The sequence below is a fragment of the Armigeres subalbatus genome, chromosome 3 (genome assembly GCF_024139115.2).
Source record: "Armigeres subalbatus isolate Guangzhou_Male chromosome 3, GZ_Asu_2, whole genome shotgun sequence".
In the NCBI taxonomy this organism is placed as follows: Eukaryota; Metazoa; Arthropoda; class Insecta; order Diptera; family Culicidae; genus Armigeres; species Armigeres subalbatus.
This window is the reverse complement of record NC_085141.1, coordinates 399,336,934-399,481,112: the sequence shown is the minus strand read 5'-3', so window position 1 is coordinate 399,481,112 and position 144,179 is coordinate 399,336,934. Positions and strand designations below refer to the sequence as shown.

At 41.2% G+C, this 144,179-nt stretch overlaps 8 protein-coding genes and 2 long non-coding RNA genes across 16 annotated transcripts in view; 3 read left to right on the top strand and 7 right to left on the bottom strand.

Annotated features, from left to right (window-relative positions):
- Positions 1-27,225, bottom strand: part of LOC134226920 (transmembrane channel-like protein 7) — an 88,565-nt gene extending 61,340 nt beyond the window's left edge. The window contains exons 1-2 of one of the 3 annotated variants that reach the window (XM_062708033.1): positions 26,238-27,225; positions 25,011-25,087 (exon numbers count right to left, since the gene is read on the bottom strand). The gene's annotated coding sequence lies outside the window, so the exon portion shown is untranslated. The remainder of the gene's footprint in view (positions 1-25,010; positions 25,088-26,237) is intronic. The other 2 variants (XM_062708034.1, XM_062708032.1) reach the window with 2 other exon arrangements.
- Positions 27,226-41,666: 14,441 nt separating this feature from the next.
- Positions 41,667-59,660, bottom strand: LOC134226918 (protein LTV1 homolog). The gene is made up of 5 exons (XM_062708029.1): positions 59,504-59,660; positions 59,213-59,398; positions 58,409-59,151; positions 42,088-42,360; positions 41,667-42,030 (listed from the first exon to the last, which is right to left on the bottom strand). Exons 1-5 carry the CDS (start codon positions 59,504-59,506, stop codon positions 41,781-41,783), a joined length of 1,455 nt encoding a protein of 484 aa, XP_062564013.1. The 5' UTR covers positions 59,507-59,660; the 3' UTR covers positions 41,667-41,780.
- LOC134226919 (uncharacterized) lies at positions 45,974-46,881 on the bottom strand. The gene has a single exon (XM_062708030.1). It carries the CDS (start codon positions 46,879-46,881, stop codon positions 46,102-46,104), a length of 780 nt encoding a protein of 259 aa, XP_062564014.1. The 3' UTR covers positions 45,974-46,101.
- Positions 59,661-62,672: 3,012 nt separating the features above from the next.
- Positions 62,673-63,190, bottom strand: LOC134226917 (protein PET100 homolog, mitochondrial). Its single transcript, XM_062708028.1, has 2 exons — positions 63,057-63,190; positions 62,673-62,999 (listed from the first exon to the last, which is right to left on the bottom strand). Exon 2 carries the CDS (start codon positions 62,971-62,973, stop codon positions 62,725-62,727), a length of 249 nt encoding a protein of 82 aa, XP_062564012.1. The 5' UTR covers positions 62,974-62,999; positions 63,057-63,190; the 3' UTR covers positions 62,673-62,724.
- Positions 63,182-77,058, top strand: LOC134226915 (testis-expressed protein 10 homolog). Its single transcript, XM_062708025.1, has 4 exons — positions 63,182-63,501; positions 63,687-64,279; positions 75,729-76,619; positions 76,679-77,058. The coding sequence occupies exons 1-4, from the start codon at positions 63,298-63,300 to the stop codon at positions 77,034-77,036; spliced, it is 2,046 nt and encodes a 681-aa protein (XP_062564009.1). The 5' UTR covers positions 63,182-63,297; the 3' UTR covers positions 77,037-77,058.
- Positions 77,059-77,100: 42 nt separating this feature from the next.
- LOC134226916 (signal peptidase complex subunit 3) lies at positions 77,101-78,230 on the bottom strand. 2 transcript variants are annotated; one of them, XM_062708027.1, is made up of 4 exons: positions 78,073-78,230; positions 77,845-78,008; positions 77,504-77,770; positions 77,101-77,441 (listed from the first exon to the last, which is right to left on the bottom strand). In XM_062708027.1, exons 2-4 carry the CDS (start codon positions 77,985-77,987, stop codon positions 77,312-77,314), a joined length of 540 nt encoding a protein of 179 aa, XP_062564011.1. In that variant the 5' UTR covers positions 77,988-78,008; positions 78,073-78,230; the 3' UTR covers positions 77,101-77,311. The 2 variants fall into 2 exon arrangements, with proteins under 2 accessions (XP_062564011.1, XP_062564010.1); XM_062708026.1 differs by having other exon boundaries at positions 77,845-78,211.
- A 9,946-nt stretch (positions 78,231-88,176) lies between these two features.
- Positions 88,177-90,782, bottom strand: LOC134224033 (uncharacterized). 2 transcript variants are annotated; one of them, XM_062703271.1, is made up of 4 exons: positions 90,671-90,782; positions 90,499-90,596; positions 90,378-90,449; positions 88,177-90,318 (listed from the first exon to the last, which is right to left on the bottom strand). In XM_062703271.1, exon 4 carries the CDS (start codon positions 90,247-90,249, stop codon positions 89,227-89,229), a length of 1,023 nt encoding a protein of 340 aa, XP_062559255.1. In that variant the 5' UTR covers positions 90,250-90,318; positions 90,378-90,449; positions 90,499-90,596; positions 90,671-90,782; the 3' UTR covers positions 88,177-89,226. The 2 variants fall into 2 exon arrangements, with proteins under 2 accessions (XP_062559255.1, XP_062559256.1); XM_062703272.1 differs by having other exon boundaries at positions 90,378-90,436.
- A 1,289-nt stretch (positions 90,783-92,071) lies between these two features.
- Positions 92,072-93,245, bottom strand: LOC134224032 (uncharacterized). Its single transcript, XR_009982815.1, has 2 exons — positions 92,682-93,245; positions 92,072-92,604 (listed from the first exon to the last, which is right to left on the bottom strand). It is a non-coding gene; the product is annotated as an uncharacterized LOC134224032 (long non-coding RNA).
- A 2,521-nt stretch (positions 93,246-95,766) lies between these two features.
- LOC134224031 (uncharacterized) lies at positions 95,767-98,259 on the top strand. 2 transcript variants are annotated; one of them, XR_009982813.1, is made up of 3 exons: positions 95,767-96,482; positions 96,579-97,432; positions 97,514-98,259. It is a non-coding gene; the product is annotated as an uncharacterized LOC134224031 (long non-coding RNA). The 2 variants fall into 2 exon arrangements; XR_009982814.1 differs by having other exon boundaries at positions 96,563-97,432.
- An 18,459-nt stretch (positions 98,260-116,718) lies between these two features.
- On the top strand, positions 116,719-143,951 carry LOC134224029 (uncharacterized). Of its 2 annotated transcripts, none has more exons than XM_062703270.1 (4): positions 116,719-116,937; positions 117,702-118,003; positions 118,071-118,196; positions 142,623-143,951. In XM_062703270.1, the coding sequence occupies exons 2-4, from the start codon at positions 117,769-117,771 to the stop codon at positions 142,868-142,870; spliced, it is 609 nt and encodes a 202-aa protein (XP_062559254.1). In that variant the 5' UTR covers positions 116,719-116,937; positions 117,702-117,768; the 3' UTR covers positions 142,871-143,951. The 2 variants fall into 2 exon arrangements, with proteins under 2 accessions (XP_062559254.1, XP_062559253.1); XM_062703269.1 differs by having other exon boundaries at positions 117,809-118,003; positions 142,623-143,926.
- The last annotated feature ends 228 nt before the right edge of the window (positions 143,952-144,179 follow it).

Here is a 144,179-nt window from a genome sequence, read left to right as displayed (position 1 = left end):
TTTTTCAGATATAAGTAAAATAATCATGAAAAATCACTGTTTTTGTACCCTTTTTTACGAAAACCCCTTCCCGCGATGTATCCCACCTATAGTCAATCTTTGGTAACAACCTGAAAGATGATTAAATTATCTTTCGAAACAGCCCCAAAAATCTATAATTGACCAAACATTAAAAAAGTTATAGCAATTTCAATTTGGGGTCAATTTGACCCCAGAGCTCAGACATTGTACAAAAAAATACACTGTAGCGCATATTTTTAAGATTTTTCAAGCGAATTTGCACCTAGGAGGCAGATCTTGGCGAGTTTTACCAAAATACCAAAAATTAGGTGAATCGGTTGAAAACTAAAAAAATGGCAGCCACTCAAAGTGGCCTGGGGTCATATTGACCCCAGAGCACAGACAAAAGGTTAACATCAACAACTGCCAAATATTGGTTTAGTGGCGGTAAAAAATAATTTTGGTTTCCATAGTGGTGCTATCCATTGATTTCTTATGAGACTTGCCACTGTTGGTACAGTTGCACCACTATAGGTGCAAGGGAGTCAATTTTATTAGGAAAATTAATGTTTTCAATAGTTTTTCAAGCGTAATCTTAGGATAATTAATCCTGCATTCAACAGGATATTTAAAGCAAGACGCATCAACTGAAACCATCGTAACGTGTATAATTATGATAAATCTCATTAAAACCCCACTACCTACACTATTGGTGCTACCTCCACTAAGGGTACACCAATGGGACAAATCGACTTGAAATTATTTCACAGATTTTTCGATCAAAGTTCGATATCTTCGAGTGTTTTCGGAACAAAGTCAAAATCTCCAAAAACCAACATCGGACAATTATGCGTAGAAGGGCAGTGTATTTTTTGATAAAAATAACTGCATTTTCAAAAATTTTAATGAAATTTCATTCTTTTTTTATCTTTATTAGAGTGATTTTTCAATGAATTAAAGAGTTCATCACTATTATATTTTAAAATTAAATTAAACTTAAAAGTGACAGTTCAATAATTCTCAAATAACCCTGCTCGAAGAGCAAGATTACTTTTTAGGGGTCGTATACTTATTACGTCAGCAATTTTTCTGGGTTTTTCGACCACCCCTCCCCCTGTGAGATTTTTCTCATACAAATGATTTTTTATTTATATGGCGCGTAAGAAGACAGCAGACCCCCCTCCACCCAAAAGTGCTTACGTAATATGTGTACGGCCCCTTACAGATATCGAATAATTGTTGATAGATATCTTATTGGTCTTGTCGGCAGTGTTGGTAAATTCTCAAATTCTCAAATCTCATCGGCGATTCAAATCATGCGTGAGTCAAATCCCATTAGAATCATGGTCCAGAGCAGCGGTTCTCAACCTGGGGTGTATCTGGGGATACCTTAGCTGGCCCCAGGGGGTACCTCGAACAAAAATGCGTAATAGCGGATGTATTACAATTCCAATAAACATTTATTGAAAAAGTTTAAAAATTTCTTATTCCAAAACTTTGTATTGTACATAATATGCATGGCGATCAGTAAATCAAAGACTTTTGAATCCTGTCTACCCCAAGGACTGTGGGACAAAAGATCATATGGACAAAACGTTGAATGAACAAATTTTAAAAATCATCAATGTAGTCACCTGATCGAGACAAATTATGGAATAATATGCTTCTGAACTAAAATCAATAATCTAAAGGTTTGGAAGCCTCCAGCTGAGAGGCATGAAGGCATTTTTCCGAAAAGCTAAGTAGCTTCGTTGCAAGAAGCTTGGAAGCCTCCTTGCGAAGCACCTCGTAAGCCTTCTTTCACAAAGCTTGAAAGCATCCTGCCAATAGGGTTGGAATCCTCCTGCTAGGAAGCCTCGTTTTAAGAGGCTCGAAAGCCTCATTTAAAACGCTTGGAAGCCTCGGATACCGTTTCAAGATTTCCTCGAAATTCATCTTTCAAGTTTTTTTTTTAAATTTATTTTAGTGATTTTTTATAGTTATAAGTTCATCACGTGATCTTTCAAGGAGCTTGGAAGCCTCTTTTCAAGAAGTTCGGAAGCCCCGTTTCAAAAAGCTCGGAAACCTTCTTTTAAGAGACACGGAAGCCTTCTTTCAAAATGTTTGGAATTTTTCAAGAGGCTTGGAAGCCTTTTTTCAAGAGGCTCGGAAGCCTTCTTTCAAAAGGCTCGGAAGCCTCCTTTCAAGAGGTTTGGAAACCTCCTTTCAAGAGGTTTGGAAACCTCCGTTCAATAAGCTTGGAAGCCTCCATTCAAGAAACTTGGAAGCCTCCTTTCAAGAGGCTTGGAAGCCTCCTTCCAAGAGGCTCGGAAGCCTCCTTTCAAGAGGCTCGGAAGCCTCATTTCAAGAGGCTCGGAAGCCTCATTTCAAAAGGCTCGGAAGCCTCCTTCCAAGAGCCTCGGAAGCCTCCTTTAAAGAAATTCGGAACTCTTTCAAGAGGCTTTCTTTCGAGATGCTGAGAAGCGTCCTTTCAAGATGCTCGGAAGCCTCCTTTTTAGAGACTCGGAAGCCCTCTATCAACAGGCTCGTAAGTCGCAATCCTTCTTTCACGAAGCTTGGAAGCCTCGGAAAGTCTTGTGTGAAGCTTGATGTACAACAATAATTTGAATCGGAAATTGCTATGAATAACGAAAACCTCAGGAACCCTCCTTAGCCGTGCGGTAAGACGCGCGGCTACAAAGCAAGACCATGCTGAGGGTGGCTAGGTTTGATTCCCGCTGCCGGTCGGATTGGACATTGTCTCGACTTCCCTGGACATATAAGTATCATCGTGCTAGCCTCATGATATACGAATGCAAAAATGGTAACCTGGCTTAGAAACCTCGCAGTTAATAACTGCGGAAGTGCTTAATGAACACTAAGCTGCGAGGCGGCTCTGTCCCAGTGTGGGGATGTAATGCCAATAATAAAAAGAAGAACAACGAAAACATCAGACAATTTTTTAAAGAGCCATATATTCTGTTAATTTTGTGGTTCGTTTTTAATATATCTTATGAAATACGCTTATTTTCATTTACAGCGAAAATAAAATAGAGGGTACCTCAATGAAAGCATAAGTTTGAAGGGGTACCTCTCAAGAAAAAGGTTGAGAACCGCTGGTCCAGAGAATCGCACATGATTCGAATCGCGCTTTGCATCATTGCATGATTTTTATATGTTCTTCATTGTTGAATGCATTGAATTAACTTTTTTCGTTTATAAAATGGCCAATAAATCCATTTGTAAACCAAACATACGACTAAAATGCGATTTGACGCTTTTTAGTAAAAGTAAGTAAGAGTAAAATCATTTTTCGGCGAGTGAGCGAAGCGATGCAATTCTGCCCGAGAAACTCAAGCGCGATGCTCTCCCTACAGAATCGCAAGCGAGTTAGCTCGTGCATGAAGCCTCGATGATTGAAATTTGAGTATGATTCTACCAACACTGCTTGTCGGGTGATTTTGAAATTTTTGAACTGTCACTTTTAAGTTTAATTTGATTTCAATACGCTTTGGTCCAAAGCCTGAATTTTCGTAGGAACCTAATGTAACATTTTTAATGGCGGCAAGTTTCCGAAACTATCCACGATGGCAGCACACACCTCATCCACGCTAACGAGGAAAATCTTTTTTTTATCACGGCATTTCGGATCTATTTCATGGTTATTACATGGCCAGAACAAATATCAGATCTTCCTTCTGTCCTTTTGGCCTTTAAACAATGAAGGAGATGGAAAATGGAAAATTAAATTAAAAAATTCGCAAAACTCATCATTTTTCGTTATGAATTTTCTTTTTTCGATATTTTATTATTTTTCCCATTCAACTTTCAATTTTCTCTTAAAAAATATAATTAAACCACAAAAAATGACAGAGGAAAAAACCCTGATTAATCCACCTAGCGGTGTTGGTGCCTTTCTCGTGCAAAAATATGAGTGATTGTTTTTTTAGCATGTTTTGCGCATAGAAAATAGTATTTTGGCCATAACTTCTGATCTCATAGTCCGATCTGGCCAATTTTCAATAGCAAACAATGGGACAGGATTTCCCGTCGAATGGAACTTGTTGCGAGTAATTCGGCCAATGCTAAGTTCCAAAAAGTGTGTCTACAAAATTTTGTACACATACACACACACATATATACATACACACAAACAGACATTACCTCAATTCGTCGAGCTGAGTCGATTGGTATATAACACTATGGGCCTCCAAGCCTCCTATCAAAAGTTTGTTTTCGGAGTGATCATATAGCCTTTACGTATACATAGTATACGATAAAGGCAAAAATAATATTTGTAACGACCTTATAGGCGATGCATATCTACTTTATCATAATATGAAATAAGTACTTTCTCGTATACAAAGTATACGTAAAGACTATATGTTCGCTCCAAAAACAAACTTTTTATAGGAGGCCCGGAAACCCATAGTGTTATAGACCAATCGACTCAGTTCGACGAATTGAAGTGATGTCTGTGTGTGTGTTTGTGTGTGCGCAAACTAATCTCACTCATTTTTTAGGCACTTATCCTTAACCGATTTGTTCGCAACAAGTTGCATTCGACGCGGAATCCTGTCCCATTGTTTCATATTGAAAATTGGCCCAATCGAACTATGGGCTTTGGAGTTATGGTCAAAATATATTATTTTACAAGAAAAATTTCAACTCATTTTTTTTGGGAATTACTCTTAGCTGATTTGCTGCCAACAAGTTTTATTCGTGGGGCCCTCCTTAGCCGTGCGGTAAGACGCGCGGCTATAAAGCAAGACCATGCTGAGGGTGGCTGGGTTCGATTCCCGGTACCGGTCTAGACAATTTTCGGATTGGAAATTGTCTTGACTTCCCTGGGCATAAAAGTATCATCGTGTTAGCCTCATCATATACGAATGTAAAAATGGTAACTTGGCTTAGAAACCTCGCAGTTAATAACTGCGGAAGTGCTTAATGAACACTAAGCTGCGAGGCGGCTCTGTCCCAGTGTGGGGATGTCATGCCAATAAGAAGAAGAAGAAGAAGAAGAAGAAGTTTCATTCGACGCAGAATCTTGTCCCATTGTTTCCTATTGAAAATTGGACAGATCGGACTAATGGGTTTCGAAGTTATGGCCAAAATTCATTTTACCATACCATTTTTTAGTTTCATCATACGAGAAAGGCTCCATCACCGCTAGGTGGATTGATCTGGGTTTTATCTCTTTATTAGCGTGGATTTACAAATTTGTAAGTTCTTAACTCAGTACTTTCTTTAACAAAATAAAAAGCTAATGTTATTTTGTCTTCCCGGATCGGATATCGAAACACACATATAGCGATATTTCGATATATCGGAACGTCGCTTCAGCAAACCAGCAAACCTGGTGTTTCGGGTAATTTTGGCGAGTTCTGTTCATCCAGGAATATTTAACAGAACTCAGTAATCTTTGCTTTAGACAGATTTTTGAAGAATGTGGCCATAACGTAAAGTATTCTAAAGGATATTAATGCTAAAGCTTTCGCATTCTGGAAAGCGGAATCGAATACAATTTGAGAGAGAACGCCGTGAGTCCAAAAACATGTCTAAATTCTATATAAAATTAATTGTTTTAATTTATCTTGCGAACGGAATTACCGATTTGTTAGATTTATACTTTATTCGATTTGTTTAGAAATCATTTTGGCAAGGAAAGCTCCAAACTGTGAAACAATCTAACAAACAATACAACATTTGAATCGTAAAAAATAGCCTCCATCAAGCAAAGCAGAGTCCGTTTAGCTTGTTTCAGAAAAAAATATTGCTTCAAATGAATCTTCACGAACAAAACTTTTTCTGGCATGATCTAGAGATTACGGAAGAAAAAAACTAATTCAATAAAAATTTAAAAATAATGAAATTTTCTGAATAATTGATTTTGGTAAAAATTAAAATGATTTTAAAAACAAACCTAACAGAATTACCAAAAAAAATATGCAAACTTCGAAAAAAAAAACAGAATGTGATGGTTGCAAATAAAGACCACCATCAATTCGTCTTGGAGTTCCTCGAGGTCCACAAGTTAAGTACTGCATTCTTGACCATCCCGGCACAAGGCCGCTCAAGGCTTTGCTGCGAGGTCTCCATGACATGAAGCAGGAGGAGCTCCAAGCGCGACTAAAAAATTGCGCCCACAAATCAGTGGTCGTGTACAAGATCGCTCGTCACGACAAGGCGATGAAGTATCGCGACCAACATTTCCGGATACAGAAGCTGGACCAATGCACTGTCGTTTATTGGGTCTCGCAGTGCATCGGGTACGGCGCCCGGAATTGCCGTATGAAGCCGTGTTGCCACAAGTGTGGCGATCCGCACCCAACAGATCACTGCGACAAGATGAGGTGGTCATTCCTAAGTGCGCCAACTGCGGAATTTCTGGAAACCCAGAAAAAACTTCAACCAGGACCCTGCCGAAGAAGAACCGAGTTCTTACACTCAACGAGTTCGGCCAGTCTGACTCTTTGTTCAATCCTGCCACTGTTACAATCGCCCAAGCGACTAGCAGTGGCATCTGCGTTGGTTTAAGCTCCAGCACCACCTGCTTCATCCTCCAGCGAATGGGCCCCGCTCCCTGATCTTGGATTCCGTCGACAATCGGAGAACGGAACTGTCCACCGGAAGAATCTGCTCCGGTCTACACCTCGGAGCAAGTGATGCCAATCTTCTCGTAGCTCATCACTCGGCTGTGCAGTTGCAAAACCCGTTTTGACCAGGTCTTCACTCTTGGCATGTTCAAAATTGAAAATGGGATGGCTTGTTCAACTAGAACGCTTGTCCTGAATGAGAAAGATATAGGCGTGGCGTTCATAACCGAAACGCGCCTAACACCGAGTGTGAACGTTAACATTCCGGACTTTCGCATCATGAGACTTGACCGGTCGGTCAGGGGAGGTGGTGTGACCATCGCTCTTCGCCGCAACACGAATTGTCGCCTGCTGCCAAACTTCCGGCTAAGTGTTATCACTTCTTTCGGCACAATAACGCTCATCGTGGCGCACTGTTCAACTCAAATCAAAGCCGGCGATTGATCAGGTTGGGACATCGTGAAGCTGACACGGAAGATGGGTCAGTATATCGTTGCCGGTAACATGAACGCCAAGCACCAAGCCTGGGGCAATAGTCGTGACAATCGAAATGGCACCATCTGGAGTAACGATATGGAGGAAGGCCACTACACAATCCTGAGCCCATATTCCCCCACGTGGTCCGGAGTCGGAGTCGGTCCGGAGTGCATGCAACAATCGACTTGTACATAACCAACATGATCGACCACATCTCGCAGTCGGTCATCTACCAGGAGCTCAGTTCGGATCACTACTCGGTGGGCTCCTCTGTAAATCGGCATTAGCAGTCCCGGCGAAACTATCATCATGTCGACGTGGGTTGATTTCAAAGGTGCGCCTGAGGAAGTCGACGAGGTACCAACGGATCGACAGGTAAGCAACACCCTAACTATTGACTCACGGAAGATTTTATTCGTCTCCGAAATGTTACTCACAGACAGTATCAACGTACTGGGCTGCCTGCGCTTAAAATACGTTGCAAACGTTTTGCAAAATTTTTTACAATGAGATCCGCGCTCTCCCAGACTGTGCTAAGCCGTTCTGGAAGTTGACCAAAATTCCAAGCCTCGACCCATTCCACATTTGATCCCATTAGACAACAATGGCTCTAAGAATTGCTTGATCTTGATAACTCCTGCAGTGATGGTTGGCGACATAGGTCGTAACTTTGTCAGCTCGCACAATCTTGGACAGAACATCGTCAGTCCACAAAAAGCAGCCGTTAACGATTATGCGAACAACATCCATTTGAGTACCAACGACTCCAAGGAGTAGTTGGAGATCTCAGCTAGCGATTTGATAGAATATCAAATCATCGAAAAACAGGAAAGGTTTCGGCAACATCTTGAACACTATAGTTGATGAGATCAGTGTATTACTTCTACGTGAACTTTAACGCTTTTTACAATGATGTTCCATATCATTGCAACATCTAGAATCTTGAACTCAAACACATGAGAGCGAGTGCTCCGTTTTTCGAGCACCTTTTGCCTGTTATTAATAAGTGTCTCCGACTCAGCTACTTCCCATAGCCCTGGAAGCCGGCGAAAGTTGTCCCCATCCGGAAGCCTGAGAAGCATCCTTTCTCTCCCAAAAGTTACCATCCCAGCAGGGTGTTCTAAGCTATTTGAAAAGGCTGACTACTTCAGTCCGATCACCAAAACATCTTGCTCGAGGAACAGTTTGGATTCTGAAGCGGTCGATCAACCGTACACCAGTTGCTAGACAACTGCTTGGAATCACTCAAAAAATATTCCTAGTTGTATTTAAATCTAGTAAATTTATAATGCCAACGCCCTATAAAGAATTTCCAGGTACAAATAAAGAACTGTAATAAAATCAGCGGATAGGTTGATTGAGTTATGACAAAAATAGTTTATATCAATGTGGTGAATTTAGTAGAAATGTTAAACATTTGTCTTCCTATGCTTCGCCATGTAAATTTGTCAAAGTTAATATCGCTTGGTTTCTTTTCCTTTTTTCCCACTTATTATTGATGTTGCCAGCGCCAAGCCACAGAGTTGCTGCATCTTGTCTTGACTTGGCTTCTTCGGTTCATTTGAAAGGCCAATGTGCGATGCGAAACGGGACCGGCAAAGCGAGATGATAATGAAAGTACAACCGACGACGCAAAAATAGACCTCGTCTTGCTTGAAGCACCACGGACGATGACGATCGGTGGGTATCAGTGAGCTATTTGGTGGAAATCCAACTGAAATCGCTCTCGTCGTCTGGCGCATTAACGAGCAGCTTCCGTTAGGAGGGGTACAATTTGCCGATCTCAGTAGGAGCATGTATAGGACTCCATCTCGCTGTTTTAACCAAGTTAAATTTTACCTTTTACGTATCAAAACAAAATTTCATTAAGGTTATATCAATTACGGGAGAATAATACATTTATAATTGTTTTTCTTTACATTTCTGTAGTCAAATTGTTAATAAAAAAGTTGTATGTATAAAATTTACACAAAATCGCCAAAACATTTTTTTCTATACTCACAGCCACATCCCTCCCTAGGGTTATTTCGTTCTACTATGATATAACAAATTATATTATTATAAGCTTTCACTTCGAGGGTGTATCAGTGTGACTGATTTTATTATCCCTCCAAATTGAGAATTTTTCATGAGAGGCAAGTGTTTTGGCACTTATGGCACTTATGTTTAGATACTATATGAAATGCTAAGTGTTATAGCAGGGACATAACTACAGTACGCGGATTTCCTTTCCTACTTTGCTTGTCTAACTAATTTGTTGCTTTATTAAAAAAGATCAGACTGACAACCATTCCAAATTGTTCAGTTTCGCCCAAAAAGTTCAAACATTTCGACAGCGACAGCGAAGAAATCGTCACGTTTGGCCTTCCGCCTATTCGAGAGTGTTGAGCCAAAATAAGCGCAAAACAAAAAGTCAAGATCAACATCGGTGGAACACTACCAGCTACGATGGTTGATCGTCATCGCGATTTATACGCAAGTTGTGGCTTTCCATTGCAGCCATTTGTCGGATCTCGAGATGACGCTTGAAATTGGAAAATTACATTTGCGATCAATTAAGTGAATCGATAAATGGAAGCACTTTTCCTCAATACAGCCACTGACCGCCATCATCGCCGTCAATAAATCGAACAGAATGCACAAAATTAACTTATAGTGCATGCTTTAAGGCCTAAAGCAAAATACTTTGGTAACAATGCGCAAAACCAGCAGTTCAATTGAATTATATAATTCAACCGTATTATGTATGTGTAGATTACATTCGTCTAAACCCACAGAGCTTATTTTATAGTTCCACGTTGAGTAGACATCTTTACATGGTGACTGGTGAGTAACGGAGTAGGATTTACTATGGTCATAGCTACTGGCAAATTCTGACCAAACGAATACCGTTGCCAATATCCAACTCCATTTTATTTGTGAAGAAACCGCAAAGTCGAGGGTCTCTCATTATAAATAAGTACGACATCAGCACTTCCTTCCCCTACTTATCTACGGTAAAGTAATAATTCCCATGCTAATTTTATCTTAGATTTATTTTTCATTGCTAAACTGAATGTGAACCCAGAAAAATCCCCGGTGATAAATCTAAACAGAAAAGATCATCAAATAATGTTTCCAAAATAAGTGATGCAGAAAGTTTGTATCTACGGGTAGCTAAAACTACAGTTCAAAAGTCAGAATATACGAGCAGTGCAAAATTAGAGTAAAAACAACTTGATTACCAAACTGATTCACTGTCGAGGAAAACACATGTGTCATTAATATCGCTTAGCAATATCTAATTCAATTGATTGGGCCGCTTGACTCATACTGTTCACGCAACGAGTGATCGTTAGTGAGCCGACAGACAATAACGGTCAACGTCCTTCTGCTTGATAAATTTAAGTCGAAAGTCATTAGAGATTACACCCAAAAATGTTTTCCGAATCAGTTACATATACGATCAAGAGTAGAAAAACAGACGCACTATACTGACTGCCCACATGCGGCAGCTGAGGCTGTGAGTGGTTTTGATTACGAATGGTTCAATTTTATTTCAAATCAAATGGTCTTCATCGCACCACACCGACTGTAATTTGGAAGAAAGCGTACCGTCAACTGGGGGGAAGATGATCATTTTTAAGACAAAACATGCAATAACAATGTGTGTTTACATTTTAAATCGAAACAAATATTTTCAAAACATGGACTGCTATACGTTGCAATAATCAACAACTTTAGTTTTCGTAAATGCCTTCGTATTTATTCAAATAAATTAAATTATCACACATTTTTTGAGTAATCTGGTTTGGGGTGAAGTTGATCAAGACAGCTCTACTAAAATCATTATGACCTAGTAGTCAAAATACACTAGGTTATTTGTATGAATGTTGAATTTACTACATAAAGAAGTCTACGAAGTCAAAATTTGAAACGAAAATAGCGTCATTTATGACTATCTCTCTCTTTCTTCCACAAAATACATTTTCATGATTATAATCGAAAAACTCGGATTTCTACCTAGCGGTAACATTACTTGAACGGAGAATATTATTGACTACCGTTTCATAAAAAAATTTGGCACTTTTGACTGACACATCAAATGATCATCTTCACCTCAATGATCATCTTCCCCCCAGTTGACGGTACCCAGACAAGTTGACAGTGGATTCCCCAATCAACCTCTATAGCAAAAAACTCTGTAATAAGGCATTTTATGAGACGTTTCGCGCTGGCCCGTTTATTTACATCTAATGTTTTGTTTTGGTATGATTCTACGTGAACATTCCGTTAGGTCCGAACACAAAATAATGTTTGTAACGTTTTACTTTTCATTCGTATTTTCTTCAGCATTTCATGCTTAGAATGCAATGGTATGAATTATCTAACGATACATTTTAAGAATCATATGAAAAACTATGTTCTAAAACCCTGGTAGACGAAAAGTAAATCAGGCAGAATTGATGATGGGACCCATCGGAATGTTCGGCGTGAAATTACCAAACAAACGGGCTCCCACTAATTGTCAAAGTAGATAAACACGAGAAAAACAGCTGTTTTGATCTGTCTCATAAAATGCCTTATTGAGATTCTCACGTCCGAATGTGTGAGTGGCGATAAAAGGAAAACAAACACTCCTAGATGGTGCTACTCAGCAAAGTTTGGGTAAAAATGAGTATATTTCCATATATTTTTTGACTCCTTCGCAACCATCGTGATGACTCGATAAATTTTGAGGTTATGAGCAGAAGGAAAACAAACATGTATTTACACATGCCGAATTGCACATCAGTGTGCGAGCGTTAAACGTCACTCATCTCTATTATTATTTTTATTGGTTTTATTCGAACGAGTCGTCGCGTCGGGCCGACTGTGATCACTCGATCCATGCAGGAAATCGTGTATCAAAAAGTGCTGTGTAGGTGTTTCTATCCTCATTTTTTGCAGAAGGAACGGTTCATGCACGCTCGTACAAAGAATAATTTGCATGCGTGAATGAATCCGTTCGGTGGCATATAAATGGGAGTGATTAAGTCGTCTTTTCTTCGGGGTAATGTAGTTTGAGACATTTGTAGATATAATTGTACAAAACACTATTATTGAAATGCTCCTAGAATCCAGCAGAACAAGGAAGCTTTTTCTCAAAACAAAAGACTAGGAAATGCGGAACCGTCAGCACATGAACTATAAAATGATCTTCACAGATCCTTACTAACGGACTAGTGATTTTTTTTTTAATTCAAGCTATAAATTAAACTAAGGTACAGTGGGGTAAGTGGGTAAGTGAAAAAAATGTCTATAATTCATAGAAAACCCGAAGAAATATTTTTTCCAATGCACTGACGCTTCGTACCATTTATAGTGTTGCAATGGATGAGAAAGTCATGTGATAATGCACCGCATTGACGTATAAGAAACAAAGTTTGTTTACCACCCGCGATCAAGTTTGGTGCAAGTTGGTTGATGGCATACTTTAATTGATTTTTCTTTCCAGGTAAACATGGTTCGGAACTATTGCAGAAAAACAACGCGTGTGGAATACCCAAAGCATAACCTGTTGAAAGCTCTGGAAGCAATTAGGAGCAATGCAGTCTCATAAACAGAAGCATCGAAGCGTTATGATATTCCGGTGTCCACACTGAATAACCATCTGAAAGGAAGGCGTGGATTGAAAAGGTCCAGTCTTGGTAAAGACACAGCAATAACATGAAATGTTGAGGCCAAGATAGCTTCCAATATTAAAACAATGGAGAAGTGGGGGTTTCGTCCTGTTCAAACAGGATATACTCGATAGGACAGTATCTAAAGGAAAACAACATCAATACCCCGTTCAAAAATTGCGTACTCGGAAACGATTACTTCAGAAACGAGTTTTATGCGACGACACCGACTATCCCAAAAGAAACCACAAGCAGTAGAAATCGCTCGGAAGAGAAGTGTTGATCCCTTCGTAATAGCAGAATATTTTGAGCTTCTGAAAGAGAACATTATGGGCATTCCTCCTGAACGCATATACAACATAGGTGAGACAAGTTTCTGCTTGGATCCATCTTCAGCCGATGGACTTATCGGTATTCAAACCACTAAAACTGAGCTATGACAAAGAAGTCATAGCGTGGTAACGAAAGAACTATGGGATAAAAATGCAGAAATCAGTGTTTTGCAGCATTATTTCTCGAATATGGAACAATGTGGGAAGAGATATACTGAAAAGTGGGTTTAGTAAGTCTGGAATCTATCCATATTGTGATACGGTGATTCCCTGCGAGAAATATGACCTAAGAGCTTGGGGAAGGTTTCAAAAGGCAAAAAATGTTAACAAACCGCTGAATGACGAAAACATACACCCTGTATCCGAATCTTCCCCTTAGACGTAGTTTACACTCAAAATAATCCACACGTTGATGGTACGTGGAAAATCACATAGATTGCTAGAAATGAACTTTTTGACAGATTCATCTGACGAAGGTAGCTATTATTGAACATCAGATAGCATCTAAACAAACATCCCGTCGCTATCACTCTGATTGCTTCATCACTTCTACGTGAAATTCACGTACACGTGAATTTGATTTGGCAGCAGATGCCGTCATTCACTCTAAATACTGAGGCGGAAAGAATTGTTGCTCTCTAATTTTGGAATTTATAATATTGTCATACATTATCATTTGATTGCTAAAAACTTACTATAGTAATTGACATAGCTAGTTTGATGTTTAAAAGGATGTTAAGCGGGAAAGAAAATTAATGCTTTTGTTGTTGCTGTAGTAATATGAAAAACATGAAAACTCCGGAAACCCGATATGGCGACGCAAAACAAAATTAGGATGCAAGTGAAAGAAGATCTACTGTACTAAAATGGAATAAATGTAATGTTTAATAAATTTGCTGGAACCGGCTGGAACTTTATGAAATCGTGTATATTTTTAAGAAAATAATTATCGGGCTACAAACTACACCTTTTCTAATTCCGCTGTATCAACTATCCAGTGCGCAAGGCTCTTGCAGAACCTACTGGTATATTGTGAAGAAATAACTTTATGTGCAAATATGCTTAACATAGCTAAGCAGCTTACGTTTTATGTTAGTTTATTTAATGTATGTTGTATATTTTTCACTAGAAAAAAATTTGGGTTGATAATAGCGAGAATAATAGTCAACGAAAAAACACGTGTCTTTTGCTCAACATATATATAAAATCAACTGAAACATCATTTGAAGCCTACCGCTTCATACCGTGGATGCCACCAAAAACTCACGTAGCTATCACGTGACACTCTGGTATAGAGGGTGTTCATGAGTTCATTTTTTGTTTACTTGCGTTTCACGTAGCTGTTACGTGAAAAAGGTGATGGAAAAAAACCACATATGTTTTCACGTAATATTGACGTTTGGATTATTTTGAGTGTACGTCAAAAGGATATCCAGCTTTTTACGCAGGTGATGCTATAAACTTCGAATCACCCCCTTTGACATTTATTGTGTACACTATAATTTTTTTGAAATTTGATCAAAGCATGCTTTTAAAAATATTGATTACTAGGAAACGTCACGTTTTCATCTGGGATCTTTTCATTTTCGATTTTAAAACTTTTCAATTAATGTTTTGTCTGCTTAATGTTTTGAGCTGCTGACTGCTGAACATATGTTGCCTATATGCTTCCTCTCTGGATAATTGAATAAACCTTCCCGAAATGAAATTGCAAGCAAATCTTCGTGTGTTTTTGTGTCTCGGATGGCTAAAGATTGTAGGCATGTTTCTTCCGTAAGATCAACGTTGGTTATGCTTATTATGTTATCCAGGCACATCGGTACAATCGGATGCACAAACGATTTCTATAGATGATAAATAGTAGCTGCTGGTTGATTATATGACCTTTTTCGACCCTAGCTATTTCATAAACCGAAATCTTGAAAGTTAACTGTTGGCTATTGCTTATTTATTCCTTCAAGCTATCCGCACCCAACAGCGATTTACCGGGTTTAATTAGGGTGACTATATGGTATCCTAAAGGAGGACATGTCCTCCTTTTTCATTAAAAAACAGATGTCCTCCTTTTGCGCTAAAATGTCCTCCTTTTTAGAAATTTTGGGAAAGCTGTTGCATGAAAAACAATTGCTAAAGAAATTCTAATTTAATAAACAATAATACAGCAGAAATCCATTTTGTAACAAAACGTTGCACACGTCTGCGTTTTTGTTTTAATTCTGAAATATACAATTAATATAAATATCGGAAACGAAGTGCTTGAGTTACAGAAATACAAGTGTAAAAAATATCAGATGGTAGGAATTGTGAGGAATGGATTAGGAAAAAAGAATGCAAATGCTTCTCAAAATTGTCTACGATTAAACACCCATCAAATGGACTTTTACACGCATCGCACATCGCATGGTATGCTTCTTGAATATGCGAGGCAAACAGCAGCCGCCTTGCCATGCCTAGAATGGAATACAAATACCTAAAACTAATCTGAACTAATCTGTGATTCTCATAGGGATTCATGAAAAAAACTCTAACAATTAAGCATCTTGTATTCGGTCCTTATAGCACATAATGTTCGGCAAGTTATCTATTTAAGCAAAAAAATAATCAGAATTGTAAACTATAAACATTTCTTATTAGAATTCTGTGGAATATCGTTGAAAGTGCCAGCATAATAATATTCAACATTTGCTCACTTCTGATTCTAAAACTAGTTGAAGCTAGAATCTTTCCATTGATAAGTCGTTTTTACCTGGACATACAAACACTTCTTACAATAGACTTTAGTGTGCAAAAATCTTACAAATATAATATTCTTTATCATATTGAAAACTAAAAATCGATCGATTTTTTTATGTCCTCTTTTTTCAACCAAATGTCCTCCTTTTTTGCAACGATTCGATGAATTGTCCTCTTTTGGAAAAATTTCATATGGTCACCCTAATGCTAGCTACCAGCTATCTCACTTCACTCATTGAATACAGAAAAACCTCGTATCCCTTATGCCACACTTTTTGTGTTGAGCTTTTTAACTTTTTGTATAGGTCATAACGCTTCTCCAAACCCCGTTTCTCGTGAATTTTGAAGTACCTATTTTAGGAACGCCCAGAAATTCCATCAACATTTTATGCTGCATGCAAATAAATGTCTTTAGAATTCCCATTCCCATGTTCAACATTTAAGGTAGAAATAAATAGTAAGATTTTCGGCGTTTCACCTTATTCAAAAAGTAAGATGATGTCATTATTTATTTATATGTCATTTTTGAACAGCGTCTCGAGAAACCCAAAAGAAACGCTTCTCATGAGTTGCCGTAGGCAATGGTCAGATATTTTATGCGTAAGGTTTTGATTAATCTGCTCGTTCTGAACTGGGTGCTGCGGATAGAGCCACTTTTCTGCGCTCAAGCGAGTAGAGGGATATTTTGAAGTCACTCCCACAAACAAAATTATTTTGCAGTTACTTGGCTGTCAAACATTTCCCGCTCTTCGAATTTCTCTTTCCACGCTGCATGAGGGCGAACAAATGCGCTTAGACTCTCATATGACTTTACGATTGTTAACATACTTTCATGCTCCAATCAGCTGCTGAATCTCGTGAAATTTCGTAACGAGTGCTTTTCAATTGCATTCCTACTAATTTTCCACTCGAAATGTAATGTGAGAATATTTGTTACAAAGAATACAAAACTCCAACAAAGTTTATTTTTATTTTTTCCCCAAATAATAACAATACTTCTCAATATTAAATCAGAAACGAACATAACCACAATCTTCAATGTTTGGCTCCGGCACAAAAGAAAATTTTGGCTTCAGTTTGACAACCAAATCGATTCTATCCGCACCACCCAGGTTCTGAATAGCAATTCACAATAGCAGTGGAGACAGGTCTAACAATAGTTGATTACCGGCTCCACGTCAGATGCTCCATGTTTATCAATCTAATGTGCATCTGAATAATCGTTAATGAAAATAATAATTAAAATGAAAAGAAATTTACCTTGATATGGTAGCATATTTTTTGGAATTAAAATTTATGACAGATAGAAAAACAAATTAAAGTTCAAGGCTACTTTGATACTGCTGTACACAGCATATGTCATGATTGAATAACCCCTCAACAAAATTATAGCTAGCGTAAAAAGCTGGATTGAAGAAATAGCAAAAGCTGCTAAGAAAGGCAAACGTAAAGAGAGTCGCCAAAACCTTCCCAGATTATAAAAATAACTCTCAAACATACTGTAATTACATTTGATTGAAGTAAATAAAGTTGTTTTGGATTTCATATAATATATGCTGTCGAAATTTAGGCAAATATCGAAAATGTTAATGCATTGCCGTCATTTTTTCACTTACTCCACTTGTGGGGCAGGTGAAAATTTCAAATGGATTTTTTTTATTTTCAATTTTTTTCTCTATAATCCCCTTCTTCAAAAATTATTCGCAGGCTTACACATGATAGCTGAATACATTCTGTAAACACAAATGTGATCTGATTCATAACCATTTGAATATGTTAGGACTAAGCAAACATGAACTATGCGACATCCTTTACCCACTTACCCAACTGTACCTTAAGGACACTTATGACAATGAAACACTGAACTGGGTTTAAACCATTGAAAAAGGACCGAAACGTCAGATCAGAATTAATATTAATATAGGTCTTCAGACTGCATAGCCGATAAACAATACTCCAAGTCAATTACAGTCGACAATCACCTCCACTATCATGCAATATATAAGTCTCTAGATTAAAAGCCTACTCTAAGCCCATTGAATGTTCACCATAATAATCGAGTTTGTTTCTATTAATCTGTAATAAATAACAGAGCTTCCAAAGCCACGTTGCTCAATGTTCACTGTTGAGGCCCGATCCAAATATTTTTTTGATGTAAACTACGTCTAAGGGGAAGGGTCGAATACAGGGTGTAAAAGGAAAATTTCAAAATTGGGGACCGTCACGAAATCATGTAGGATTTGTAACATTAAAAGGTTTTTTATCTTTCAATGAATTTAAAAAAATTATTGATCAATCAATGCGCAAACTCTCCACCAATTCACCAGTAGTATTGAAACATTTGATTATCAACGCTAAACTATTGTAAATTTTAGTTCTTTCATGTATAATGCCACCCCTATATAGCGCGTTCTAATCCTTGGTAATTGCCTACTTTTAGGGTATTGTTAATTATTGAACTGGAATGTATGGGGCCTTTCACAAATTACGGAACGCTGTAGGGGGAGGGAGGGGGTTAAGCCGAGTGTTACGATCCATACAAAAAAATAAACCTTTCATATAAAAAGTGTTACGAGGGGGAGGGTGGGGGTCCAAAATCACCAAATTTAGCGGTTATGATATACAAAATGCGATCCATCTTTATGAATTTACTAGATGTTAAGTGTTCAGTCTGTGCGATCTCTGGTCGAAGACGGTGATCCTGTCTTTTTTAATTGGTTACTAGTCAAACCAACTCTAATGAAAAACCTGAAATATCACATTACCTTTTGGTGACCATATATCGCCCAGATTTTTTAAACTTTTCTATTGAAAGCAGTCGAAACTGAATCAAATGGCTGGAATGGGCCATAGATCAGAATCGTTCAAGAAACAATCATCAAAAATGTTCAACCTACAACCAACAACTAGATATTTGGAAGTGTATTCAGACCAAAATATTTTAATTATTGCAGTGGCTAGAATGTTTTCCTGGACTTACTGTAAGTACTGTATGGATTTATGTTAGCTTGTAGGGATTAAATTCTTGATTATCTGGAAGATTGCAAGCAGTTCGTGACTATATTTAGATGTTCATAAGCTCCACAGAGAGTGAATAAGAATCATTACTCCGTTAGTATACTTGAGAGCCAACGGAGGTTTCTCGATAAGCGGGCTTGGTAGTCATATGGCTACTGCTTCTGCTTCATACGCAGGAGGTCGTGGGTTCAATCCCAGGTCCGTTCCATTCTCCTACTTTGTATCTTTCTCTATATTTCTCATGTTCTAGCAATCGCTAGAACTGGAAATGGACTTCCTTACCGTTTCCATTACTATTCCTATACCTTCAACTTGAGTATTCTTACAGTAATCTGCTAGAATTGGAAATGAACTATGTATCCAGTATTTTGCGTTCGATAATGGCGGCCGAGTGAGTGCCTTTTGACGTTCAAGAGATAGAAAATATTTACATAATTCAATCAATGTATGCCTTGATTCACTTGGAAAACATTGGTACTCATCCGGTATCAACAAATAAACTAATTGTCATAAATTCTTCACGATTTTCATGGGTTTGTTCAAGGGTTTGACTAAAGTTTGGTACTTTTATCATGCTTTTTAATTTTAATTTTATTTTGTCTCTAAGAATGTAGAATCGACAGAATATCGAATCGACAAATGTATAATGATTATCATCAGTCTTTGTACTAGCTAGTTTCCTCCGGGCCGCAATCAAGCAGAACTTCAAGAGGACATTTTAGCATTCTGCACACTGGTTTGCGAGTAAATAGACACCTGTAGTATTTCCCAAAAACATCCCGCCAGCACCAGTGCCACAACACTACTCTAGCAGTTGCTGGCTAACTGAAGGCACTTACATGTCTATACCTCATGCAGGTCACTTTTATGTTTGAAACCTACTAGAGTTAGGGGCTGTCCACAAACCACGTAGACCGAAATTTCACTTTTTCAAACCCCCGGTCCCCCCTAGTAGACTTTCGTAGACTTTTTCAAAACCCCTCCCTCCCCCCCATGATGTCTACGTAGACTTTACCAAATTTTACAAAACATCATATGTGATAGGAAAAACATGGAAATCAGCCACGTTTTAGACAATTCAGCTATTCAATTCCATTTCCATGTAAAAATTACAACAAAATTCGAATTTCAAACTTAACAAAATCACACTGAATAAAATCCAACAAAACAAAAATCAAATTGAAACGAAATCAAATTTAATCCTCTGTCCATAACTCCTGAAATCAAATCTCAAAGCCAATTAGTTTAATTACTGTTGAATTCAATTCCTCCTAGAGGTGTGCACCACCACCGCCGACATTTTTGCATCGGCGCGCCACTGATAAAATCTGTCACGCATCTGACCTATAATTCTCAACGCCGGTTCAAAATTGTAAAAATCGTGAATTTTCAGAATTTAGAAAAAAATTCGAGTTAAAATTTCGAGAACGTCAAGTCTATATTCCAATAAGTTTTGCGTGGAAATTTAGTAAAATTTCCCAATTGATAACCTTGAAATACTCCAAAGAACTCTCCGTGATAATTCCGATGCTTTTCTTGAAAATTCCATGCAATATCCCGCTGAATAATCATATGTTGAAATCAAATCCCAAGATTTTTCTTCTAAATTCCAAAAGTTTCCCCGTTAAAAAACCCGAGTAATTTTCCGTGAAAATTTAGAATTATTTCCCGAGGTAATTTTTAGTCGGACATTCCGAAATATTTCCCGTGAAAATTCAGAATGGTTTCCTACGATATTTTTTAATTTCTCTTGCAAATTTGGAGCAATTTCTTGAGGAAATTTAAATAAATCTTATGGACATTCCAAAAAATATTTTCAGAATAATTTTCTGTGGAAATATGGAGAATTTTCAGTTGAACTTTTTGTGAACTTCTTGTAAAAAAATCGAATAAATTTTCATGAAAATTAAAAAGACTTTTTTACAAAAATTGCAAATATTTTTTTTGTGGAAACTGTTTTTGGTGGGAAATTCAAATAATTTCTCGTGGAAGTTTTAAAAAATTTATTTAGAAATTTCGAAAGTTTTCCATCGATAATTCCAAAGAATTTACATTAGAACTGCCGAAGAAATTTACGAAGGAGAATTTTTCACGGGCATTTCAAATAATTTTGCTTATAGGGTATCTGTTCCTATATCAATAACAATAAGCCAATGCGCATATGAAATGCATTTATTTCTCACCCAATAATCAAGAAACATGAGAATAATTATGCTCGGCTAATGTCATTTTTAATTGATAACAATTTGGTTACTTCAAAAATGAAATTGTTATCACATTATAGAAGTATTTAGCTAAAAAACATCTTCACTGCCATGCACATATTTCAATAACATTCAAAAACAGTTAATCCTATGCCTGTACCTAAATCAATAATACTGTTTCCAACATAAAATACGCACACTATTACTTGTGTGTATACGTAACAATATGATTGCAGTGATGCCAAATTCTTCAATGTTTTGTATTTGAGTTGAAATATAATTACAAAATTGCTGTTTTTGTTGCAGTATTCCATCTTATCAGTTCAATTTTATGTTTGTCATAATTTATCTTTTCGATATAATTTATTTTACAAACATAAGAGTTGAATTTCACAGTGAAAGTTCATTCAAGCGTTTTGAAACAAAAATCTAGGTCGGCAACCCTTGAGAGTACTGCAAGCCATGTAAACAGTTTGGAATACGGACAAGGATAATTTAGATTTTGTTCGAAATAAACCTATATCAAACTATAGGAAATCGCGTTAGTTTTTCAAATATGATTATATTTATAGTGAAATTGTGATGTGCTCTTTGTGTTGTGAAGTGTATTTTGAAAGGATTATTTTTTTTCAGCTTGAAATTGAGTGGAAAACAACGGCTTGAAATGAGATGAATCTGCTAGTAGCAATCGAGCAGTGCATCAAATCAACAGTTCAGAGGTAGGAAAATGAAAATAAATGTGTTTTATAATTTTGTTTTTAATAATTTGAGTCTTGTGAACTAAAACATTACTCAAACGGAATTTTAAATAATATTCCAAACATTGGAGAAGGTGGTCTATTAATTATTGTGTACATACAATGTGAGAAATTGTATTCAAATTGATTTTTTATTTGGTTCATCGACGGTTGAGATTAATATACGGGCTGTTATTAATATGGGAACAGATACCCTATTTGCAAAGAATTCCTCGCGAAAATTCCGAAGAATTTCCGAAATTCAGCAAAAAATTTCGGAGAATTCCCTTTACAAGTTCCAAAGAATATCTTTTGGGCATTCTAAAGACTTTTCCTTGGATATTCCAAAATGCATCCTTTGTCAATTGAAAAAAAAATCCGTTAAAGTACGACATAATTTTCATAGTTTGCAAAGAAAATCAAACGAAATTCTAGTAGGAATCTGCAGTATAATCCAAGTGAAGATTTTGAAAAAAACTCGAAAGTTTTTAAGCATACTTTGGAGAATTTTCCTGCTCAACACAGTAGAATTTCCTGGTGAAATCCATGATAGTTTTAGGCCGTAGCTCACACTTTTACTTTAGTGAAATTCATTAAATTTTTAAGGTGAAATGCAAGAGATTCAGTGGCGTAGCCACGGGGGTGGTTTTGGACATAAACCCCCCCGCAAAGACAACATTTTTGGAAAGAATTTTTTTTTTCGAAAGAAAAATAATGTTCAGAGAACCCCCCCCCCCCCCCAGACCAATTTTCTGGCTACGCCACTGAAGAGATTATATCGGTAAAGTCTTGCAAAAAAACCGGAACATCCTAGAAAAATGAAACAAGTGAACTTCGCACGAAGCTGATGTATAATCGCTTTTAAAAAACATAAAATCAAAAAATCCACGTGGACTTTTGGTATACCCCCCCGTCCCCCTTCGTAGACTATCGTAGACTTTTTCGAAACCCCTCCCTCCCCCTCAAGAGTCTACGTGGTTTATGGACAGCCCCTTATAATGCTTGGCCCGGTTACAATCGGCATGCTACAAACCATTAATAGTATCAAATCATTTTTACTAATATTTGTAAAGGGATTCAATCAACATATTCATTTTCGTTGCAAATAAAACCAACTGAAAACTCCGGAAAGTAATTCCTGGTCTGATTTTGGACTGTTACTATTATTTTAATTCAGGGCGAATTCGGACATAATTCATGTGTTTTTATTCTGACACAAAACATGCATCCTTGTTTATAGCCTTCGGCATCATTCGCCGATAGCCGATACGAAATCATATCCAAGCCACCTTCCTCTCTCGCCTTGTGGAAACCCGCCGAAACCAACAAAGCCACCGCTACCATCAATAATTCACAGTGATCCCTCGCGTCAGAACGCCTTGAGATCTGAGTTACCAAAAGAGGTTTTGATCTCCTATTCTAAAGACAGCCGTTGTGTTGCTTCTTGACCAGCAGTCTGAGGTTTGCTGCCGGTTTCTCTCCGAAACGTAGCTTTGCGGTTCTGAGGTCAAAAATAGTTCTCATAAAGCAGAAGAATGCTTGTAAACTTGCAGTTATCCTAGAAAATAAAATGAAATTATAACAGAAAATGCATAAGGGAGCGTCCACAAATTACGTAACGCTTAGAGGGTGAGGGGGGGTTGGGCGAAGTGTGACGACCCATACATAATTTTTAGATGCTTCATACAAAAAGTGTGACATAGGGGGGAGGGAGGTTGAAAATGCCCAATTTTTGTGTTACGTAATTAAAGGATCTTCCCTAAGAAAATTACAAAATTCTAGAATGACATAACGAAAATATTTGACATTTGTTTTTTGTTGATACCAGATGAGTGCCAATGTTTTCCAAAGAATCAATGCCTACATTGATTAAAATATGTAAATATTTTCTACCTCTTGAATGTCAAAAGGCACTCACTCGGCCGCCATTATCAAGCGAAAAATACTGGATAGAGCTCGTTTCCTACATCCAATTAGAAATTCCATCAGTTGCCTTCTCCTATCTATCACATTGGCAGCTCGTTAACCAAGACGGACCTCTGCCTCTCGAACCTAACCCAAAAATTCCAACAAATTCCGCATGAACTTGTGGCAAGTGCAGAGGTATATTCGGCTTGCATTGGGCGAGTGATTGCATCATCATTTCCTCCCCCTTCCCTACATTGACTTGCATTCTGACGTGGCAGGCGCCAGTATGACCTAACAAATGAGATCACCAGTACTTGTACACCCAGGTTTTTTTTTACACGGTTGGAATTTATTAATTTCTCGGGTAACCTGAATTTTCACAGCTTTTCAAATACACTCTGAATTTTCTTTGATTTTTTGTGAATTTTTTCGTGGGGTTAACTGATTGTTTCATTGATGCTGAAGGTTTTAAACGACTAAAACCAAACCGTGTAAAAAAAACCTGGGTGTACATTGAAGATGTGTGCTAGCCCCAAGCAAACATCTGTTGGTTCCCTGTGCAAGAACAGCTGATCTGGTCATAATGGAGTAGCAACTACGAGCAGTCAATCAAGCTCAAGCTTGAGAGCCAACGGAGGTTTCTCGATGTCCACAAAAATACCTAATCCGTAAGATTTGTTTAACGGATTTCTAGAAGCTCCCATGATTGTTTGGAAAGAGTTCAAAAGTCGTGTCAAAAGATACACGATTTCACACAAATTTTCAGGAAGATCTTCTTCTTTTTCTTATTGGCATTACATCCCCACACTGGGACAAAGCCGCCTCGCAGCTGTTCATTAAGCGCTTCCACAGTTATTAACTGCGAGGTTTCTAAGCCAGGTTACGATTTTTGCATTCGTATATCATGAGGCTAGCATGATGATGCTTTTATGCCCAGGGAAGTCGGGACAATTTCCAATCCGAAACCGGCACCGGGAATCGAACCCAACCACCCTCAGCATGGTCTTGTTTTGAAGCCGCGCGTCTTACCGTTACCGCACGGCTAAGGAGGGCCCTCATATAAGAAAGATAATGAAGGTAAATTGCGACTCCAGGAAGTCAGCGAGAATTCCGAATGGTGGATGAAGGCACCAGAAAATTCATAACATTGATTGGAGCCAACTTTTGATAAACTTTCAGGTTATCATAATTGCGCATAACTGCGCATTTACTTGATTCTTTGTGAACGACCAGAATTATCAACGATATTCTACTAATCTTTAATGTTTTGCTTTGAGAAGTGATTAGGCTTCCAGTAACTCAGGAACTCATATGGACTTCAAGGATTCATACATGCAGAGATTTTCATAATTCAGGAATTAAAAAAAACATTTTTGATACATACCTGGATTTTTTTTCGAGAAATTGACTGGAAAGTCAGGGAAGGTCACGGAATTTTATTCTCAAATTTGAATCGACACCCTGTGTAAACAAAAGTACGCATCATTTATCGTTTGAAAGCGCTTCCTGAATATGGGAGCATAACAAGAAGATTTTAAACAAACTCGTTCTAAAGTTTTTCGGTGAACAACTGCAAAATCTACTAAAGGAAGTTTTGTAATAGCCATTCCGAAAATGTATTTAGTAGTTTTCCGGGATATAAAAACAATGATTCCAAAATATTACGAATTGAGATTGATGATGAATTTACAACATATACCAATGTATGCGATTTATGCGTCGGTTCGCATCTATCTATCGATATATTCTGTATAGTTATAGAGGGTCGAGTGTAGACATACCGTTAGTGGCGGATACAATCCGATTCGATGATACATCGAAATGTAATTGTGCCTACCTACGTTAAATCAATCATAGATTGAACTCGGGAAGTAGATCATAACAATGCTTGCATCATTTAGCTGTGGCAACTGCAACAACTTTATTTATATGGCGTATTGCCGTATGTAGTGTAGGTGCCTATGTTACAGCGATGTAGGGTAAAATGCCCAATAGTGGACCCCCTAGTAGCAGAATTTTGCTCTTCCTGTCATAAGGCTTAAAAATTTTCAACATATTAACTCTGCTTGATATCTAACAGTAATCTCTGCATCCTCTCTTCACGATACATACATAAAACACCCAAATACACGACGTTATTCGTTGAAATTAACATTTTAAAGTCTAACTGAATTCGCCCTATAGTAGACCCCCTGGGGGTCCATAATAGGAAATTGCTTCCCTATAGTCGACACTTCATTTGATTTTCATGTCCCGTTTCGGGACGTTCTTCTTCCCTATTATGGACCCCCTAAAATATTCCTATAATGGACACTCTCGTGTTTATTTTTTATAGAATTGTAAAAAATCATCTAATTTTACTTTTCATAGCATTTCCAATGCATGTAATCAAATCATAGGACTGTAAGGTAGGTTCTCCCGATAGAATTTCATAGCAAAATGTTGCCATTGTGCAGTAATAATGCAAAAATGGCTGGAGGGTCCACTATTGGTTGGGGGTCCACTATTGGGCATTTTACCCTATGTACAACTTGAGCCAATTTCATTAAATTAATAAATACAACAATTTAGAAAGCATGTCATTTTTAAGTGCACTTCTAGCGATACTCACGTATGAATATTCATCCATAGATTATTGTTGCAAATGTTGTCTCGAGTTGGGCTTTCAGCATTCAGGTCCCGCCCGCACAAGGAACTAATTCTCTTGCACAGTCTCCTTCGCTGGTGGCTTTGTGTTGTGTATATTTTTTCCTGTGCTTGATTTCTTCTGTAGTATCCAACCACTGCCCCTCTCCTTCAACTGCAATCGTGCCAGTTTTTGTTTAATCACTACTCCGATGGCCTGCGGCTAGTACATTTTCCCCGTAGTATAAGCCAGCCATCAACCTTATAATTTATCACTTGCGCTGTATATGTATTCCGACAAATAGACAATTTCAATGCATTTTGCATTCCAGACCTCGCTCCAGAAACCCGCCCTAAACACTATGTTCTACATCTTTGAAGTCGTCGTCGCAACCTCAGCGTTGTACTGTTGCGTTTGATTCGACTGCCATTGGAGGTGGGTTGACTGGCTGCAAAACCTGATTTATTGTAGCAAATCTCACCCAATCAACACTCCCTCCTTGCTTATGCGTATGTATGTGATGCTTCCTGCTGCTCTGCACCATACACAATACGCGAGAAATGGGCTACCACCATCAAACAGTGGCCAATTTTTTGTACTCTTCTTCGGCCACTATCGAATAATGCCACAAACTCTTCACCTTTGCTTGATTCGTCGACTTCCCCCGAAAAGTGGTGTTGTGCATCCGCTATTCTTTCACGGTTGCTTGGATTGGATTTACAGCACAGCCATGCATACACCTCACATAGTAGGTCGTGCTCCGTGGAGATTTTCTTCTTTTTCTTTTGTGCAGCAAACAAACCTATTTTTCCTCGGTTGCCTTCGATTATTCACAATGACCCGACACTTCACCAAGTTCTCTAGGCTGAGAATGCAAATATTTTGCAAATTTCATTCATCATCACAATTCACTATTTTTATAATTTTTACGAAAAAAAAACTTTTGCATCACCTCTCTTATTCTTTTTAGTTGGCCTCTCGCACCAGTACTGTATAGTGTAGCAGCAGCCAGCAATCAAGAGAAGAGGATGATGAAGATGATGAGCCCCAACAACCCTCCTTTCTTATCCAACCGCACAGCAGCGATCTGCTCTTTGGTGAAGTGAAACGTGAACCACCACCGCCTCGCGTCAACGCTACGCGAACCTAGAGCTAGCGACCGACCGCGTCCGAACACTGCACAACCAGTCAGCACGAGTGCTGAACGAGATATGACGACGGTCGGTGAGCTCACCCTACATCAAGGCAGGCCAAATAGTAGCAAAGTATGTACGCCATGGAGTGATGTAAAATTTTGTGATTGGTTCATGGTTCGAAGCCATCAATGATTTGTCTCATTCGACCATACAATATTGGAATGATAATAAATTAAAAAGCATAAAGACATTAATCATAATCATAATTGTTGGAACTTGACTGTCCAGATCGGATATAAATGTGTTTTACTCATTTTTTCTCTTTGGATTTGTCGCCATAATTTTTTTTATTACTGATTAGCCTGGTATTCGTTTTTGTACCAATTTTTAAGCTATAATTTTTCTCGTATTAACTTGTCACACTGCGGCTAAGCCCAGCTTGTAGAAAGCTGAGTAAAAACACGTAAAATATAGTTTAATCAAAGTTAATTGCCTATATTCCGGGTATTAAACCACCCGACTTGGACATTAATTTACAATTTTCTGAAAACTTAGATGTGAATTTGTACATTATGTGGAAGATTTTGATTTGAAAAATGTATTGGAGATAACCACTTTCTCTTCGATGGGACTCGAACCCACGACCCTCACGTGGGTCGTGGGTTCGAGTCCCACCGAAGGGAAAGTGGTTACCTCCAATACATTTTTCAAATCAAAATCTTCAACACAACACATTCTTCACATATGTGAATATTCACATCTGAGTTTTCAGAACATTGTAAATTAACGTATAATATAGCCAAAAGTCCAAAATAAATCATTTACCCTATCCACACAGGGAATGCAATATTCATGTTATGCCACATAAGGGTCGTAAGAGTCGACGACTATTATTTGATAAAGTCAGTATGATTTTTTTTTGTTTTTATTTCATCAAAGAAAATTTGCCTACATTGAGACAACATATGAAAATCACGAGCGTATATTGAGACAACATATGAAAATCACGAGCCTACATCTACCTGCATGGCAAGATATCTTGATCTATCCGCCGAAATATCACAAAGGAAAGGTAGATGACAGAAAAATATGCACTCACTAGGTGAAGGTACTCAATATGCCCAATGCAATGCTTCTCACTGCCAGCATAAATGTTCGCTCACAATTTTACTCAGCGCATCAACAAGGCATCAGTGTAACGCAGCGCCGTCACGCCGTTGCTTTTTAGCAAGGCTATAAAATTACTAAACGAACCGCACGCAGCTCCATATTGGGTAAAGGCAGGCAAGTTCGTCTACGATCCATAGGGGAAATGACGGCTTCGGCAGGTTTTGTTCTATTATTGGCAGGGGGGTTTTTTATAACCAATTATGCTCAAATTTGGCCTAAACATTCTTTGCATATCAAAGAATATTGAGGCCAAATTTCATAAAATTTAGTCAACAAAAACCCCCCTGCCAAAGCCGTCTTTCCCCCTAGCACATTATAGCAGAATTATGTTTTCCTTGATTATTATTATAGAGTCATTTATTATAATCGTTTTTGCATTTCTCGTACAACAAAATTTCATTTCACTCCAAGAATTTTTTTTAGAATGTCCGGAGATCCATAGTGTTATATACCAATCAAAAATAGCTGAGCAAATGTGTGTGTGTGTGTGTGTGAACGACAAAAAATTTAACCAACTTTTAATATACCTATAAATTCTTCAACGTAGTTGGGTCTCCAGTAGCTCCAGTGGTGGGTATATTAATAACTAAGGAAATGCTAATCTTCTTCTTCTTCTTCTTCTTATTGGCATTACATCCCCACACTGGGACAGAGCCGCCTCGCAGCTTAGTGTTCATTAAGCACTTCCACAGTTATTAACTGCGAGGTTACCATTTTTGCATTCGTATATCATGAGGCTAACACGATGATACTTTTATGCCCAGGGAAGTCGAGACAATTTCCAATCCGAAAATTGCCTAGACCGGCACCGGAAATCGAACCCAGCCACCCTCAGCATGGTCTTGCTTTGTAGCCGCGCTTCTTACCGCACAAGGAAATGCTAATAGAATACTTGAAAGTTGAAAAGCAGGCCAAGTTCCAGTTGGAATGTAGAGCATTCGAAGAAGAAGAAGAAGTTGATCGCTATTGAATTTCATAAAAATCGATCATTGCTTATATGCAGTTATGGGGAACATGGTAAATGGAATAGGGGGTCCTATAGCGTAGTTGGCTACACGTTCGCCTTACAATCGGATGGTCATGGGTTCGATTCCCAGCCCCTCCACCTCTTCATTTGCCGGATCCGCAGCCCATACGGTGGCGTTTTAGGGTACGCGCCTTACGGCTGCCTGATGACGACTGACAACTTGTTCTTCTCGGAGGCATTCCTCCAACGTGACTCGGATAAATGGCAACCGAACAACGCAACGATCTTTGTATTAATACACGACATGGACAAACGGACACAATGGACTCACGATGAGATGGACTGGCAACGACAACAATAAATGAGTAAAGGCTCTTCCAAACTTAAGCGATTTCATCGCCGCGACCAAGATTTTTTTATGTATACAGGTTATCCGACTTGTCAATATCTCCAACTCCGCCATTTTGGATTTTTGTATGGAATTTATGCTCGATTATTTACGTTTTGCACTGAAAACTTATGTTTCCCCCCCGCGCTGGTTATTCCCATCTACTGACGAAGTCGGATAACCTGTACATAAAAAAATCTTGGCCGCGACGGCGACAACTAGTCGCCACGATTCTATAGTTGGGTCGCTGCAGGCAATGTTCTATTTACGCTTCCATTCCAACGGCGACAGAATCGCTGTCGCCAAGCGATTGAATCGCGTCGTGACTGTCGCGTCGCGTGTATTTGGGGGAACCTTAATGGAAATCTAAAAATAGATTCTGTGTGGATTTTGTATAGCGAATACAACAGTAGATCTCGGGACAGTAGCGGTTAAGTAACACAGAATAGAGTGCCTATATCAAATAAAGAAAGGAATAAAAAAATGGTAACTGGAACGAAAATGATATTCAGCCTCACATTGATTTTATTACACTGCTGAGTAATGGCGTAATTGTAAGTGATTAATCTTCACCCATCGTGCACAATCCGCTCTTTTTATCCATGGAAGTTATGAGTAGCCCGCTTTGGACGAAAATTGAGTAAAATTAATCTTGTAATCTTGTAATATCAACGCACCCTCTGACCATAGCCTATCTGCGTTGTATTTAAATACCGCTGAGCGATACGTCTACTGGGCAACACGTCCGGTGTGCACTGCACTAAGATCTCCTTAGATGCAACCGGACCGAGATCTTACTTAAGGCTCCCAAGGGTCCGTTTCGTTATATGTTGCCATAAAATAGAAATATATGCACTTGCTTTTCTAATCTACGGGAATATTTAAATTTACTAATGATATTGATTAGTGACAAGTAAATTCATTCATCGATCAGATTAGAACGAGCTCAGTGCAATTAAAATATAAACGCAATACTTATCTGCAATTCACAGAAGATGTTGGGATTGTCCTTGAAGTAATTACGTTGTGAACACAGACTTCCTGTATTGACGGTGGTTGTTATGAATATGAATACCACTGCTGATACCGGAACAATAAGATTTTCTTCATCACTGGTCGTCTGGAAAGAGGTAGATAAAATAATTGGGCCGCTTTCACTCGCCGGCCCGCAAAACATTAGTAAGTAATTAATCTTACTACAAAGACAAAAATACAGTTCTAATAATTCTGTCTTATTAATGGATATCACACATGCCCATCTGATACTTAACTTAACCAAAAACATATCCTCAATACTTAATAAAATGATAACTGTATATAGTTTCTATTATTGTCCATATATACCTACTATTCAATCTAGGATTCCAAATCGGATAAATTAATTCAGTTGCTAACTAAAAGCTTATCCTCAACGCTTTGGCTGTCAATAGTCTCCACAATATGAACCTTAAAGGTTATAACTTTGTTCAATCCTACATCTGTTTATATTAAAACTCAATCCTAACTGCCCCGAAACCGCTTTCAACACATAATTGCCCCGAGCACAGCCACTACATGCGACCCACAGGACCCCAATCGAGGACGGCCTACACTATACCGTTGTGAGCTTACACCCTCTCCTGGGCTGTGCGACGCTGAAAAAATGCTCCTAACGTTTGATGCCTAAAAATAAAAATAAAATAAAATAAAAAAATAAACTAATTACACTAAATCTTACACTTTTGATCGAACCCGGCTGACATTCGCGTTAAACAATGTGTTCCATGAGTGCTGATCACTCATGATAACGCCCCGAATCGGCGAATAAAATTCAGTTTAACGTAGAGTTTAAACCCTCTCTTGCGCTAAGTAATGCTGAAAACCTAACTTCTAGGAATTTGATTCGTAGAAACAAATTATACTGAAATTGGTGCGTGGCAAAATAAGTTATACTATTAGCTAATTTAGTTAAACCCTGACTACCCCACATTATACTGGCCCGTTTGGAGTCATCCAGTGGCACTTGGTCTTAGCATTCGTTTTCTTTTAAATTCTATAACAATTCACCACGCTTACCCCCATATTAGTAATATGTAGAACGAATGCTTGACTATTACTATACTAAGTATAGTAAAAGACCGGAAGTAATAATTGGGCCAGCCACCACCAAAAAAAAAATTGAGTAAAATTAAGAAACAAAAAGAGGCGGCAATAAAATTTTACTCAGTCTCAGTCACTGAGTGGATAAAAGATAGAATGTTGTGTCGAGAAAGGCTTCATCGCCGTTGGGGGGATAAATTTGGGTTCTAAAATATGTGTTGATCTTGAAGATTTGAAATCAAAACGTGTGATGTGGAAACAACTAACGCGAATGAAATAGATAATTACTGAATGTAGTTGGCATCAGCAAATTATTTAGGAGTTGTTTTTTGCAATACGGTATTAGTAATTTACCTGGATACCTGGTTGGCTACAGCGTCGCTTAACCTCTGGCGTTTTGTAGAGCTCCAGTCGGTCTTGGGCGATGTTCCTAAAGTTTCTCCAGGTCCGATTCCACCGCGTGCAGCTAGCGTGTTTGTGGCTTTCCACGAAGTCGCCGGCTTCTATTCAGTTTTCTGCTGAATATTGTTTGCGCTATTCTTTCTTCCGACATTCTCACTAAGTAAAGTCTGTCGTATTTTATTGGGTTCACAATATTTTCTTCTTTCTACAATTGATGCAGCTCATCCGTCTGCGCCACACACTATTTTTTATCTAGATTCTCTCTGAGTAGCTTCCCGGTCCGCTTCTTTTCATATCTATGCTTCATGTCCTTAAAGGGCCACTGGAAGAATCAATGTTCTATTAGGTCTGCATGTTGCGGTACCTAAGCTAGTTACGTAATCCGTATAAAGCCATATTCTCAGCAGCAATACGTTTTTTCACTTCACAGGAAACTTCATTCTCACATGTCCCAAATGTTCCCAGCAAAACAACTTCTTTAACAACTTGAAGCATATCTCCACCAAGCACTACCTCAGCACCAATACCACTAGGTCTTTCTCTATCTCTAACCGTAACCATGTACTTTGTCTTGATAGCGTTAATGGTTAAGTCTATCCCAGCCGTTTTCTTCTTCAGTGGGACAAAAGTATCCACTACTGCCCTGCGATCAATTTCAATGAGGTTTAAGTTGTCCGCAAAGCCATGAGCATATGCAAGTCAGACTCCTAATCACGCCCTCGAGTGCAATGTTGAACAATAAATTCCAAAGAGCATCACCCTGCATCAATCATGCACAGCATCTATTTTGACCAATTATTATCATGTTCGTTTTTTTTTTTCAGGTTTTTCGATGCGTCTTGCAATAAGTAGGCTGACCATACGTACCGTATTTAACGGGACAGTCCCGTTTTTAGACCCTATTGTGCTGTCCCGTCGTAATCTAAAAATCCTCAATTTGTCCCGTTTTTTCATTGACTTTAAAAAAAGCTAGTTTACACATCAGGACCTTTTCTGCAAATTTCGCTCATATGTGTGTGCACGGGATTTATGGGATTCCGTTATAAGAAATTATAAATTCGACCCGATTCAAAACACAATCCGGCGGAAATCTCCGATAGTTCGCTGTAAACTGTAAGCTGTAAACCAGACTTTAACTTGGTCTAGATTGATTAATTATTTTAGAGCGTCTTAGGGGAAATGCTACAAGTTTAAAAGACTATTATTCTTCCATTTACTTCCACTATTCACTGTATCACTGTTTGTTGATACATAAAAAGTGAATAGTGGAAGTAAATGGAAGAATAATAGTCTTTTAACCTTGGTCTAGATTTTTTTTTGCTTTTCGCGACGAAATTGCATGAGTTCCGCATTTTTGGGAGTACATGGAAACAAAATCAATGGACAAGATTCCCGAAGTGTGAGACTACTTTTAGCGTTATTTATTTATTTCGATCAAAAAGGACTGTGAATTGATTATATTTGTAATTTATTCTCATGCGCCAACCATATTCATGGAAATTATTAATGTCTTTTCCTTGTTGAGATTCTTGTTATTCTTATCTGCAGATTTTTCCCACTTATATGCATGAAAAAGGAATTTGGCCCGGGAAATAAATAATCCCACCCTTTTGTTCTTTTCGCATTCGTCTCTTGACATTTTCTCTTAACACTTTTATTTTCTTAGCCTTCTAATGACCTTAGGGCACTATTGTTTGTTATTTACAACTGTGCAGAATTGGAAAAGTTCTTGATATTTGTCAATAATAAAACACTTAATGCATGTCTAAAAGTAGAATAAAATAAATTTTCAAAATTCTGCATTTTTTTATAATGTAAATATTTGTAGTAAGGTATTTGGCCACAACTAACTTAATACAATAGAAGCTTATGAGGTGAATTATTTACTCTTAAATATTTCTAATTTCTTACACGAAAAAAGAAAATTAACCCCATGAATTTTTAAATTTCCACAGCTCTTGAATTTCATCACAAGGTTTTTTGACATGTCCCGTTTTGCAAGCGCGTTTGTCCCGTTTTTTCGCCGAAATGATCTGGTCAGCCTAGCAATAAGCGTTCTACTAAAAGGCATAATTTCTATAGGTAGCATATACGCTAGGTAACGGTAACATATACGAAACGTCGAAATGTATTTGATATGTAGACGCTTGCTTCATAAGGGCTACATGTTGTAACATTGAAAACTAAGTGCGGCCTCTTGCTCCACTCTACTCTAATTGGCACACTCTAGTTCCGTGCTCTTCCTTATAAATTGGGCATTTTAGGCCATCCAATCAGCTGGTAGGCAGTTCTTCATTCTCCAATTTTTTTTAATGATGTGGTGTATCGATTGATGCAGCTGCTCACTTTCAAGATTGAGAAGCTCGAACGGGATCTCGTCCTTCCGAGCAGGTATACTGCTTTTCAGCTCATTTAGAGCATATTTTACCTGATGGATTATAGAAGGTAACGGAAATCTGTAACCAGACACCTGGGGGATGCAAACCCAGGTAGTGTAAGGTTGGGATTTTCACTCCCGACTTACCAAAGGCAACTCCTTCTTCTTTTGTCACATTCCACGGTCCGCAATACGCTAGGAGAAGAATAAACGCTGTCATAAAAATCAGAGAAAAATGTCCACAGCACGATATGAGATGCAAGTCTCCAAATATTAAAAAAAATTAAAGCTTTACTTATTTGAAAATGATTTAAACTATGAGGTTAGATTTGGCGATTGTTTCATCCCCAGGTCATGCATCCCTGACGTTGGTAGCGGAATCAAGGCTTGCCGTAGGCCAATGACAGGGCGAATAAGCTTTCTTATATGAGATCTACAATCTACATACAATCTTTACATCGTGTGTCGAGCACCCTCCGTACACACTCAGTTTTTATTTCTGCAGCTCGGCAAAAATTCGCACCCGACAAAATAAAAACTGATATCCCAGCAAAAGTGACGTTTGTTAGCTGATTTCCGGCAAATTATCAGCTGACCTTCAGCAACTTTAACAGAAATTTCCGCAAAAAACATGTTTGCTCGTCTGTGCGCATCTCAGTAAAACTTGCGAGACTGAGTACTGAGACCATGGAAAAAAAATAGTGGGTAGACTTCATAAAGGCTCTCATAGACCGCGACCGCCTCATTTGCGTCATTAGGCTTATCGTGCGTTGGGGCATAGTTGCTGATCATGTTATAGTTGAAGAATTTGCTTTTTTTCTAGACGCAAATGCGGTTGCTTAGCGGCATCGATCACCATAAAGCAAACTCCACGTTCTGCTCTGTCGCCGCCGCTATAGTAGATGTGGTACTTGAATGAAATGTTTGCCATGGGATACACCGCTGGAAATTCACGTTCTCCGGTTTTGGCCCACCGTATATCATGTATTGCTGCAACGCTCACGCCGACCATTTGCAGCTTATGAGCTAGGAGCCATACACGTGCGAGTTCATTCAAAGTTCTTACGTTCCAAGATCCGACATTCCAATCGTTGTCCTTTATGCGTTGCCGGGTTTGTTGCCGCTGAATCCATCCGTTTGCTCTACTTTTGCCTTTCTTAGTAGTCTATTACTTTCGACTGTGATTTAATGCTTTAGAGATGGCTTGTCAGTCTTGACCAAATCAAAACACTGTTATTTAATCTTGTCCGACGTTTCGGTCCGTTTGGGACCTTCCTCAGGACTCATTTGTTACAGGTTATCCTTAACTCAAGCTCTATCTGGGATAAGGGCGAATGTCACAAGAGAGGATTCTCTCCTTCTTTTTAATAAATGTGACAAGCAGCGGATTACTTAGTGGTTTTTCACCTCAGCACGATAGAAAACAATGCGAACTTGCATTCTGAGGTGATAAACTGCAAAGAAATCCTGTGCTTGTCACTTTTATTTAAAAGAGAGGAAGTCGACGAAGAGAATTCTCTTTTGCGACATTCGCCCTTTTACCAGATAGAGCTTTCACTGTGGTTCTGCTGAACCATTGATTGTCACGAGGTCAGGATTTTCCCACATAAACAAGAATGGTTCGAGCACCGCGTAAATGGTTATTTCTTGGTAGTTGTAGAATCTTTGATAGTCTATCTTACAAGGGTTGCGCTACCTACATCGCGATGAAGGGGCTTTCTTCTCGATGCTGACACGATGCATCAAAAATTTCTTTCCAAGCAGCACACAAGTAAGATAAAGCTCACAGCACAGCACAATATGAGCAGTTTAAGTCACAATTAAGTTGCTACAACCAGATTCACTTGACTTGTGATGTTTGGGATTCCTTTATGGATTCCTCTGGAAATTCCATTTGGAATTCTTTTGGGAAGTCTTTTATAAATACCTCCAAAACTCTTTTAGCAGTTCAGAAATCCCTCTTTATCTTTATAGTTACACATCATTGAGACAATAACATCTATAAAATTTAAAATTAAATTTCGTAATATGTGAAGCTGCCTGACGTTTTAACTAAATATTTTACTAAATACACCCGATTCTTTTTTTACACGGATTATTTTCACACGGATTCTCAAAATAACACGGATTTTTTTTGCACGGTTTCTCGAAATAACACGGATTTTTTTTACACGGATTCTCGAAATAACACGGATTATTTTTACACGGATTTATTTTTACACGGAACGCATCCCCCATATTAACAAAGGCCCGGTTACTTTTTTTACACGGATATTTTTTGCACGGCTTTTTTTACACGGTTTCTCGAAATAACACGGATTTTTTTTGCACGGATTCTCGAAATAACACGGATTATTTTTACACGGTTTCTCGAAATAACACGGATTATTTTTACACGGATTTTTTTAACACGGGACGCATCCCCCGTGTAAAAAAAGAATCGGGTGTACTAAGCAGCAAGGCGACAACAACCCAGATCTGGGTTACAATGGCAGTAAAAAAGAAAATCAATGAAATCAAAAACAAAGAAAAGTGATTGAATAAGTGGCCTTTTTATTAATAAAAAAATAATATTGCCAAGGCTCATTTGCCGTGAAGCGTTACAGAGCCGAAATCAAGTTTAACAACACATTTCATAATTCTCATACAGTGTTAGTTTTGGGGAACCAAAAGACTCGCGGTTTGGTCGAGGTCAGGGAATACAATAATACAGTAGGAATCTGTAACAGACAAAGTCACCTTACGAGTCACCTACAAGTTTAGGTGCCTGACTGAATGAGACCCTGGCTTCGACGAATGCCAAATATCAGTTAAACAATTTATGTATTATTTTACTGGATAAAGCCTCATTCTAAATCTCAAACTAATCAAGCAAACTATTCATTAACCAAGAAATTGTATGTCAGTACATTGACATACAGACACTGTTGTGAAACGACCTTTCCGTAGAAAAGGGGGATTGATCGGTCCGGCTAGTCAACATTAAACGCCACAAAACATAACATAGTGTGCAATCATTTTCTATTATTCTCCATCCATACAATCATTTACTTCTTATTCCCTACTCTCCTACACATTGCGCATGCTGTCTTCTTTCTTCACTTTCTTACGTTCTATCACTCACGTCCACTGCATCCATGATCCCCGCCTATCACGTCCTGCCTGCCTTCCTGTTCTCGTGTCTCGAGGGGATTGAGAGCCCCTGGTCGTTGGCGCATAGGGGATGACTTCACTCCGATCCGCGTCGTACTTCAGAAGAGACGTACACACCGGCTTTCTCCTAGCTCGGATCGCCAGATTTGACGAACACCCACCGGCTCCGATCGCGAATCGTCGTGGGTCGTGCCGAAGCGATTCAGCCACTGACAGGGATGAAATCTAACGCCTCCGTCGGCTCGTCCCGCGTCGAGCTCCGTTCCGCCTTGGAAAAACGGTGTTCGTGATCGCGCCGGGAAACCCTCGCCGCAGTTCCTGTTCCTGGCTAAGCACCACAATCACGTCAAGCTACAAGATACGAAAAAAGAGCCTCCGTGTAGAGGCCTTTTTACGTGAATCCTAGTAGAAAATGCTCGGAGGCCGATCAGCATGTAGCGTGTTCTGGTGCTCAAATAGGTTGATTTATGGTGTCTGGTTTGGTCCACGATTAGTTCACCGTTTTGGTGCCTTGCCTTTTCTCTTCGGCGTCTTGGGTGCGGTACCAGTAGTTCCCACGAGTGCCCTTTATGGATTTTTCAACCGATCCGTCTTCCAGAAGTTGGAGTTAGCCTTTCGGAATTCTACCGAGTAATTTGGCTGAGTTCTATTCGGCCAACCACGTGCACGGACAATCCGGAATCACGACGAATGTCTTTCCTACGGCTCCCGAAAGTGCTTCCTATGCCATGAAATTCTTTTTTCCTCGCACTTACTGGGACGGTGTTTAAATTTTTTTCTTGCTGTGCAGCATCGCTGGCGACAACGTAGAGAACAATACGAAATGAAGTTAGTGGAAGTGGATGATCGCTTTTTTTGTTGACATCAATTCTCGTTGACTTTAGTGACGTCTCTTTCGCCCGGTTGTCATTGAGCCCCTACACGCACAGCTGAAAGTATGCTCTTTTGGGCAGAAATACACTCTTTTCCGGGAGAATGGGACTACCCACAAAAGGAGTAAAATTTGACGCATAAAAAGAATAAGTTTTACACACTTTCCTGTTTTTATGCATAAATGTTATTCATTTGTGAATATAAGATAGTCATAATTATGCATAATATTTATTCCTTTTTGTGTGTAGTCCCATTCTCCCACGAAAGAGCGTACTTTGAAGTCATAATTAAATACTTTATAGTCAAAAGAGCATACTTCAAAGTCTTTTGTGTGTAAACTTTTTTAGCAGTGTACGGCACACGCACACAATTGACATTCAGGATGGTATGCAATGATCGATTACACACATATGTAATGTAACTAATATTAATGCTTATGCTTTGCTAACGTAACAACAACATCACTTGAGCTAGATTTGAAATTGAATTCTGACGAGTTCCTCCTTAACAACATTTACGAACTGTCATAATACAAGTATAGTATTATTACAATTAATTCCACCAAGTTGTATTACTTTACAGATACGTATTTTGACCTCAACTGTAAGGCCGTCTACAGTGTCTCGCACCTGACTCGACTCAAGTTAACTGATTTTTTTTCTTATTACGATTAGTCATCGCGCAAAATTATGATCGGCGGCGCGCCGATCCGAAATTATCGGCGGCGGCGTGTGTAAAACCACAGACGGCGGTGCCGTTGCCCGGCGGCGCACAGGTCTAGTTTTAATCGAACGTTCTGATCAATCTCAGAAAAGGTAACCGTACAAACGAGAACGAATGAGGCAAAGCGAGATAAAATGCTGCCTGGTTTACCACCTAAATGTAGGCGTAGGAGTAGGGACGTTCCGATACTTCCGATATATCGGAATATCGATATTTTTGTTTCTCTCTCTCTCTCTTCGTTGGCGTTACATCCCCCACTGGGACATTGCCGCCTCGCAGCTTAGTGTTCATTAAGCACTTCCACAGTTATTAACTGCGAGGTTTCTAAGCCAAGTTACCATTTCTGCATTCGTATATCATGAGGCTAACACGATGATACTTTTATGCCCAGGGAAGTCGAGACAATTTCCAATCCGAAAATTGTCTAGACCGGCACCGGGAATCGAACCCAGCCACCCTCAGCATGGTCTTGCTTTGTAGCCGCGCATCTTACCGCACGGCTAAGGAGGGCCCCTATGTAGATATTTTTGTTTCGATATCCGATATTTTTGTATCGATATTTTGCTTTCAATATATCGGTCATATCGATATTTTTGCTTTCGATATCGATATATTGAATCAGAACAAAGTAACACAAAAATAACAATTGCAATGTATTTTGTGAAAGAAAATACTTCAAAATGATGATGGCTTTGATGATTTTTCTCGTTAGTGCGGGTGGTGTGAGGTGTGCACTGCCATCACAAATAGTTTTGGCAACTCGACACAACATACAACATCTGGTCCTTGAATCCTTACGTGAATTCAATTAAAAATTTGACGTGTTCCTATGATAAATTAGATAAATTACCTTTAGAAATTAGGATCAGATCTGTGAAAATGAGAATTTGAAATCAGGAAAATTTTCTTCTGTTTATTCAAAAGAATGCCTCGTAGAAGTTAAAGATAATTTCTTTCAAATATTTCTACGGAATTTCTGATGAAAATTTTGATTTTTTTTCTGATTGAAATTTTTGCGTAAATTTTGAAGTGGAAGTGGTTATCAACTGTAATTAACTCGTTGAAGTGTTCATCGGCTACGCAGTCTGATGACCAGCTAAAACGCTATATTAATTCTGATCCGACGTTTCGGTACCTTTATTGGTCCCTATTCAATGGATTACGCTGAGCGATTTTAATCCGTTGAAAAAGGACAAATAAAGATACCGAAACGTCGGATCAGAATTAATATAGCGTTTTAGCTGGTCATCAGACTGCGTAGCCGATGAACACTTCAACGAATAAATTTTGAAGAATATCCGTGAAAATCGTAGAGAATTTCCGTAGAGAATTAAGAATGTTCCAATGGATTTTTTCTTGAATATTCTGAATTTTCTTTGAAAACTAGAATAATAAAAACTTCCGTGGAAATTCTTAAGAAAGAATTTTCTGTTGATAAGAATCAGAATAACCCGAGGAGAAATACAGAAAACTTGTCAGTGATATTTCAGCAAATTTGTCAAAACTTCAGTTGATTTTTCGAGCGAACGGAAAATAGCGAGTATCATGCCGAAAATGCTGCCGCTACCGGTTAAAACTACGACGAACGCCGCCGCCGATGATTGTTCGACCAGATTGGATGAAGTAATGAAAAAAAAAAGTAATTTCCAATCATTTTTGTAAAGGGATAATACGGTAATACGATAGTAATTGAATAACTACAACAAATAAATTACAAATATTCTCCTTTCTGAAATATCATACGATTTTCCGATAAATCGGTATTTTCATTCCAATATATCGGTGATATCGATACTTTGATTCGATTATCGTATCGAATCAAATATCGATATTTTGAAGTATCGGAACGTCCCTACGTAGGAGTCGGTATTAATGAATGGATTTTGAAATCACGGTCAGTGATATCGTATTTATAAAGTTTATCCGATTTTAATCGATAATACCGGAATTATCTATATCGACACACCCTTGGGCACACTTCTAGTGCCTTCGGAAATGAGAATAGCGGACCCAAAGCATTAATATGCTTGAAGTGGCTGAGTTCCATTCTCGGTACTCGTTATATAGACAGTGGAAAGATAATTTCTTTGATTTTTTCTCAATGAATCATCGATTTTCTCATACCTTCTACGACCAAAACACACACTGACATCAAACATATATGGCTAAACAGACATATTTTTAATCCCTCAACAAAGGAGTTAACTTTGATGTAATTTACCTGATAACGCAGCTCTCCCACTCTTCACAATTGTTCATATTACACAATCCTGACGCCCGCAGTGGCCCGTTGATTGATCTGTATCCTTTCCTGTTGCTTCTTTTCCTCCTTGAATGCTTCGGTATTGGCTTTCCGTTCTATCCTCCGCTCGGCGCGGTATTCCTTCAGTAGCTTCTTGCGTTCGCGCTTCTCGTCCGCCGTTTCATCCTTGGGTCTGATCGAGAGGACACTCAACGTGGAGATTACGCTGCCGTCGCACAGCGACTTCGGACCACCGGGTTTTGGAGCACTAAAAAAAATTAAAATGTAAAGTTACGTGAAATGAAACTAGTTTTGGGATAGTTACCTTGCTTCTTGTTCAAGTTTGGCCAATGATTTAATTGTCAGCTTCCCACTGTCCGCTCCCAGGGTATTCATCGGAAGTCCCGTTTTTGGATTGATGGTGATCTTAGCAGCTGGTTTACGTTTTCTCGGTTCCTCGATCAACTTTGGATGGTTGTAGCAGTTGCTGTAGGTGGACAGGATACTTTCGCAGTCCCACTTCTTTTGAGTATCATCTTCCACTTCCAGTTCTACCATTTCTTCTTCATCGGATGAGACTTCCTGCAGTTGGAGGATTCTGGGGGTAAAGACAATCATTTCGGATTGCGATTATTGAGCAGACAATAATGTCACGATGGCATCGTTTCCTTGTTCATGGGCATGATCAAGAGCAGTTCTACCGCTGGCATCAATTATGGAAAGATCAAACGTACAGTGATCCAATAAAAACTGCACCATGTAGAATCGATTCCCGGAGGCAAACTTGTGTAGAAGTGAAGTATTATTGGTATCAAATCTGTGTGATTGTACGGATTCGAGATTGGATCCACGTGAAATCAAATATTTGGCAAGAACAGTGAATTCATGTTCAACGGCAATCGTCAACGCGGTTCGATTGAAGTCATCTGAAGCTTCCAAATCACATCCAGCATCAATTAAACACTTGCATATCTCCAGTTCATTGCTAACAGTAGCGAGATGTAATGCCGTTATTCCACCGTGAGAACGCGCATCGAGATGTATTCCTTTCGAGATCAAGTAACGTATCATAGCTAACTCACGATCGATGACCGCGAACATCAGAAGAGTTCGATTGTAGACATCTCTGGTTTCGTTTAGAAGTAAAGGGCAGTGATCAAGCAAAATTTGAATTATATTGTACACTTTGTAGAATCCTGCCTGCACAAGATGGTAAGTCATTACTGTAGCTCCCTTGGATAGTAAATAGCGAACGTCCCGAATGTTCCCCTTGCCTATGGCTATGCTCAATGTTGTAAGCTGACCCTCTGCGACTGTGTTGATATCAACAAGAGGATTCCGCAGCAGAGCATCAATGATAGTTCGTTTCTGACTGTAAACTGCGCAATGTAGCACCGTGAATCCATTTTCATTAACAAATGCGGGATTAGCTCCACTCTCAAGTAGATCAAAAAACATTGTTGTTCTACCGCACACAGCCGCCATCATCAATGGAGTAAATTTCACTGAATTCAATGATTGGAACAGATCTCTACCTTCTTGAAAAGACAGAATATACTGCATAAAATGCATTCGATCGAGGTTGATGACTGTATGTAAAAGTTCATCAACTTCAAAGCCAAAGCCATAATGCTTGTGGAGTGAAACGAAAAAGTCCAGATTATTTTGTCGTAGCGATCCTATAAGAGAGTTGTATTGCTGGGAGCACCTGTCGGTATCGTCGTTGATCAATAAGGGAAGCAGCTTAAGGTCGTCCAGTTTTGAAGCAATCCATATAGGTGGCCACTGTCCCAAATTAATGTTCGCGCCATATTCCAAAAGTAGACTCACTATATCAAAAAACCCGTATCGTACGGCCAACGCCAAAGGAGTCTCATCAAATACGTTTAAATGGTTGATATAGGCTCGGTGTTTGCTCAGCAAAATTCGCACCATTTCCTGATCACCACGCAATACTGCCCAATGAATAATTGTATTACGAAATCTTGTATCTAAGAGAAATTGATCGGATGACAGACAATCAATCACAGCTAAGAGCGATTTGACTGAATATTCTCTTAGAATACGCTCAATTTCTTGATTATGAAGAACTCGTTCATCGTTGTGTAGACTGGAAAATAATCGAATTTGTTCGATCATTTCGAAGCGGATGGCTGTCGTGAAACAGAATCTGTCGGGTTTATTCAGTATGTGGTAAATCATGCTGCGCAGTTTGATTCCGATTGGTTGATCAAGGATAAAATGGAAGAAGTTGAATTTGATTGAAGGATTTAGCATCACATGGTCAATGAATGCGAGCGGTTGACTGTTAAGAGCAATCGTCATAATATCGTTGTTGAGCTGGTTGCGTTGCAGAATATGAACTTTGTCAAACAAAGTGAGTTGTTTCAAAAGATCGACATCGAATGTATCTACGGCTCTGAAGAATTCTTGTTGTTTGTTGATCCACTCCAACTTGCGATAGAAAGATGTATCATACAAATGCTCGACGATTTCAGTGCCTAGACTGGATTTTTGATATAGCTTAATGGAGTTGCGAAGCAGGTACAGTGCAGACGATTCAAATGATAATAAACCTCCTGTCAGAACTTCATACGGTGAGTTATCATGGGCTAGACAATTCCGAAGATTACGACCTGCGATGACCGGAACATGTTGCTTAAGAGAATTTGAGTGATCTTTAAGAACGCGTAAGCTGCATAATATCTCGCTCGCTTCTAAAAGATGATATTCCAAAGCAAGCCGATCAAGTGTAGACAAGCGAAACGAGACTTGTTCTTCAATTTTTCCATATTTAATAATTATTTTCCTCATGGATTCAACTATGCCATCGAATCTTCGTTGGAATCGGTGTTCGTCTTGAGATCTCATTTGCTTAAGTTTATTCTTTAGCTGCTTCATAGGCACCGTAACTCGCCGATCTTTGATAACTTCGAAAAGTACGTGAAACTTATTATTCAAATCGAATAAATTGTGATAATATTTTTTCTTCAATCTGCTATTTACCATTTGAACGAAATCCTCGTTCACAATTGATATGTCTAATTCAGTTAACATCTTAATCGTCTCGTCCATGCATTGATCCGCGTTAACAATTGTTTGATGCTTGAACGATTCAATAGCCGTAGTATTCTGTCGCATCAATCGCGTTCGAAGTTCATCCAGCAGAACCTTTTTCTTCGGATCAGTTTCCTCCATTTGTAGTCGTGCAATTACATTGGCCGTAATCCAAGTCATCCTTTTATCCACGCTTGCGTATCTTTGAGGTCGAGTAGTGTCGTTTAGCATACATTTAAGTAAAGTTCGAACACGAACGATTGAAGCAGCATCCTGCTCAATGTACATTTCCAGAAAGAAAAATTGATCCACTGCATAACCGATCGAGCTCACGTCATTTCTAATTGCGTTCACATGAATTGTTAGGTCCTTTAGAACTTTCGTAAGCTCCTGTTGTTCACGTTCGTTCTGTGAAGTGGCGATCAAATGTTCGACTAATACGATCGAGTCTACTATATCGGTGGGTTCATATGGCGAAATCAATTTCGCCTTGAATTCCGTACCGACAAACTTCACGTACGATCGCATCTCATCGAGAGTGCGCATCCTATACAGCTTTCCAAGATACTGTCGAAACACGTGGGCATTCTGGAGGAACGATACGTATGAAAGCCACCGTAGACTGTTTTTGAGTGTGGTGAACGTTGAGCGGAAAAGTTCCATCGGCCAGTGTTGATCAAGTCGTTGCTTAGCCAGTGAGTAGTCATGGCTGAAGAACTGGCGCAGATCTTTAGTCAATTCTACAAATGAATGAGACGGAAACATCCGTAATATCTTGTCTAGTTTCTTGGTAATGTTTGGTGTCTGCTTCGAAGATTTTATAGCTTCACCAATAATTTGGAGTGAACGTTTCAGAACTGCATTTGATACAACTAACGATGAAGGCTCATCTAAGTCGAGATCGTTAATAGCTTCGATGGTTGAAATAATTTTACGGACTGAGTAGAATTGTTTTGCCGTATAATAAGTCTTTAGTAGCGTTTTGAAATATTTACGATGCACTGAAGTAATCCACTGTTTTTGAAATTCGATGCAAATGTTATCAAGTTTGTCGATCTGGCTCGAAGATAAATGATCAAATGTATCAATAGCTTTAATTTGTTCCAAATCGGAATAACACAAACTTTTCTGGCGAATTGAAACGAACAGTTTTGGCCGAATAATCTGCTTGATACAATTGAATAACTTAAGAGGAGTCAGCTCTTTGACATCCGAATATTCACTCAACACTTGCTTAAATGCCGATAGAAAGTTGAGCACAGTGTCTGAAAATAATAATTATTCAATTATCTGATAAGTTTTGTTTCAAATCTTTCACCATACCTTTGTCAATCATGAATCCAAAAATATCGACTTCCTCATTGCGATTCCCTGTCACTGTTCCAAGAAAAATTGCCAAACAAAACTGCAATTGCATCATGGGTAAATCCTTCAACCAGTTCTTCAGAAAGAACACATGCTCAAATATTTGCCGAATGTAAAGCAAAAACCGTTCACCCATATCGCTGACCCGCAAACCGCAACCACTATGATGGGTTTCCAGGTATTGGACGCATGCGATCAAATGCTGCAACCGCCATTCTCTTTCCGACACATCCATCCTGTTATCTTCGGTGCTTGAAATACTCCGTTGATAATCAGCTTCGACAAGCAGATATTGCACCCAATCGACGATATCCGTTGATAAGGAAACATTGCGGGTTCGCAATTCGGCGAAGGCTAATGTGAGACTGGCTATCATTCCCGCATGACTAATCTGCTCACGGATCCGATCAGCAACCATCATAACCAATCGCAAATTACCTCTCACCAGAAATGTTTTGAGGCATTCTTCGAATGAAAGATTCTCACATTCCACGCGCATCATTTCGGTGGCCAAACGTCCGTCAGGTTCCAATGATAAAGCCAATTCAATAGGCGTTAAACCATCATGATTCTCAATCTGACAGAGATCCTTATTAGATCGAATCAGGTCCAGAATGGCTTCGAAGTTCCAATTTTCATGATTGAAAACTTTACTAACTGCATGATGCAATTCCGTCTCAAATCGAGACGAGAACATCTTAACGACCCGATGTGCAGACTTCAACTGAACGAGCGAGCGTGCGCGCTACGGGACTGGTTGATTGATTTTTTTTATGTGAATATCATGAATGAACGTTGCGTTGCGCGCATAGTGTAGAACCAAAAAGTGAATGGGGAATACCCTTTCGATGAATCATGCGAATGTCGATATAGCGCATTTTATTCGTTTTGTTTTGATCGCAATAAATTAAGCAGCATGTAGCGTAAACCATTGAGCCGGTGGTACCATACTGATCAGTTCTGATTGAACGTGAAATAGTACGGTTGGAGATTATTATAATTATATTATATTATTATAAAAAAAATATTTATTTGTTTGTGTGTGTGTGTGTGTGTGTGTGTGTGTGTGTTTTTTTTTCTTCCTAAACAATGGAGGGGGAATCTGCTCAACAGACATCCTGGGTTGACCAGGAAGTGCGGGGTTAGGGATCACCGAGGGAGGCAGGACTACATTCCCGACCCGCTAAACCGTTTCCATTGCCGCCAAGCCCATAGTCCCTTCGGTACAACCAGAAAGTAATGCTTCAAAGGGGGGCCAGTGCACAACGCACCCTCGAGGTTAGCTGCGTGTCCTTGCAGCACCGAACATCGTAACTCGCTTTTCTAGAAGAACACCATGGTATCGTGCCAGCGCGTTGCCGGCTTTCCAGGTGGCCTTACCACGCCCTATGTCCTCGGAAGGTGGGAAGGGCCGACTTCGCGCCTGCTTCCCTCTGCACGACTGGTATCAAGAATGATGATGCCGCGTGCACCCCAAATTGACCTTTCTGCGATAGGGCCTATTCGCCAGCACACAGAGGGACTTGCCGACGCGAGGCCTACGCCTGCCCCAGCCTTGACGAGGACCCCTTTCCGTCCTCGGGCTCGGAACCCGCCCGGTTGACCGACGCCGCGAAAGCGACGATACCATGTTGTTCTTCGCGCGGCCACTTGTTCGATAAAAGGATCGAGTTCGACCACAGAGCATGACCACCGGTATGACCCATGAAGCCGACTCCGATCCCTTGGACCACCTCTTATTTGCGCCTGAACTAGCCATCCTTGAGTCCACGCGCCACTTTCTGTGTAGCTCCGAGACGATTTGGGCGATAGCCGATAAAACGGCGTTCCAGCCAACTTCATCTTTACACATCCTCCGAACTAGGTTGTCCGGGGTAGGCGGCAAGCATGTGGTCACGCATTGCGCGAAAACGTGAGCACACGAACAACACGTGTTCCGCCGTTTCTTCTAAACCTGCGCACACCAAACACTCGGGCGAGGCCGAGCAAGCCAGCTGCGTTACCTGCACTTTGATTTTGCAGCACGCTTAAACGCCGGGCACATCGAACCCCCCATGGGGTGCTTGCTGTTCACAGCTTTGCTGGAACAAATCAAACAATTGGGAGGGTTTGTGCAGCATTGTGCCTTATGTCCCTCCAATCCGCAGCGTCGGCAGAGTTTGCTTCTGTCAGGGCCTTTGCAGTCCCATTGCTTGTGCCCCGGTTCCAGGCACTTGAAGCAAACTTCGGGTTGCTCGTATATGCGCACAGGGCACACCGACCATCCCACCTTGACGCTCCCTAACTTGACTACCTTGGAGGCGTCCGCTGCAGATAGCCGAACCAATGCTACCTGCGTCCCTGCCGGACCTTTCCGTAGCCGAACGGCTGCGGTGGTCGTCTCCACTTCACACTGTCGCCGCAGTGCCGTGACGAACTCTTCGACTTCAGTGATCTCGTCCAGGTCTTTAACCCTTAGATTCACCTCCGTCGTGAGTGCCCTCACCTTGACCGTCTCGCCTAGGACCTCCTCCGCCAACTTCTTGTAGGCGGCGCCCTTTTGCGAGACGCCCCGCTTCAGCTCGAGTATCATCTCGCCCATCCGGGTACGTCTTATTCAACGTACGTCGGCGCCGAGTTCACCGAGCTTGACGTCACTCCTCATCGCCTTCAAAACATTCGAGTACTTAGCCTCGTCCGCCGTGATGACTAGGGCATCGCCCCTGGAGCGATTGGCGCCTACCCTAGACTTCTTGCTACCCTCATTCGCCTGGGCCTTCTTTTCGGCCCTTGACGTCTTCGGTTTCCTCTTGTTCTTGACCAGGGTCCAGGATGCGTAATCCCCCTCTATTTCCCTGGTCTGGTGCGGCTGAGAACTTTCAGCCTGCCGTAACCCCTTACCACCGTCTTGCCTGAGTGGACGGACCTTTCCAGGTCCTTCCTCCCCCGGTTTTGGAGGTACCTGGCCGGGGTTTAGCATCCCAGCCCCACTACCCTTGTTCGGGGTAGTAACCCTCCGCGTTTTGGAGCGGCCCCCAGGGAGCTCATCCCCTGGAGACTGTCTCCCCCGTTTTTGTGTCTGCTCCGTTGGAGTAGTCACCCCCGACGTACCCGCAAATACTTGAGCCTCAGTCCGGGTAGACTTTGGTACCACCGTCTTCGCTGGCACGCCTTCGGTCGATTCGACCTTGCCCGAGTCCGCGAATCCTTGGGCCTCAGTCTGGGTAGACCTCGACTCCACCGATTTCACGGGTTTACACTTGGCCGTCCCGACCGCCCTCTCCAGCTTGGCGTCCAGCATCGACTTTCGAAGTTTCTGCAAGCTCCTCTTGAGGTCCTTGCTGATATTATGCTTCGATGACGCTAAGTCGATGATGGCGTCCAGCTGTTCCGTCGCCACCTCGAAGGCCGAAAGCCCATCGCGTTTGCGGTTCATCGCCTCCACAAGCCATGGGCCGTCAATAACCCCTACCGGCGTTTTTATAGCCGAGAGGAAGGTTGAGTGACCCACGCTGGCGCTGCGCACTGAGCTGCCGACTATTGCCTCTGGCCTCCTAGGCGGAGACCTGAACAACCCACCTCTTGCGAAGGGGTTGTCGCCTACACTACTACCACTAATTGAAGAATTGACTTGGTTTTCCATTTTGGTCCCACGAGTTGCTCGGGAAAAGAGGTCCACCACGCCAGAGCCCAGCATGACGCGGTAAGGGACAATTACTGTGAAGGGTGCCCAGGTACCCCACAGGCTCCGTTAAAGGCCTAGCTTATTATTTCACCCCCCTGGCCATGCATCCCCTCGGCACGGGTCGCTTGACGCCTTGGGATTAGGGGTTAGGGACGATGGTCCCGGTCTAACTCGCAGTGGCCATGGGGAGGGGTCGTTAAGCCCTTGGACAAAGTCCCTGCTGCCCCCTGTGTGTGTGTGTGTGTGTGTGTGTGTGTGTGTGTGTGTGTGTGTGTGTGTGTGTGTGTGTGTGTGAGTGATGCGAGACAAACTTTTTGATACTTAGCATATACGACTTTATTATTACTTAGAAAATATCCCACGCTATGTTTAAAGGCAACTATTATGCAAAGTGAATGTACCTCGGATGTTAAGTCGTTAGATCATAGTTTTTGACCACTAGTTTAAAGATCTGTGTCGATTGAAATATTTCATCGTTGAAAATTTGACTTTTTTTTGCTATTTAAGGTAATATTTTCAACATAAAAACCTCTTCTGATTTTTTTTAATAATTTTTTTAAGCAGGTAATATAAAATCCAATCACCACATTTTTTTCCTGATGCCTTGAGAAACATTTTCATATAAAAACATTTTTCATATGATGTAAATAGTAGAAGTTACACTAAAATTACTGCCAGTATTAAATGTTTTTAAGGTTTATTATGAATAGATCTGGACCCTTCTCTAGTCGTGCGGCAAGATGCACTGCTACAAAGCAAGACCATGCTGAAATGTGGCTGGTTTCGATTCCCGGTTTGGTCTAGGAAATCCTCTCGACTTTCCTGGGCATAAAGTATCATCATAGCCTCATGATATACGAATGCGAAAATGGAAACTTGGGCTAGAAACCTCGAAGTTAAAAACTGTGGAAGTACTAAATGAACACTAAACTGCGAGACGGAATATGTCACAGTAATTGATGTAATGCCAATAAGAAGAATTATTATTAAATTTAAGAACATAATATCACTTTTTAGCATTTCAAATCAACAAAAAATTACAAGATGGCTTCCGTCGTTTGCTCCGTATACTTTGAAAGGCCTCCCTGTGATGCTTCACAAAATTCAAGAACATGGAATTTCAAAATAAGAAATTTTTGGGTGATTGGTAGCACGGCGGCTATCCAACTTTCACAAAAAGCTCGTATGGCGTCTGGATAGAAGTCCAACAATGTTACACTATAAAAGGGATCAACAACCTGTGGTAGACTCCAATACCTTATAGTAACCATTGTATTATTTTCCTTTCAAAACATCCCGGTTATCCACCAGCAATTGTAGCTCTGGAGGAGGGATTTTGTCTAGAATTGTGTCATAGTCGCCTCCTTCCAGAAGATGATTATGAACACAATTGAAATATAATCGAGCATCTTTCTTGACATGTCCAGCGTTAAATTCTGTTTCCATGGTAATAACTGGACGGTGCAGGGTTGCTGGTTTTTTAATAAACACGTTTGAGATATGCAGTCACACAAGAATTTGCTATCAAAAAATAAAATATATACACCCGATTCTTTTTTTTGCACGGGGGATGCGTGCCGTGTTAAAAAAATCCGTGTAGGTTTTTAGGTTAAAAATATCACCTTAAATGGTAAAAAAGTCAAATTTTCACCGATGAAATATTTCAATCGACACAGATCCTTAAACTAGAGGTCAAAAACTATGATCTAACGGCTTAACATCCGAGGTGCATTCACTTCGCATAATAGTTGCCTTTAAACATAGCGTGTATCCACGAAGCTGTAATTACAACGACGCAGAAAGTGTTAGGCACTACACAGCGACGCCAACAAAATGTTTGATTTAATGAGTGCCAGCGAGTGACAGACGAGAAAAATGCTGCTAGGAGTCGAACGCTACGAGCCACTAGCCGTTCCAACAGAGAGCGGTACAGTATAGCAAGGGCAATAAAAAACGAATCCACCGCAGAAAAAAAAGGCAACACGAAGAGAGTGCGATAGCTGAAGCGCAGGAGAACATGGATTGAAACGATATGCGGAGGTTTTACGCAACTGTCACTGGCGCGCGGTATAAGACTGCGCCAATGCTCGTCATGTGCAATTGTCGAGAGGTGGAGGAGGAGGAGAAATTTACTGACTTCGAAGATTTGTTGAACGGTGAAAATGAGGGTGTTATAAGGAGCAGGATGGTGGACATAGTCGGCGACGGTCCAGCCTGTTGAACCACCAACGCTGGACGAGGTAAAGAAGGCTCTGAACAAGCTGAAAAACAGTAAAGCTGCTGACAATTGACAATTGTTAATCAGTGTCACAGGAACAGCACGGACTATGTCCAAGGGCATGACGATCCCTCCCCAGGCCATCTGCGAGTTGCGGTGCCTGCCTAGGATGTGTTGAGGTTTGACAGTGGGCGCTGTTAAACTTCTATAAAAAGTTGCATGTATCCGCAAGCAGGCTCCGCCAAAGCAACCGTGTGCCACTGAAAGCGCACGATACAAACGGGCGTGGAATAGACAAAACTGGTTTTTCGGAGAAAAAGCGCCAACAGGAAGATCGAAGAGACCGTAAAAAGACGGAACAGCTGCACCGCGCTAATAGCTCACGAAAGTTCTATGAGAAGCCCGATATGTGTGAGGACATAAACGCAGGGTTTGAGTCCAAAAGATAATTAAAAAGTCTCTCACTTATGGTCTCTGTATACATATACGATATAGATTTTTTTTTCGCAAGCTGTCATGATAAAGAACTGATTTTGAAGGCTAAACCCCATGATAAATTTCTTTTAAAAAGCTCCAAATGCTGGTTCTGATGATGCATTTCAACTTGTTCTACACAGCTGTGCGGTCCGCAACACAAAAAGAGCGGAAACAAAGCGAAAACCGATTCTGTCAGATATTGCAGAAATGCCGCGAAAACAACGTGCCCAAACATCATCTATTCATCGACTTCAAAGTCACATAATGATGCAATCGTCCGAGACCAGCTATGCACAAAAACGGATTTCTGTTTCAACTGATACGGTTAATCAAAGCGACGATGGATCGGGTGCTATGCGTAGTTTGAGTTTCAGGGGCATTCTCTAGTCCCTTTGAAATGGGCAGAGGGCAAGGTGACTGGTATTCAACATCGCTTTGAAAGAGGTTATACAAAGGACAGGTATTGACACGAGTGGTACAATTTTCTATAATTCCGTCCAGCTATTTGGCTTCGCCGACGACATAGATATCATGGCACGTAACTTTGAGAGGATGGAGCAAGCCTACATCAGGCTGACAAGGGAAGCTAAACGGATTGGACTAGTCATCAACACGTCAAAGACGAAGTACATGATAGGAAGACGCTCAAGAAAGGACAACGAAAGCCACCCACCACGAGTTTGTATTGGTGGTGACAAAATCGAGGTGGTTGGGCGCACTGGTGACCTCCGATAACGATATCAGCAGAGAAGTTCGGAAACGGATCATGGCAGGAAATCGTACGTACTTTGCACTCCGCAAAACGCTCCGATCGAATAGAGTTCGCCGCCGTACAAAACTGACTATCTACAAAAAGGTTTATTCGACCGGTAGTTCCAGACCTGGACGATTCTCGTGCAGGACCAACGCTGGGAGTTTTCGAAAGGAAAGTGCTGCGTACCATATATGTTTCTAGACCACGATCCGACGGGAACAAGAAGGCGAGGTGCACAGCGAGCAAGGTGGATCGATCAGGTGGAGGATGATTTGCGGACCCTCCGCAGATTGCGTGGTTGGCGACGTGCAGCCATGGACCGAGCTGAATGGAGAAGACTTTTATGCACTGCACAGGCCACTCCGGCCTTAGTATGGTAATAAATAAATAACCGTAAACCTTTCTTAACACTTACCAAAGCGCTCGTGTAGAGTTTTAATACCGGCCAGACGGTGGACCTCAGAAGTTCCGTGTCCTGGGAGGGGTGTTGAAGATCATCCAAAGGAACTTGTTTTGAGCTCGTTATAGTTTTAGATGATGAGTTTTTGCGCAGCTCTCCCAGACCGGCTTTACGTATTCAATTACGGGAAGGATGATTTCTCGCTTAACTTTTCAAAAGGACCTAAGTAACAATTTTTTCATGAATTAATTTGACTACTGCAATCAAAATCTTTCATGTTTTTCTGTTGATTGCGCTATTCAAATTAAATCATGAAAAAAATGTTACTTAGGTCCTTTTGAAAAGTTAAGCGAGATTTGCTTGTAGACAGCAAGCTTATTTTTTAGGGACAATGACGACCGGCGGTTGATCAAAGGGTACAGCAGTTTCAACCTCGGTTTCAACAAAACGTTACACTTTGTCACCGTCTTGTCAACCTGTGAAAGGACATGTGAAAGCTTTCGAGCCTATTGAAAGTAAACTTCGGAGCATCCGAGCATCTTGAAAGGAGGCTACCGAGCTTCTGAACCTCTTAAAAGGAGGCATGAGAATTTTGAAAAGACGTTTTTGAGCCTCTTGAAAACAGGCTTCCGAGCCTCTTAAAGGGAGGCCTTCAAACCTCGCCAAAGAAGGCTTTTCAGCATCTTGGTATGCCTCTCCTCTTGAAACAGGAATTCCAAACCATTTGAAGGGAAGCTTCCGAGTCTCTTGACAGCTTTCGAGCCTCATGAAAAAAGGAGGTTTCCGAGCCTCTTGAAAGAAGGAGGCTTCCGAGCCTCTTGAAATGAGTTTTTCAAGCTCCTTGAAAGAAGATTTAAAAACCTTTCGAAGGGAGGCTTTCGAACCTCTTGAAATGTGGCTTCTGAGCCTCTTGACAGGAAGCTTTCGAGCCTCTAGACATGAAGCTTTCTAGCGTTATGAAAAGTGTCTTGTAAGCCTCTTGAAGGGAGGCTCCTGAGCCTCTTGAAAGAAGGCTTCCGGGCCTCTGGAAAGGAGGCTTCCGAGCCTCTTCAAAAGCAGCTTTTAAGCATCTTGGAGGCTTTCAAGCTCCTTGAAAGAAGAATGCCAAATCTTTTGAAGGGAGGCTACCGACGCTCTTGAAAGGAGTCTTTCAAGCTGCTCGGATGCAAAGTTTTGTAATCAAACATAAAACAAAACTAATAATAAGTTTTTACTGGAATGGTATTACATCCGCCATTAAGCATTTTTGTCCGAGGTACCCCCTGGGTACATTGCTGTCTAATAGGTTCAAAAGTGGAAAGGGCCGATGCTTAGATTTTAGAATTTTGGTTACCTTCCAGAACGGCTTAGCACAGTCTGGGAGGGCGCGGAAAAATCACTATTTCTGAGGGACACCATTTTGGCCTGGATAATTTTGGTCATGCGATTGCACCGGGTGTTAAGCGCAAGCAGCCCAGTACTTTGGTACTGTCTGTGAGTAGCATTTCGCAAACGGATCAAATCTTTGGTGAGTGTATCAATGGTTGGGGTGCTGCTTACCTGCAGGGCCTTTGGAACATGCTGTTCGCGGGCTAGGGAGAGCGCCTCCTGGATGAAGGGCAGGTGATGGTAGTCGGCAAGCGATGTTGCTCCGCAAGGCGATTGCCACTCCTCCCCCTGTGGAGCTTGTTCAATCGAAGCCTAAATGCCAGACTTAACCTAGAAGCCATTTTCAATGATGAAAAGAGCCGGATTGTAGATCTAGTTGTACCGCTTTGAAGCCAAACCGCAAGTTGGCTGAATATTGGAGTCAGCTGCCTCGGGGTGTAGAGAGGAGCGGAATCCTCAGGGGGTAGAGGATGCTCATCTTGCTGCCGATGAAATCCAGGAGGAGGGAGAACAGCTTCGTTGCTCAAATGGCAAAGAGCCAGACACTGCAGTCAAAGGTCGACGTAGACTGATTCCGGAGGTATCGGTTTGGATTAGTAGGAAGTATGGTCAGGTCAACTTCCACCTATCACAGGTCTTGTCTGAATATGGCTGCTTTAAAAAGTTCCTGCATAGGTTCGGGTTTGCAGATCCTGCGGAGTGCCCGGAATGTGTAGGTGAGGTAGAATCGACAGAGCATGTGATGTTTGCATGCCCGCGATTCGATGTTGAACGCAATGCCATGCTGCTTGTCAGCGGCATGGATACAACCCCGGACAACCTCGTTGAGAGGATGTGTCGGGAAGAGGTTATATGGAATGCGATGAACACAGCGTCTCAACAAATTATGTCGAAACTACAGCGCTGGTGGCGTCTTGAACAAAACCAGCAGCTGCAGTAGAGACTACTGTGATGCAGTGTACATTCTGTGGAAGATATTGATTTGAAAAATGCATTAGAGGTAACCACTTTCCCTTCGATGGGACTCGAACCCACGACCCTCAGGGTCGAAAGGGTTTTGGTTTTAGTGGGTCGGGTGATCCCATTCCCACACTACCTAAGTTAACCTCTTTAAGTGTCTGTTTACAGATTTCCGTTTACCCTTGCTCAAGAAAAAAAAAGAAAAACAGGGTACCGGTGAAAGCCTTCTTCCGGATTTCCAAGAACTCTGCTCGCTCGATGTTTGTCGCCACAGTTGGCGCACTTGGGAGATGGCCGGCACCATCTTGACGCACTCTTCGGTCGGATGGGGTTCGCGATGCACTGGCCGATATCGCATCCAGTTAACGACGGTGTAATTTATAATTCCGACCAGCTTCAGGTCCTTCCATGTGGTGGAGCCGTGCTCCTCTTGTCGTGACGAGCAATCTTGTGCACGACCACTGACGTGGACCCCTCGCAGCAAAGCCTTAAGCGGCTTCATGCCGGGGTGGTCATGAGTGTAGTACTCATACTTGTGGACCTCGAGGAACTCCACGACGAATTGATGATGGTCCTTGTTTATCGGTATCAATTTCACGCCCTCGATGCAGAGCCGAAATGTACATTTCAGCCCCTTCAGCTGGCGAATTTTCGGGCGAAAATCCGGCGGATCCCCCTTCACAAACACGGGCGGACACTTGTCCTTCCGCTCCGGTTGCACCTGCGGTAGCTGCGATTGCTGCTTCTTTCTCATTTTCGGCGGATTGTCGGCGTTATCAAGCAGCTTAGGCACCTTTCTCGCAACCGAGCCTCCCATGACAGATCCGGAAGTAAAAAAAAACGCCAACGCGACGAAGCGAAAACGTAACCACAGCGAACGAGAAATAAAACTAATAAAAATAATTCTCTACTTCCTTCAAAGAAACAAGGTTTCAAGACCGTCCTGCCCAAGCGCGGAAAAATTAGGAGGAAGCTGGAGACTTCAGATATTCCTTCTAACTCTAACGTTGACATTATTTCTTCTCCTATCGAACTGAGCAATCTGATTAATGACGAATTTGAGAAAATCGAATCTACCTCTAGCCCAGGTGACTCGATTCATGCGAAGAAACAACGGATTCCGCCAATTGTGGTATCTGTTGCCGAGTTTTCTGGCTTTCGGAATGAAATCTTTTGAGTAACCTTCAGGGGATCAAGGTTTCATTTCAGATTGCTAGGAAGGGTGACTGTCGCGTTTTGCCGGGATCCTTTGACGATCGCAAACGTCTTCTTCAGTATTTAACTGAGAAGCGCCATAAATTCTTCACATACGACAAAACTGAGCGATTGTTCAAAGTCGTCTTGAAAGGTCTCCCCAGTGATGATAAATTACTGGATAAGATTTAAATTCAAATTTCTCAATTAGGGGGAATGACGGCTTTGGCAGGTTTTGTTCTATTATTGGCAGAGGGGTTTTTTATGACTGATTATGCTCAAATTTGGCCTAAACATTCTTTGCAAATAAAAGAATGTTGTGGCCAAATTTCATAAAATTTGGTTGACAAAAACCCCCCTGACAATAATAGAACAAAACCTGCCAAAGTCGTCTTTTCCCCTACTTGCATTTTTACCAGTCCAAGTAATTAAAATGAAAAAGAAATCTCACTCTAGTACTCCCCAGAGGGGCATTTCTCAAGAATTTTTAGTTCATTTTAACAAAAGTGAACTAAATAATATTAAAAGTTTGGAAAAGGCCTGTATTATGTTCCATGTCCGTGTTACATGGGAACATTTCCGCAGGCCTGGGGGAAATGTCCAAAACCCCACCCAGTGCCGTAAGTGCCAAAAGTGGGGTCATGGAACCAAACATTGTCACGTGGATGCTAAATGCATGATTTGTGGTGGAACCTCTCACGCCAAGGACGCATGTCCTGTGAGAGAAGATTACAATAAATTTAAGTGCGCAAATTGTGGGGGCAATCATAAATCCAATTTCTGGGAATGCCCTTCACGCAAAAAAAGTTTTGAATTCCCGTGCAAGATTGATGACGGGAAATTCCAATCGGATCCCAGATTCCCAGATTCAATTTTACAAACACTCAAAATTCGAAACCAGTTACCGGTGTATTATATATTAGGCTTCCGGTACCCAATACTGCATTGTTTCGCTATAGCACTGGAATATTTCGACGTGTACATTCTATTACACTAAGGCGCAGTGACACCCAAAAACAGGCGAACAGAAATAAAATAATGACTTCCGGGCGGAAAGCGAAATAACTTCGCTGATAAAAACACTCCTGATGTGCCGCTGTTAGCATGCACAAAACAAGTTAATACGTAATGATTTAAAGAGTGTTTGTTAACAATACACAACTATTATAAAGAAAGCGAATCCACTTACCTTTCTTTGTCCCACTGCTTATCATAGTCGACATCGTACTTCTCATCCCGTTCCTTTCGATATTCTTCAGCATACTGCAACAGCACATTGTCATTGATCTCGACGTGTCCTTCTATGTCTTCACATTCAAGCGCCCCCAGCTCTGGATCGTCGTACTGTTCATAGAACTTCTCAAATCGATCATCCAGCAGCGTTAACTGCTCGTTTCGACGGATCACACTACTACTCATCGAATACTCTGTGAATCTGGATTTCGTTTCCTCACGATCAAAGGCTAGCGGTCCCAGTCCGTCTCGTTCTTCGTCATCATCGCCGGACATTGCAGCGTCATTCGAGTCTACATCGCTGTATTCGCCATCTTCGTCTTCTTCATCGAAGGAATCGGCACCCTCTCCACCCATGGCCAGTTCCATGAAATTATCCTCCAACTCGTTACTAGGATCATCGAAGTTAAAGTCCTCATCCAAGGCGGCTACCACATCTGGGTCCCAATCAGGCCGCGGGCCCGGACGCTGCTGTGCTTTCTTCTTCATGAGACCTTCCGTCTCTTCCACCTCAGAAGCAAATACAGAGCTGGGCAACTTAATGCTCACTTTCTCGGCCCCGGCCGTCTTGTTTGGTTCTACCGGTTCCCAGTATACCTCATTGCGACCGGGTTCCCGCAGGTGCTGCAGATAATCGTAGTCGTCGTCGAAATAGACACCGAATTTGGCCTGTTCTTTTTTGCGCTTTTCTACATCCATCTGTAGGAAATTTAACAAAATGTGTAACTATGAAATGGGGAATAATTTCGAAGCCACTTACCTGGCCACCGGAGGTGGAGGCACGGAAAACATTTCCGAACATTCGAGGGTCACCCCTGCCGGGTGCTGAAACCGGAACCAATACATGCTGGGGGGCCGTTTCATCAACGTACAGCGGGTCCTGCTGACTGCGGTTTACCAAACGGAAGGTGACCGCCTTCTTTTTGTCGATAAACTTTTTTTTGCCCTGTTGTTGTGGGTGGTGGAATACGTAAATAAAACGGAGTAAGAGGTTAACCGAGCTGTCGAAAGCGCTTTCTATATTTAAATATAAAGTGAATTTTGCACCTACCATTTTGCAAATGTGATTTTAGTGTTGAACTATCGGTTGAATATTTGGAGACACTAATTTATCTTGAAATTACTTGGTTTTAGCCAAAAATATGATTCCACAAGCACGAGCTCGTGTTTACTTTTGACGATTTTGTTTTGAAAGAAAGATCTCTTCTCTGGTGTGACTGACAGCATTTTTATTCTGTCTTCTGTCAGACTTTAATCGATCGAGTGCCTCTGTCTCATCGATGCGGATTCATCGATATTTTTTGCATTGTCGCGGCGTACCTGAAGCTTATTTTTATCCAAATGTTGCTCTCATATTTTGTCCTCTGAAATTTGGTATACGCAGAAGTTGTCTTCGTGTACATATGTATATTTATTTAAAAAAAAGGCAAGATTGACGGGATTCCGACCTGCAAAATAAACAAACCGTCACCATATGAAATTCATGGGGTCCAACATTGGGGTTCAGTATTGAAAATGACATATTGCTTTGGGCTGCGAAATGGTGAGTTGACATGTGGGTAGGAGCGACCTACACAGCTTTGGTCCTCACAAGTTCCAATCTCACGCTTCCACGGGTCTTCCGATGACAATCGACCGCCAGCTAAGGGTTTTGTACTTAGCTGGTAAAGCAGCCTGGGCACTGTTGTCCTTCTGACATCAGCTAGAGTGAGGGGGTGCGACCAAAGGGACCATCGTCGCTAACCCCTAATTCCAAGGCGTTAAGCGACCCGTGCCGAGGGGATGCATGGCCAGGGGGGTGAAATAATGATCTAGGCTTCTAACGGAGCCTGTGGGGTACCTGGGCACCCTCCACAGTAATTGTCCCTTACCGCATCATGCTGGGCTCTGGCGTGGTGGACCTTTTTTCTCGAGCAACTCGTGGGACCAAAATGGAAAACCAAGGCAATTCTTCAACTAGTGGTAGTAGTGTAGGCGACAACCCCTTCGCAAGAGGTGGGTTGTTCAGGTCTCCGCCTAGTAGTCGGGAGCTCAGTGCGCAGCGCCAGCGTGGGTCACTTAACCTTCATCTCGGCTAAAAAAAACGCCGGTAGAGGTTATTGACGGCCCATATGGCTTTTAGAGGCGATGAATCGCAAAGGCGATGGGCTTTCGGCCTTCGACCTCAAGAGGAGCTTGCTGAAACTTCGAAAGTCGATGTTGGACGCCAAGCTGGAGAGGGCGGTCGGGACGGCCAAGTATAAACCCGTGAAATCCGTGGAGTCGAGGTCTACCCAGATTGAGGCCCAAGGATTCGCGGACTCGGGCAAGGTCGAATCGACCGAGGGCGTGCCAGCGAAGACGGTGGTGCCAAAGTCTACCCAGACTGAGGCTCAAGTATTTGCGGGTACGTCGGGGGTGACTGCTCCAACCGAGCAGACACAAAAACGGGGGAGACAGTCTCCAGGGGATGAGCTCCCTGGGGGCCGCTTCAAAACGCGAAGGGTTACTACCCCGAACAAGGGTAGTGGGGCTGGGATGCTGAACCCCGGCCAGGTACCTCCAAAACCGGGGGAGGAAGGACCTGGAAAGGTCCGTCCACCCAGGAAAGACGGTGGTATGGGGTTACGGCAGGCTGAGAGCTCTCAGCCGCCCCAGACCAAGGAAATAGAGGGGGATGACGCCTCCTGGACCCTGGTCAAGAACAAGAGGAAACCGAAGACGTCAAGGGCCATAACGAAGGCCCAGGCGAATGAGGGTAGCAAGAAGTCTAGGGTAGGCGCCAATCTCGGAGCTACACAGAAGTTGGCGCGTGGACTCAAGGATGGCTAGTTCAGGCGCAAATAAGAGGTGGTCCAAGGGATCGGAGTCGGCTTCATGGGTCATAATTTAATCGAACAAGTGGCCGCCCGAAGAACAACGGTTTAGCGGGTCGGGGATGTAGTCCTGCCTCCCTCGGTGATCCCTAACCCCGCACTTCCTGGTCAACCCAGGATGTCTGTTGAGCAGATTCCCCCTCCATTGCTTAGGAAGAAAAAAAATACTCCTTCTTAAGCACAGGCCGATCACTCACTCTTCTGCCGAATCAGACTACGCGCTACCCTTTTTAAGTAGGGGCACTCCCCGTGCACCATTTGTGCATCACTGTTGGTGTGGGATTTAATCCTACCCTACCGAAGCTGTGCGCTTTGAGCGGCACACGGTCGCTTTGATATGGCCTGCTTGCGGACGCATGTACCTTTTTGTAGTGGTTTAACAGAGCCCACTGCCAAACCCCAACTCCTCCTAGGCAGGCCCCCTAACTCGCAGAGGCCGTACAGCTCCTGGACATAGTCCCAGCAGCCCTGAGTGGACGTCATATTTGTATCGCCCCTATGAGGTACATACGATGCGTTTCGAATGAAGTGACCAATTATCGATAACTCCCATCGAGACGCAGAATAAGCATGAGTTAAATATTTACTTAACTGATTCGGGAGCCCTGGTGCTGATGATGCATTTTAAATGTACAACATATTTTGCACAGCTGTGCAAAAATGTTGGTCCCTAATACCAAGTAAGCGCGAACGAAGCGCTTTTCGGTGGGTGTTGCTTCTCTCGCAGTTGTATCCAGAATGCGATAAACTTGTTTTCAATATTTGTTATAGGCACCATGTGCCGTATATATAACGTGAGAGATTTATGCCTTTATTATGTCGTTCATTATCAAATGAATGTGAATTCTGCAATGTGGGTCCTCCTTAGCCGTGCGGTAAGACGCGCAGCTACAAAGCAAGACCATGCTGAGGGTGGCTGGGTTCGATTCCCGGTGCCGGTCTAGGCAATTTTCGGATTGGAAATTGTCTCGACTTCCCTGGGCATTAAAGTATCATCGTGTTAGCCTTATGATATACGAATGCAAAAAAGAAAACCTGGCTTAGGAACCTCGCAGTTAATAACTGTGGAAGTGCTTAATGGAACACTAAGCTGCGAGGCGGCTGTCCCAGTGTGGGGATGAAGAATTCTGCAATCTTTGTGATATACAACATGAATGAATTTAATTCCACCACTTCATTGTACCTTGACAGATACGTATTTCGACCTCAACAGTAAGGTCGTCTTCAGTGACTCGACTGGAAGTGGAAGTCGAGTGAGTCGAAAAAGGGAAGTCGGAATTCGGAATTAAAGGGAAAGGTACAAACTCGTCTTATGACAAGTGAAGACATTCCACTAAAAAGCTCGAAATAATTTTCTCAATAATTTGTGTTAAATCTTAAATATTTATTCGCTATTTGTATGTACAGATGAATAATCTTACTGCTTTTCCTTCCGCTCCATCTCTTCTAGCGCTGCGAACAATTCCCGATCCTTTTTCTCCCTCATATTCCGGATACACTGCTCGATTGCTTCCCGGTGTTCTTTGTTCTCCGGCGGATAGATCTGTCGCTTTGTTTCAGTAACCCACTTTTCGAAATACTCCGGCTGATTGAACCAATAAAACATCGCCACCGGGAACGTCATGTACAGGGCCATTCTGCCGACCTCCATCATCCAACCGCCCATGATTGAATTGGTTTGTTGTTTGTGCTCTGAAAAAGATGGACATTAGCTTTGAATAATAAGGAAATTCAGTTAAAATCTAGAACCTTTTGAAGTTATATAAAAATGGCTTCGCGTTTCATCAGCTGGCTGGATTGTTTGTTTCTAATTTTTAATGCACTTTGTGACATATTTTGATGCACTGACAGCATGTAAAAAGTGCTGTCGGCCTCGTCAGGTCGATCATCTGGCTGAGTGCTGACACGTGCTTCTGTTTACTTCATTTGGTGCGAGTTGTTTTGTTCGGTTTGCGTTCAATCTCTATTTTATTAATACAAAAATACAAAAATGGGAGGAAACTCGAGAAAATTTAAAAAAGCTGAAAAAAGTAAAATCAAATTGAAAAGTGCTCTTAAAGGCGCCAAGCTACCGAAAGGTACCAATGTCACAAAGACTAATTTCAAAGTGCGGAAGATTGTAATCCCGGATCAGATTAAGCAACGGAACCTAACGGATGCCAATGTCTTGTCTAGCCGTAGTTTGACCGTTAAGGTAAGAATTATGATTGATGGCAATATCGGTCGGTATTATCGGTATTATCCATTTGTATGTATTTAGATAATATGCACCTACTCACATATATATCAAATAATTATACGTTCAAAAAATTTATGATTCTACTACATTGATCTACGTTCGCTAATTAGAATATAATCACATATTGATCACCGTTTCAGGACTGCCTCGCAAAATTGAAGCACACAAATTCAACAGCCAAGTGCGACGGCCTCCGTGGTATACGGGAAATCCTCGCCAAACTACCTACGGAAGTCACAGACAATCACTTAAGCACGGCTATCAAGTCGATCGCCAGCATCTCCATCGATATAGAACGGGATGTGCGTAGAGATTGCTACAAAACACTGGGAGTGCTATTCGCCGCCGCCGGACAGGATAATGTACATCCGTTCTTCGACGTTCTGTTGTCCTTCCTGCGGTGCGCAATGACTCACATCCAGCCGAGGATTCAGGAAGATTCGTTACTATTGTTGGACACCTATCTGCAGCATTTGCCGCAGCTTATTCTGTTGAATAGGGACAAAATTTTCCCGCAATTCCTGGACATGATATCTAAGTTGCGTAGCGAATCAAAACCGGAACGGACGTTGACGTTGAGCCTGAATAAGCAATCAACAAATACCAAGTGGCGAACGCGCGTGCTGATGCGTTTGATTGGTATGCTGCGGATATTGATTGATAGTAAGAAAAGTCAAGGAGTGGAGGCGACGGTTGAGAACGAACCCATGGAAACCGACGATAAAGATAATCCGTAAGTACCTGTTATGCTTGGTCCATTATTTTTATTTGCTCAAACTAAGGCCGGAGTTACTTGTGCAGTATATAAAAGCCTTAGCTTGGTCCATGGCCTCACATCGCAAACCACGCAGTCTACGGAGGGTCCGCAAATCGCCCTCCAACTGATCGATTCGCATTGCTCACAGTGCAGCTCGCCTTCTTGTGCCCGTCGGATCGTTGTCGAGAACCATTTTCACCGGATTACTATCCGACATTCTGGCTACGTGTCCGACCCACCGGAGTCGTCCGATTTTCGCGTTGTGAACGATGGATGGTTCTCCCAACAGCTGATGCAAGCACTTTCCTTTCGAAACCCCCAAGTGCGCGTTGGTCCTCAACGAGCATCGTTCAGGTCTCGTCCGTAGAGGACTTTGAGCGTTTTGTAGATAGTCAGTTTGGTACAGCGGAGAATTTTATTCGTTAGGAGCGTCTTGCGAAGTCCAAAGTACGTAAATTTCCTGCCATAATGCGTCTCCGAATTTCTCTGCTAGTATCGCTATCGAAGGTCACCAGCCCAATTCTTCGACCACCTCAATTTCGTCACCACCGATACAAACTCGTGGTGGGTGGCTTACATTGCCCTGGGTATTGATGACTAGTCCAATCTGCTTACCTTCCCTTTTCAGTCTGATGTAAGTTTTCTCCAGGCACGAAAGGCCATCACCTTGCCGTAACCCTCTGCGCGTTTCAAAGGGACTCGAGAATACCACTGAAACTAGAACTTAGCTAGAACAAAACACATCACCCGATCCATCGTCGTCTTGATCTTGATTAACCGTATCAGTTTATTCATCTCCTCCTTTTCCTCTTTCTAGTCCTTTTGATGGAAGGACCCCTCACATTTATATCGCGGTGGTCTGGATCTCTACTCCACACTGATCTTTTAATGTAATGAGTAGGTCACCAGCTTCAGTAATTCCATCCAAGCCCTTCCATTGGATGACTGACTCTGGGCATAGGACTCTGACATATATCCAATCACCCCCCAAGTATTCAGTAAATTTTTTGTACACAGAGCTCTTCTGTGCAGCATCTCGCCTCAGGACATAAATCATCTCGCTCTTCTGCGTCATACGGATGCAGTTGACGTGTTTTTTTTCCTAGACCAGAGAGTGTTTTCTCTCCTCTTATGGCTTTCGGGACATCCGCGCAGCTCTTTCCATCAGTTATGGCGATAATAGCCTTTCCTCTGAGTCGTGGATTGCTGCTATTTTTAGAAAACGCATTTTTACTTCTACGAGCACTTTCTTTCTTCGCCGCAGCTATCTCCTCTGCCGTTTGTTTTACTGATAGATACACTTATCGTATTTGAGTCGGCAACCTGACAACCTTATACACAACTTGCAATTATTGTATACTTCTTCGACGAACTTTGTTTCACCTAAAATTTATTTATTCTGTGCGTAGTTCTTGAGTTATGCAGAAATTTCTGTTTCATTTGTATGGGAGCCCCCCTTTTCAAAAGAGGGAGGGGTCCCCAGCCATCTAAAGAACCTTCCCCAGCCCCAAAAACCTCTGCATACAAATTTTCACGCTGATTGGTTCAGTAGTTTCGGAGTCTATAATGTTCAGACAGACAGAAATTCATTTTTATGTATGCAATATAGAATAGGTAATTAGGATAGTTTTTATTACCGCATGACTTTATCGAAATTAATTTATTGGCTTTTTTCGGTGATAATTATACTACTCAAAGCGAAAGAAAGTAGATGAAAGTAATGAAAAAGATACAGATTCGATTGACACCGCAAGCGAGCGGCAAGTGTGAAATGAATAGAAACTGAAGATTACACTGAGGATACTGGTCGTAAGAACATCATACGTTTCTCTTTTGAAATTTCATCACAAGAAAATGTATTGATTTTCATACGATTCTCTTATGGAATGCATTTCATACGACAATCTCATGAAATATTTTCAGTTTGTTAAAAAAAAGTGTAACCCGGGTTCGAACCATGGACATCGTGATTAGGAGGCGTGCGTTCACACCACACGCCCATCGACGCTTCGAGAAACTGTTTTGTTGGATACCCAATAAAAAGTTAGAATTGATCGAAAAAGGATCCCACGATTTTCATAGTTTAATTCGTATGAAACATTCTCATAAGTTTGGTCGTATGAAAATCTTACGGCCAGTATCCTCAGTGTAGCAGAGGGCGGTATGAGAGTAGGGACGTTCCGATACTTCAAAATATCGATATTTGATTCGATACGATAATCGAATCAAAGTATCGATATCATCGATATATTGGAATGAAAATATCGATATATCGGAAAATCATATGATATTTCTAAAATAAAAAAATTTACAATTAATTTGCTGAAAATAATTCAATTACTTTCGTATTACTCTATAACCTCCTTACAATAATTATTAGAAATGATTTTTTTCTTTTACTTAATCCAGTGACGTTTCCCCAACCTCAAACTACAAAGAAACAGACGTCTCACTTAGAACAAAATGCAATAAAAATCATCGTCACAGAAACATTGTCGCCCAATGCTAAAACCATTGTGTTTGTTCAAGCGGCAACCAGATGGTGGTAGTGCACAAACGTCAATCACAAGCAAAATCGATGGAAGCGCCAGATTTAACCTGTAGCGGCGGCTTTTTAGACATGATACAGACCTCGCTATTTTCCGTTAGCTCGAACAATTCAACTGAAGTTTCGAGAAATTTGTCGAAATTCCACTGTCGATTTTTCTATATCGGGTTGTTCTCTTCTCTTTCTTTCTTTCTTTCTTCAGAATTTCCACGGAAGTTTTTTTAATTTTTAAAATCCAGAATTTTCACGGGAACATACATTGAAAAATTGTTAACTAACTATAGTTTCTCCTAAATTTTCACGAGAAACTAACGGCAGGAAATTTTCTTCGATTTTCCCGGGCATTCTTTAAAATTTACGCAAAAAGTTTCACCATAAAAAAATAAAAAATTTCATCAGAAACCCCTAGAAATATTTTAAAGAAATTCTCTTTAATTCCTACGGGGCATTATTTTGAAGGAAATTTTCATATGTTTTCCAATTCTTCTTAAGTCCCATTTCCACAAATCTCTTCCTAACTTTGATTTATCTAATTTAGGCAAAAAGTTGATTCATCTAATTTAGGTATCATAGAAACACATCAAATATATAATTGAATTCGCATAAGGATTCAAGCACCAGCGGCATGACAGATGTTGCACAACGGCGCGTCAATGCAAAGTGTCAGTTGCTAAAACTATTTGTGATGGCAGTGCACACCTCATACCATCCGCGCTACCAAGAAAAATCCTCTAAACCAGTAAAAATACGGCATTGCAGATCTATTTTGAAGCATTTTCTTACACAAATTACCAATTGTATGGTATGGTATGTTATTTTTGTGTTACTTTGTTCTGATTCAATATATCAATATCGAAAGCGAAAATATCGATATGACCGATATATTGAAAGCAAAATATCGATACAAAAATATCGGATATCGAAACAAAAATATCGATATTCCGATATATCGGAAGTATCGGAACGTCCCTATATGAGAGTACAAACATTGTTGAAATCGCTGTTATTCTGCCTAACGTCCACCCAGGTATGCCTTAGATAGTGACGTGGTGATCACTGTACCAAGACAGCCCTTATCCCTGCAAATCTCGGCTGGCGGCACTCAGCTTTTGCGGGATGCTTTGAACTTCTGATAGAACATGCGTGTTTTCTAATAAGGGCACAACTGGTCCATCTCCTCTCACTACGCTTCTTCCAGGCGATGTTTCTTTTCTTGAAAGAGGCGGGTCTGCTGTCGACAGCACCACCTTCTTATTCATTGTGAATCTGGCATATAGGGGAACTGTTCCGTTATCAATCTCACTGAACATATATATATATTCATCTCATCGCAAAACCAAGAAATACAGCACTCGTCGCTTCGTTTTGCTAACACGCGTGCTCACTGGTGAAAAAAAAAAAATAAGAAACAAACCAAATTAATTTTCATTGCTTTGTTTTTGATGAGCTGGGGGATGGAGTGCCGAACCGTTCCCCTACTTAGATCTTAAATCAAGATAATTTTGGAGGAGCAATGACAAACTATTATTATTATTATTTAATCAGACTAAGGCCGAAGTGGCCTGTGCGGTATATAAAAGTCTTCTCCATTCGGCTCGGTCCATGGCTACACGTCGCCAACCACGCAGTCTACGGAGGGTCCGCAAGTCATCTTCCACCTGATCGATCCACCTTGCCCGCTGCGCACCTCGCCTTCTTGTGCCCGTCGGATCGTTGTCGAGAACCATTTTCACCGGGTTATTGTCCGACATTCTGGCTACGTGCCCGGCCCATCGCAGTCGTCCGATTTTAGCGGTGTGAACGATGGATGGTTCTCCCAACAGCTGATGCAATTCATGGTTCATTCGCCTCCTCCACGTACCGTCCGCTATCTGCACCCCACCATAGATGGTACGCAGCACTTTCCTTTCGAAAACTCCAAGTGCGCGTTGGTCCTCCACGAGCATCGTCCAGGTCTCGTGTCCGTAGAGGACTACCGGTCTAATTAGCGTTTTGTAGATTGTCAGTTTGGTACGGCGGCGAACTCTATTCGATCGGAGCGTCTTGCGGAGTCCAAAGTACGTACGATTTCCAGCCACTATGCGTCTCCGAATTTCTCTGCTGGTGTCATTTTCGGCAGTCACCAGTGAGCCCAAGTACACAAATTCTTCTACCACCTCGATTTCGTCACCACCGATGCAAACTCGCGGTGGGTGGCTCACATTGTCTTCTCTTGAACCTCTTCCTATCATGTACTTCGTCTTCGACGTGTTGATGACTAGTCCGATCCGCTTAGCTTCCCTCTTCAGTCTGATGTAGGCTTCCTCCATCTTCTCAAAGTTACGTGCCATAATATCTATGTCGTCGGCGAAACCAAATAGCTGGACGGACTTATTGAAAATTGTACCACTCGTATTAATCCCTGCTCTTCGTATTACCCCTTCCAAAGCGATGTTGAATAGCAAACACGAAAGACCATCGAAAGCAATGACAAACTAACACTCATGAAAATTAGGTTTACATATTGAAACGGATTGGGTGTATACTAATGAAGAAGCCATTGCGAAAGTTTTGTTTGATCTGGAAAGTATCCACACTACCCGTAGCTCCTTCACCTCTGCCAGTGGTGGACTAACAACGTGGACCTGCGCTCGGTGGAGCCCTGACGGGGTTTACCGACAACCTGTGTACGCACGATGATACTCTCCGCCATCCGGTAGATAATGGCAAGACTGTTTTTGCCATCCAATGCAAATTAATGGATTCTTCCATAACCTTCCAGACCTGGAGATGCTGGTACACAAGTAGCAGCCAGCTGTACTCGCATTGAAAAAAAAATCACAGGGTCACTCCAACGACCATGGGTACGACGATCAGCCAGAAGTTTCGTTGGCATATGAAAACCGGAACCAATATTTACCACTCGGTAGCTATCGGAACATATACAGAACTTGCTGTCACACAAATTGAAATTAACTCAAACCTACCAATTGTCGCCGTCCGAATGTCGTGGCCTTCATCAATTTCTGTAGTTTCTTGGTATCTCTCAAACGAAAAAATCAACAACCTACAAAACCAGCTTAGGGCGGCGCTAACCTAAATACCACATCCAATGCTTGTACTCGACGATGACAATGGACTCATCAAGCATCAGACAGCCGACGCAACAATGCAAGAGGATCCATAATCAGCCTAGCCAGCGAACGTGATATAACTGTGCTGAACGATGGTTCTACAACATTTTCCCGCGGTCAATTCGATACGGCAATCGATGTCTGTTTGTGCTCGGCCCTTGTCACTTACCATCTACTCTTGTCCGTGGACTGTGACCACATGGGAAGCGATCACACACACCTATTAGTGCTGGAGCTCGCAAATATAGTCGCTCCGAAAACCAGTCGTCGCCCTCGGTGGCTGTATAATGAAGCCAACTGGACAAACTTTCGAGAGGAATTGAACAAAGAACTGGAACATGGACCATCCTTCCGCATAGAGGACTTCTCGAGCTTGATCCACAACGCAGCCGCTGCCACAATGCCAAAAACTACACTAAACCCGGGCCGTCGAGCCTTGTACTGGTGAAGCGACCAAACACTATTAGCGGTAAAAGCCCGAAGCGTTCAGCTCACGGTCTCTTATATATGAGAGTAAATCGTCGATTTCCCCTCTTGGGAAAACATGTTGCAAGAGGCAGTTTTGACGTAGGACTTACGTCTCTATTCACTATACCGGGTGTCATTTCAAAATATTCAAATCGACCGCGTTACGCTGTGTTGAAAGATTTTAAACGTTAATAGCGTTCGTCTCAGTGGACGAATTTCTGCGGTAAGCCCCTCAGTCGACAGATTTCAAGTATGCCTTTCATGTCCATGAAACTGTTTTCAATGAAAAACATTGAGATCAAGGGAACCTATAAATATGGGTACCGCATAATTCTTGCATCATTCCATTACCACGTTCTGATTGGTGCAAACACCAGCGAATGAGCAGCCGCTGGGTCTGCCGAGAAGCCATAAAATAGCGCAATGCGATTTTTTCCTTTCATTCTGACCGGGACAAGCGAAGCAACCGCATTATCGATTGAACCTGCACCTTTTAGCAGGGAATGAAGTCATCGAAGCCACCATCATCAGCCGAAACCTAGCTAGTACAGCAGCAGTCCACCGTACAGACCCGACAAAGCAGCAATGCTGAGCAGATACCGGCAGCAGCAGCAGCAGCAGAGTCGAGCCGAGACCGGCCGGCATCGGTGATGAGCCGAGACAGGCTGAAGAAAAGCCACATGATGCAGCATGTATGTTTAAAAAACAAACGGTTCTTCAGAGAGCCAATGATAGAGATCAATATCGAAGCTTTCAATTCACTTCGGGATAGAAATTGCAGGGTTGTTACGGAGATCCTGAAATATTTTCCGCGCTAAATCTGCGCCGACTAAAATCAAATCCAAAGTTTTTATAATATTACTGATTTTAAGTATATGTTTTAACTTCAACGTTACACATGTTTGTACAAAATTGAAAATAAGTTTAAGGAAAAAGCAGTTGATATAACAACTCATCTAGATGGTCCTTCTTGGAATTTCTGAAGAAGTCGCTCCAAAATTGTCTGCGGGTGTTTCTCCGAGAACATCTGTGGAAATTTCTCCATTCTTGCAAAAGGTTCCCCGGAAATTTATGCGGAATTTCATTTTTTCATAAATTTTTGTGAATTCCTCAAAAAGAACATGCAGGAAATTTTCGGGAACTGTATGTGGACACCCCTAATTAATTCCTACAAAAATCGCTTGGAAAATTCTAACAGAAATTGGTTGGTGACTTCCTGCTGAAAAACTTCCGAAAAATCTGTTGTTAAATTTTCAGGATTTTTCACAGAAATTCTTGTGATCATAGCTATATAAACTTCGAAGGAAATCGCAACGTGAATTCTTGCGGGAATTTCTCGGGAATCTCTGCAAAAACTCTTCCGGGAAAACATTTTCAAAAATGTTCAACAATTTTTTTTTTTAAATCAACATCAAAAACAATTTCTGCGGAAGCACTTAAATGACGGGTGTTCATGTCCTTCAACAGACATGTTTTGAATGCGCCATGCTTCAGAATGGTTTAAAAAGACAACAAGTGGCGCCCCTCTCCTCATAACATTTGTTTAATCAATGCTCAAGAGTGTAACCATGGAATTCAAACAGGGTTTGTTAATATCCGAAAATTGATGTTAGTAAATAACTATAAACGTTAATTTTGTTCTCGAAAACATTTGCTAACGAGAATAAAGCCCATCTAGATAGACATAAAACTAATTTTCAAAAAAAACGTCCTTAGATATAGAATTTCATTTGTTTAAATACTCCTAAAACTAAATCCACACAAAGTCCTAAAATCGTTAAGTAAAATCCGCGCCGAATCCGCGAAAACCGCAAAATCCGCGAAAATCGCGAAATCCGCTTAGTCGTAACAACCCTGAAATTGTACATACTTGAGTGCCAAATCCAATATTCTAGAGATAAAATTTTATGCGTGATTTTCATAAATAGCGTTAAAACTAACAGTGGATAATTTTTCTGACTTAACCGCGAAGTGGACGAAGGACTTCACTTGACCATGCCTTTAAAGATTCATAAGATGTTCAAATCTTTCACATAATCTTATTTGGATAAAAAACCACCGATAACAGCTCAAACATTAATAAACTATCAATCAATTTTTCATCAAAATGTTGGATTTTTTGGCATTGATAAAAAAATATGTAGAAAAACATTGTTTGATACTGACCGCACACAAAGCGAACGTGACTGAATGATCGTCCCATGTTATGAATTCTAAATCTTATCACCCGAAATCACATGTCCTTCCTTCTACTACTAACAATGTTGTCTCAGAAAAGAACACCCTACTTCCCACCTGAACTGCAATTCTAAGCTCGCTTGCCCGGCTTATTGGCCTGTATCAAGCGATAAGTCCCGTTAAGAAATAGACGCCAGCAGCGAGCAACAAGCGTAAAAAAGAAGAAGCCCTTCTCGAACGCGTTGATGATGATGACGCTTTGGCTGACAAAGAAGCGGGATACAAGACACTAGCTGATTGGCCCACCAACTGGGAAGCAAAGTGCATTCGCTCGCAGAGCATTCAGTCTTTTTTATACCATCACTAGAAATTCGCGGTTATTTGAAAATATCGTTTTCTTACTTTTTGCACTTAGCCGAAGCAAACAGCCTTTTTCAAGGCTCCAAGAGTTAAAAATAATGTTCTCCTTCAGTCGCTATCGCACGGATTAGAAGGCCCTTCAGTGGAAGGGCTGAGATACAGTCTACATTCCCTACTGAGCCAACTTGTGGTTTATTTCAGGCAGTCCTTTAGTGGGAAGGTTGCCACTGTCGAGGCTAATATTTCGTGACCGGACAGATACTTCCTGAATTTTTTTTGATGATTTTTGTTCGAGGTAGATTTGATTTCTGTGTCGGTTTTTATGAGAAGATTTTGCCAAGGAATGGTATGCAACGCCGATTATTTATCCAAAATAGTTGATGTGAGAAATTTGGACATATTATGTATCTTAAAGGCATGGTCAAGTCAAGTCCTACGTCCACTTAGCGGTTATGTCACAGACATTACCCACTGTTCGTTTTTTTTGAAGCGAAATACAACCAAATGAAGCATCTACCGGATATAATTATGTCTTCGCTATTGGATGATGTAGTTTTGAAACAAAAGTACTTCCCTCGTCCAGCTGGAGACTGCTTTTCCTCCTCGGTGGGTGGTTTTATTACTACGGGGTGGTACAAGCACATGGCTGTCTTTCTCGTCAATGACTGGATGACGGTAATTTGAGCCAAGGAGGCCTAAGTAAGTCGAGTTGCCTTGATGAGGTTGATCACCAACAAACATACCCGCAGTGATAGGGCAATACGGAGGCCTGTCGTCGACGCTATTTTTACCAGTCGCTTGATCTATGGCACCGAAATTACCTGCAGGGCTTTTGAAGAGATGATGCGATAGCTGTCTCCAACCTATAATAACGCCAGTCGAACATTATCCGGTCTCCTATGTTCCACCCCGGCTCTTGCGGCCTGTGTAGAATCTGGCGTTGCCCCTTTTAAGCATAAAGCGGCATTGGCAATCTGCTCCAAAGCGATTGGATATATAGAGCGCACCACGGGTAACGGGCAAGCTTGCTTCCTTGCTGACCAAGAAAACCTTGCCCTGAACACGGTGGCCAACTCCACGCTTCCCCCGGTGGAAAAACCCCCGGAAAAGAAGGCTGAAGCGTTTTTTTTTTTTTCAGAACGGATACGGACTGAGCATCAAACCACCGAAATCCGATATTCAGATGGCTATTGTTCATTCGGTCCTGACATGCAAATCCACAAAAGACTAGCCGATCAGTTCTCTGTTTTCTCACTAGAGGCAGCAGCACTTTCATCAAAGCCAAGTAACCAATCAATCCTGATTGCCACCGACTCAGCAAACGTCTTGCTAGGCTTAGAATCCCAACGGGCAAAATACCCGTGGGTCCAGGCATCTCCTTTATGTGGGTTGCCGGCCATGCTGACATCCATGGCAACGAAGAAGCTGATGTATTGGCAAATCTTGGCCGATCAAGTCATTACCTCACGCGATCAGTACCTGGGGCAGATGCGAAACACTGGATACAAAGAGAAATCGACAATAGGCCCATTCTGGAAAATGTGCGAAACCTGCAACCTGCAAAAAAGCGTTGAGCACATGATATGCGAATGCCCGCAGCTGGAACCACTCAGAGCTCAATACCAGATTAGCGGCATCCGAGATTCTATGAGCAATGACCGAATGAAAGAAACCCTAATGATCAACTTCCTTAAAGACGCTAAACTTTTTGATCAATTATAAAATCCCTGCATCAAATCTCCCCGAAACGACGACGATAATCAAATGCGACGACTACGGACACCTTACAAAATATCACTCCAGATCGACGACAGAAACAAACGAACACGGACCATAAAAAGACACGCTCTATGGACGGACAACGAACTTCAAAGATCTATACGACTCCAGTACCCAAGACTCCATTATTTTTGCCTTTCTCGTATACTAAGTATACGTAAAGGCTATAGCATTGCTCCAGAACATAACTTTTAATAGAAGGCTCGGAGACCCATAGTGTTATATACCAATCGACTCAGCTCGACGAATTGAGGTGATGTCTGTATGTGTACAAAAAATGTGAGACACACTTTTTGGCACTTCGCATTATCCGATTTACGATATCCATGGCATTCGACGCGGAATCATTCCTTATTTTTGCCTATGGAAAGTTGGCCCAATCGGACATTGCGTTCCGGAGTTATTAGAAAAATATTTATTTTTTCCACATTTTTCCAAGGATGGAAAAAGATTGCGAATTCGATTTTTTTTTTTAAAAAACTGCGGTAACGCATTTAAATAAACGCAAATACATGTGAATTGATGGAAATTACTGAATCTATCTCCCTAGAGTGCAATTTTGACCTCTCTTCTGAGCTTTTCTTGTTACCTTTATGTGTTTTCTTGTTTTATAATATGTACACGCGAAAGGCACCGCTAGGTGGATTATTCTGATTTTTTTCCATTGTTTTGAACTGAGTTGAATCAACCCAGGGCATAACACCTCAAAAATAAAGATTTAAAACAAACTTTTTCTAAAATAAATGTTGAATAGGAGTTCTGTGGCAAGAAAACCAGTTTAGAATTAGAAGAAATAATGTAGTAATGAAAGTTTGATAATGTTCTTATGTTTTGCGTACACACATACATTTTACACACAGACATGGCTTCTTAGAACCTCCAATAAAAAGTTTGATAAGTAATATTTTCCGAGAGACATATTTTCAAACAACACAATTGTGAAAAGAATGAAATCTAACTCATTTTTTTTACATTCAAGCTTTACCACTAAATCGATCCACGTATCGGCTATTGCTCAACCCATCAACAACGTCTTCGACTACCGAGAACAGCTGCACTTCCCCCTGGTTCGCCATCGTCTGTACCAGCCCTGTCAATTGACCTGCCTGTTCCGAAAGTCCATCGGTGAAGGCAAACTGTCGCTGTCCGACCAGATCGACGAAGGACGCAAGCTGAAAACCTACGTGCAAATGTTGATGCCATTGCTGTTCGAGTCGTGGCTCGAAGTCCGTCCCACGTCCGCTGGTGGCGAAACGATCGAACACGTGCTGTCTCATGAGGGGGCCACCACTTTGGGCCTTCTGTTGGATATTGCTATCCAACTTTGGGAGCTGATCGTAATTTACGGCCAGGAGACGAACAACGTCGATATGACCCGCTGGTTCCGGGAGCAATACTCTGAAGATTTCTGTAATCATATCTTGAAGGGTTTCCCGTTTTATCAGAGTCCGGGATCAACAGGTGGGAAGGGTCGTAACGCAGCTCAAATGCCAGACGATCCAAAGGAACGGAATGTCGACGAGAAGTGTTATCAGCAGAACTTCAACATTTGCTATTTGTATTGCTGCTTGAACGAGAACTTCCGTTCAGACCATAGCAAGAACTATGACAAAGTCGTCAACTATGTGGAAAGGTGCGTCAACAACTGGAAATTCCGTTCGCCAGAGGTGAACTCTCTTCTGCTTAAGGTTTTGCGTTACATGTTACTTGAAACGGACCACGCCTCGGTAAATAAGAATACAAGAGGACTGTTGAAAACATTGCTAGAGGTCTACATACAAGCGAAATTACCTCAGGATACGCGAAATCGAATTCTGATCCTTTTCTGCGACATTATTGTTCTAAACGATCGTCTCTGGAGAGAGTACGGGTAAGTTGATTTGGTTTAGTCCCAAATAATTCACGAATACAAATGTTTCATTCCAACAGGCAAGAAATCTTCACGCTTTGGTTACGAATGCTTCCGAATTTGCTCAAGAAGAAAGTTATAGATTTCAATGTGCTGAAGGCATTACTCTGCTTGGCCAAACAGAAGAACACAATTTTTCTGCACAGCTTGGAGGAGAACGTAGAGGACATCGTGGCTAATGTTGGCGCTATTAAGATGTTGAACGAGGAGTACCAGAACGAGGGCTTGGTTTTGCTAATCAATTTGCTATTTTGGATTAGCAAAAGGGACACGTTGGAGAAGCTTTTGCAACCTGAACGAATCAATTTGATGAAAATTGACGCTGACATTAAAGCTTACTTTAAAAGCACACTCGAGACACGATTAGCTAATTTGTAAAATTAAATCCTATCAAAACTATTTCAAACAGGATTTTCTTTCGAATAATGTCCGAAATTTCATATTTGTCTGACAATTTAACTTTTTTTTTCACTTATTTGAACCTCACCTACATCCAAATACTTACTTGATTTATGACTTTTAACTTTACGACCGGATCCGTACTCCGAAACATTCAGACTGAGTTCCACAGCTTCTCACTTTTTTTGCAATTGCAACTGCTTCGCGATTGATAGGGACACTAACTAAAAGAAAAGTCTTCTCCTAATAGCCGATTAGACCGGCGAAGGCATGTAAGATTCGGGGAATTTAAACGAATAATGCCCGTGGGCGAACACACTCGGCAGCAAACCAGCATTGGGAACGATGTTCCACGACAAGGTCAACGTCACGTTCTGGTGTCCCCTGGAGCAGCAATGAGTCAATTATTTTACAATTTCTGTTTTGTTTTTTTTTCGATTACTCACTTTAAGCCGTTACCATCGTCCCAGAAGTAGTATTTGGTGTTCATGTTCTTGAAGTCTAGGTTGGCATTCTCCCCCCGTAGGATGATTTTGTCCCACAGGACCACCTGGTTCAGTTCATTCTGCTCGGTCTGGTACTCGGCCGTCAGGTACAGGAAAAGCTGCTTCACGTTCCAGTTGAACAGACCATTGAGGTCGGTGCTGAGATCGAACGTCAGGAAACCCAGATCGTTCTTCTCCCGGGAAGCGCTAAAGTCCGGAACGTTTTTGCTGCAAACGGAAAAAGCAACACAAATTCGCTTACGTGGTTGTTTCAGATTTGATATTAGTCGGCCGTTGCTTACACAAGAACTTTGACGGTGTTGATCTTGGCATTGGTCCTGTAGTCATAGAAAAACGTAGATGCGAAACAGCAGAACGTCAAGAAGGCCAAAACGCTTAGCGAGTACGCCAAGATTGCGTTCCCTCGGGTTAAAACCGTGTGCATTTTGTTTCTGATGCAGGGGATCTAGTTTTCACAAATTTCACTTCAATGTAATACTTGTGATAAGAGCAAAATTCTTAACACTTACTTTTCTTACAAAATGAGACTCGTTAAACTAAACAGGATTTATCTATTTCCGAGATTTTAACACTTTTTTCCGTTTTTCAACTCAACAACTCCGATGAAAGTGCCGCTTGGTTCGGGCAGCGCTAATCAATCGAATCGCGACACGAATCAACAAAATGTCAAAAGCAGAAGAAAACAAAAAAGAAACAAAACGTCAAAGTTTTGTTCTGCGCAGAGGCGCTGTGATGGATGGGGGCATCATTCCAAAAACGTTTATTTATTTACACGGGTAGATCAAACAACCCAAATTTTGAGTTGTTTTCGATCTGGCATCTCTTTCATTCCATCCTTTGATGTCAAAAACAGAGAAAGAAAACCACCTAACGATAGCAGTTCGATGGGGGAAGCCAACGCTAGGTTAAAGGGGTTGAACTCAAATTTAGGTTGTTTAAACCTATTTGAACTTAACATTAGGTGGAAACAACTTAGTATTTAGGTACTTTTTCACACGGGATCAAACGGAAACTACTCAAATCCGAGTTGGGCCATCCAACTCAAAATTGGCTTCCCCCACCAACGGTCCAAATTAAGTGAAATGAACTTAATTTTGAGTTGTTTGAACTCCATTTTGGGTTGTCTGATCTAACCGTGTAGGCTGTGAACCATTCCACCGATTCGTTTAACTTTTAGTTAAAATTTGACAGTTCGATGGTTATTTCGCCGTGGTTAAAAATAACCCTGCTCCGGAGCATGGTTAGATTTGACAATTCGATAGTTAAACTTTGTTCGCGAGAAAATTGGCGCCAAATCCATTTCGTTCCGAATATAACTATCAATCTGTCAAAACTCAAATGGGTCGGCTTCGGGGTAAAATTTTAACCCCGATGGGAAAATAACCATCGAAGTGTCATATTTTAACTAAAAGTTAAACGAATCGGTGGAATGGTTCACAGCCTTACTTGCATAACTTTTTATGACAGACCTACCCGGATAAAAATGTACTATTGGTTCAATAGTGTAAACAATTGAATTACCATAAAATATACGGTGTACAATTGGCACTTTGATGTTGCATGAAGAAGAAGAAGCAGAAAGATGATAATCGAAAAAATCTCCATGGGAAACCATACGAAGAAGTTTTTAAAACTCGTCTCAAAAATTCTAGAACATTTTATTAAAACGGTAAGCAGTACGGGGTTGGACTTTTCTTCTACTATATAATGAACACAATATTCCTATTCAAAATTTTATTTTGTGATATTACACTTAATACACAGTAGAAGAAAAGTCCAACCCCGTACTGCTTACCGTTTTTAATTAAATTGCTTCTAGAATTTTTGAGAAGAGTTTTAAAAACTTCTTCGTATGGTTTCCCGTGGAAATTTTTTCGATTATCATCTTTCTGCTTCTTCTTCTTCATGCAACATCAAAGCGCCAATAGGATACATTGTTTCTTGATGGTTGCACAGATTGTTTCAACACTGAGGATACAATACATCAACATATTTCTCTAATGTAACTATACTTGCAATTGTTCTTGAAATGTTTTCGTACATAAGTTTCATACATTGATAACTTTTGAAACGTTTCTTTACATTGCATATAAACTATATAACAATATTTGCCTCATAGCGCCAAATATGCATTTTTTTCCCTTTAAATTGCATTGTTGAGCAGTAAAGCTGTCACAACTGAGAAATTAAAAATCGTATTGTTTTACTATACAAATACAATACAATCCATTGTATTATGGGGGCCGAGTGAGTGCCTGACATTCAAGAGGTGTAAAATATTTACATATTTTATTCAATGTAGTCCTTGATTCATTGAAAAACATTGGCAGATTCGTTTTCTACAAATCAACAAATCTCGGGTACTTATTCAAAAGGACGTAAATGTGATTTTGTTAACACGGAAGATTGGGAATATCGATTATAACCCAAGTAACCATGGAGCTATATATGCTTGCAAATAATACAGTCATTAAAGTTGACTTAAAGTGGAAAAAGGCCCTTTTACGACCAAAATAATGCTTCACTACTTTGACATGTTGAAATAAAACATAATGTTCGGAATTGAAGAACCAATTTGTAGCAAACCTGATTATTTTGGTTAGCTCAACTAAAATAGTTTGTATTTCATTATTTTTAGATACAATTTGCAGTTCATTTGATACTTACAAAGTAGTTTCTTTTCTATTCCTCGTGCACCCTCCTTCAATCCTGATTTGCTTTTCCTCCTAATATGTAGTACAGTCGGGATTCGCTGGTTGGGATTTTAATACTTGGGTCACTTTTTAGTTGGGCCTCCGCTGGTTGGACTGTACAGTCCCGATTCGCTGGTTGGGCCACGACCTCGGCCCAACTAACGAATTCGGTTTTTTAGTTCGGCCAACTGACAGCCATTTGAGCACGTGTATTTCGACTTGAACATCACAAATGATGCCCAGTGACGCCCAATACCATTTTCCGTGTTTACATTGAATTTTGACGTACGTTTGCTTTTTAGTTGGGCCACCGCCCAACCAGCGGAGGCCCATCTAAAAAGTGACCCAAGTATTAAAATCCCAACCAGCGAATCCCGACTGTACTAAATTTCTCTGTTAGATTTAATCAACTAACTGTATCTCTTTACTTACGTTTTGCACAGTATAATCCGGATTTATATTATTTTAATTTTTGTCACTTCTGACAACTCTCACTCACCCCTCGATATTACCCAGTGGTGTTGACAGTTCCCCAGCCCGTAACTCCGTATCCGGTTCTTCCGAGGATTCGGAATTACCGTCCTGTATTTCCAACACCGCTAAGTTTGCCGTTGCTCGTCGAAACACCCAGCTGTCCTCACGTTAGCCTGTCTGATCTTCCCGTCTTTTCCAGCGAACACTTCTTCGATGACTCCCCTTGTCCAATTCTTTCGATTTCTGCCATCAACTACGAATACGAGGTCACCCACTTGAAGAGCCTTGGAATCGTCGTACCACTTAGTGCGTTGATTAATGGTGGGCAGGTACTCTTTATACCACCGCTCCCACATGCGATCTGCCAAGTACTGTGACCGCTTGTACATGTTCCTCAACGCTTCTGCCATCTTCGTTGGGCCGCTCGTATTGAGGTCTGCCGCGCGGACCACTCCACGCAAGAAATGATTGGGAGTTATGGCTTCAACATCCGTTGGTTCCAGTGATCTATACGTCAAGGGACGTGTATTGATCATGTCTTCAGCTTCACTTAAGGTAGTCAATAGTACTTCGTCGGTTAGTCTCCTCCCGTCGTTCAACACTAGCATTGCCTCCTTCACCGACCTCACCATCCTCTCCCAAATTCCGCCCATATGCGGTGCTTCGGGAGGATTGAAATTCCACTTTATTGTGGCACTAGTGATTGCTTCAGCACACCCGTTTTCAATTTGTTTCAGCAACTCTTTACTAGCCCCTTTGAAGTTAGTCCCGTTATCCGAGAAGAATTCTTCCGGGCTGCCACGCTTACAGATGAACCTTCTAATTGCCATTAGACACGATTGTGTTGTTAGGGAATGGGCAACCTCCAAATGTACAGCTTTGACTGTCATACATGTAAATAGTGCTATCCATCGCTTTTCGGACCTTCGACCTATGGAAACTTCCACAGGACCAAGATAATCCACCCCTACAGCAATGAACGGACGAATCTGCGGCGTAATACGCTGAATGGGTAAAGGACCCATCATTGGAACATGTGGGCGACTGTGCACAATTTTACATCTTATGCATTCTCGTACGGCATGACTAACTGCAACACGTAAATTTGGAATGTGAAACTTCTGGCGAAGTTCATTTACCACGGTCTCTTGATTTGTGTGTCTGTATTTCTCATGGTAATAAAGAATCAGCATCTTCCTAATGTAATGTTCTTGATAGAATGATTGGGTACTTCATAACGCAAGGAAGCGACATCGAGGCTTCCATTATGCCACCCAATTTTATGACACCGTTTTTGTCTGAAATTGGCCTCAATTTGTACAAAACAATAGGTTTGTCGATGCGGATTGGAGTCTGAATTGTATTTTCAATGTTTTTCATCAGTATGGCCGCTTCATCTGGAAAACTCTGGCTCTGAGCGAGCTTCCACAGTATATTTTCTGCCCTCGAAAGTTCTTCTTGTTGAAGTGGTTGGCACACCGCCAGTCCGTTTGATTTTATCATTAGTGCCTGATTAGCAGTAGCCTTAGATGTTAACATCGGTTGGCCGATATTCTTCCGTCTACAGTTGTCTATGAAACGCAATATCGATGTCATACTTCGAAGCAGCCGTGTCCAGCGAGAAAATCTTCCACTGTCGATAACCTTTTCCAAAGATGTCTTTCGGTGGTGTAGCACGACGGCTCGAGCCTCTTCACTTGTTTCATCAGACAAAACTGCTTGAACGGGCCAACGTTCTTCTGGGTCGAACAAAAATTTGGGTCCGGTGAACCATTCGCCTTCGCTTTCCGTTGGTGGACCTCTCCCCCACTTTGTCAATACATCTGCGCCATTCAATTTGGAAGGCACCCAACGCCAATCGGTAGGCTTCATTAGCTCCAAAACTGCGCCGATACGAAAGGCCACGAATTGCTTAAATTTATGCTGATCGGAGAAAATCCAACTACGAACGGTTTGTGAATCAGTCCACAGAACATATCGTTGGAATTTAATCGAATGAGTGTCCAGGATCGTGCGCAGCATTCGTGCACCTAACACAGCGGCCATTAACTCCAAACGTGGGATCGATTGCCGTTTAAGTGGCGCCACTTTTGAGCGTGACATTAACAAGTAACATCGGACATTGCCCTTGATCACCGCTCGCAGATAACCAACACAGCCATACGCGTACTCACTAGCATCCGTAAAAATATGCAGATCCGCTGATTGAACCGATGCCCACTGTTCGTTGCCAAAAACACAACGCGGAATTCGTATAGCTTCTATCTTCGGAAGTAGATCAATCCAGCGCTTCCATTTAGTCCAGCATTCATCGTTCACTGCATCGTTCCAAGCGCACCCCGTGCGCCATAGATCCTGTATACAATATAAGAAACATCAATTTTGACGATTTTGCTTTTGCAATAACGACTCAAAACCAATTGTAATGTTAATGGTACAATTCCTTCGGCAACATCGTGCATTACGTCCAACGCATAGTTTTCACAAATGTGAAAATTGTCTAATTCGTTAAGTATACATCCTTGGCGTTGCAGGCCACAATCGGTTGACGAAATTTCGCCTTCGTTCAATTGATCCATCTTAATATTATACCACTGTTGTGTCCGAATAGGATATTTGACGTACGGATCTTCTTTGAATAATGGTCGTGAGATGGTACAAATTCGGCAAAAAAAGTTAGCACCCGGTCCAAGTAAATTAAACACCTCATGAAGTGCTAAGGTGTCACCGCAAAAAACCGCCAATGTAGCTCTGAGAACGTAGTTTTCTGATTCATAGCAAACCGTTACTCCTTTTTCAAGCTTTTTCAAATCGGATACCAATGGCTGTAAGATTTTATTATATCCGTGTTTCTTCGCATCAACTGATGTACAGTAGAGAACAGGAAATATGCTTTTTGGGGAAGAATTGTACTTGTCCGGGAAATTTTGAACTTTAAATGCAAAGCATGACATTTTATTAATGCCTGCTCTGCTACTTATCGCATTACCCACTTCTACGTCATCCTGGTACAAGCTTAGCCTTATCGAGTTAGGATGTTTTTGATAAAAATCACTGGTTTTGTACGTTTCACCCGTAGAGAAAGAAACATATTCCTTCATTCAACCAATAGATCTCTGTTCAATTTCAGATTGCTCGAGCAATTTACGATTTGACGGATTTCGGAATATCAGTTTCAATGTGTCTATGATAGGGATATATGAGAATGTCTCGTTCACTCTAACTTTCTTGTGCAACCCGCGTACATGTCGCACATCTTCCCGATAAGCAAGCATCTTTTCTACGGGCTGAGGCACGCTAATAGCAATATTCTTCAAGAACTGCGTCCGTTTGGGGAATGTTGTTACATCAGCGAATAGTCCAGAGAAATGGAATTCGTTGAGAAATTCAATAGTGATTGTCTGCTTAGTATTCAGAATATGTTTTTCCAAGAAAGAAGTAGTAAGATTTCGTAAACGTTCCGTTATCATTCATATCAAACTGTCACATAAGCCCATTACTTCTGTGAGTTTTGTCTGAGGTAATGCAACATCTCCCGGAAGTCGACAAATTCCAAGAGCAGCTGTTCTCTTGATCTGCTCCACGGTTATGTTTTCAGAGTAACTGTTGCTTTCATTGCCGAAATCTTCAACAGATAAATTATGATCGAGTGTGGGTGATTCTAACCTTGCTCTTTTTGCGGAAGAAGCAGTACAGTACTCAATACTCAACTTCTCGCTTTCAAAGGGAATACTCAGTTTTTCAGGGATTGGTGGATGATCGTTCAAAATATGTCGTTTGAGAGAGGTGAAATGTGAATATCTCATTTTGCATTTTCGAAAAGTGCAGTCAAAAGAAATCATTTCTGCCGAAAAATGATTTTCTTTTAGATGGAAGTTTATGTGACGTTGCAACCCATTAGCGTAACCCGGAACTAGGACTTTACAGAAAAAGCAGCGAATGCTATCGTTTATCTCCTCTGCTGTCTAAAAATAAAGAAATCAGTACTTACAAAGTAACTGTCTCAGCTTATTTCTTACTGGTTGCTCTTCGGCGTCGATTTTCGCCAAAATCCCGTCCATTTTCACTGTTTAAAAAAACTCGTGCGTTCACAACTTCGAACTTCAATAAAATGGCTGACCGTCAATGACAGATGCGGTAGGTGAATATGTTAAATTACCGAGATTCGTCAGTTTTTATAGCCGAGGTCGGTGATATTCATTTTTAACGACAATGTCGTTGAGCTACATTAACGAGATTCGGTAAAACATAAAAAATAAATAAAACTCGTCAAAACAAAATACCGAGAATCAGTAAAAATTAAAATTTTAACGAAATATCAGTAAAAATTGTGATTTACCGAGCATGTTCAGCAATCTTGATTACCGAGATTAAAATGTGGGTTTAAGTGTGTACCAGCATTTTCCCATGGATAGTGAAGGGAGCTACTAGCCCCAGCGGGTCGAAGAACCCCATGACGCAGCTGAGGACTATTCTCTTTGTCGGCCTTTTGGAACCTCTCAGATATTCTTGAAGGTGTTCACGGTGCTCCGATGAAAACGAGAAGCAGGCCTGGTAGCGAGTCACTTTTTAGTGACTTGGTCACTATTTTGAGGCTAGTCACTAAAAAGTCACTATTTGCATCCAAAAGTCACTAAAATCACTATTTTTCGGAAAATGGTCACTAAAGTCACTATTTTTGCACCGCCTATTGGAAAAAGATCAAAATAAAAATCATTTGTACCTACTTTTATTATCAACCGAATCAAATGTAAATCTGGTAGCAATGTATAAATATGAAGTATTATGCTAAAAGCGCTGTGCTGTCATGTTTGAGGATCACTATCTCGAGTTCTAGCGATCAAATTTAGGACATTTTTGGCATCCCAAATTATGATTGTTTTTGCCTTTCTCGTATACAAAGTATACGTAAAGGCTATATTTTCGCTCCAAAAATGAACTTTTTATAGGAGGCCCGGAGACCCATACTGTTTTTGTATGCATGTTAGGCACGTTTTAGTTGGAAATAAGGTCGCACAGTGCGTTGACTCATAGACAAAAATTAAATTTTGAAAATTCGTGTTCTAGCATATTCTGCACATAAAAGTATTTTGGAAGATTAGAGAACAGTCACATGTGTCACGATATGCTTGAAAACTTATATGAATTGTTAAGCATAAGTCAGTCAGAAATTTCTCTCAAATAACAAGGTCCATAAAAACGTTCCTACGGATTTTTTACTGCACGAAGCCACAACTCGTAAATCAAATATCTAATATTAAGCAAAAAATATCGTATTGCAAACAAAAGAAATCTTTTAAGTTAGACCTTGTATGCGAGAAACAGAAATGTTAAATTCGTTGAAATATTAATCGATGAACATTCTTAAACTTAAAGTAATTTGTAGCTCAGAAAAAAGTTCCAAAGAGTTCCACCCTAAAACATCAACAGAATCTGTGTTTTCGGTGTACCCTATGAAATCATGTACATTGCAACTATCCGCAACTTTGTGAATTTCAAGCAGTTGAAGTTGTATTAAATTAGCTTCCCATTAAGAATTCTTACAGAGACCGAGTTATGTTTCACACGAGGTTCATACAAACACCCATAAAAACAATCGAAAGGATTGACCGACCTACCTAAGCAAAGACTGTTTTGATGTCTTAGCAAACATTATTACCACAATGCTGTAATTGCTTCAAAATCGTTGCTGAAATTATAAACTTGTAACTCCCTACCTGTTTCCGTGCTGGCTAATATATACTTTTTTGTGGTGTAATTAAATATGATTTATCATGGTCAAACCAATTATATCTATGGTCAAACTGCAAGTTTCTAGCTTAACCAACGAATACCTTCTCCAATATCCAACTACGTGATTTTATTTTTTTATTTTTGTCTTTTCTTGATTTCTGATAGCATTCTAGATATGGATTAAGGATAAATATGAGTATCGCTACATAGTTTTTAGTCTACGAATTACACCGTAACAATGTTAATGCAACTTGTTGCTCACTATCTGGTTATAAACTGTATACAAAAGTCACTATTTGGTCACTTTTCCTGAAACTAAAAGTCACTATTTGGTCACTTTTTTAGTCATCGTTGGTCACTAAGTCACTATTTTGAATGGCGTTCATCGCTACCAGGCCTGGAGAAGGTATCATGATCTGGATTCCATATGATTCCTAGAACTCTTTCACTGCCACTTTCTTTGACTCTACCGAAGTGTACCGGTTGGATTGTCTTCCCTTCTCCCAGGCCTCGAAGCACTTCTGAGGAGTTCGAGACCCAATTTCTGAGTTCAAAGCCTCCTTCTGCATGAATGAAACTCACTTCCTTCGCTCGCCGGACCGCCTCATCGATGGTGTCAACGCTGTCAAAATAATCGTCAACATAGTGTCGATTAATTATTGCATCGGCTGCTTCTGGGTAGTCGCGGGCATGTTCCAAAGCATTCTGGTTTTTAATGTATTGTGCCGAACATGGGGAACAGGTTGACCCAAAGGTGGCCACATCCATGACGTAAATTGAGATAGGATCTTCTTTTTTCATCCGAAACACGAATCGCTGTGCTTGTTTGTCCGCTTCGATGATTCGCAGTTGGTGGTACATTTCGCGGATATCTGCACCGAATGCTACCTTATGTTCTCGAAACCTAGTTATCACGGAAATCAACGAGGTTAACAAATCCGGTCCTGGCAGCAAGTGTGAGTTTAGGGAAACACCGTTAACAGTTGCCGCGGCATCCCATACTAGACGGATTTTACCTGGTTTGCGGGGATTCAAGACGACGTTGAGCGGTAAATACCATACCTTAGACGGGTCGGTACCTGTTATTTCTTTATCCGTTGCCAAATGAGCATAACCCTTTTGTTGATATTCCGTAATCTGCGTACGGACATTCTCATAGAGTTTCGGATCCTTCTCCAGTTTCCGCTCTAGGTGCATAAGTCTTTTAGCTGCCATCGGGTAACTGTTAGGAAAGTTTACATCATCATTTCTCCAAAGAAGGCCGGTTTCGAAGTGGTTTCCGATCCTTTTCGTTGTGCGTTGCATGATTTCAAGCGCCCTTTCATCCTCTCGTGACTCCCGCTTCACTGCAACTACAGATTCTTCTAAGGCATAATGCGTTCTTATCAGATCATGTAGATTCTCGTTCGTAACACAATCGTGAAACCCTAGAACGTTCCTTTGGACAGACATAACTTCGTTTCTTGGGCCGTAAACCGTCCATCCCAATCTGCACCGCACAGCAATTGGGTCACCAACGCCGCTTCTAATGGTGTATGTTGTTGAGTCCGATTAGCATTCCGGGTCGAGCATTTTGATACGAACTTATTGGAAGATTTTGCAAGTGCTTGAACTGCCTTGACATTGCTCATGCATCTAGTGATTGCATCGGGAGATGTAGACTTTCTACTGTATACACGTAGTTTAACAAGAACCGCTCCTCATCTCCAATTGCCGATGCCCAGACGCTAACCCGTTTCGCGGTTTTTCCTCTCGAGAAATATCGGCTGTCCAGGTAATTGTCAATCGCTCAGGAACTCCTACAAGACCTAAGTGGTCCGCCAGATTATTTTCGATCATCGTTACCGACGCACCCTCGTCTAGGAAAGCTAAAGTTATAACCGTTTTACCTCCGCAAAATAATTGCACTGGGATAATTCTGAAGATAATCGCGCTTGCTGTTTGGATGCACACTTGTTCCAACGACACCTTCTGTCGGATGAAGTAGCGGGTTATGCCTTTGCTGACAGCCACCGACGTCACAACGAATCTTAAACTTGCAGGCAGCGTTTCCATGCTCGTTCAAACAAATGTTACATAACTTCCATCTAGTCACAATACCTAGTCGATCAGCAAAAGCCAATCTACGAAAATCTTCACAAAATCTCAATCGATGGTCTGTTCGCTGGCACGCTTTGCATGCCTTCATTCTGGTTCTTCCGGTCAGGTCCTTAAAAGCACTATTAATAGCATCGTGATTCATCAATACGCCTTTCTGCCCCGGTTTAACTTTCCAACTGCTTTGGTTACCCCCGCTGTTGACGCGGACGACTCGCGGTGTTTTCATATCCTGCTTCGACTCCAAGCAAACATTTGCTTCACAAGCTTCATCGACAATCCCAACGACGAAATCGGTGAAAGTTCTCAGTGTTACCTCCTTTTCTTTCCTCTTAAATCGAACCCACTCCCGCTTGTCACTGGCCGGAAGCTTGTCGACCAGGTCTTGTATAAGGATTGGATTCATCATGTGTTGATGTAGATCGGCCGCCTCGAGATGCTCACATAGTTGCTCTATGGCATTCCCGAAAGGAACAAATGACGCTAGCTTGTCTGATCTTGGTGGCTCTAACTTCCGGATCCGCTCCAAATGACTTTGGAGAATAAGCTCAGGACGACCGTATAGTTGCCGGAGTTTGTTCATCACTTTCGGCACAGATTTGGGAAGTATCAATTGTCCTCGAACGCTGTCGAGTGCCGGCCCTCTTAAACTTTCTTGACACATTCTCACACAAGATTTTCTACATCGTTGAAGCCGCATGCTTCGTTCGATGCTACGTATGTCCCGTAGAAAAGTGGACAATCCTCTGGCTTACCTGTAAATACCGGCAGCTTCTTCGAAACGCCACTCCGTGCCGCTAGCTGATTTCTAGTGGGACCTACATGGGGTTGCCCCAGTCCGTACGTAACGGTATGATTTCCGGATGTTCCACTTGCTACAAACTCTCCGTTGTCACCATCACATTCTCCGTCACTACTGTAGTCTTCCTCTTGGTCGTCATCATCACTTGAATGGTCTGATACTCTGCGCATTTTCTCTGGCATACGTGTTGACACCATCTTCTGTCGGAATAGCTTATCGTCTGCTGGCTCAAGCTTTCTGGCGGGAATTTGCTTCATGGCGGAAGGACCGGGTTGAGGTACCTCTACCGATTCCCCATCTTTTTTCATATTAAGCATCTCCTGATCTAGTCCATCCATGCACTGTTGGTATGACAGTCGCATCGTCTTCATTTTCTCGAAATTATCTGTTTTGGCCTTCAAAGCCCGGTCAAGTAAGAGCTTCTCCTGAACCAATTCCTTCTCTCGTAAATCCTTTTCTATCTGCATCCTTTTCTCCTTTAGCACTCGCTGTAACTCCATTTCCTTCTCCCGGAGCAATCTTTCGTTCTCAATCTCTTCCATTTGCTTCGCATATTCCTCTTCCATGGCCTTAATCTTTTGTTCCTGGGTTATCTGCACTTGATTTGATTTCTCGGTGGTTCGGGCAGGATTCTTCTTACCACCGGACTTTTTCTGTTTTTTAGCCGCTTCTTGACAAACGGGCTCCGGACAAAACCAACGCTTCTCCCTTTTTACGGCTTCCGTAGCTCCCACACATCGATAGTGAAACCATCGGTTACACGCATCGCAACCGACCATAGGTTCGTTTGTTGTTGATGTCTGGTTGCAGGCCGAACAAGGAGTCATTGTGAGGTCCAGCTCCTCATGATCCTCGGAGAGATTTGAGGTTATATCCGACTGACTCATACTTTTTGAGTTTTGTTCGGAATTGAAGAACCAATTTGTAGCAAACCTGATTATTTTTGGTTAGCTCAACTAAAATAGTTTGTATTTCATTATTTTTAGATACAATTTGCAGTTCATTTGATACTTACAAAGTAGTTTCTTTTTTATCCCTCGTGCACCCTCCTTCAATCCTGATTTGCTTTTCCTCCTAATATGTAGTACTAAATTTCTCTGTTAGATTTAATCAACTAACTGTATCTCTTTACTTACGTTTTACACAGTATAATCCGGATTTATATTATTTTAATTTTTCAAATATTGATTTTGAAATATTCCGCTTATTTCCAATAATCTCATGTGCGATCAATCTGTTCAACAACAAAGGTAAGTAAGTTAACTATTTCTTTTAAATTTTGGATTTGAATAACTTTTCTTTACTTACAGGTTCATACTTTCAAATTTCAATAATTTCCTTTTAAATTTATAGCTACAGCAAGAATGATTAATTTTAACTTTAATAAATCCACGTTTTAATTTCAACTTTTCATTTGTTATTGTTTTACATTTTTTTGTATCTTTATGTTCTTTCTCGCCTGACACATATCTGACAAATAGCCTGTCACTTCTGACAACTCTCACTCACCCCTCGATATTACCCAGTGGTGTTGACACATAAGTAATGCATCGCTGCATTCGTAACGCTGAACTAGTGTATGTTGCTTGACAGGCGATGAATAAATGCATCTTTACATCGGTAAAACTGATCTAATGCAATTGGGTCCTAAAGCCCTACCTCGTTTATAATTGCAAACGATAGTGCATCGGTCAAGAATACTTGTACCGGTAATATAAAAAATCTGGTAAAATTCTAAATCATTAAAAATAATATTTTTGTGTTTAAGACATTTTATGGCAAATTTTGGGCTGTGCAACATTTCAGAACGAATGAACCATCAGCCCAAAAAGTCAGCCCCATATATTAACTGTCAAAGGTTGAGTCAAGTGCCCTGCGGTGTTTTGCTAGTGCGTTTGAATCCGTACGTCAAACAAGACCGAAAATGTCGAGGAAGCATTTTTCATCTAGTTTTCAATTTCAAATTAAACAATATTCTTTTCAATTTTTCAGTCTAAAGCAAAACTGACACGTTTAGAATGGTTACCTTCATCGTTACCTGAAAGAAAATCGAATATCGATTCTTCATTTTAGGACCCAATTAGCATTCAATATGCTGATTTGTGATTGATTACATGCATTAATTAATGCTTGGTGGTTACTTGGGAAGGGTTTCATTCACCCATTTTTCATATCAGTACCAAGTTGTCAAAAAATGGGTACTTATGATGGGTAATGGGTACTTATGATAAAGTGATACAAATAAAGGGTACTTTAACCCCAATTAAGATCACATGTTCTCGTATCGAAAATGGGTAAAATAATCCCATAAAAATTAAAACTGACATCACAGACAAACAGACGTAACAGCTTGAACAATTTTCTAAAAAATCCATCGCTTAGCTCCTCTACACTGAAAGAAGCGGCATGGTATTGCCAACAATATCAAAGGTGAAAATAAAAACATTTTACCACTTAATTTTGGTAGAACGCAGAAGGTATTTGAATCTACTGCAAAGTGCGGTAAATTTTACTATGCCTCATTGAGCATAGAAATGTGACAGATTTAACCATGTTCTTGCCGTTGCTACTATGCATGGATGAACTTGAAATATAGTAAATTTTACTACGTAGCGTGGTTTCCGTCACTATATTGTCATGGTAGCATGGCATTGCCTGGAGCATTTTTTTATTGTGATTTTGCCAAAAAAAAAATTAAATAAATACGCATTCACCTAAAATAAACCATTTTATTTTCAACAAATTTTCTGCAGCTTACCATATTTTAATGCGAAATAGGTGTTCAAATTTTTTGAACATGAACGAATATGAACGACAGCAGCATTATCAGAATTTAATGAATTACCAAGCATTCTGGCGAGTTTTTGCTAGTAGTAGAGACGGATCAAACCTTCATGGTACCACCAGGAGTTTCCAGTTAGTTCATTCTTTACAGGGCCCTGCCGCTTCCATCAGTATTCTGCTGTGTGAATGAAGAACATTTGATTCTCCCATACTGACGAAAATACCGGAATTGTCAATTCAATAGTCAGCTTAAATCCATGTCCATCATAATTACCAAAATATGGCACTGGTGGCACATGGCGAGTTTTTGCTAGCTAACTCCAGAAAAGTTGAATGGTTTAATAGTGCTGCTGCCGTTCATATTCCGATTGTCGCAGATACAATTCTCCATTAGAAATGTAACACGGAAGCGGCGAGGGAAGGGCATGCCGAGCAGAAGCCATCTTCGTTTTGTTTTTCTGGAAATGAGAAGAATTTTATCAATTAGGTATGCCTCTTTCAAAAGCGAAATGTTCTTATCAATATACACACCTACCTATGTTATTGGTCCAAAACGCTAATTTATATAATTTATAAATTAATAAAGCGTGATCCGAATTAAAAATCGCGTAAAACTGCTTGTTGTTTTCGTTCATCACCGTTCGACGGCACCCACGGTGGTAGAAGATAGGCTACGGTTGAATTTACCATGGGAGTCAGTAGTACAAGATTGTCAATGCATATAGTAGCGTGGACAATAATGTGGTAACTCATACAAATATTAAGGTTATGCGTACTATTATCGTGCATGGTAAACTTCAACATGACTGTGTGTTTGTTGCTACTATATATTTTTTATCAGTGTACCACCATCTTGCGAGCATGTTGCACGAAACAATGTTTCGTATGACATTGTCACCAGAAGGCGCTAGAGTGCAATGTCAAACTCGAAGGATTACGACGCTAGCGCCTCTAGTTGTGAAACGCGTAATCAATCAAATTCAAATTGGTCGTTAGAGTCATGGTCGATGATATGTTCTCAAGTGTTACGTCTGTTTGTCTGTGCTGACATCGTCGCCATCTTCGCGTCTACTCTGGCCACTCTCTAACTCTCACGGTCTTCAAGACTTCAGCGTAGCTTTTATCGTCAGTCTTGACGATAATCGCCTCGCTTGTGTCTTTACGCTTACCACTGCCATTGGAAGACGCACGTGCGCACCGTTCCACCTACCGCACTCTTTGCGGCCTGCTGACGTCTCCTCCTCGCCTTCTTGGGGTTCACGACCTCCCACCATGGGAGGTCTTCTTCCCGGCAAGCTTCAGTGGTCCTCGTCGAAGAGGTACTGCCCAAGTAACCATGGAACTTTATATCCTTGCAAATAATACAGCCATTAAAGTTGACATAAAGTGGAAAAAGGCCCTTTTACGACCGAAATAATGCTTCATTACTTTGACATGTTGAAATAAAACATAAGAAATGCATCGCTGCTTTCGTAATGCAGAACTAGTGCATCGTTGCTTGACAGTTGATGAATAAATGCATCTTTGCATCGATAAAAATGATTTAATGCAATTAGCATCTAATACGCTGATCTGTGATTGATTACCTGCAATAATTAATGCTTGGTGGTTACTTGGGTGGTTTCTCCGGCTTGGGAGGGCCGGCCTTCCGCTCAACCTTCTCCCGTCTTTCTCGCTTAGAAGCTGCAGACCTCTCGGTAGCCACTTTCAGGTTCGCCTCCTGCGTAACCTTACTAAGCTGTCACGGCCATCATCCTGTGGACACAGAGAAACAGACGTCTCACTTAGAACAAAATGCAATCAAAATCATCGTCACGGAAGCATTATCGCCCAGTGCTAAATGGAGTGTGTGTGGCCAAACGGCAACCAGATGGCAATAGTGTGCAAACGTCAAACACCAGCAAATCCGATGGAAGCGCCATTGGTGGCCGATTGACCACCTACAAAAATTTGAATCCTCCGTTAAAAAGGTGGACGATGGAACATGTGTTGAGTGAGACGTCTGTTTCTCTGTGCTGTGGAGTTCCTCGGTCTGGCTCTCCGCTAACCGTTTCCCTTCGGTCAGGAAGCGAATCTTCGATTCAGCCTCCTATTTTTTCTTCTCCGTCTGGTGTTCCGACAGTTTCCGCTCCTTTGTAAGTTTGCGGATTTCTCGCTCCACACTCTTACTGGCCTCTAGTAGGGTCCTCCACTCGGGCTTTGCCTCCACTACTAGGGCGCAGAGCGCCTGTACAGCAGGTTTGAGATCCTTGCTGTAATTAACACGGTTGTCCAGAAACGACATGATCACGTCCGAAACATCCGTGGTCACCTCCATCGTCTGGCCACCGCGTTCTTCGTGGTTCGCAATCACCGAATTGATGACTTGGGTCAGGGTGGGACCGTCCATCTTCACTTCGACCGACACCTCCTCAGACCCTCCATGGGCTTCTCCTTCGCTTTCCCCCGGCGATCTTTGGGGAGATCTCTCAAGGCCGTCTGCGTCTGGAGAAAAGATCCTCTTTGCCGCCGCCTTCGTCTATTTGATAATTTTAGAAGATTTAATGACTGTTGGGTCCCCCTTGCGGCTGCTGTCGAATTCTGCTGGTGCCTTCGCGATCCCATGGTTATTTATGCGACATGCAGGGAGGCCATGCAAGGGTTAACACTTTCGTGCTCAGAGTCAGATCAGCGCTAATCAGGAATGAGCATTTGAGCCTACTCCCACTCAGCTGGCAACTGAGTGGCAAGATTGTTCCGCGTGCTACAAGGCCCACCAAGGTTCTATGGGACGGAAGACAGCCTGACAATTTGCCTATTCGCCGTTTCAGGTCGGTGCCACTCGGCCTTACTCCTTTCAAAAGGACCTAAGTAACATTTTTTTCATGAATTAATTTGAATGCTGAAATCAATAGATTTCATGCTGTTCTGTTGATTGCGCTATTCAAATTAATTCATGAAAAAAATGTTACTTAGGTCCTTTTGAAAAGTTAAGCGAGATTTCAAAATCCAAAGACAAAGTCCAATAACATGCAACCAGTATACCATATTTCAGGATCTTACTGGGATCAACCCTGATGTGCCGAATTCACTCCCTGGGCTTGTGATTTTTAAGCGGCACACAGTCGTTTTGATAAATGATAGGGTCTGCTTACGGCCACTTTTGGCTTTTTGGGAGCGATTTGGCAGAGCCCACTGCTAAACCCCACCACGTCCTAGGCAGTTCTTCCTGACTCACAGACCCCAGGGGAGGGGCTGTCAAGCCCTTGGACGTAGTCCCTGCCCCATGCATATGTGGTGTATAGGAAGTACAAGAGGCATCGATGTGCGCGTTGTTCACGCAAAGTAGTGAGCGAAATGGTCACAGATCCTTGAAGTATTACTGGAGGGAATTTTTTAAGGGATTGGAAATTCGGCCGGGAATCTGGAATAATAAACGAAACACCGCGATTCAAAAAGCGAATACAAAAACGTGTTTATTCATGTTCAGTTACAGAGTACTTTCCAGTTTGTTTGCCGAAGCTCAGAAGGGAAGCTCTTTCTGAAAACCAACAGTGTTGTCAAGAAGAACTATCCAGCTTTCCACGCTCGCCATAATGGCGACTGCCATAAAATAATTTGACAGTAACTGCTTCCGACGCCGAATTGCTTTCGACGCTGCAAGGTGTCTTAGCAACAATTCATTTTGTTTATTTATTTACTGAAAAGCAGAAAAAGCGGTTGCATTTGCTATTAGCTTCGATTTTAAAAAATTCTAATAATATTTCATTTCCAGGACATTTTCCAATATCTATTCAGAAGCGGAGGCTTTGAACGAGTTTTACCAACTAATTGATGCATTTATGTGGATGACCGTCTAATCTGACCAGAAATGTGGATTTAAAATGTTTTCGACACTGGACTTTGATATCTAGGCTTCCCATGTCCAACTTTACTGCATTCTCAATCCGTTTGTCAGGCAATCCGTTTGACCAAGGCTTATGAAAGTATCGGCATATGATTCCTGTCTAATGAGCAATAACACATTCCAGAAGCTGAATTTCAAAATATGTTGTATGGTGGACTTCTAGTGCGAAGGTTTTTCTATACAACTTTGCCTAATGGTTCGTTATTAGAATTCAACTAATAACGGAGTTAGAGCATTGACGAATACATAGACGGAGGGGTGGCCATTTTTTCGGGCACCACTATATACCCCTGGGGAGTGACGGATTACAATTATTACAATCACTCGACCATTGAGAAGCCCCTCAATTCTAATCACGTCAGTTTGACATCAGTTGTCATTTCCATGGACTGTCGTTTTCGTTTGCGTGTTTTTGATGGCAAAAAATTGGGGAAGTTTTTTCATTTTCAGGTAGGTAAATGAATATTTCTTTGAAACTCGACAAAATATGTGCCTACTGTCAAATAAATATTCGAATTATTTTGACGCAGTATGTTTTTGTTGCAGAATTGTCGGATGACCGTAAAATGTGATCGATATATATACCGTTGAACGAGGAACGTCTACCGAACCTTCTGATGACGAATCATCCGGTTCGCACTTCCACTGCAGAATCACACAGTCAAGAAGTTGTGGTGCTTCACTGGGAAATCCTGCCGAAGACTTTACCATATGGTGTTTGGCTGCAGGAGATGATTGCAAGCAAGCCGGAAACTCCTGGAATTTATGATCCCAGCTATTCGAGCTTTTCTTAAACACCACCATTCGTATGTTAGAAGGAATACCGTGCTCTATCTACAAATACTTCGGGTAGGACCTACCACCCAGACGAGCCGTAATTGATTGCAAACTTTTTGGGTACGGAGCAGAATGTGTTTTATTTCGCTTGCATTAATGCATTTCAATGTTACACGCCGATCAGAAAAAAACATTGATCTATTTATCTTCATGTCTTGATGGTTTGTACTTTAGAAGAATGCTTCCAAGACTCACAATGGCAATGGAGGCAACGGAAAGTATCCTTAACTCCTGGTCGGAACTCTTCCCTGTTGTTACATCAAATTTCACTGCAACTGTAATATCTAGAAACTCAGAAGTTTTCCCAGCTGCCAATTCTCTAAAAATTCAACGAGCAGCACTCTGGATCCATGAAGAGTACACAACATCGTCGAGGGATATCATGGATGCGATTGTCGTCTAACCCTGGATGGTACCTCGAAATACTCATTGTCGATGCCGAGCGGAGGCGACTGGCCGGCAATGAAAAGGGGAATAAAAGAGGGCCTGGCGCTTCGAAACAACAAAGTCACGTCGGATGGAACGTAGCAGAGCGCTTTCAGTATTGCTCCGTAAGTACCCTGGTAAGTACCTATTAAAGTGAATAGACCTTTCCCGTCCGACCAAACACCTATGTTTTGTATTTTTCCCAAACGATTATCAAGGACGCTGAAAGTTTCGCCGACGACAACAAGAAGCTGAAGGAACATGTCGATGCATGAATGGAATTGAAAATGTATGTTTAAAGTCTCAAGAACCTGCTCGAAGACTAGGAATTACTGGGTGACCGTCAATATGATCGGTGATGCTAATACGGAGGGAGCCATCGACGAGAAGATCAAATGGCTTGAAGAAAACCAGGATGCCGACTCCGAAGACTGTAAGAAGCAGAAGAAGGAACTTGAAGACGTTTTGCAACCCATAATATCCAAGCTCTATGCCACCACTGGCGGCTCTCCTCAACCTACTGGCGATGACGAGGATCTCAAGGATGAGCAGTAAAACTCGTGTTTGTTATAGCACTATTTATAGTGTAGCATAATTTCCATTTTTCCGTTTCCTGATCGGTATAGGTAATTTTCATCACTCGATCTAAACTGGTAAGAGCCAGTTGAAAGACTTAGTTGATCACTAACTGTTCAGACCAATAGAACAGGAAAAGAGTTTATTAGAGTGTGTTTACGAGCGAGAGAATACGAGATCGAGTGTTTAAAGTACTGTGCGGATCAGGCAGTCTCATTCCATTTTTCAGATGAATACAAAAGGAAATAAAATCAAATGGCAAAACAGTTTTTTCGCACTTGTAGACAAGTTTGATGGCTGATGCTATAATAGGTTTTAATAATTCGAAAAAGTTTTTGCCTCTCTTTTATCTTTGTTCGTTATCTAATAATAGTGATTTCTGCAAACCCTGTACGGGATCCTATGAATTGGTTTGACTTCATGAAATGGTTTGACTTTTCATACATTAGTAGAAGCCTACAGATACAAACCATCAGCTAATCATGTATTAGAAAACAATTAGTGCTGTCCAATGAGCAGCTCGAAGTAGCTCGAAGTTGTTCCCGTCCTGCTCGTTCTTTTTTGTCAACAAATGGGCATGAGCAGGACAGGGAGAAACTTCGAGCTACTTTAAGCTCTCATTGGACAGCACTATTGATTCAGTTGTAAAGTGTATATTGCCGTGACGAACTAAGTCAGATTAAAAAACCACCTAAATGAAGCAAACAAAAAAATATGTTGTTTCAGTGTAATGAATGATTAAGACTGGACTAGGTCTGCTGCCCTCATGGTCTGCTCGATAAGTAGCAAATATATTTTGAAAAGTATTCTTAACAGGGAAATTAAATGTGGGACCTTCAATAAGTTACGTAATTTTGAGAGAGGGGGGAGGTTGCCTGAAGTGTGATGAGTCGTACAAAATTTTCATATGCTTCAAGAAGTGTGACAGGGCGGAGGGGAGTTGAAAATAGCCGATTGTTGTGTTATGTAATTAATGGATCTTCCCTTTGGATACCGGTCAACCCTTCGAATCTATTGGAAAATTCCTTGGCCCATATTGATGGTTCAGAGCTAAAGTGATTTTAATATTTTATAATATGATAAAATAATATGATATTTCAATATTTATGTACTATCCGGCACGTTTTTGTGCAATTCAAACTTAATGATCAGACGAGCTCGGTGGTCTAGTGGCTACCGCTTCTGCCTTATAAGCAGGAGGTCGTGGGTTCAATTCCAGGCTCGACCCTTTCCTACTTCTATCTTAGTTCTTTCTGTGTTTCACGTTATACCAAGACGATTCCTACTGTTATAACTTTCCACACAATCCCAAAACCTCCCGTGACACCTATGAGAGGTCGTAGAGTTCTCTGCATCTTTCTTAAGTAGGTGTCCAACAAATCATCCTTCCCTTTCCTCAGCATTCGCAAGGACGTGGCCAGGACAGATCTCGACTATTGGAGAGTACATTGCTTCCATCTAAGAGTTAGTGATTAGTCCCAAATCAATATCTGTGGTAACGGATGAAAGTGATGCTACTCTCATACAATAATCTTGGCTTGTACCACCTACGAATTTGTGCGAACTGCTAAATGCTAATGCTAATGCTAATGCTAATTCAAACTTAATGATTCGCCCGCTTTGAGTGTGCTCACAGCGGCATACTAGGAGTTAACTTCCTGGAATCAGTATGGCGAAAGGCATCTAAGGTTCGATTTATTAAAATTAAGCACCTTCATCGAAAAAATATTCGGTAGGCGTAGTAGCGGACACCTTACTGCATAACCAGTACCAAATAGTTTTTCATGAAAAGTTCATAGTTTTGAGAAAACCAGCGTTATACTAATGACACACTGGTGGTATTCGTACCATGGTACAAGTTGTACCACTAGTGTGTCACCTTGTACCATGCTGGTACAACGTGGAAAACCATGGTACAATATGTACTAGGGTATATAACCATGGTACTTGTACCACAAGTGTGTCTTTAGTATTAGCTGTCTTTCGCCATACAAACTTCTGGAAGTTAACTCATGCTGGCTATTTGCGCATATACGATAGCGCCTGGATGCTGGAAGCGGCGGGTAGAATTGGACCAGTTACTGCCAATAATTCATTGAATGTTACCGGGATTTAAGCACTTACTTCAGTACTTATCAATAGTATAGCCAGATTCGGAACTAGTTTAATTTTCTTTGTTATTGTTAATCTTTTAGCAGGACTCAAAGTTTATTATATTGTGTACTTACAATACTAGCAATGTGTTGCATAAAACAACGAATTATTTCAAAAATTTAACAATATACAGACACGTGACTCCATCATCCACGAACAGGGGCTTACTCCCAAATAATAATGTAGGTTTATATTAATTGATTTGCACGCACTCATTTAATTTATACATTGATCAGTGATACCTGTATGTGAAATGATTGCTCTTTCGCCTACACACCATAAACAATCCTAAACTCACGAATTCAAAAAGAGACAGGCCATACACAATCTTTTGGTTCCCGTTTAGTTCCGTAAAATTTTCTGTTACGGAACATGCTCGCACACTCGGAATTCCAAGGCGCACATTTCTCATCACACACTAATCCACCAATCACCCGAAAAGGGGATTAAGGTAGCCTCACACCTCGGGAATTTGGTTCGCGGATTTTTTCCCCATGCATTTTTGCATATGCGATGTTTTCGGAATTTGGACACGGAAAATCAAAATCCCGGCCCCATTTAAAATACACGGGGCTCAAAATCCGCTGGAAAATTTTCCCGAGGTGTGAGGCAGCCTTTAGGCAGGACTCCCTCGCTCGTATCGTGATCGGGGCCAGATTCACGACTCGCAGTAAGTTACTCCAAATGGTCAACTATTGCTCACCGCCTTGCCATACGCGCTGCAGCAACCAGCTCCGAGTCTTCGCGTCGTAGTGCACCGAATGACGGAGGAGACAACTCATGAAGTCACGCGACTGCTGCAAAACATCACCTTTACTCCTCGTCGCCCGTCCGTACACTACTTTTTGGAATTCAAAACCTTTCCGTTTCGTCCGGCCAGCAGCGGATGGTGAATGTTTGAATTTCATACGCGCGGGCGAGTTCCGCATCCTTAAATAAAATCTTAGGACTGTCTCCGTGATTCCGCTGGTACCCACGTACCAGGTTAAAAGCATAGACTACGTAAGTGTGATGGAATATCAAACTCGCCGGATCACTCGCATTCCCCCGGAACGGACGATCGGCTGTGACGTTGCTTCCGACACTACACATAAAAACGGCAACATTTGTCAAATCAAATATCGTCATATGAAAATAGACTCAGAAGGTTTACGACAATCACTCTTACTTTTTCGGCAGGGAACTCATCTGGATCCCCTGAACATGGTACATCCTTCGCTTACTACGTAGCTGAACAGGTGAGGCTGGGCTTCATCTGGACAACCGTCGAACGCTTCCAATAATGCTTCTGCCACATTTATCAGTGTTGAATTCCCTTGTTCGACTGGCGGCATCATAAAAAGCTCGTTTTTCAGTTGAAGTTCATCCTCGGCATTATTCTTAAAAGCCAGTAATCTCAGAAACTCTACGAATTTTCTAAATAATTTTAGTTTTCTAGCGTAAATTTGTTAAATTCAAAGAACGTTTTGTAAATAAGAAAGCAAAACAAACACAAATTCAAATTCACCACACAAAATGACAGGATTCAAAAGGGTATACTTGGGTTCAATGGATTTTGTGGAGAAAAAAAGAATAGTGGAAACAGGGGTGAAAAAATCAAAAAAAAGTTTTTGATTGTTTTTCAATAGTTCCGGTCGTAAAAAAATACAGGTCTCTTGGGAAAAGTGTCTCAGAAAAATAAAAAGAACCATTAAAGCAAATAATATTTTTTCACGGGAAAGGTCTATTGGAGAGGACAGAAATTAAAATTTAACAGATTTCCATTAGGCGTGATATTTTTTATGATGTCCAACATGTTCTGGATTTATGATGGAATTTACTTTCGATTCAGCCTCTTTGACTACGTCAGGACCTCGGTCAGGAAAAAATAGATCATTTGCAGTTATTTATTTGTACGCTTTTCGTTTTTAAAATTATAATTCATGGTATAGCTGATAAATTTATGTGGATTATCCGGTGTAATGCAAGGGCCTGCCGTTTACTTAATGCAATATGTGTACACGGCAAGCTGTACGCGAAGCTAATGCAGGATTGCAATAATATGTTGTAATCTCTGGAGTAATAGGTGGTGTTTATCTTCCTCGTCCTTCATCAGGCTGTCCACTATTTCGTTGTTTCCGTCCGTTAGGATTCACCATCGGCTCCTGATCGACGCCATTCATCATTGTCCCCGTGGTGCGGTGGGCCATCACTATAAAAACTGCCACGGAAACCACCACGCCCGCGGAATCCTCCTCTGCCGCGGAACGGTCTTCCACCATAGCCGTACAATGAATTTTCCTCGTATGATGCACCACCTTCCGGATATTCGTAGTCGGGGGCGCGACGATACTCACCGCCTTCCTCAAAATCTCCACTGCGCTTTGAGAACGATGGTGTTGTTCCGTTATCAGCAAAATCGATACGAATACGACGATCCGGTGCCTCTAACGGGAATCCATGCATTTCCTTCACAGCAGCCGTAGCAGCATCAATAGAATCCTCGATAGAATCGTACAGAATGTAGGCCTGGGTGTCCCCTTTGTTATATTCGATCTTTTTGATGGTACCAAAACTGTCGAACTCACGCTCCAACTGAGTAACGAAACGAACAAACAACAAACGAACCGAAACGACGTCACAAGGTGAGGGAGAAAAACAAACAAACTGTCAAAACGTCAAGAGGGGTAAGTCAGCGCTCGTAAAATATTTAAGTAATTCGTCACCCACGAGGGGTATTTTCTTCAAAATGAAGAAGAAGACATGGTGCCCGATTTTCTGATGGCTTTGTACCGGACATTTCGGTCTATGTATTCGTCAATGGTTAGAGCGCTAGTTGCAGTAACTTAAACTAAACGATTGGAATTTTGTTATCATTTAGTCTAAGTAACTGAAACTAAAGCTATAACTCCGTTACTATTGGAATTCAAACAACGAACTATAAGGCGGAGTTGTAGAAAAACCTTCGCACTAGAAGTCCACCATACAACATATTTTGAAATTCAGCTTCTGGAATGTGTTATTGAGAAACTACTAAATGATCGAACGCAAATTACTGAATGATCAGTCACATCCTTGATAAGTAAATTATTTTGAGCTTTTTAGTGGAATGTCTTCACTTGTCATAAGACGAGTTTATACAGTCCCATTGAATTCCACCACTTAATTGTATTTTGACAGATACGTATTTCGACCTCAAAAGTAAGGCCGTCTTCAGTGACACTGAAGACGGCCTTACTTTTGAGGTCGAAATACGTATCTGTCAAGATACAATTAAGTGGTGGAATTCAATGGGACTGTATAAACTCGTCTTATGACAAGAGTCACATCCTTGTTTCCACGAGAATTCCATTACTATCCGGAATGAATTTCTCGTTGATATTTGAAAGAATTTCACGTATGAAATTTAAAAGAAAGCTGACAATTGTCCGATGCCCGATGGTGATGACATTTGCATTTTTAAATATTTATCATTCAAGGAAATAGTTCGGAAATTAACTTCTGAATCTTCAATGAACAGCATTCACACACAGTAATATGATTCTAATATTTCTCCCTGATCTCAAAAATATGAAGCTTTAGCTTTTTTTTAGCTGACATCCTTATGCAGACTGACATTGTATAAATCCCAGCTCTTCTTAGTGGAAATGATGTTCCAAATGCGTGGAAATGATGTTCCTATTTTTTTGTACTATGTTGGATGGACGTGGTCCGGGCAGCAGGGACTATGTCCAAGGGCTTGACAATCCCTCCCCGGGCCATCTGCGAGTTGTGGGGCATGCCTAGGATGTGGTGGGGTTTGACAGTGGGCCCTGTTAAACCTCTATAAAAAGCTGCATGTATCCGCAAGTAGGCCCCACCAAAGCGACCGTGTGCCGCTCAAAGCGCACAAGCCCAAGTCCTGGTGTTAGGTGGGACGCTAAACAGCCCTGACACGATGGCCCTCCGACGAGACAGGAGGTTTGCGCAGGCCCAATAAGCCGCCTAGAAAACCAATCATTACGAACAATATAAGAGATAATGCGACTCGATATAATCGGCAAAGACCTAGGCGACGAATACAGGATCACGATTGGAAGCTTGGAACATGGAATTGCAAGTCGCTAGGTTTCGCAGGTTGCGACAGGATGATCTACGATGAATTACATCCCCGCAACTTCGACGTCGTGGCGCTGCAGGAGATTTGCTGGACAGGACAGAAAGTGTGGAAAAGCGGGCATCGAGCGGCTACCTTCTACCAAAGCTGTGGCACCACCAACGAGCTGGGAACCGGCTTCATAGTGCTGGGTAAGATGCGCCAACGCGTGATTGGGTGGCAGCCAATCAACGCAAGGATGTGCAAGCTGAGGATTAAAGAAGGCCGTTTCTTCAACTATAGCATCATCAACGTGCACTGCCCACACGAAGGGAGACCCGACGACGAGAAAGAAGCGTTCGTCATCGGTGACATGAACGCACAGGTAGGAAGGGAGGAAATGTATAGACCGGTCATCGGACCGGATAGTCTGCCCACCGTATCGAATGACAACGGCCAACGATGCATAAACTTCGCAGCCTCCCGCGGAATGGTAGTCCGAAGCACCTTCTTTCCCCGCAAAAATATCCACAAGGCCACATGGAGATCACCTAACCAAGAAACGGAAAACCAAATCGACCACGTTCTAATCGACGGTAAATTCTTCTCCGACATCACGAACGTCCGCACTTACCGCAGTGCGAATATTGAATCCGACCACTACCTCGTTGCAGTATGTCTGCGCTCAAAACTCTCGACGGTGTCAGGTATGGGAAAAATCGGTTCATTTAGCGCTAATCTTTCGCTCACATCTACACACAATCGCAAATTAGGCAACTGTACACGATCCCTTCCAAAATTTTCAATTTCGATTGTCTGCAGTTTGGCTTCAGTTAGTAACGAATCATGCCAAAAAACAAACAGACAAAATTCATCACCGAATCTTTCCCACAGATAGCAAATGATGCATAGCCGAGTATTTGTTTACATTCGGTTCGTAAACGAATGGAATCGCAATTGAGTGGTGAGTGAGGATTCGGCAGAAAGAATCAGGCCGCAAAACGAATCATTGAGTCTAAATTGAATCAATCTTCTGAGTCCAACTCAGTGTTTTCTGCTGCACTCACTACACATCGGTTCACTCTCATCTCTCGATTTCTTTTCGTACTATTTTTGGTTTCACTTCTCCCTGCTGGGGGGCACTCAGTAGGTATGAATCATTTGTTGGTTCGCTGTTGGGTTGAGTAGCATTCATTTTGCAATCGCGTGTTCGCTGATGGATAGGGATTTTAAATTGGTGTGGTTCGTGTGAGTGAGTGAGTTTTCCCATAGCTGGACGGTGTACAACACGCGTCGAAGTCGGACGCCGCGGCTTAACATTGGGCGGCTACAAGATGGTAGACTAGCCCAAGAATACGCGCAACAGCTGGAAGTGGCACTTCCAACGGAAGAGCAGCTAGGCGCAGCGTCTCTTGAAGATGGCTGGAGAGATATTCGATCCGCCATTGGTAGCACCGCAACCGCTGCACTTGGCACGGTGCCCCCGGATCAGAGAAACGACTGGTATGACGGCGAATGTGAGCAGTTAGTGGAAGAGAAGAATGCAGCATGGGCGAGATTGCTGCAACACCGCACGAGGGCGAACGAGGCACGATATAAACAGGCGCGGAACAGACAATCCGGAGGAAAAAGCGCCAGCAGGAAGATCGAGACCGTGAAGAAACGGAGCAACTGTACCGCGCTAATAACACACGAAAGTTCTATGAGAAGTTAAACCGTTCACGTAAGGGCCACGTGCCACAGCCTGATATGTGTAAGGACATAAACGGGAACCTTCTTACGAACGAGCGTGAGGTGATCCAAAGGTGGCGGCAGCACTACGAAGAACACCTGAATGGCGATGTGGCAGACGAAGATGGCGGTATGGTGATGGACCTGGGAGAACGCGCGCAGGACATAACTCTACCGGCTCCGGATCTCCAGGAAATCCAGGAGGAGATTGGCCGGCTGAAGAACAACAAAGCCCCTGGGGTTGACCAACTACCAGGAGAGCTATTTAAATACGGTGGTGAGGCACTGGCTAGAGCGCTGCACTGGGTCATTACCAAGATTTGGGAGAAGGAATTTTTGCCGCAGGAGTGGATGGAAGGTGTCCCATCTACAAAAAAGGCGATAAGCTGGATTGTAGCAACTACAGCGCAATCACATTGCTGAACGCCGCCTACAAGGTACTTTCCCAAATTTTATGCCGTTGACTAGCACCAATTGCAAGGGAGTTCGTGGGGCAGTACCAGGCGGAGTTTTATGGGCGAACGCTCCACCACGGACCAGGTGTTCGCCATTCGCCAAGTACTGCAGAAATGCCGCGAATACAACGTGCCCACACATCATCTATTCATCGACTTCAAAGCCGCATATGATACAATCGATCGGGACCAGCTATGGCAGCTAATGCACGAACACGGTTTTCCGGATAAACTGACACGGTTGATCAAAGCGACGATGGATCGGGTGATGTGCGTAGTTCGAGTTTCAGGGCATTCTCGAGTCCCTTCGAAACCCGCAGAGGGTTACGGCAAGGTGATGGTCTTTCGTGTTTGCTATTCAACATCGCTTTGGAAGGGTAATACGAAGAGCAGGGATTAACACGAGTGGTACAATTTTCAATAAGTCCGTCCAGCTATTTGGTTTCGCTGACGACATAGATATTATGGCACGTAACTTTGAGAAGATGGAGGAAGCCTACATCAGACTGAAGAGGGAAGCTAAGCGGATCGGACTAGTCATCAACACGTCGAAGACGAAGTACATGATAGGAAGAGGTTCAAGAGAAGACAATGTGAGCCACCCACCGCGAGTTTGCATCGGTGGTGACGAAATCGAGGTGGTAGAAGAATTTGTGTACTTGGGCTCACTGGTGACTGCCGAAAATGACACCAGCAGAGAAATTCGGAGACGCATAGTGGCTGGAAATCGTACGTACTTTGACTCCGCAAGACGCTCCGATCGAATAGAGTTCGCCGCCGTACCAAACTGACAATCTACAAAACGCTAATTAGACCGGTAGTCCTCTACGGACACGAGACCTGGACGATGCTCGTGGAGGACCAACGCGCACTTGAGCTTTCGAAAGGAAAGTGCTGCGTACCATCTATGGTGGGGTGCAGATGGCGGACGGTACGTGGAGGAAGCGAATGAACCACGAATTGCATCAGCTGTTGGGAGAACCATCCATCGTTCACACCGCGAAAATCGGACGACTGCGATGGGCCGGGCACGTAGCCAGAATGTCGGACAGTAACCCGGTGAAAATGGTTCTCGACAACGATCCGACGGGCACAAGAAGGCGAGGTGCGCAGCGGGCAAGGTGGATCGATCAGGTGGAAGATGACTTGCGGACCCTCCGTAGACTGCGTGGTTGGCGACGTGTAGCCATGGACCGAGCCGAATGGAGAAGACTCTTATATACCGCACAGGCCACTTCGGCCTTAGTCTGATTAAATAATACGTGGTTGAGAAGTTGGATGTGGGAAGACTGGATATCAGAGTCCATCGGCGAATGCATCCGAAATTCACATTACGGGTCAGATGAGCCTGCGGTCATCTACATAAATCCATTCAGTAGTTCTGAAACTTGTTGAATGTCTCCATTCCTGACTAAATGTTGGAAGGTGTCCTGGAAATAGGAAATCAATATATAGTTACGCGTGAACCTTTCCGATCAACCAGCAAGGTCAGCATAACCGCCCTTGCTAAGACATCATCGCGCCACCGAGTCACCACGCCACCAAGTCACCGTTGTTACCAAGTGTAGTCAGCAGTTTTGGAGGAGTTCGACCCCGTTGGCCAGGTATTGCAGCGTAGACAGATTTAATTAATAAATAGGGTTCGATCAGAAGACGGACAGTTAGTCTTTATTCAGAGTAGGAAGTGTTAGTTACAATTAGATCTTAAGTAGTGAAACCATATTAATGTAATTAAAAGTGAATAAAGTTATTTTTTTTATAATAAACAGTCTGTGAGACTTATAATTGGCGCAGCCGTACGGAACTGGCTGGAGTGAATCATTGTGAAAAAAAGTGGAATAGTTACGATTAATAACCGTGATTGAAGTGATTCCGTGGAAAGTATTCCAAAATACTTGAAACATCCGAAGCACCACAGGGAAGCTTTATCATCAAAAGTGAACCGCTTAGGACTTGAGGATCCCCCGCAGTGAACACTTGAGAACCAACACCGTCCAGCCGGGACTACGCACAACGATAGCATAAAATCGTGAGTAATTTTATTTAATTATCCTCATTCAGTGTAACTCAACCGCAAAGCGGGCATCAGTGTGTGATATTTTTATAAACATTCACGTCGTTAGTTTGTACTACCAGATAGGCAAACTATGAGAGAAGCGAATCAACACTTTACGTGGGCTTCTTGGCAAGTAAGAGAGAAGCGAATCAACACTTTCTAGTGGGCTCCTTGACTACTTCACAAACAGAGATTTTCTTTGTCCCCTTACATACGCATTCGACTGTGGTTTTCAGTGGTTTAATTTGATGCCAAAAACCAAGTCAGCGTTAAAAGAAGCTCGAGCGCTGCTCAAAAAGGTACAAATTAAAATTACCGACAGTAGCTCAGACTCAGAAGCTTCCATTCTGGTGAATTCTCTCATATCCCAGTTGAAGAGACCCCAGATATCTGCTCTCTAACTTTAGAAAACATTACGATGGAACAGATTTCCGCCCAGATGAGTAGCCTTACTCAAATGATGCAACAGTTAATGGAACGGCAAGATCAGCAACAACTGGCTATTAACTCATTATCATTGAACCAGCCAAACGTCGCTGCAACGCCGCAACAAAATAGAGGAACGATGGAAGACTTTTTTAAGCTTCCTGATCCAATTAAAGTCATCCCAAAATTCGATGGTAGCCGAAAGCAGTTGACTGCTTGGCTCACAACGGTCGAAAACACTTTAGAAATTTTTAAACCCTAGTAACACTAAATCAGTTTGCCATCTATGTGTCTGCTGTAATACACAAAATAGAAGGCAAAGCTAAAGACATAATTTGTCTTGCGGGAAACCCTCAGACATTCGAGGAAATTCAAGAAATTTTAACCAACGCTCTTGGCGACAGGCAGGAGCTAACATTTTACAAGAGCCAACTTTGGCAAAACAAAATGATGGACACCATGTCCATCCATAAATACTATTCAAGGTGTAAGGAGATTACGCAAAATATCAAGACTTTGGCTAAGCAGAAACAGAAGTACAAGGATAACTGGGATGCGATCAACGCATTTATTGAGGAAGATGCCCTAGCCGCATTTCTTGCCGGGTTGAAAGAGCCGTACTTTGGTTACGCTCAGGCCGCTTGCCCAGAGGACATGGAAGCCGCCTATGCTTTTGTTTGTAAATTTAGATCGAAAGAGGCTACCGCTTCCAATATGGAACAACTTCCAACAAGAAATAGACAGAAACACAAGAACTTTAGAAACGATGAGAAAAAAGAACAGACCGAAAGACAAGACAGGCAAGACAGAAAATTTGAAAATAAGGAATCAGTTCAACCTATGGATATAGGTTCAACAAGATCGAAATTGACTCTTAATAGGAAACAATTATACAATACTGAAATCGCGGAACCAGATAAATCCCCAGAATCAGAATCAGAAGACGAAAACATTGACCTAAATTTTTGCTGGACTCAGCAAAAAGTAAGAGAAACTTGAACTACCTACCTTACTTGACCAGTAAAAACTCACAAACAGGACAGACCATTAGACTTTTAATAGATACAGGGGCCAATAAAAATGTTATACGTCCCGGTATAATCACCAACATAACCACGACGAAAGACACCAGAATAAAGAATATTTCAGGAAACCACAGAATTAATAAGAAAGGAAAGGCAAACCTAATTGACAGAAACGTTACCCCACAAACATACTACGAATTGAACTTTCATGATTATTTCGATGGTATTATCGGTTCTGAATTTTGGCAAAATGTAAAGCTACAATCGATTACAATAAGGAAATCCTTATCATCAACAACCAAAAGATACAGTTTGACAAGTATTTTCCCGCTAGAAGATTATATTCACACACCCTCGAAATTAATACATCAAAAGATGGAGATTGGATTGTCCCTACCTTTCAGAAACTGCACAGATCGATAGTAATTGAACCAGGACTTTATAATTCCACCAACAAAAATCCATAGTTAAAGTAATTAGTAACAAAAACTCAGTTGATCCATTAGTGAACGGATATTTTGACCTTAAAGTAAATAATTTTGAAACGATAACACCCGTTGATTTAGAACCATGCTCTTCAATTGACAAAGACACACTATCTAAAATAATACGTACCGAACACTTATCACCACTTGAAAAGGATAGACTCTTCGAAACGATTCTGAAAAATCAAAGCGTACTTTTGAAACCAAGGGAAAAATTGACTGCAACATCTATTATAAAACATCAAATCGCTACCACTGATGATGCCCCCGTCTATACTAAATCTTATCGATATCCACATGCTTACAAAAAAGACTTCGAAGAACAGATCCAGGAACTTTTGGATAATGGTATAATTCGTCATAGTACTAGTCCATACTCATCTCCTATTTGGGTAGTCCCAAAGAAGAAAGATGCCTCCGGAAAACAGAAAATTAGAGTCGTCATCGACTACAGAAAGCTGAATGATAAAACGATTAGTGATAAATTCCCAATACCACAAATTGAGGAAATATTAGACAGCCTAGGAAAGTCCATCTACTTTACCACATTAGATCTGGAAATCAGGTTTCCACCAGATTGAAATGGATCCAGCACACCAACCTAAAACAGCATTTTCCATCAGTTTAGGTCATTTTGAATTTACTGGGATGCCGTTTGGCTTAAAGAATGCACCCGCCACTTTTCAGCGGGCAATGAATAACATACTTTACGAATACATAGGAACTATCTGTTTCGTATATCTAGATGACATTATAATTATCGGAAAAGACTTGAAAACCCACTTGGAAAATCTTTCAAAATTCTTAATAGACTAGCATCATTCAATTTGAAAATCCAATTGGATAAATGCGAGTTCATGCGCAGAGAAACTAAATTTCTAGGTCACGTTATCTCTGAGGACGGTATTAAGCCTGATCCAGAAAAAATACAAAAGATTTTAGATTGGAAACTTCCTCAAACACCAAAACAAATTAAGCAATTTTTAGGGTTATCAGGATATTACAGACGATTCTTCAAAGATTATTCAAAGCTCACTAAGCCTATGACAAAGGGATTAGATTTTAAAAAAGAATCAGACTGTTAACACTGATTACCAAACTTTTTTTGAAAAATTGAAAAACATTATTGCGTTCGACCAAATCATGGCGTACCCGGACTTTAAATTGCCCTTTATTCTAACAACAGACGCTAGTAATTATGCTAATGGCGCTGTTTTATCCCAAATTCAAGCAAATGTGGAAAGGCCAATCGCTTTCACAAGGAGAACTCTAATTAAAAGTGAAATCAACTACAGCACCATTGAAAAGAAGCACTTGCCATCGTATGGGAGTGAACAAGTTCAACGCATTTCTTCATGGTAATCAGTTCACTCTTTTCACGGACCATAAACCTTTGCAGTACATCAAAACTGCAACAAAAATTCTAGGATTCTGAACTGGAGAATGGCATTAGAAAACTATGACTATACTATCAAATACAAATACAGGTAAAACAAACGTCGTCGCCGACGCTTTGAGCAGAAAATTAGAAGACAATTTAGAAATGAATTTCAATAACATACTTCCCCCCATTCCAGAAGATGAACCACAGGATAACCAAAGCAACCCATCCAACTCGGAAGAAGATGATGTTGATACCATCCATTCAGCGGAAACATCAGATGACTACTTCATCCACTGCACGGAGCGGCCTATAAACTACTATAGAAATCAAATTATTTTCAGGATCTCCCGAATCTGTACTGACATTACTGAAACCCCTTTTGAACATTTTCGACGAATAATAATATGCAGACAAAACTTCGACGAAAATACCGTTACAGATATTTTAAAGAAATACCATAATGGAAAGCAATCCGCTATCCTGGCACCCGAGAATCTACTACCAACAATTCAGGAATCTTATAGAAAAACTTCAACGAGACCGGACACTTCGTAATTACACAATTACAAGTTGAAGACGTTACAAACAAAGAACGACAAGACGCCATAATCAATAAAGAACACGAACGCGCTCATCGTGGTGTGAACGAAGTAGAAAACCAAATTAAACGTAGTTATTTTTTCCCAAAAATGACCTCGAAAATCAAAATAGTAACTAAAACTTGTAAAATTTGCAACACCACAAGTATGAAAGGAAGCCTTATAACATAAAGCTTTCTCCGAGACCAATTTGCGACAGACCCTTCGATAGAATACATATGGACATTTTCCAAATAGACAAACACAATTTCCTATCCTTTGTAGACTCATTTTCCAAACACGCTCAAATGATCCCAATGCAGACGAAAAACTTGATCGACGTTAAGAACGCCCTTGCACAATATTTTACATCGTTCGGCATACCCAGACAAATCATTACGGATCACGAAACTACTTTCAGATCCATTGATCTCAAAAACTATTTAGACCATTTGCACATAGAATTGAAATACGCGTCATGCTCTGAATCAAACGGACAAGTAGAGAAAACCCACTCAACGATTATTGAAATAGTAAACACCAACAAATACAAATTTCCAGATCTTAGTACTACAGCTATCGTTCTGTTAGCCATTTCCCTTATAACTCTTCAGTTCACTCAGTTACTAAGTTTACCCCAAATGAAATAATATTCAATAATAACAATATTGAGAGCCAAATTCAATTCGCAATAATTCAGAAGAACTATTTGAAAAGTTAAAGCTAACTTAGAGAAAGGTAAACAAGTTCAGGTTAATAGGAACCAGAATAGGGAAGATCCACCAGAAATTTCAGAAAACCAAGATGTATTTTGATTCCAAATATTAGAAAGAAATTGGATCCTAGAGCAAAAGCCACGACAGCACACGATATAAAGGAAAAACTTTAAAAATAACAGAAACGTGAAAAGACATAAAAGTAAAATCAAGCGTATTAGGAAATAAAACTTATAATCCGATTCTTCTTTTCTGATTTCGTTACAGCATTCGAGCGTTAGTCACCTCTAATTATTCAGAAGACACAAAAGTAGAAATGTACACGAAGTTAATATTATTTTCGATTATTTTGAATGCGAATTGTCAGCACTTGGAAATCAAAAATTTAAATCATGATCCTCTTTTATTGCTACATGTTCGAAATTGTTATATTCAAACAGGCATTGTTAAAGTAATACATCCGATAAATTTGACTGTGTTAGAAGAAAACGTGAATTTATTCTTAGATATCTCAAGAAAAATAGATAGAACCCTTCCAATGTCGAATTTAATTGCGCGGAAAAGTAGGCAACTGTTAGACAACTTATATCAGCTAAAACCCCTGCAGAAAACTCGCAGACAGAAGAGATGGGACTCCGTCGGGACAGCTTGGAAGTGGATCGCAGGTAGCCCAGACGCAGAGGACTTGCGAATTATTAACAACACCTTCAACGAGTTAATCAACGAGACCAACAAGCAGATACAGATCAACCATGTTATAAACGAAAGGATTACGAAAATCTCGGACACAGTGAATACATTGATCGATCATCATACAACTTTGAACACCATACTACTGAAGGATATAGACGCAATAATCTTACTTCTATCCATGGACGCAACAAACAATATTCTCGAAGACATTGAAGACGCCATTCTACGAGCACGAGTTTCATTACCGAACAGCAAGCTACTAGCAATCAAGGAATTTTTTTGACAGAACAAGCAAGGAACTGCGACAAGGTTTCCTGAAGACGCACTTAACTATGCCACCCCGAAAATAGCCAGTACCAATGAAATGATGCTCTACATTCTAGAACTTCCACAGAATGGAGATTGTAAGATTTTCGAAATTTTACCATTGATCACGAATAACACGGTTCTAACGAACACCCCCAACTACGTGATCAAGTCTAACAAGAAGCTTTTTACAACAAACCATCCAGAAAACGCCGTTCAGCAACTACACGAAGCAAAACCATTCATCGACTCTTGTGTATACCCGATAATTATGGGAATGGTAAGCCATTGCAACGCAACAACTACAAATCAAACGAATCTTCAACTCTTATCAGGAAATAGAGTACTCGTAAACAACGCAGTGAACCTGAATTTAACCACGAATTGCGGACCGCATGATAGAGCATTAACAGGAAATTATCTTATAGTTTTCATCAATTGCACCATCAAAATTGACAACCAGACATTCATCTCCAAAGAGATAACCATACAAACAAATCATTTGGAAGGAATACTCCCAGGATTGCTTATCAACAAGACTATCATCAGTCAATCAAACTTTTCAACGTTAACTTGGCAAACGTTGAGCAACAGAAAACGGATTGATCACGTACAACTCAAACAATTCGAGCATAGAAGATGGCTTTTTGGAATTTTCGGCGGTTTTTCAACCACCACTGTTTTAATATTGGCAATAGCAATTATCTGTCTTTACAGGAAACGAGTCGTCTTTAAGATTCATTACCCTCACACCAACGACAAAGCAACCAGAATTGAGAAAACTTCTAAGAATTCTACAAAATTGTCCGAGGACGTCCAATCTTACCCCCCGGAGGAGTTACGCGTGAACCTTTCCGATCAACCAGCAAGGTCAGCATAACCGCCCTTGCTAAGACATCATCGCGCCACCGAGTCACCACGCCACCAAGTCACCGTTGTTACCAAGTGTAGTCAGCAGTTTTGGAGGAGTTCGACCCCGTTGGCCAGGTATTGCAGCGTAGACAGATTTAATTAATAAATAGGGTTCGATCAGAAGACGGACAGTTAGTCTTTATTCAGAGTAGGAAGTGTTAGTTACAATTAGATCTTAAGTAGTGAAACCATATTAATGTAATTAAAAGTGAATAAAGTTATTTTTTTTATAATAAACAGTCTGTGAGACTTATAATTATATGTTTATCAAATCGAGGCTGATAGTTTTGCAAACACTTTTCCTGGGTTTTCAGTAAATAAACAAAATGAATTAGTTGCTAAGATACCATGCAGCGTCGAAAGCGGTTCGGCGTCGGAAGCAGTTACTGTCAAATTATTTTATGGTAGTCGCCATTATGGTGAACGTGGAAAGCTGGTGAAAACTCGTGGGAAAATATCAACAGTAAATCAAATATTTATTGTTAATCGCCATAAACACTTTTGAGTAGTGCCATTGTAAAGCACAATTGGAAGAACTATTCGAATTGCCGATGAATTAAATGAATTTTTTTGGAATTACTGGCGCATCGAGATCTCCGTTCACGAAACCTTTGTTTTTTAGTTACGTGTCAAATACCAAATAACAGATAGTTCCAAGATGAATACATACAGGTGTTTCAGTATGCCAATTTCATGATATTCTTGGATTTTTGTATGGGACAGCCACCGAGTTTGATTTTTTCATTCTCCTTTGGATTCAAACCCGCATGCATGAATTTACCATTTTACCACTTTTAGCCTAGTACGCCGCTGAAAAGTACTGTGTAAATAGATAGGACACGGAATGCTCGCTGAAATTCCGTGAGCTGTACTAAGCTGGCAAGTAAAGAAAAAATCGTAACGCTAATAACGTCTGCTGGATAAAGTAAATGGAGCTGTCACTTTTCCTTACGTACCGTTATTCCGTACGGAAAAGTGAAATTTTCCCATACTGAATCAACTGTCAAATTTATTTTGGTAATTTGATCCTAAACCCATTCCGAATCAGCAGCGTGAGGCGCTAGGCTTTACTTATTTACCATGAATTTAAATTACCACTATAACATTTTCGACATATTTTTTTTGGGACACCCTATGATTTAAAGCAGAGCGAAAAGCTTTTAGAAGTAAAGCACATATAAGCTTCAAGCTTCATTCCCCGAATCGCTTTTCACTGTGAGTAAAGCATTTTCATTTCAAATTATGTTCTGTGCTTTCACCACGTGGTATAATATTATGGAGAACGGTTGACGATAACGCACGCACCAGGTTGTATGGATGGAATGAATGACCGCCAAAGAAATTGCGCGATAGTAATTCAAATTTAGCAACTCAGCTTCGAGCTTTAATCAACAAACCGAGACAGATCCCTTTTATGTTATCTGGAATTTTATATTTTACCATTCTTTTAGTTTACTCGTATGCTTTCTGCTCAACTTGCAATCGACATTTGTACTGCAGAGCTAATGAGAGCTAGGAATCGGTCACGGAATTTCCGTGACTATGTATTTTCGCTGTGGTGAATTGTTTGAACAAAATAGTGCCAAGTGGCACATCTTTAGCATGTTTCTCAATAAACACATCCTTCTGGTTCTATAGCGAGTTACTGAGCAATGGAAACAATGGAAATGGCATAAGGTGAGCTAATTTTCCTTCCATTTTGCTTCATACCCCCCTAATTGAGTCAATTGGAAGTTCTTCATTCTCCCATAACAGACCTTACCTCTTTACTTTATGGTTGTTTCGATCTATCGATGATGACCGAAAGATAAGATAAGGCTGACAATTTATTGAAATCCATACTGTTTTCTGATTGTTCCAAGTGTAGCCGGGACTGTCTTGCCGTGCCATTGATTAGTCGTTTGCTGGCATTTTCTTTGTCATAAAGTGGCAACGTGCGCGCGGTGGCCGTGATTTATGGGCCTTCTGGGAATCCGTCCGGTTTCGTTGGAAATATACGCGCGAACAGATAAGCTGCCGAAATCATGAAATCGAATTATCTGCTATTGCTGGGAATGATTTATTGGTGTTGTGCGTTCGGAGCGAATGGGGGTAATTCAATTACGGTTAGGTTCATTCTAAGCTGCACTGACCTTGGTCGAATATTTGTAGCAGCAGTGCACAGAGAAACTGAAATTACACTCAATGCATCCTTCATGACTGAATATAAATACAATATGAGTAGACGGTTGATAAGACAGCAAAATGAAATATGGACATGATTGATATAAGAGATAAAAGATCAGACGACTGTATCAATATTTTGCACTTAAATATTTGAGGAGATCATTTTATGTTATTTATAAGAAGTGATCAATATCATGTGTCATTAGTTTGTTCTTATCCATAGCATATCTTGATATTTTAATGATACTTCGGTGCAAATTTTTGATATTGTTGCCTGTTCTTTTATCAAGTGCATATCATGTTTTGCTATTTTGTTCATGGATTCTGCCTGGGTTTTGATCATTTGATAGAAAAAGTATCTTAAGCTCTTTTTAGTGGAATATATTCAACCGTCTTAGACGAGTTTAGTACTTACCATTTAATTCCACTAAGTTTTGTTATCTTTGCAGATACGTACATATTTCGACCTCAACTGTGAGGTCGTTTTCAGTGTCTCGTACTTGACTCGACAAGTCGAAATACGAAATGTGAATATGATACGTATGCAAAGATAACAAAACTTATTGGAATTAAATGGAAAGTACTAAGATCGCCTTAGACGGTTGATCACTTGATTTTTTTTTCAAAAAAAGAATCGATCTAATGATCAATGCCCCTGTTATTAAAAATGTGTTCCATTCAACTATTAGTGTGAAATAACCTACGCGCACAACAGCTAAAAAAATAATCATCACCAACCTAAATATTTAAGTCATCATGATTTCAACTTGCATTTGCTTTCGAAAATGTGCTGCAGCAACCGAAGATGAAGACGACCCACTGGTGACGACCCTTTCGCCGGCGGAGGAATACCTGAAAAACCCGTACTGCTTTCGGTTCACCTGGCTGGGACCGAAGTACAATAAGGACAGCCCGTACAAGAACGTGTCCTGTGACAGCCTGATGAAGAAGGCCACCGGTATTCCGTGCTTCCATCCACTGGTGGTCACAAGTGAGTCCGAGTCCCCCTTGCTATTAGGGTTTTAATGACAGATTCATGTTCGGTTTCATCCTTGCAGATAATAGTAACGTGCCCGACACGGAGTACATGTGGCACGAGTACAGGGACAAGCCGGCACAAATTGCGTGTCGACTGGTGCGAGGCGAGGTTTGCGCTAGGTTCACCTATCGATACAATGGAGCAAGTAAGACGATTTTTGTGGTTGTGCCTAGTGTTGTGATGTTTTGAGCATGGCGGTTTAAGCAAATGTTATCTTGAGTGTTTATGCGATGACTCAAAATTCATTGACACTATAGTCTAAAATAGACGTAGGTATTATCTATAATGGTTTACAAGACAATGACATCGTACGACATCTCAATCACTGCATATATCTTTTTTTATTTCTAATTCAGACGAGGTAAATATGGGAATGAAAGTAACCGTACTTGTTGCCGTTAGCATCAATTTAAGGATCAGCTGCCGGAATCCAAACATTAGATCAGCTTTGCTGCGTCGCAGCATGCGTGAAATAATAAAAATGACAGTTTTACATTGCTTCCATATCGAGTGGGCGCCCTCGAAAACGCGAGTGAAATTAGTTTTGGATTCCGGGAGGCTTGTTCTTAAACAACTATTAAAAGCATTTAGTTTATTTAAACATTGAATTTATTTCATTGCACACAATGAAAAACACACATAATGAAATAAATGCATTGGGTGTCCATTAGAGTGATTCAAATTTTGACTTTTTCGCTCCCCTATGCTTAATCGATGGCATTTGCTATTTTAATAATTCTCCTAAATTTTTAGCTAGTTTGCTTGTAATTTGACTGATCACGAGTAGTTTGAAGTTTGTATGAAAATTAATATGAAACCAGTAACTTTTGTGGGAAACCGTTCTGCAACGTAGCCCATTAAGTTCTTAAAATATATGAATACATTGGCAAGATAGAAAATTTAGCACGGGAACCGATCGTTTTTGTTGCGAAACGATTTGACACTGAAAAGTTATTAATAAAATACTGAATCGTGGGAAATTCAATTTAACACGTAAAAGAATAACATCAATATCAATAATGAGTAATTTTGTTTTCTTTATAGCTTTACTTACAAAATTCAAAACGCTTCGCAACAACAACTGACTTTCAGTTTAGAAAGTGTTCTATGAAGTCGACACGATGATTATGTTCAATTAGTTCATGGGCCACTTCACGGCATATTTCCATAGTAATTTCTATACTAACTTCAAATGAGGCGTGCACATTCAAATTACATCCAAATTAACTAAAAAATTTCGAAGTCTATTAAAATGGTAAATACAGTCGTAGCATAGGGGAGCAAAAAAGTCAAAATTTGAATCACTTTAGTGTCCATGTTCAAATATAGTGGTCAGTATGTAATGTGTCAAATGGGTACACGGAATAACAGCAACTTTAAAACTCCTAGGTAAGTGAAATTGAATATCCCGGAGATACTGAAATAGCTGAACAAGAAAAATACGATCTTTTTAATCAATATGCTCTTCCTGTTATTCCACTTCATGTTGTAATCGCTAACATCGAACTAAAAAACCTCAAAGTTTTGGAATTGATATTGGGAAGTTGATTCTTGAGATTCTATTCATAAACGAGGCGGGGCCCATACAATGCAATGTTTGATGGCATTCTCCATTCTTGTGTCGTTCGTTGTACAGGAATGGCACCTAATCTAATGGTACTTCTATCTGCTATTTGTAGAGATGTAATGAGCATGATTGATGGAACCAAAACATCAGTCAAGCAACAAAATCAGAAAAAAATCAACAATTCTTTACATGAAAATCCATTTTAAATGTTCTAACACTAACCAAAAACTAAGAGCCGATCGCAGAATGCCTTCCTGGTTGGGCTTGTCAGACTCCAAAACATCAGTCAAGCAACAAAATCAGAAAATATTCAACAATGCTTTACATGAAAATCCATTTTACATGTTCTAACACTAACCAAAAATCAAGAGCCGATCTCAGAATGCCTTCCTGGCTGGGCTTGCCAGGCTCTAAACATCAGTCAGGCAACAAAATCAGAAAATGTTCAACAATGCTTTACATGAAAATCCTTTTCACATGTTCTAACACTAACCAAATGGCACGGCAAATGCTGGGTAAAGCGTACCATTGGTACTTCGCGTACCTGAAGGAATAAAATAGACCCCATCTCGCGATCCTTAGCCTCTTACCCAGCAACTCCTATCCCTACCTCCCCGCGGTGCTGGCCGGGATACGAGCAACCTTAGGGAAGATCGGGTAACCAACCCCGGTGGGAACTATGGTCGTATGCTGACAGGGAAGGGGGGGTTTGCTCCTCTCCAGAGGTGCAAATCTTATTGAGGGTCTGTTCTCCATGTCAGGATCGGCTCACAACAGCGTCTGTTCTCCATGTTAGGGGCGGCTGATCATCGTCCGAGTGCCAGCGAGGGACTCTAAGTGAAACTGTGCACCATGGTTCACCGGAAATAAGGAGGAATGGTCCTCCGGAAATTTAGGGGGTTTGGTGTCAGGCCCTGCAAGCCAGCCTTTAAAAAATCTTAAGCAACGAACAATCAAAAAGAGAGTACAGACCGGAACCATCGGCGAAGACCACTGCGACGAAAAGGGACTAGCGATTGGAAACTCGGTTCGTGGAACTGCAAATCTCTCAACTTCATCGGGAGCACACGCATACTCGCCGATGTGCTCAAGGACCGTGGATTCGGCATCGTAGCGCTGCAGGAGGTTTGTTGGAAGGGATCAATGGTGCGAACGTTTAGAGGTAATCATACCATCTATCAGAGCTGCGGCAACACACACGAGCTGGGAACAGCTTTCATAGTGATGGGCGACATGCAAAGGCGCGTGATCGGGTGGTGGCCGATCAACGAGAGAATGTGCAGGTTGAGGATCAAAGGCCGGTTCTTCAACTTCAGCATAATCAACGTCCATAGCCCACACTCCGGAAGCACTGATGATGATAAGGACGCATTCTACGCGCAGCTGGAACGTGAGTACGACAGCTGCCCAAGCCACGACGTCAAAATCATCATAGGAGATTTGAACGCTCAGGTTGGCCAAGAGGAGGAGTTTAGACCGACTATTGGAAAGTTCAGCGCTCACCGGCTGACGAACGTAAACGGCCTACGACTAATTGATTTCGCCGCCTCCAAGAATATGGCCATTCGCAGCACCTACTTCCAACACAGCCTCCCGTATCGGTACACCTGGAGATCACCACTGCAGACTGAATCACAAATCGACCACGTTCTGATTGATGGACGGCACTTCTCCGACATTATCGACGTCAGGACATATCGTGGCGCTAACATCGACTCTGACCACTATCTGGTGATGGTTAAACTGCGCCCAAAACTATCCGTCATAAACAATGTTCGGTACCGACGACCGCCGCGGTACGACATAGAGCGACTGAAGCAACTTGATGTCGCCACTGCATACGCGCAGCATCTCGAGGTAGCGTTACCGGAAGAGGGTGAGCTCGATGGGGCCCCTCTTGAGGACTGCTGGAGTACAGTCAAAGCTGCCATTAACGACGCAGCGGAGAACAACGTCGGGTATATGGGTCGAAGTCGACGGAACGATTGGTTCGACGAAGAGTGCAGACAGATTCTGGAGGAGAAGGACGCAGCGCGGGCGGTCGCGCTGCAGCAAGGTACCCGGCAGAACGTGGAACGTTATAGACGGAAGCGGAGACAGCAGACCCGCCTTTTTCAGGAGAAGAAACGCCGCCTGGAAGAAGCGGAGTGCGAGGAGATGGAACAGCTGTGCCGTTCTCAAGATACACGCAAGTTCTATCAGAAGCTCAACGCATCGTGCAAAGGCTTTGTGCCGCGAGCCGAAATGTGCCGGGATAAAGATGGGAGCATCTTGACGGACGAACGTGTGGTGATCGATAGGTGGAAGCAGCACTACGAGGAACATCTGAATGGCGCTGAGAGTACAGGCAGTGAAAGTCAAGGCAGCGGAGGAGATGACTACGTCAGTTCAGCGGACGATGGAAGCCAACCAGCCCCCACCTTGAGGGAAGTTAAGGATGTCATTCAACAGCTAAAGACCAATAAAGCAGCTGGTAAGGATGGTATCGGAGCTGAGCTCATCAAGATGGGCCGGAAAAGCTGGCCACTTGCCTGCACAAACTGATAGTCAGAATCTGGGAAACCGAACAGCTACCGGAGGAGTGGAAGGAAGGGGTTATATGCCCCATCTACAAGAAAGGCGACAAACTGGAGTGTGAGAACTTTCGAGCGATCACCATCCTTAATGCCGCCTACAAAGTGATATCCCAGATCATCTTCCGTCGTCTGTCACCATTAGTGAACGAGTTCGTGGGAAGTTATCAAGCCGGCTTCGTTGACGGCCGCTCGACAACGGACCAGATCTTTACTGTACGGCAAATTCTGAAAAATGCCGTGAATATCAGGTCCCAACGCACCATCTGTTCATTGATTTCAAGGCGGCATACGACAGTATAGACCGCGTAGAGCTATGGAAAATTATGGACGAGAACAGCTTCCCTGGGAAGCTTACCAGACTGATCAAAGCAACGGTGGAAGGTGTGCAAAACTGTGTGAAGATTTCGGGCGAACACTCCAGTTCGTTCGAATCACGCCGGGGACTAAGACAAGGTGACGGACTTTCGTGCCTGTTGTTCAACATTGCGCTAGAAGGTGTCATGCGGAGAGCCGGGTGTAACAGCCGGGGTACGATTTTCAACAGATCCAGTCAATTTATTTGCTTCGCGGATGACATGGACATTGTCGGCCGAAGATTTGCAAAGGTGGCAGAACTGTACACCCGCCTGAAACGTGAAGCAACAAAAGTTGGACTGGTGGTGAATGCGTCAAAGACAAAGTACATGCTTGTGGGGCGGAACCGAGCGCGACAGGGCCCGCCTGGGAAGCAGTGTTACGATAGACGGGGATACCTTCGAGGTGGTCGAGGAATTCGTCTACCTCGGATCCTTGCTAACGGCTGACAACAACGTTAGTCGTGAAATACGAAGGCGCATCATCTGTGGAAGTCGGGCCTACTACGGGCTCCAGAAGAAACTGCGGTCGAAAAAGATTCGCCACCGCACCAAATGTGTCATGTACAAGACGTTAATAAGACCGGTAGTCCTCTACGGACATGAAACATGGACAATGCTCGAGGAGGACTTGCAAGCACTCGAAGTATTCGAGAGACGGGTGCTAAGGACCATCTTTGGCGGTGTGCAAGAAGACGGTGTGTGGCGGCGAAGAATGAACCATGAGCTCGCCCAACTCTACGGCGAACCCAGTATCCAGAAGGTAGCTAAAACCGGAAGGGTACGATGGGCAGGACATGTTGCAAGAATGCTGGACAGCAACCCTGCAAAGATGGTGTTCGCTTCCGATCCGGCAGGTACGAGACGGCGTGGAGCGCAGCGAGCGAGATGGGCAGACCAGGTGCAGAACGACTTGGCGAGCGTGGGGCGTATCCGAGGATGGAGAGATGCGGCCTCGAACCGTGTATTGTGGCGTCAAATTGTTGATTCAGTGTTATCTGTTTAGATGTTAACTAAATAAATGAAATGAACACTAACCAAAAATCAAGAGCCGATCTCAGAATGCCTTCCTAGTTGGGCTTGTCAGACTCCAAGATGTAGATGTATGTATCGTCTTGAAGTGTTTTGATAACTGGGTATTTCGTCGTGAATTAATTTCTATTCAAAAGGATTTGGGGACAGCAGGGACTATGTCCAAGGGCTTGACGATCCCGCCCCAGGCCAACTGCGAGTTGTGGTGCCTGCCTGGGATGTGGTGGAGTTTGACAGTGAGCTCTGTTAAACTTCTATAAACCTATATTACCAAGGAGGCTCCATCAAAGTGACCGTGTACCGCTCAAAGCACACAAGCTCAAGTCCTGGTGTTAAGTGTGACCCAAAACAGACGACGGCCCTCCGACGAGACAGGAGGTTTGCGCAGGCGGCCTGCCAATCATTACGAACGACATAAGAGCTACAGTGCACTCTCCATAACTCGATGTTCTGTAACTCGATATTTTCCCTTACTCGATAAAATTCAAAGTTTCTTCAATCTAACATACTGCGTTCCCTCCGTAAGTCGACATCTCGAAGAAATTCTTCAATATAGAAGTCGAAATAATTTTCCAATGCATTTTCACCTCGCTAACTCGATGTTGTCAGAAACGGTTCACATGCACCATATACACCGTGTCGGGCCATTTGGCAGAATAGTTGAAAATAAAGATTGTGAATAGTGAAATGTGAGTAATGAGAAGTGAGAAGTTGGAGTGAGAAATTTAAAGTGAGAAGTGGAAAGTGAGAATGGAAAAAGGGAAAAGGAAAGGGAGAATTTGAAAGTGAGAAGTATGAAGTAAGAATTGAGAATCGAGAAGTGAGAAGTGAATATTGAGCAGTGAGAAGTGAGAAGTGAAAAGAGAGAAATGAGAAATAAGAAAATTCGAAGCGAGAAGTGAAAAGCAAGAAGAAAACAATAGTAAGATGTAAGTAATAAGAAGTGGGGATTGGAATGTGAAAAGTGCTAAGTGAACTTGTTTCCTTCTATTTTCTCGTTTTGCTTTTTCTTTCCCTTATTTTTTTCTATTTACCCTCTTCCTTCTACTTTCTTTCGCTTTCTTTCTTCTTTCTCCTTCTTTCTTCCTTAGAAAGAGGTGAGAGGTAAAAAGTAAGTAGTGAGAAATGGGAATTGAGAATGAGAAGAGAGAAATGAGGTAACTGAGAAATAAGAAATTTAAAGTGAGGAGTGAGAAATGAAAAATGAAAGTGAGAAATGAGAAGTGAGAAGTAAGAAATGAGAAATGAGACCGAGGAGTGAGAAGCAAGAAGTCGAATGTTACTGGTGAGGAGTGTGATGTGGGGAATTAATCCTTATTCTTTCCAATTTTCTTCATTCCTCAATTTTGCTCCATTTTTCTTCTTCTTTGACCTATTTTCTTTCTTCTTCTTTATACTATCTTTTCTACTTCCTCCCTTCTTCCTTTACCCTTTTCCTTTTTTCTTCTTTTTTCGTCCCCCTTCTTTTTACTTTCTTCCGTTTTCATCCTTTTTCTTCCTATTTTTCTAACTTTTTCCTTTTTCTTATTATTTTCTAATCTTTTCTTCTTTCTTCTTCTTTATGTCTTATAAGCCACCACTCACTTCACATTTCTCAACATTTCGCTTATTACCTATCAATTATAATTCCTCACTTATCACCTCTTGCTTCTATTTTCTTTACTACTCACTTCCTACTTCTAACTTCGCAACTATCGCATCTCACTTCTCACAAAGATTTTAAAGTACAAGATAGTCCACTATAGAATATCACATACATGCTACTAGCGATCAACTTTTATTGACGGCAGCGCAAACTGGTGGTAAAAAGTCGGACCATTGCAGTAAAAATGATCAAGTTAGCTCTGATTTGTAACAAGTGGTGTGTCTGTCGTTTCGAGGTGTGTGAGATTTTCGCGTTTTTTATTCCGTGCAATAAATATATGTATTGACAAACCAAGAACATGTTTGAATATGCGCTAAGCATCACAACCACCCATCACCCACCGGAAATGATGCAGCCACACCACACACAGTTCCGCTATTCACCACCAGTTGCTGGATCACGGAAAACTGGGCGGCCATTGGGGGGTGGCGTAGAAGACGCCATGATGAGCGAAAAGCTTGGAGGGAAAATTATCGACAATCGACAGCCTAATTCGATAGACGTGAGCGATTAAGCAATAAAGTTAAAAAACCAGATTGAAAATTATAAGAAAAGTTTGTGATACAGTGGAAGCGACGAAGTGGAAAAACCATCCAGGTAAAAAAGCCCTCGACCAGAACTCAAACCCCTCCCTAAGTAAAACGGTACTTACTACCACCTTTCCCCAATGTGCTCGCAGGACCCCTCTTTTCTTTGTGAGTTCAACGTCGGAGCTGCCCGTGATTGTTCCGGTTGAAACAGCCAGATAACGTGACCAGTTGCCGTCTCGACATTACGTACCAGGATCGGAAAGCTGCCCCGAAAGCGGTCCGAACGTCCAATAAGGATCAGCCCCGGCATAACGTCCCCCAATTGTCCGTGGATGCCGCCATTTTATTCGGAGCTTCGCGACGCCGTCAATTTCGTCCGCGGCGGAGCTCGGCGGAGGAGGACAGGCGGCTGAGCATCGCCGTGGAGTCGGAAGCAGTACGGAGGCGAACGTAGGAAGAACGGCCTAGAGGTCAGCGCACCGGAGAAGGGGCCCCGCCAACAGGAGAAGAATAGTGAGAAGGGGAAGAAGGTAGGAGATAGCCGAATAAGGAAGTGGGAGAAGTGAAGGTACCTGGGTGCTGAATAAAGTGGGTGAAGTTGCTAACGGTATTCAAGTGTTTTCTTGGTCGCGAAGAGTCAAGCGCGTATGCCGACCCTGAGGTTATGAGGAGGGGAGTCTCATGTGTGCCGAAGTGAGGGCTGCCCCATTAGTTACAGATTATTGATTGTTATTGAAACGTTACTGCTTCCTCATGAACTCAATTCAACAGTAATGTTTTCCAGGTAGTTTGCGTTCAAGAACAAGGCGTTTTATCACAACTTGATGGTACTGCTCCTCCGATTTGGATTTGTTCCTACTTGTTAGAAGGATCAAAATGAAGACACAAAGACGGAAGTGACAAGTAAAAAAAATGGGAGAAAGCCTTTGACTCTAATGCTGTCGTTTACCCGGTTTCTCCCGCAGCTGTGGAAGATACAAATTTCGTGAAGTGAAACGGTGGTATGATCTGCAGAAGTCAAGACGAAGAGCCAAGCGTGAGGATTTCTCGACGTATGTTTACTCCAAGTATACATTAATAGCCTTTGTCACCTCTGGGATATTCCAGTACAGATGTCAGGACCTTAGACGCAACTGGACTTATTTACTTTTTTTTGCTACGATTTGGTAACTTGTTACCCTAGTAAGACTCCCATACAAGGATCGGGTCTGTGAGACTCCGGAAAATAAACTTACACACTAAATTTTTTTTACCGGGATCTCAGCAAAATGTTGAACTTTTACCGAGAATCGCACAGCCGTGCCCCAGCAAACATGTTTTTTGCCGAGATTTCTGTCAAAATTGCTGATAATCAGCAAATAATTTGCCGAAAATCAGCTAACAAACGCTATTTTTGCCGGAATATCAGTTATTTATTATGCTGGCGCACGGCTGTGCGGATTTTTGCCGAGCTGCAGAAATAAAAACTGAGTGTGTAGGCACCCAACAATGAAAGTTGTCTTCCTTTCTCGGTAACTGACTCTTAGCTACATACCTTTCCTTCCTCATGCATGCTTATCAATCAATGTGCCACAGCAGATCCCGAACAGACGCATCGGGAGCTTCCTGTCCTTTTCTAATTATTGTAATGTATGAATAAATATGTATGAAAGATTATTCTGCTGTGTTTGTAATATTCAAACTAGGATAAAGTGCCCAATAGTGGACCCCCAACCAATAGTGGACCCTCCGGCCATTTTTGCATTATTCAGCACAATGTAAACATTTTGCTATGAAATTCCATCGGGAGAACCTACCTTACAGTCCTATAATTTGATTACACGCATTGGAAATGCTATGGAAAGTAAAAATAAATGATTTCTTACAATTCTATAAAAAATAAACACGAGAGTGTCCATTATAGGAATATTTCGGGGGGTCCATAATAGGGAAGAAGAACGTCCCGAAACGGAACATAAAAATCAAATGAAGTGTCGACTATAGGGAAGCAAATTCCTATTATGGACCCCCAGGGGGTCTACTATAGGGCCAATTCAGTCAGACTTTAAAATGATAATTTCAACGAATAACGTCGTGTATTTGAGTGTTTTATGTATGTATCGTGAAGAGGAGATGCAGAACTTGGTATTAGATGTCAAGCAGAATTAATATGTTGAAAATGTCTACACCTTATGACAAAAAGAGCAAAATTTCGCTACTAGGGGGTCCACTATTGGGCATTTTACCCTATCTTGAAGATGGCCATTAACGTCTTCTGTTGGTCCACCTATGCTTTAAATATTTGATTTGTTATATGTCTATCCGAAACATCTGAAAACGGATCGTGGAGTAGTAACTCCATAAGCAAACCGAAAGGCTTTTACGGGAAATTTTATGTTCGCTAGTTCCAAACAGTGTTGGGAAATGAGTGAGCATGGTTCGTTCCATCCTCACTCACTCACTCATATGAGTTGAACCAGTTCTACTCACGCGTGAGTACTCACAGGTATGGTGAGCACTCACGCGTGAGTAAACTCACGCCTGAGTGAGTAAAACTACTCATTCGATTTTTTTGGTGAGTAAGTGAGGAAATAGGTGTATTAAAAAATATACTGTAAGGTTAGCAATAATTGAAAATGCGAATTTCCTAAGTCAATTGAAGATCATTAAATATACGTGTACAGGTTTGTGTTGAGGAGCGTGTTTGTGTTTAGGTGTGTGCTTGAGTTTAGTTGCGTGTTTATGTTTTGGGTGCGTGTTTGTGTTTAGTTGCGTGTTTGTATTCTGGTGCGTGTTTGTGTTTCGGGTGCGTGTTTCTATTTAGGTTTGTGTTTGTATTTAGATGCGTGTTTGTGTTTAGTTGTGTGTTTATGTTTTGGGTGCGTGTTTGTACTTAGGTGCGTGTTTGCGTTTAGGTGCGTGTTTGTATTTTGGTGCGTGCTTGTCTTTAGTTGCGTGTTTATGTTTTGGGTGCGTGTTTGTATTTAGGTGCGTGTTTGTGTTAAGTTGCATTTTTATGTTTTGGGTGCGCGTTTGTATTTTGGTGCGTGTTTGTGTTTATGTTTTGGGTGTGTGTTTGTGTTGAGTTGTGTGTTTAAGTTTTAGGTGCGTGTTTGTGATTAGTTGCGTGTTTGTATTTAGGTGCGTGTTTGTGTTTTTGGATGCGTGTTTGTGTTTTAGGTGCGTGTTTGTATTTAGATGCGTGTTTGTGTTTATATGCGTGTTCATGTTTTGGGTGCGTGTTTGTGTTTAGATGCGTGTTTGTATTTAGGTGCGTGTTTGTGTTTAGTTGCGTGTTTGTATTTAGTTGTGTGTTTATGTTTTGGGTGCGTGTTTGTGCTTAGGTGCGTGTTTGTGTTTAGGTGCGTGTTTTTATTTTAGTGCGTGTTTGTATTTAGGTGCGTGCTTGTCTTTAGTTGTGTGTTTATGTTTTGGGTGCGTGTTTGTGTTCAGTTGCATGTTTATGTTTAGTTGCGTGTTCATGTTTTTGGTGCGTGTTTGTGTTTAGTTGCGTGTTTGTATTTTGGTGTGTGTGTTTGTGTTTGGGGTGCGTAGACTACGAACTAGAAGGGACATGCGTTATAGTCAAAGCCTTCAATATTATTTAAATTTTCCAATAAATTTCTGTACCACCAGACGTGGTTCGATCATGTAGTTCAAGCACAGACAAACAGACATAACACTCGACAAATTTCCATCGTTCACTGATTTACTGGTCAATTCAAATAATCATTAGTTGGCCAATCGATCACTCGTGGCGTGTGCATCGAATTAACTCTATTTTGACGTTTGCTCACTACCGCTACCTAGTTCGTGATTAGCCCAGCAAGCTGAAGTCAACAGATGTCGTTAGTGTTTGAACGACGATGGATTTGATGAATGAATGTTCAATGTATTTTTTTTGTCTGTGGTTCAAGTTTTACTCATTTTTTCAGAAGCTGAGTTTTAAAATGTGATTGTATATCCAATTGTTTTTACTCTAAAATGTTGTATATCAAGTATTTTATTAAATGAATATTCATTATAAATGAGTCAAATTCGAACTAAATGATCGTATCATACCGTAAGCATATTATTATTTTATACCTGTTTGTGCAGTGCTGCATGAGAACTAAAGATGCCGGCTTTTACTGTTTAGCACTTTTGCAAACAAGACCAAAATCGTTTTCAAAGCTGGCTAAATTGAACAGTATGGAGCGTCCACACATTACGTAACGCTTAAGGGGGGGAGGGGGCTTTGTCGAAGTGTGACGATCCATACAAAATTTCCAGATGTTTCATAAAAAAAGTATGACATAGGGGGGAGGGGGGTTTGAAAATGCCCAATTTTTGCGTTACGTAATTAATGGATTTTCCCTTTAATATGTTAATTCTAAAAATATGAGATTTGTATATTTTTTAGTTTTGTCAATGTATTTTCGTATAACGATATGTATATGTATTTCGATTCTTAATTGAGCTTTTCTACAGTATTTTCGAATAGTAGAAAATCGGTTATTTATTATTTTTACGGTATAGGGGTTTAAAAATATGGCTAAAAGTAAATATAATAAATAAAGATAATACTTCAAACCACCTTATATAATGAATAAAATTGTTGTAAACAACAAATAAATGCCTTTATTTAGTAATCGTTTCGTTCTTAATACCATGCTCCTATATCAATAACATTCGCATCAATTTATGAATTCATGGAACGGTAACCTCGTATAATATTTTTTATATATTCATTCAGGATTGATACGGGGACCTTGAAATATTTTCAACGCCGGCCAAAACCAGATCCGCGTCATTTACGCGGCATGAACTTAAATCCGCACGACCTAGAACTGTATTAGTGTCAAATACACGTGAGATGTAATTTTTTATCACTAAAATTGTGACTATTTTCACTATATTCACGATTTTTAATACCATCAGATATGTATAGTAGATTAACAATATAGTTCACTTCGTGAATCTCTCAACATTACGCAACGGACAGCATCTTGCGTCTCAAAAGCGAAAGTCAAGGGGTGCATTAATCGAAAAATTACACAAATTTAACAGTTGTCAACTATTTGAATTACATTTTTCAAAACTTTATTTCCAAACTCAGAAATCAAAACACGATTTCTAGCATATTAGGATTACCACTCCTTGAATTCGTTCCTTGCATCCAAATTAGTAACAAAGAATTTTTGAGATTTTTTCAGCAGTGCTTAAAACGACACAAATTAACCCAAAATTGTTCAATTTGCAAATGTTATTGATATAAGAGCCTACCTATCTACCTACCTACCTACAACTACCTTATTTCGACATGGTCTATTGCATATTACATCATACGTTGAGACACCTCTCGGAATGTCTCTTTACTACTTTGCTTACCTTTTGTGACACCATAGCGCCATAATGGACTATATTGGTAATTTAGTATTCTTGATACCATTCTAATTTGCCGCTCTATGCACACTTGTACCAAAATGAAGTGGAATGAATCTGAACAAATCGCCATTAGTATGACAACCCTTCGCTTTGAAGATATGGTGACTGTTTTGCATGTTCTTTATATTATTGTTATTAATTTTTTTAGTTAAAATTTAATGCCTAAGCCATCTTTTCCCCTACAACAATAAATTATGTAATTTGTCTAGATTATGAATTGAAAGACAAACTTGCATAGAGCTTAAGCAATATAATAAACATTCAAGCGCACGTGCATAAACACATACGCGCACAAACAAACACACACACGGCATTAATATAATTACACACGAGCGCAAACACAAACACACATGCACGCACAAACAAACATACCCAAACACGCGCACACATAAACACACACGCGCACACACAAACACACCCACACACAAACACACGCAAACTCAAACCTATGCACACACGCACAAACAAGCACACGCATATGCACAAAAACACGCGCACACAACCATCATCTATAATCGTCAATTGGTATTAACCACAATGAGTCTCGGGGTCTTCTATTAAAAATCGTCTTTGAAGTGAATATATCGCTGTACGAAAAAGGCAAACATATATAAACATTGATTTCATACGTAAATTATATCTCAACATTAACTTCAACACATTTATTCTCAATTATCCATAATTTCTTTCAAGATCCATAATTTTATTTATTTAATTTTCACCCGAAGCTAAAGCCGCGCCATATGCGCAAAATCCGCGCAGTCGTAACAATCCTGCACTACATTTCGAAATTTATTATTATGCAATTAATTAACATGTTGATAGTAATTCCCAATATATTAGAAATTTCTTATTCGTATAATTTGACAAATTCTTTAATTTTTTTTTTAAATTCATGCCACACATTTTTACGTACTTCTTGACAACTACCAGAATTGGCCAAAACTTGACATCTACATTGTGGAAGAAACAAAAACTAATCTTATTGGATTACTCATATGAGCAAAAATTCCTCACTCGTGAGTGAGCAAAACCACGTTTGCTCACTTGTGAGTACTCACAGGTCGTGAGTAACTCACGCGTGAGTACTCACGGAAAAAATGAGCAATGAGTGAGGAATTTTTACTCATATGAGTGAGTTTCTCAACACTGGTTCCAAATGTCCTCATTGGGCAACAAACTTTTAAAGCATGTCGGGTTAAAGCCTGTTAGTTGGGAAGAGAGACCCAGACTGCCGTAATCTGGCAAAGTATATTCGCCATTTTCCAAAAATGATGTTAATGAGTAGTACTCATCGTACTCTTTAACAGAAAAATGGAAAACATGTATGTTGTAAAACGGCGCATACGTCACTTTTCCAGATTACGGCAGCAGAATACTCACGGTGGCTCGGGCTGATGTTAAGAGTGACATGACGTTTAATATTTTGTTTTGTTGACATATTTTTGGAAGCTACGTTGCGCTTCTACGCGTTGATATAGAAGCAATGATGCGCCTCCACGCGTTGCTGTGAATAGATAGTTAGACCGCCATCCGTTGGAGCGCTTTCGTCGCGTTCGCCTGTTTTTAGCAAGAGTGGGCTATATTGTTAATATATAATATTTGCTTCTCAACACCCACTACTCATTTCTCACTTCCCACTACTCGCTGCTCATTTTCTTACTTTACACATATCACTATTGAATACTCATTTCCATTTCTTAGTACTCATTTCTCACTACCCTGAACTCACATCAAACATCTCATTTCTCACTTCTCAGTTCTCAATTTCAATTCGGGACCGCTTTGCGATTTGGGCGTAACTTATTTTGTAAACAAACATTGGAAGGTGAATTCCTGCTAAAACAAGCATTTCATGAGGAAACCACGGTATGAATCCGGCAGATTAAGCTTTCCTCTACCAGATAAGGGAATTAGTTTAGGATGAAAACGCTTGCGTTCTCCGGAATCCATGAAGCAATGCTTGTTTACAAAATCAGTCCCGAATTGTTCAATTTGAACATATCTTTTCTCTCAATTTTAACTATTCGGCCAAACGACATTCGGCCAAATGACCGGTCAACTTCGACGTCGCGGCGGTGTAGGAAATTTACTGGACAGGACAGAAAGTGTGGGAAATCGGGCAACGAGCTGGGAATCGGCTTCATAGTGCTGTGCAATATGCGCTAACATGTGTTTGGGTGGCAGCCAATTAGCGCAAGGATATGCGAGCTGAGGTTTGAAGGCCGTTTCTTCAACTATAGCATCATCAACGTGCACTGCCCACACGAAGGGAGACCCGAAAGAAGGGTTCTATACAGAGCTTGAGCAAACATACGATGGATGCCTACTGCGGGGCGTCAAAATCGTTATCGTCAACATGAACGCTCACGTAGGAGGGGAGGAAATGTACAGATCGGTAATCGGACCGGACACTCTGCATACCGTATCGAATTACAACGGCTAACAATGCATAAACTTCGCCGCCTTCCGCGGAATGGTAATCCGAAGCACCGAAAACCAAATCAACCACATTCTAATCGACGGTAAATTCTTCTGACCACTACCTCGTTGCAGTATGCCTGCGCTCAAAACTCTCGACAGTGTACAACACGCGTCGAAGTCGAACTCCGCGGCTTAAGATTGAGCGGCTACAAAACAAGACTGTAGCCTAGCCCAAGACTACACGCAGCAGCTGGAAGTGGCACTCCCAACGGAAGAGCAGCTAGGTGCGGCTTCTCTTGAAGGTGGCTGAAAAGATATTCGATCTGCCTTTGGAAGCACCGCAACCGCTGTACTAGGCACGGTGTCCCCGGATCAAAGAAAACGGGCGATAAGCTGGATTGTGGCAACTATCGTGCACATTGCTGAACGCCACCGTACTCTCCCAAATTGTATGCCGTCATTTAACACCAACTGCAAGAGAGTTCGTGGAGCAGTACCAGGTGGGATTCATGGGCGAATGCTCTATCACAGACCAGGTGTTCGTCGTACTTCAGATACTCCACATTTCTTCAAAGCGGCATATGATACAATCGCTCGGGACCAGCTATGGCAGCACGAATGCACGAACACGAATTTCAGGATAAACTGATACGGTTGATCAAGGCGACGATGGATCGGGTGATGTGCGTAGTTCGAGTTTCAGGGGCATTCTCGAGTCCCTTCGAATCGCGCAGAGAGTTACGGCAAGGTGATGGTCTTTCGTGCCTGTTATTTAACATCGCTTTAGAGGGAGTAATACGAAGGGCAGGGATTGACACGAGTGGTACGACTTTCACGAAGTCTGTTCAGTTATTTGGTTTCGCCAATGACATTGAAATTATGGCACGTAACTTTGAGAAGATAGAGGAAGCCTACATCAGACTAAAAAGGGAAGCTAAACAGATTGGACCATCAACACGTCGAAAACGAAGTACATGATAGGAAGAGGGTCAAGAGAAGACAATATAAGCCATCCACCGCATCGGTGGTGGCGAAATCGAGGTGGTTGATGAACTCGTGTACTAGGGCTCACTGGTGACCTCTGACAACGAAATTCTGAGACGTATCATGGCAGGAAATCGTACGTACTTTGGACTTCGCAAAACGCTCCGATCGAATAGAGTTCACCCTCGTACGAAACTGAATATCTACAAGATGCTCATTAGACCGGTAGTCCTTGACGGATACGAAACCTGGACAATGCTCGTGGTGGACCAACGCATACTTGGAGTTTTCAAGAGCAAAGTGTTCCATACTATTTATGGTGGGGTGCAGATGGAAGACGGTACATGGAGGAGGCGAATGAACCACGAGTTGCAACCTAAAAAGCCTTCCATCACACCGCAAAAATAGGAAAACTATGGTGGGCCGGGCACGTTGCCAGAATGTCGGACAATAACCCGGTGAAAATGGTTCTCAACAACAATCCGACGGGCACAAAAAGACGAGGTGCGCAGCGAGCAAGGTGGATCGATCAGGTGGAAGACGTTTTGCGGACCCTCCGCAGATTGCGTGATGGTGCAGTCATGGACTGAGCTGAATGGAGAAGACTTTTAGGCACTGTAAAGGCCACCTCGGCCTTAGTCTGAAATAAAAAAATAAATTCATTCGTTATTTATGGTTTTACAGGTGGGTTATTGGGCCTGCTCAAACCTCTTGTCTCGTCGGAGGGCCTTCGTGTCAGGTCTGTGGGCCCCTTCTAACTTGAGCGGCACATCGTCGCTTTGGTGGAGCCTGCTTTCGGATACATGAAACTTTTTTTTATAGAAGTTTAATAGAGCTCACTGTCAAACCCCACCACATCCTAGGCAGGTTGAATCGCAATTGGCCTGAGGGAGGAATCGTCAAACCCTTGGACTCAGTCCCTATCGCCCCAAAGGAAGTCTAGATGACTATCAAAAACTTGTACCGCATATACTGCCTATGATCGCATATCAGTCCCATCTTTGCTGGATTTACTATTCATATGGGACGAATATGCGATCATAGACAGTATACATGTACATTCTATTCTTCAGCGCTACGCCATCAAGGTCCACGTCCACGAAGCTAACAGGGCAACATCTGTGATGGCACATATCGCACGACCTTCCTTCTGCCAAACTCCCGTATGAAGGGGGAGGGAAGAATATCAGTGTGGAAGCTGATATATCTCCACTATATCTCCGCTCGCTTTCAAATCGACTTCTATAAAAACATTCTTCATGCCTGCCGTATCCTAACGGAACTATCAATTCTATACTTTCGCCTCTAATTCTATCATGAACATGTACGTTAGAGTGATTCAAATTTTGACTTTTTTGCCCCCCGATGCTTAAATGACTGCATTTGCCATTTTAATAATCCTCCTAAATTTTTAGCAATGTTGGATGTAAATTGACTGTGCACACGTCATTTGAAGTTTGTATGGAAATTACTGTGAAAACTGACCCTTATGGGGAAGACCGTTCCGTGAGGTGGCCCATGTACTATTTGAATATAATCAACACATTGCCTACACAGAATACTTCTCAAGCTGGAAGGCAGTTGTTGTATGGCGAAGCGATTTCTCGTTAGGAAGCAAAGTTATGAAGAAAACAAAAATGCTCATTATTGATATTGATGTTATTCTTTTACGTGTTAAATTGAATTTCCACGATTCAGTATTTCCTAATAACTTTTCTTGTGGATCTCAAATCGTTTCGCAACGAGGACGGCCTGTTTCGTAAAATTTCTCATGTTGCCGATGTACTCATATGTTTTAGAGCTTAAAGGGAAGCGTTGAGAACGATTTTCCATCAAAGATACTGTTTTCATAGCAATTTTCATACAAACTTCAAAACCGTGCGTGCTCACTCAATTTACTTCCATATTAGCTAAAAATTTAGGTGGGTTAATAAAAAGGCAAATGGAATCGTTTAAGCATGGGGGAGCAAAAAAGTCAAAATTTGAATCACTCTAATGTACGTCTAAGTTTGGAAGATGATATTAGCATTTCCATATCATTGTAAATCGTTTAACTTCACGTAGAAGTAATACACTCAAATAATTAATTAGTACAATTATCCTGTTGACCAATTTACTTACTTACTTATGGATCCTGTACACCTCCGGTGGTGCAAAGGGCGACTTCAAACATCTCCATCCTGAGCGTTGCTTTAACATGTTGCCAGGTTAGATTTCGGCCGACTTCTTTATTGAGGCTTCGCCGCCATGAACCTCTGGGTCTGCCTCTGCTGCGATGCCCAGCTGAATTTCCAGTCTAGTGCTTGCTTACAGATTTGCTTCGCCTCTACGTAGAGTGTGGCTGACCCAGCCCCACTTCCGATCCCGAATTTCTGTTGCTATCGGCCTCTGATGACAACGACGATGGAGCTCGTTGTTTGAGATCCAGTTGTGAGGCCACCAGGCCCGAATTATATACCGCAGGCATCTGTTAATGAACACCTGCACACGCATAGAAAGCTCGTTTGGTTGATCTTACAAAACTGTTTGTTGATTTCAACCCAGCAGGTTTAGTTAACCGTTGTGTGACCGGCAAAAAAACACCCTTAACAGGCCGGCAGGGTACCCGGGTACCCACGAAACTAAAATGCTTATATCTCTGGAAATTTACAACCGATTTCAACAATTTTGGGCTTATTCGATTCAGAATCTTCTCTTCTGTTACCAGGGTGAGCCGATCCGGTCAATCCGATTCCTGAAAATCCGGATTTCCAGTGAACATGTCCTGCATAAATGATACTGATCGTGGATTTTGATAGCTAATCAGCTATACGGGTATCAAACTTCAGAATTTTCATCAGTAGATTGATTCTTATCGATTTGGGTCCATCAGAAGTGCAGATTTTCGATTGGCCATTCCAGAACAGGTTCCTCGAGGGGTCATAGGTGGCCATGAACATTGTTCAATGGAACATCAACAATATGGGTATCAAACTTCATGAAATTAACTCTTGCGTATGTCCTTAATGATCCTAGGTTCACCAGACAAGTTGACTCAGGAGTGGCCATTCTGGAACAGGTTCCCCAGGTTCTGGGTGTCAAACTTTTTGAAATTGTCTCAAGCGTTTATTTCTGATCTATTTGGGTTCATCAAACAAGTTCACCCCGGATCTCCAATTCCGGAATAGGTTCCCTGAGGAGTCAAGAATGTTCATTAACATTTTCATAGCTCATTGTTTTAAATCAATTTATCTAGCAAATGTAAGTGCAAAATAAATGCAAGGACCACTCATTGACGCCGGGTGACCAACAGGAGACCCACCATAAGATTTCGAACACTCGGAGATATGATCGATTCCAGAAATTCTTCTAAACAGATGTGACTTTTCATAAACCGTTTGTTTTAACATTATCATATCAAAACCAATACATGCACTACTCTTCGATCCTAGGTGGCCTCTATCTGATACTACGAAAGTTTGTTCTAGAAATTTGCGACTTTTCTTATAAACAATCCGTTGTAAAGTAATTTCCAGGGCCATTAATTGACTCCAGGTGGACACTAAGTTATCCTTGGAAGCTCTGAATCATCCGAGCAGGGATTAATTCTTGAAATTCGTCATTTGTTGTGAGAGCAAAATTAATGCAAGGGCTACCTGGTGGTCCCCAAATGGTGCTCCAGAAGTGCAGAGGCATCCAAAGCAGTGGTCAATTATTGCAGTTCGTTCTAGAAACTTTCGAAAATCGTTTGTAATAGCAGTATAGAAGCAGAGTCTTTGCTCGCGCTTAGAAGCATAGGGTAGGGGCGTAACTGTATTGATCGATTTCTCTTCATCGATTTTATGTTTACTTCACGTAGAAGATGCAATAATCCTTCATTACAACCATGAGCTCGTCGAAGATAAATCGATCAAAACAGTTACGCCCTTATGATTCTAGGCGCGAGATTGCGAATATCATTAATTGTTCCCGAGTTGCCACCAAGAAGTCCTCCTGAAATACCGGAATTCCCGAAGCAATTTCTTACATTTTGTTTTCAACAGTTGCGTAATCGTGAATAATTTTCTTGTAACAAAGTAAAAAAAGAAGGAGAAGAGAGCGGGCTTGGTAGTCATAAGGCTACTGCTTTTGCCTCATACGCAGGAAGTCGTGGGTTTAATCCAAAGTCCATTCCATTCTCCTACTTTGTATCTTTCTTTATATTTATCTCTAGCAATCGCTAGAACTGGAAATGGACTTCCATACCATTTCCATTTCTTTTCCTATACCTTCAACTTCAACCGAATGCGAATGCCGGAAAAAAGAATAGCAAAAACAATATTCACCTGAGATCCGGATAGAGGCTAGCGACTTCGTGCTGCACTTCCACTGCTGCACGCGGTGGAATCGGACCTGGGCACCCTAAACGTTTATGAAAACTGGAGGAACATCACCCAAGATTGACAATTATGGAGCTCTACAATACGTCAGTCAAAGGTTGTTTAGAGCTTCTAGTGGAGTGTCTTCACTTGTCATAAGACGATTTAGAACTATCCCATTTTATTCCACCACTTGAAGTGAACGAACGATTTATTGAAAGTCGCAGTATTATTGGATGTATTGTGGCTGTTTAGATTGCATCAATTATGCTCTCACATTTCTCAACAAGCGATATCTAAAACTCACAACTTTCTAGGACGACTTAAAATTGGCACATCTTCGAAAGTTCCGAAGCTTCCAGATGTTCACCTAACGGCCACTTGGTGTCAATGGATGATGCTCGAATTGATTTTGATCGCACACAACTACAAAAAAAAGTCGCAGCTTAGGGCGAGTTTCTAGAATTGATTAACTTTTCGGTTATTCCTGAGCTGGAGCACCACTTAGTGGCCTCCCGGGGTCAACATTTGGTTCTTGAAATGATATTGCTCTCATTTTGATGCATGCAAACTACTTTTGTGAAACAGTACGGTTTATGAGGATGAATTTAAAATTTGGCCCTTTTCTCAGAATGTTCCGGAGTTCCTGGAGGACCATTTAGCGGAGTTTTGCTCTCACATTCATAACAAAACCACTGTATTCAAGAACGATATTCAAGAATTTGTCTTTACTATGGGTGTTCCGGACATTCAGCGCCAGATGACCAATGGTGGTCAATGAGTTGGTCATGCAATGATTTTACTCTCACAATGCTACAAAAATTAATAGTTTTTAGGATTTCCAGAATTGGCATTACGCCAACAATAGATTTATATATCAAAATATAATCTTCTACGGTGTTAGGCCATTTGGCCGAATGCCGTTTGGCCGAACGCCATTTGGCCGAGTAGTTCAAAAAATTACCTTAGTTTACGAGTGGTCCTTCTCCCTATTTCCTTCTTCTTGCTTCCTTCCTTCCTCCTTATTCCCTCTTCCTTCTTTCTTCTTTCTTCTTTTTTCCGTCCTCTACCTTCTTCTTCTTTCTTCCTTCTTTCCTCTTCCTTCTTCCTTCTTTCTTCCTTCTTTCTTCTTCCTTCTTCCCTCTTCCTTCCTCCTTCGTGCTTATTCCTTCTTCCTTGGTTTTTGTATTTTTCTTCTTTCTTTTTCCTTTTTCCTTCTTACTTTTTTCTTCTAACTTCTTTATTCTTCATTCTTCAATTTTTCTTCTTCCTTCTTCCTTCCTCCATCTTCCTTCTTCTTTCTCCCTTTTCCCTTCCTTCTTCCTTCTTCTTTCTTCCTTCTTTCTGCTTCCTTCTTCCTTCTTCCTTCTTCCTTCTTCCTTCTTCCTTCTTCCTGCTTCCTTCTTCCTTCTTCCTTTTTCTTTCTTTCTTCTTCCTTCTCACTACTCACTTCGTAAGGAAACGTATTTCAACTATTCGGCCAAACGGCCAAATGGCGTTCGACCAAATGACCCTTTCGGCCAAATGGCATTCGGCCAAACTGCATTTGGCTAAGTGGCCCTAAACCTCTTCTACACCTGGTCATTTCTCCTGATGTTCCAGAATTTTCTAAAACCACTTAGTGGCCATCCGGGATGAATGAGTAGTCCTTGTATTGATTTTGTTCGCTCGTTGCTACAACACTAAAATTCTAAAAAGTCTCAGTTTTCTAGGATAAATTTTCAGAATCGGCAAATTCTACGGATGTTTCGGAGCTTTCAGTGGTCCACCTAGTTGCCTTCTGGTGTCAGAAGGTAGTCCTTGCAATGATTTGGCTCTCAACACACGGATTACAAAAAATAACTGCAGCTTTTTTTTTCATTTATATTTATTTTATTGAAAAGTATTTATGGCCACTTAACACCCTACGGGGTTTTGTCCTACAATGGAGACTATAAAGTCAGCACGTCTGGTGGCTTTCAAACAATCAGAAACACACTGCTGAGGCAATTTCAAGAAGTTTGATACCCATATTGTTGAGGTTCCATTGGGAAATGTCCATGGCCACCTATGACCCCTCGAGGAACCTGTTCTGGAATGGCCAATTGAAGATCTGCACGTCTGATGAACCCAAATCAATAAAAATCAACCTGTTGATGAAATATCAAGAAGTTTGATACCCATATTGCTATTTACATATCGAAATCTACGATCAGTATCTATGCAGGACATGTCCCTAGAAATCCGGATTTCCCGGTGATCCGAGGGTCAGGCCCGGTCCAATCCTAGAACAGCATGATAAAGGACAAAATTTGGAATCGAATGAGTCTAAAATGGTTGAAAACGGTTAAAAATTGCCCAAGATATAAGCATTTTAGTTTCTGTGGGTACCTGGTACCCTGCCGGCCATTTAAAGGGTAAAAATGTCGGAGCCCCTCCCACCACCCCTCCTTAATCAAAAATTTAGTTAACCCGTACAATCGATTTTGGCCGTCATTATTGTGGATATGACAGAATTTCAACCTCCTACTATGAAAATTCATTTAGATAAAAATTCATTTAGATATCGCGAATTGAATTCCAAAAAGGTACCCGGGTACTCAACCGGCCACATTAAGGGTTAATCAACAAATATGGTTTGTTATATCAAACATCATATTTTGTTAGATCATCCATGTTGTTAGTAAATTCAACAAAATGTTTTGTTGAAAGTCACCATGTTTTTTTAAACGTGTTTGTAAAATTTAGAGTGTGACATTGTACTGAAGTATTATTTTCACTAGTGAGGAAAAATATATTTGAAACACTTATTGAATATAAATGTATCATGTATCATCTTTTCAAAGAAGTACAGTTTCAATCTTATATCACTTTATTTCCTATTTATAACATACGTGTCAACTGCTGAAACGAATACAATTTTTTGCCATTGCTTTTTTTTTTGATGGGATGAGCATAGGAGCTATGAGATGAAATTCAGTAGCTGTAACCCTATTTGACAAGCTATTTTTTTTTGCTTAAAAGCAAAAGTCGCGTCGTATGTTTTTGAAAAGATCTTAAAACACATTTTTAAGAAGTTTCCTTGAAATGATGGTCCCATAGAACAATAATGAATATAACAATTTTCGATTTACAAAGAATTCAGCTAAAGATTTTAGTGACTATTATTTGATTTTTAATTCACACTTCAGTTTATCCATATAGCAATGCGATTTCAGCTCGTGGCCATTCGCGACTCTCTAGAACTTCATCCTTTTCTTTTTCTAACTTAACACCCTTCGAACCTTACTTTTACAAAAGGCCAAAGCAAAGGTAAGCCACCACAATGAACTTCTAAGAACTTCATGCAGAAAATGTTTTGTTATCGTCGATAGTAATGCATTGAAGAAGTTTCCAAGGATAAAAAAGTAGTTTCCGCTGATGTCTATTAAGACTTCTCCTTCTGAAAACCTGCTGTAGTTCTGTAATTGGGTTCTGACGGCATTCCCTTGGATCACATTTTAATCCAGACTGTTCTTTTTACACTTCGTAAATGTCGTTTGATACACGACAATCAGTACTCTGCAAGTTCTTCTTCTTCTATGGATCTACATTCCAACTGGAGAACGGTGCACAAGTATTTAGTGAAGATTAGGGGACACATTTCAACAGTATTCGCCATTTTACTATGCTCAAACACGCCAACTAGTCGAATATCTGCTGCAATCAGTTGTACTAAAAATTCCATTCCATCCACAGTCGAAAACATCACGTACATGTGCGCTAAGATGAACGTGGACAACGAGTCGTCAACGGCGTCTACGTGCTACACCGAGGACCGAAGTGGGCGCGAGATTGAGGTGTGCGTTTGCGAGTCCGCCGCCGGGAGAACACCCTGCAACCGAAGCAGCACCATCCTAACCCACCTGGGTCAACCGGTCGTCCTTATTGCTCTGGCTCTACTGCAACTGCTGACTCTGCGTGCTCTGTTCCACTATCATCAGTGAATAAATTTGTAAGGAATATGGCTTCCTATAAAAATGACGTCAATTATCTAATTTAATCAGCCATTAGCATAAATTAGCATAAACTACGAGCGAAGACACTTTTCCTCCCGGATCCAGCCATCGTTGCCCTCCCCACCACCATCAACTCATCTTCGTCTGATGAAAGCTTAATAACGATGTCACTATAAAAGATCGCTTTCTTAGCTCGGTGTCGACGACATCTACGTCGTTGTTGGAGCTTTCAGATTAAATTTACATTCCCCGCGAACCCCCCGCTCCTAATCTGCAAATCTGCGTACCCTGGCAACCACCGATGCGTCCCCTCCGCGCCAGTGCACATTGTGTTTGATTAAATTTAATTTGCCAAATTTAATTAAACAGATCCCTCGATGTCGTCGCTGCCTTGACGGTGCTATATCGTCGTATAAATATAACTACCGGTTGCAAGATTGCAAACTTTCACGTCTCCCCCTAATTTCGTGCAAATTATCCGGTGCTCGCGCACGTACGCGATGGATGGTCGGGGGGTAGTTGGCCCCATCACTGTGTTCCTATAGTTGCCTCGTCTGTGTGATGTCTATTAATTCGTACGCAACTTAAACGATCCATTTCGGAGGGTGAATTAAGTGACAATAGAGGCATATGGGAGTGAGAGAAGTTGAAAATTGAAATGTTGGTATTGAAAATTCTAGTCCTGAGGAGAATGCGTAAGTCGTGTTAACAATTTGGCTTAAAGATAGTTGGTGATAATATTTCTCAAATTCAATGAAAATTTTTAGAAAAAATATTTAAGCTCTTTTAGCAGGGTGGCCAGTGAATTTCGAATTTCAAATTCCCGGTCATTTCCCGGTTTTCTCCCGTTATTTTGGAAATTTCCCGAAAAAATATGTATATAACTATTAGAAAAAAAAATCAAGATCCCACGAATTTATAAATATTAAAAATAAAAAAGAATTTCCACATAAACAATTATTACTGCAACTGCAAAATAAAAGTAGAAGAGTGATTTTTGCTAGCCTAATAATACTATTTAGACATTTAGACATTGCGACATTGCATATTTAAGATTATCACATATGCTATGCGAAGAACGTAAAATCCCTGCATTAAGCAACGAATAAAACAAATCATGCTCAGACCGCATCGTGCTTTCGTGCTGTGCGGTTCTTTCTCTCTTTGCGGAAGGAAGTTTTTAATACTACCCGAAACTATTTTAATTTCAACGGTGCTTCTTAGCGCTATTTGTACCCACTGATCCCGTTACGATCTTTGCAAGGACCCGTGCCTTTGTTTTACGTTGGACCCGTTT

What these genes read in the sequence shown, in the direction of transcription:
- LOC134226919 (XM_062708030.1), bottom strand. Translation starts at nt 46,881, where the DNA reads ATGTTCTCGTCTCGATTTGAGACGGAATTGCATCATGCAGTTAGTAAA.
- LOC134226918 (XM_062708029.1), bottom strand. An exon ending in CCTCCACCTCCGGTGGCCAG is followed by an intron (nt 59,152 to 59,212) that starts GTAAGTGGCTTC and finishes AATTTCCTACAG; the next exon opens with ATGGATGTAGAAAAGCGCAA. An exon ending in AAGCAGTGGGACAAAGAAAG is followed by an intron (nt 42,361 to 58,408) that starts GTAAGTGGATTC and finishes CTTTACCCCCAG; the next exon opens with AATCCTCCAACTGCAGGAAG.
- LOC134226917 (XM_062708028.1), bottom strand. Translation starts at nt 62,973, where the DNA reads ATGGGCGGTTGGATGATGGAGGTCGGCAGAATGGCCCTGTACATGACG.
- LOC134226915 (XM_062708025.1), top strand. Translation starts at nt 63,298, where the DNA reads ATGGGAGGAAACTCGAGAAAATTTAAAAAAGCTGAAAAAAGTAAAATC. An exon ending in GCCGTAGTTTGACCGTTAAG is followed by an intron (nt 63,502 to 63,686) that starts GTAAGAATTATG and finishes TCACCGTTTCAG; the next exon opens with GACTGCCTCGCAAAATTGAA. An exon ending in CGTCTCTGGAGAGAGTACGG is followed by an intron (nt 76,620 to 76,678) that starts GTAAGTTGATTT and finishes TCATTCCAACAG; the next exon opens with GCAAGAAATCTTCACGCTTT.
- LOC134226916 (XM_062708027.1), bottom strand. Translation starts at nt 77,987, where the DNA reads ATGCACACGGTTTTAACCCGAGGGAACGCAATCTTGGCGTACTCGCTA. An exon ending in AACACCGTCAAAGTTCTTGT is followed by an intron (nt 77,771 to 77,844) that starts GTAAGCAACGGC and finishes TTCCGTTTGCAG; the next exon opens with CAAAAACGTTCCGGACTTTA. An exon ending in GACGATGGTAACGGCTTAAA is followed by an intron (nt 77,442 to 77,503) that starts GTGAGTAATCGA and finishes TTGCTGCTCCAG; the next exon opens with GGGACACCAGAACGTGACGT.
- LOC134224033 (XM_062703271.1), bottom strand. Translation starts at nt 90,249, where the DNA reads ATGAGTCAGTCGGATATAACCTCAAATCTCTCCGAGGATCATGAGGAG.
- LOC134224029 (XM_062703269.1), top strand. Translation starts at nt 116,871, where the DNA reads ATGAAATCGAATTATCTGCTATTGCTGGGAATGATTTATTGGTGTTGT. An exon ending in TGCGTTCGGAGCGAATGGGG is followed by an intron (nt 116,938 to 117,808) that starts GTAATTCAATTA and finishes AATGTGCTGCAG; the next exon opens with CAACCGAAGATGAAGACGAC. An exon ending in CCATCCACTGGTGGTCACAA is followed by an intron (nt 118,004 to 118,070) that starts GTGAGTCCGAGT and finishes TCATCCTTGCAG; the next exon opens with ATAATAGTAACGTGCCCGAC.